Consider the following 121,896-nt stretch of genomic DNA (forward strand, 5'->3'; position numbering starts at 1 on the left):
TCCTAATTGCCTCTTGAAAAGCCAGGTTGTGGCCAGCTGGAGAGCCTCCAGCACACAGGAAACACAGGGAGTGTGCCGCCTGCAAGATCTCTCCCCTGCTGCTTGCAGGGACTCTGAAACACAGTTCCTCTTCTCTTTTTGCCAATAGGAGTCACAGATGAAGACAGTCTGTTTCCTACTGTCCAAGATATAGGCCACTGTTGAATCTCTTTATAGGACACAGGAATCTCTGCTGGTCACCTGAAAGATTCTGGGTGGGGCACTTATTCAGGGACATATCACCCCTGATAGTATAATTCTCATTCTTTAGAAAATATTTTTAGTAAGAGGGTTGATGATGTAACTCCATGGTAACACATGGGCCCAACATGTGTGAGGCCCTAAGTTCAACCTAGCACTGAAAAATAAATAAATAAAATAAAAATGAGTAAGGAACAATTATCTAATTGTCTACTATTGTATATTTTCATTATGACATAACCCAAGACTTGCTCAAGATCTGTCTCCCTTCATTAGTAAGTAGAAAGCAGTCTTCTTTAAAACGAACAAAGCAAAGCAAAACAAAAAATTTCTTCTTTCCCTGTATCCTAAGGGCTAAAAATTGTCAGACAAGCAAATGTGCACATCATTAGATGCCCTGTGTCCAGAGCGTGGTGTATGAACAGCTACATTCACCCAGCATATACAGTGAGCTGCTGCAAGGTTAGCATAGCAAGCCGGACACAGATAATGGATGAGGTGAACAGATACCGCCACTAGGAGTGGTTTGTGAACGAGTCTCATGTCTCTGCCTTGAGGAACGAGTGGGCATCCAATCAAGTGGCCATTCCTCATTCGCATGTCTTTTCTTCTTTAAGACTGGGTCTCACTCTGCAGCCCTGGCTAGCCTCAGACTTACTCTCCAGGACAGGTTGACTTTGAACGCAAAGAGATCTGCCAGCCTCTGCCTCCTGAGTGCTGAGATTAAAGGTGTGTGCTATTAGACCCAGCCTTATCAACATTTCTTGTCATTCTTATTTTGAAGAAGGTATTATTACAGGTCTCCTCACCCTCCACATGTTTTGTTGGTTCATTTTTGTTGTTGTTTGTGTTTGTTTGTTTGTTTGTTTGACAAGGCCACTGAGGTGGCAAAGGTGCCTGTCACCAAACCTGATGACCCTCAGGTCATCCCTAGACCCCACAAATTGGAGGAAGAGAACCAATTCCCATAAGCTGTTGTCTGAGTTCCATGCGTGTGCTGCCCTCACTCTTGTACAAATACACACACGTATGCATAGAAATAAATAAATAGTGTAGTACTTTAATTTAAAGGCAGAGATGATGGCCACTTTTTGGATAGGTCAGCTATGGAAAATGAGGAGAGTTCTATAAATTGAGAAGTCCTCAGGCCAGAAGAAGAGAAAGAATGACAAGGGTCTATGAAGTGGGAAATCAGAGGTAAAACCTTAGCCATACCACATGATCACAGCCAATCCTGAAGCTAAGCAGGATGAAGCCTAGTTAATACTTGGATGGGAAGACCAACCACCTTGGCCATGAGGAGGCAAAAGTATTTCGAATTCTACGGTATGTGGCTGAGATTGGACTCAAACGTGCTATTTCCCCTGGACAGGCAGGGGCCTGGGGTAAGAAGCAGAGATGAGAAATAGTAGCTACGCCTGGGCTAGAGCCTTGGCAGGACGCTTACTAGACTGACTAGGTTCCTAAGAGGATGTCATAGAAAGGCTGATCTGCCAAGGATGCCAGAGAGATCTGGATCGAATGTGGATAAGACAGTAGGCCAGAGTTAGAGGTAGAGAAAAGTCTCCATCGGCATCACTGAATGGTTACATGCACGGAAGGGAGAACAGCCAGGCTACAGCTGGCCCACTGGGTATAGGAGTGAAGAAAAGAAAGTTACGATCAGGTGAAGGGGCCAGACATGAACATCGTCACCTCACCGGCATGGCACTTAGCTGCACAGGTGAAACTTCCAGGTGGGCCTGAATGTTCTCTTGGCTACGTAGGCCAGTGAGCCTCCGGCCACCAGTGAGGGTCAGACCGGGTGTCGTCCTAACATCTTCACCCCGGTTTCCCATTGTTATTTAGTCCTATAAGGTGTTTGGGGCAGCTCTGGGGAAGAAAGAGAAGTGTGGTTTTAGAAAGGACATTTTGAGTACCTAACCCTAAGCGCGTGTCTCAGCTTACAATGCACGAATACATCCAGGCTTGCCAGTGGATACCAGCACAGAGTGCTCTTCTCCCCAGAGGAAACAAAGATGTCACTGCAATTATCTTTGGTCCCACAGGTGACCATTGAGTATCAGGTGCCGGTTTACATGTTAGGTTCTGTTGTGCCACATGGAAAGCGACCCCCGTTGTGTCAACTATGTGAGAAGTTCCCTGCCACAGGGCTGGCGCTGGACCTCGCATGAGCCTGTGGGCCCCTTTCTACTCGTGTAGGTGAATTCTTTGCTACTTGGCTCTAGAGGGAAATGCATCTTACATAAGGCGCAGCTCCACAGATAAGTGTTGTTAATGTGCTTCAGCCTGCCTTTGCCGCCGCTGTTACCACGGCTACACTCAACGTTTATCTTTTTTATCGGTGTGTGTTGTACGTGTGGAGAGAGAGAGAGAGAGAGAGAGAGAGAGAGAGAGAGAGAGAGCACAAGATGTCATTTTGTTGTGTATTGGTTGTAGGGGGTGGAAGCTTACTGCACTTTCAACCCATACCACATATTTTCCCAGTGTTTAAAATGAAAGCGTTGCTCATTTGTGTCGTGTGTTTAGAATGGGGTTTTCTACATCTTAGAGTGACTACCTCCCGGTACCTCAGTGGTACCTCTAGGTGCAATGCTTGAACTAAATGAACTGGCTAAGGACGAGGGTTATGGTTCAGCCTATTGTCACTTTTTAAAGTGTATGAAGGTACCTCTTCTCTGAAGAAGGGGGGAAGAAGAAGAGGAGGAGGAAGAAGAGTGGAGGAGAGATTCGGTTGTGAGCTCTTTCAGCTGAGGAAATGGTAAAAACAAGTTGATGTCCTATCCTCTGTGCTGTATTTTTTTTAATATCCAGGAATCCATACATGTTGAGAAACTAATGTCAGTCCAGCCTAACACTTGTCCAGGTAGACATCTACCATGCAGCAGAGGAAACCCCAAACCATACTTTTAGGGGAGCAAGTGTCCCTCTTCTGAGTATGTCTACCTGTCTGGGAAGCTCAGAGTCATGAGAAATTGTTTTGGAGGTGTCCCCCCTTTCCCAATTTTAGTAGGCCCGGGAACACGGAGATTTGAACCAAGATAACAAACAGGGTTGGACTCATTCAGGTCAGGCTCAGATAGTCTAAGCTGAAGGTGCCAGGGGAAGTTCAGAACCTCTTTCTCTGGGCCTCGGTACCCTTACCTTTGAGAGATCTGTCTCTCCCGTGCTTTGGTTGCTTATGTACACCATAAAAGTGTCAAAACAACAGTAATATTTTCTGTCCACACACTCCAGAGTCTCCCCCTCAGACTGGCAGCCAAGGCACTGGCTAGAGACCACACTTGGCTATAGCTGAGCTCTGACACATGACAAGGGGCCTGACTAGTGTCCACAATAAGCAGAAGTGTGATACTTGAAAGGGACCAAGTCAGGAAGCTGGAAACGCCAGTCTGAGTCCCTGAGTGGCACTCGAGACTGGAGATGTGAGTCCGAACAGCAGTCGAAGCCTCAGTCACAGGTGGCAGGCTTTTAGCTCATTATCTGTCTCATAGCCTCACTTCTGAACAAGTGTGGAGGCAAGGATTCACAGTGGAGACACTCTCTGGGTCTTGCTCCATCCCCTTGGGTCTTTCCCTATCTGTCGTCAGGAGGCTTTGGCCCCAGCGGCCAGCATGGGCTCCACTTCCACACTTTAATCCCTACAAGCAGAAGGCAGAGGTCGTGTCTCACAGTCTGGAACAAGACTGAACACTTGAACAGTCTTGCTCATTTTCCCAAGTTCCAGTCAGGCTACCCAAATCCCCTTGAGCCTGTACCACACATGCCTAGCTCTCCCCATTGCTCCCATTCCCTGTCGTATTTATGACGTCTTTTACTTGACAAAAAAAAAAAAAAAACAAAACAAAAAAAAAAAAAACATAAACTGGTTTAATCAGATGTGCCCACGATCCAAAATGGTCTATGCTGTCCTTACCTAGAGCCCAGGGGCATATTACACAATGCCATGGTGCCTGTGTTTACTACAGATCTAAGAGAAAAGACTCTTCTACCTAAGGGTTTTCTTCCCCCTTCCTGTTATATATTATAGCAGCAGTGAACACTAAACAACGCAAGGTACCCAACATCAAGACCCCAGGAATAAACTGAGTAAGCATCTCTCTCTCTCTCTCTCTCTCTCTCTCTCTCTCTCTGTGTGTGTGTGTGTGTGTGTGTGTGTGTCCGTATGTGTACTTGTGCACTCGTGCTGTGTGTCTCTCTGTCTCTCTCTCCCGTCTCTTTGTCTCTCCTGTCTCTGTCTCTGTCTCTGTCTCTCTGTCTCTCTCTCTCTCTCTCTCTCTCTCTCACACACACACACATGCACACTGCATCGTGTGGGATTTTTCCTGAGGAAACATAACACAAATGACTATTCACCCCAGAAACAGGTGGAAAACCAAAATAATGATCCAAGTGAAGTCCAACTTGGTGGACCCGTGAGTTTTTTTTTTTTTTGGGGGGGGGGGGGGTGTTCTTTGCAGGAGTACAGGTGAGCCGTCACTTAGAGGGGCAGGTAGAACTCCAAAGCAGCTACATTGTGGAAAAGCCCACCCCAGAATGGGCAGCAGCTCACAAAGGCCGCACCACGCTAGCTCTCTGCGCAGTTTACAGACAGCCTAACTGAAGCTCTCTGCTTCTCCTGGCAACTATTTACTGAAACTTACAACCTTGAACTGGGACCTTGTGGATCGTATTTTCGGAGCTCCCTGACTCTTGTAAATTTTGCCAGCTTCCTAAGTCTTTTGATTCTCATTCCCTCCAGGAGGGAATGTTTCAGTTAGGAGAAAATAGCCACTGACAGATCCAAACTGATGGTGCCATGCTAATGTAACAGGAAATTTAAAAAGCAAAGCATTGCAGCCTAAACACAGGAAAGTGGAGGAATTTGGGCAGAACTTTTTAAAGGAGATGAAAGAGGCTTGGAGTCTGTTTGTAAGTTGCGGTGACAACCCCTATTGCAACCCCTGGAGGGCGCAGCCTTGTTCACCCGCGTTGGCGTTGGCGTCCTGGAAGGTGCCGTTGAGCACACACTGAGAGCTTCCGCCCTCCCTTCCTGCCCGAGTCCAGGTTGTACACTCGGTTCCTCCACCGGGTCCGTGCTCCGCAGCGACATTTCTGCAGCCCACGCAGGACTGTGTCCTCAGCGTGCTCACAGAGCATCGTTTGGCCACCACGCCACTCAGTAATAATCTCATACATCAAAGCTAGGAGAGTCTGAGTCTGCCTAGGAGCGACTGCGGTTGGCATGGAATATCATTAGCAGGGGCCTGGCGCTCCTCGCCTTCATATGCAAACTCCTGGGCTCCCTGGAGTACTTCCTGAGGAAAGTGCTGTGCACCACGGACATTTGTTATTTTTCGGGAGAGGACGTAGAGGATCCGCAGAGACCCAACCAAATCAACCAATGGCCCTGAACCAACTACCAAAACCTCTATTGACACCTAGTGGCGGCTTCTGGAATGACAGCTATCTACAAAACTACTTCCAAAGCCACTTTGGGAAAGGCCAAATTATACATTGCTAATCCAGGTAATTTACAAATATTCAAAAAGAGGACAGAGGGAAGAAGAAATTTTTTTATTTTCACTGTTTCTTTGAGGATCTATGAACCAGAGCATCCTAAATATTTTAACTTGGCAAAGAGAAGGAGAAATCGAAAGGAGAATTGAAGTTCTAACCGTCCCTGTCAGGAAAAAATTGGGTCAAAAAGAAAGGGAGCAGAGGGACAGAATCAAGAGGCAAATGAGACCCAATTTTACAACACACATGCTCCCATCCCGCACATACATGAGTGTGTAAAGGTCTTTGCAAACCAAGCATAGTGACACACATCTGTAGTCCCAGCACTTGGAAGGCTGAGGCAGGAGGACTGCCATGAGTATCAGACAAGCCTGGACTATAAAGAAAGACTGCATCTCAGATTTTTAAAAAGAGAGTCAATGCAGGCCAAACATAGTGGTACACAGCTGTAATTCCGGCACTTGGAGAGACCAAGGTATCAGGAGCATCACTTCAAAGCCAGCCTGGGCTACAGAAGAGAACAGAGAGAGAAAGAAACAAAGAAAGATGTGGGGAAGAAGAGGGCGGAGGGGAAGAGGAGAAGAGGAGAGAGGAAAGAAACACAGAGACAGAGGATGTCATTGCAGCAGTATTTGGGATAGCAAATCCTGGCACACTGTATAAATACATATATACCTAAAATAAAGACATACACATTTCACACAGTAAGATTCAGGTCCACAAAATAGAGCTTTTGCTATTTCAGGACTCAGTTCTCCATCAGCTTACCTGGTGGATTTGGTTTTCATTTTCATTTGTGTGTGTGTGTGTGTGTGTGTGTGTGTGGTGTGTAGTGTGTATATAGTATGTGTGTAGTGTGTGTGTAGTGTATGTGTGTATGGTGTGTCTAGTGTGTGTATAGTATGTGTGTGTAGTGTGTGTGTGTGGTATGTGTGTAGTGTGTGTGTATGTGTGGTGTGTGTGTAGTATATGTGTATGTAGTGTGTATATGTAGTGTGTGTAGTGTGTGTATGGTGTGTCTGTGTAGTATGTGTGGTGTGTGTATGTGTAGTGTGTGTGGTGTGTGTATGTGTAGTGTGTGTGTGGTGTGTATGTATTGTGTGTGTAGTATGTGTATGTGTAGTGTGTGTGGTGTGTGTGTAGTGTATGTGGTGTGTGTGTAGTGTGTGTGATGTGTGTGTAGTGTGTGTGATGTGTGTGTAGTGTGTGTGTGGTATGTGTGTATGGTGGTGTGTGTGCGAGTGTGCATGTTTGAGAACCACCTTTTTATTGAGACAGAGTCTCACCAGGTAGACTAGACTGGCTGGCCGTGGACCCTCCCCAGGGCTCTACTTGTCTCCACCTCCCCAACATTGGTATTACACATGTCCACATAGGTTCTAGGGATCAAACTCAGATCCTAGTGCTGATAGAGCTATCTTCCTGGTTCTTTATTCTTCATTCTTAGTACAAAGGATGTGGTCATCAGTGAGAAGTGGAAAGAGGTGGGGAGGAAAGGGAAAGAGAGAAGAGACAAGACTATCATGCCTCTCAGTTTGCAGGCTGCTGCAGAGGAGACTTAGTGTGTGCTCACATCTTAGTCTTAATCGGATGACTACAGTCATTTCTCAGACAGAGTAGACAAACCTATTTTTGGAAGGGCATGATTTTCTCTGGGTGATGGGAGGACTTTAGGTTTGTGTGACTTTAGCAGAAATCCATTCCTTGCTGTCCCAGTTGCCTCTTTCCAGACATTCGATGCAGGGAAGGCTCATTCAATAGCCTGAAAAACAGTGCTCTGGGTCTCATGCCTGAGAGACTAGATACAAATTGAAGGTGTGAGTACTGAGGTCACATTGACCAGTCTGTCCTCCAACAGGCTCAGAAGCCCCTGAGTTGAGGGTTCAACTCACAAGCTCCCTCTCCTGTGAGGACATTGTGAGTCCAGCCTTCTTAGTTGATCATTTCAAGCCTGAAGCCCAGAGAGTCTCTGGGAAAGGAGTGGGGCTGTAAAGGTGGCTCAGTGGTTAAGACGCTGGTTGCTCTTCCACAGGATCCAGGCTCAGTTAGTGGTGTACCTGGGTCCTGTGACTCACGAGCATCCATAACTACAGTTCCAGGGAATCTGGTGCTCTCTTCTAGCCTCCTCAGGCACCATGCACACACATGGTACACAGGCATATATGCAGGCATAACGCCCAAATGCGTAAAATGAAAGGAAACTAAAAATTGTAGGAGCAAAAAGGTGGTCTGGGCACTACCTCGGGAACTTTGTTGATTGGCAGAGGAGCCACAAGTCACCCTGACTGAGATCAGAACATCTGGCCCATCTGCAAAAGCTTCAGCCAGCTGGGATCTTTGAGTAATGACTACCCTAAGGCCACATTTTCTCACTCACCTCTGATGTGGGAGATACTGTTAGCTCCATTTTTTCAGATGAACACTTTGAAGTCAGGGGAGTTAAGTGACTTTCCCAAGGCCAAAAAACTTCCAAATAGCTCAACTAGAACTCAGACTTGGGAGACTGAGCTCAAATTGAACACCTCAGTGCTTCTGCTCCACTGTCTCTGGGGTTATGACTCTCTAGGGTGCTGAGCGCTGCCCCACCCTAGGAGTGAAGCACATGCTGTTCTGGACCAGATGATAAGTCTGGGACAGTAGGGGATAGAGCAAGGCCTGCCTGCAGCATGGAAGGAAAAAGAGATCCCTATCTTCAGAGTCAGAGCAGAAGGACTCTTCAGGGCAACTTGTCCCATCTCTTTGTCCTCTAGGGCAGGAGCTGAGTACAGGAAAGGAAGCAGAGATGTGTCCACAGTCATACAGCAAGGAACCAGCCAGCCAGGTCCTCAACATCCGTCTCAAAGCAAGAACAGCCTTTCCTTTGCATAGCCTAGAGCTTTGCTCTTCCTAGCTCTTTTTCTTGTCATTTGTTCCTTCCTTTCTCTCTCTCTTCCTTCCTTCCTTTCTTGCTTTCGTTCTGTATGAGGCTGGAGACTGTCCACTTTAGCGCTTCCCGGGGTGACTGGCTACTCAATCCTTAACTCTCTTGCTCAGTTTCTTTCCTTCCTGCACCTGCTCTGGGAGGAGCAAGCCACCACCCTCCACTCATCTCCCCTCCAGCCTTTCCAGGCTCTAGACATGAAGACTCTGTCCCAACCACCGACATGGCCCTAACCATCATCCCCGCCCCACACCAGAGTCTTTCCTTCTCCTATCTTGTGAGTCCAGCACCTCAAACCCAATACAACCCCCAAACAAGCTCATCAACCCTGTCTCCATCTCCTTCGTTGACTAATATTTCAACCACATACAGGATTAAACACATAATGTGTGGAGCTTTTGGAGGACAGAGTTGGGGAAATGTCGCTACAGGCAGATGATAGAGAAGTTCTTTCATTTCTCTTGTGGCCTCTTTCTGGCTCTCTCACCAGTAAGTAAAGAGGTTCCGGATGGGGTTGGGGAACTAATGAAAATTATCAGTATAAATATTACTGCTCAGCATTATAATGTGCAGTTCTAAATAAAGGTGTTCAAACATTTTAGATGATAATGCAAAATCACCAAAATTACACATGGGGTGTGTGTGTGTGTGTGTGTGTGCATGTGTGTGTGTGCATGTGTGCGTGTGCGTGTGTGCGCATGCGCGTGTGTGCGTGTGTGCGCGTGCGCGTGCGTGTGCGTGTGTGTGTGTGCGCGTGCGTGCGTGTGCATGCATGTGTGTGCGTGTGCGTGTGCGTGTGCGTGTGTGCGTGCGTGTGCGTGTGCGCGTGCGCGTGCGTGTGTGTGTGTGCGTGTGCGCGTGTGCGTGTGCGTGTGCGCGTGTGCGCGTGTGTGTGCGTGCGTGCGTGCGTGCGTGCGTGCGTGCGTGCGTGCGTGTGTGTGTGTGTGTGTGTGTGTGTGTGTGTGTGAGACAATACACTTGTAGAGGTCGGAAGACAAGCTGTGGGAGTCGGTTCTCTCCTTCAGCCATGTGTCAAAAATAGTAAACACACAGGATCAAGCTCCAGTTAGAAGGGAAACCCTCTGAATCCAGCCACACTGGCCAAACATCTCGGAAGCTGGTCTTGACCAGCTCTACCCACACTTCCTATGTGCCCTCTGGCCTGGATGATGGAAGCCATCAGGATTCTCACTCCCTCACACCTCTCTTCTATGGTTCTATTGCTGCATTTCCCAGCTGCATTCTGGGAAAGCCCTGCTGCTGTAGTCTGGGGCTTTACTGACCCGGTTGCCCAGTCCCTCATCCCCAGGCTTCTGCTCAGCCTCCTGCCTGGCTCAGGGAAGCCCCAATAGAGAGCAATAGCACCACTCAAGGCTCTCAGTGAGGTGAATGTAGAACATTCCCCCTTAAAACAACCTTTACCTGGACCCAAAGGATCTCAGTGTTCCCTGAAAAAGGAACTGTGGTGACTCCATCCACCCTGTGGACCAGGTCCCATTGCAGGGCTGGGCTCTGTCTTCTGAGCCAGATTATCTAACCCAGGATGGGCACCCAACTCAAGTGCTGGCTCAAGCAGACCCTCTTCTGGCAGAATCTAAATTGGGATCCTATGATCTAGATGTTGGTTCCCGGAGCTAAGATGGCTTCAAAGCTCAGAAGCTGGGTCAATGAGGGCATCTGAAGGTGTGGAGAAAGAAGAAAGAACCAACCCATCCAGGAAGGAAATGGGCCAAGGCAATCAGAGGTCACACAGAGAGGGGAACAGTGCTGTGCTAGGCCAGCAAGGCCACCCTGGCAAGGCCTGCTCAGATCTGAGGCTTAACCAAATGGACACTGGCTTAGAAAAAAAAAAATCCAAACTCTTGATTGCAAAATCAGGACCAAAAGTGAACATTTAGTTTAAAAACGGAAAGTAAATCCTAACGGCATGTGCTACTTGGCAAACTGTGTATGTCAGCAGCCTAACTGTCCCGAGTACCTCTCAGTCACTTCTTGTGCTGACTCTGTAGGATTCACAGGACAGTGAGTCCTCCTCCAACAGACGTCATCAAAGTTCACCTTCTTACTGATTGTTCAGAAGATTTTCCACCATTTTCATTAATGGTTACCAATGTCCTGTGCGCATTTAGGACTGCTGTTGCGTTTAAAGAAATATAGTTATTTTATTTACCCAGTTGTCTGGTGTGTGTGTGTGTGTGTGTGTGTGTGTGCATTTGCAGGTGGGTTGTGTGCACGTGAAGGTGTGTGCATATGCCTATAGAGGTACAAGGGTGATGTTGTGTCTTCCTTGATCGCGCCCCTGAGTTGGAAGTTCCTAGGTGTGTCATGTGATGCAGACTCACATGGTGTTTTGCCGAGGTAAGACCCATGGAGGGACAGGTGATGTTTGAAGAGACTATAAATAGGACTCAATGGACAGTGATAGCACATTTGCACAGATAGATCTGTTGGTCTGGCGTCTTCCATGATCTTCACTCCGTTGAGAACTTCTCCTGGTGTCCCAACTGGTTCTGGTAGCTCCTGTTGACGCGTGCTGATCTGCGGAGGCCACGCTGTTTCTGCTGCATCGTGCCACTGCTGCCGACTAGTGTTTGGTATCCTGGCACTACTGAAGTAGACTCCTGGTATCCTGACAATGAAGATTGGAATCCACGCAAAGAACTACTTCTTATCAGGTCCACACCCCCCTGTCCTATTTATCGTCTTCTCTCCCCTGCCTTTGATTGGTGGGCTAGAAGAGGGGTCAAAGCATTTGGGAACCTTTGCTAAGGTAGGTTTTGAAGAATCTAAGCCTGCACTCCCCACTTTATTTACTGAGGCAGAATCTCTTAGTTGAACCCAAAGCTCACCTATGTAGCTGGCCAAGCTGGCCTCCTAGCTTGATCCTCTGTCTCTGCTTTCTGGGAGACGGAACTACAGGCTTCACTCAGCAGTTACAGGAGTTCTGGAGATCCCAAATCTACTCCAGCCACTTGTGTAGCAACTGTTCCACCCACTGGGCCATCTCCCAAGCTAAGTTTGGAAAAAATTCAAGTTTGCAAGTTTTCAGAGCACTTCAGTGTGTGTGTGTGTGTGTGTGTGTGTGTGTGTGTGTGTGTGTGTGTGCGCACACCATGACTAAAGCCGAACACTTAAATATTTTTGGAACTGATGACACTCACTGTTTGTTACCTTCTGGTTTATTATGAGATTTGTTTCTCAGAAAGTATCCTGCTTTGAATCAATGTTGCACAATGATACACAGATTCCAAACAATTTTATTTTTCAACATCCCCTTAGCTGTGAACTTAAGAGCTGTGTGCAGAAACAAATAAAGATGTCTGGCCAGGAGCCAGGGCCCATAGAGCTCAGGTTCAGTTTTATAGCCATGATCAAAGATGTCTCAGTGCACCAAGGATCAAACCAAGGGCCTCACGTACACCCACACACAACCACTGAACTACATGCTGGCCACATATTTCTGCTGCAGTCAGTCCACTTGTGTTCTCCTTGAGTGGCAAAGCTTCCTCTGCCTGGCATGCTTCCTCTTCTGTTTTGTCTAGAGTCTAGGGTGATGGCCGGGTGACACCAACATGATCAACAACTCTTTCCTCCTTCTCTTCAGCAGCTCGGTACAGATGGTGTCTATTTGTGTACCATCTTAGACTCTTGACTTTCTAGTGTATATAACACTTACTGACATGTCATCTCAACACCGGCTGTAGAACACGCCCCCCTCCACACCCCTCCCCCGCCCCTGCCCCGCCCGTGACACTGAATCCTGTTTCCTATGGATTTCACTACTTCATGTGAGCCTCCAGGAGTTCCTGGCATTTTTGTTCAATGTGCACACATATATTTTGGAGTTTTAGCTCAGGGTAAGATCTGCAGGGACTTTATTAGGGTGTGTGTGTGTGGGGGGGGTAGTTGTTACTGTTTTCCCAAATGGGAATGAATACAAGAGAACAAAAAAGGGAGGGGCCGTGGTGTGTTGAGGAGATCTGCCTTTTAAAAGTGAAAACTTCACAATTCTACAGCTTCTGATCTGGCTATGCTGGACTCAATTATATAGACCAGGCTGGTCTTGAACTCACAGAAATCTGCCTGCCTCTACCTCAGGAGAGCTGGGATTGAAGATGTGGGCCACCACACCTAGCCTGAGATAACAGTATTTGTAATCACAGTGACATTGGATGGAGAGATTCTGGCTGCGTGCTGTTCCGAGAGAATCCCAAACTGTCCCCTGGAATCAATTACGAAGACCCAAAGCCCTGACTCAACATTCTCCGGGAGCTTTACTTATGATGCAAAGTAAACTTAAAAGCATCTTTGAACTTTGGACAATTTGATTTGTGGGGAGAGGCCTTGTGCTTGCTTTGCAGGCTCGACCTTACGATGAGCAAGTATGCAAAACTTGCTGGCCAGCCCTAGGCAATCTCGAAGTCTGCAGTGTGTGGTAGGTGAGCAGTTCAGGTACCAGAGTAAAGGTAAGAGCTACCTCTTGCTATTTCAGGTCCCGGAGGGCTTCTGTTCAGGTTCTCTTCCGTGTGGAATAAGAGTTTCCGGCCTTTTCCAGGGCTGCTGACTGCTCGCTGAGGGACGCAAGGAGGGAACGTCGCACCTTCTTTATGAGCCTCCCACTCTGGCAAGGAAAGACCAGGGTCTCAGGGGCCGGAAAAACCCAGCCAAACCTACAGTTTGGGTCAACACGGATGTTGTTCCGACTTCACCGAGTGCGCATAATGTTTTAGCACGAATGACAGGGCTACAGTGGGGCTTCCTACTGTTGCTTGCCCTTGGTCTGAAGAGACAATCTGGCCCAGAAAAGCTAGACATGGGGTATAAATAAAAAAGGGAGAGGAATAACTTGATTTGGGTTAGACTTTGTAGTAGTCGATCTCCCTCCCTTCCTCCTTTTCTTCCCTCCCTCCCTTCCAAACGGTTTTTTTTTCCTATGTAACCCAGACTGACCTCGAACTCGAGTCCTCCCACGGTTGGTTGACTTGCAAAGTAAAACAGAGGCAGAGACCACTGGGCACATGCTCTGGTGCCAGGGATGCAGAGCGCGGACATGGTGGCAACTAAACGTGCAAGTGACAATGGAAACTCTGTGTTCCGGTTTAAGACTGGGGACTTTCTCCAACTGAGCCTTGGTTCCAGGAAAACTAGCCTGAGCTTTTCCCTTTCTCGCACCAGGAAGCCCAGGGAGCTTCCTCTCTAGCTGGAACAAACGGATTTTTTTCAGAATTCACCACAAGGTGGCACCAGACACCCGTAGACGCGATGAAGTCGCTTCCCTCCGGGTGGGCGGTGGAATTGGGCCACCCGATCAGGTCAGGCCGGATTCAAAGGAAAGAGATCTGCAACTCCAGAAAAGTCACACTGGCCAAAAGAAGGAAATGGGCCCACGGAAAACAAGACGCCTATTTCAAAGAGATAGGGAGGAGTATCACAGAAGCGAGATATCATCTGATGCATTGCAACTCCCCAGTAAAACGGAAAGTGTCGCAAGTAACCTTGACTAGACAGTAAAGTGTGGAAACAATCATGGAGGGCCCAGAGAGGCTGCAGGTGGTGTCTGGAGACAGGGACTGGTGGCGGAGAAATCGGCCCATGACTGACCTCTTGGCATTTGAGAGCATTTTCCAAAAATAAAACGAGTGCGCCAATAAGCCCAACGCAACTGAGTACTGTAAGCAAGGACACAGTAAGGAAGCTGCCAAAATGGCCGTTCCACGATTAGGGGGAAGCTTTTTATTGTGAATAAGAGAAAAAACCATCCAGAGGCACCTGGAAGAGTCCAGAGCAGAGGGAGAAAGAAGCAGATTAGACATAGCCAGGACTATTGGGAGCAGAGAGAAGGGTGTGTGTGTGTGGCATTGAATAGTATAAAAAACTAGCCAGAGTAGCAAGAAGAATAGTATAGGATAGCGTGTGGGGGAAAGGGGAAAGTCTTGGCCATTGTAGAGAGAGCTGTGAGCAGAGGCAGCCTTGGAGTTAGCATAGTTGGGGGAGGAGTGGGAAGGGCCAGGATGCTAACCTGGGCGTTGGGGTGTAAGTAGGGTCTGAGGAAACCTAGACTTTGCTAGCATAGACTTTGATACGCAGCCATGGGTATGTATCAATGGAGGGCCACATATCTCCTCTGCTAGAGGCAAGGGAAATGACTCCTTTTGGCAGAGGGAAAACCATTTCACAAGTTCCTGGGGAATGCTGACTTTTATCTAACCACCAATAATCCTTCTATAGTCCCTTGAGCTGAGCCAAGACTGGGGGTTTTTTGGACACAGACACTTTCCAAGACCCGACGAGTTCGCAGCAGAAATACACACTGTTGCTCTTTTTCAAATTTTTACTTTTATATATGTGTTGAGGGTGTGTGTGTGTGTGTGTGTGTGTGTACACACCACTGTGCAAATGCCAGGGAACAACTCTGTGGCACTGGCTCCCTCCTTGCATCCCTCCCTATGGTTTCCAGGAGTGGTTTGAACCCAGGTCTCCAGGCTCTGCTCTGCCAACGCCTTTAGCCTTTGCCAGCTGAGCCGTCTCACTGGACTTAATTCATCTTGAGACTTAGTTTATCTGAGCATCTTCTTGGGCATCCCTATGGGCTGATGAATTTCAATGATTGTATCCATGGACAGCCTTTCTCCTTGGCATTCTCAACTCTATCCCACCTGTGGTCAGTAGAGACCCCTTGACTGCTTATGTAAAGTTTTGACTGACCCAATTGTTCAAAACTTGATTTTCTGGTGGCACAAAGCATAAATGTTCTAGAATTCCCATGAGCCTTTTAGTTCCAGACCAGACATGGAATTAGCTATTGTTCTAAGAAACCTTGACTTCTTGGAAGATAAACAATGTTTGGAACATCGGTGTGCATTGTGTGTGTGTGGGGGGGGGGGAGGGGACAACTTTACCCTGCCATTTCAGCAGGAAAAGGCAAAAGAACTTTTAACGCCAAATTCCTGCCCGTGAGTTTCAAATGGTGTGACTTCCAATTTCAGGTGGCACCAAAGACGTGTGTATCTAATATTTAATGCAGGCATGACTCCATATTTGTCTTAGGGTTTCTATTACTGTTAGGAAAAAAAAAGGACAAAAAATAACTTGGGAAAGAAAGGGTTTATTTTGCTAACACTTTCTTTTTTTTCTTTTCTTTTTTTTTTTTTTTGTTTGTTTGGTTTGTTTGTTTGTTTTTTCAAGACAGGGTTTCTCTGTGTAGCCCTGGCTGTCCTGGAACTCACTCTGTAGACCAGGCTGACTTCAAACTCAGAAATCTGCCTGCCTCTGCCTCCCAAGTGCTGGGATTAAAGGCATGCGCCACCACTGCCCGGCCTTGCTAACACTTTCAATCCATCACAGAGGGAAGTCAGAGTGGGAACTCAAGCAGGGCAGGAACCATAGCTGCTGACACGGAGGCCATTGGCCTTGCTCGGCCTGCCTCTCTTATAGAAGCCAGAAATGACCAGCCCAGGGATTGCATTGTCCATAGTAAAATGCCCTCCCCCATCAATCACTAATTAAGAAAATGTCCTAAAGGCCTGCCTACAGCCCAGTCTTCTGGAGGCATCTTCTCAACTGAGGCTCCCCCCTCTCAGATGACTCTAGCTCGCCTTAAGTTGACATAACTCTGGCCATCAAAGATTTGGTTCTAAAGACACACTGTTCCTATGCAAATTCTGACATCCACAATTGACCCTCCACAGTTTTGAAAAAAAAAAAAAAAAAAAAAAAAAAAACAGGTTCTTTCAGAATAAAGATTATTCATTTGCTTTATCTGATAGCTTAGGAAAATAACTTTTTAAAGAACTATCAATAGAAACCGTACAAACACTGAATAAATTTTGTTTTAGACAGCACACCCCTGAGGATTTGTTGCCAAGTTACTGTGATTCAAGTGACACATAATCTCTCACACCATGTGCTACATGGGGACAGAAGTGTGGGCTCAGGTGTTTGCATTCATTTTCATCTTGAGATGCCTGCAACCTGCCCCGGGTCTACTTTATGCTCTATCTTTTCACTTTCGTAAGGCTTGTAAATTCTCACTATACTAATAATTCACTTACCGATAATACGTTATTGTTTAATCATTTCCCCATTGTTCGTTGAAATCCAAGCCCCATGAAGCACGATTTTGTTTTTGGATGGTGCTGAGTGTTCTATGAAGGTTCAGCTAGGGAACCCAGCTAGGTCTGTGGGAAGCCTCAAAGTGAGTAAGGGCCACATCAATTAACATAGTCAAGACAATCCCCACAGACACAAGCACAGGCCAACCTGATCTAGACAGTCCCTCACTCAGATTCTTCCTACGTGACTCTAGATAGTATCAAGCTGACAATTAAAACTGTTACACAGGTAGAGGGAGGAAAGAGAGTTCCAGGTCAGAGTAACCCAGCTTTGAGGAGGGAGCTACGCCCCATCAGGAGCCAGCTCTGTTTCTAATGTTTGGCTGGGGTTCAATAACCACATGTTGGGGACCTGAAGAGGCAATAGAATAATTGACAGAAGTCTCTATGTAGCTACAGAGGCCAGCAAAACCAGATAGAATCCCATGAGAAACTATAACAGTGGAAGGTTGGGGTTATTTCTTTATTCTGAGCTTAAGTAACAGAAGGACGAGGTCCTTGGGATGAGGGGGCAGGGAAGAGAGGGGAGAAAAGACGAAGGCCAATACTGGTATGCAATTTTAATTCTGTAAACAGCACATATGTTTCCAAACCAGTTTAAATATGAAACTAAAACTCACTTCACAAAAGAGTCAAGGCGGAAATATACAAAACAGAACAAAGGCAGGGAGGCTCAGCCCACACACCTACCTAGCCATCCTTTCTCCTGGAGTCCCCAAGGGCCACAGGCTTCTGTGCTGAAGATGGATGGGAAGAACCTGGTTGAAGTCTGGCTGGAGAAGCCCAGGAAGTTGGGACAAAGACAAGCCAGCTCCAGGTTCTAGAGTTGAAAGGTGGTGGTGAGCCTGACTCTGAAGGGAGAGATGAGGTCACCTCCCTTCATCCTCCTCTGACGGAAGCTGTCCCCCATCCTTACCTCCTTGCCTAAAGGTAGTAAGAAATGGTAATGACTAGAGAGTCAGGGGTTCCAGGTGAGCATCTGGGAGGGGCTGAGAAACCCTGAGTGAACTGTCCTTAGGAAGAGAGCTTGTGGGATTTGCTGTAGACAAGTTCCTGGGATCTGATGACATTTCATGAACCCACAGCAACATCCACACATGTCCCATCATGGACGGCCTATGGCCTCCCTCGATGTCACCCTCAGCAGAGCTGACCTATCATTCCAGCCAGGATTTGGCTTGAAGTGAAATGGCCCTCCTCAGGTTTCCTCTGGTAAAGAGGGAAGTCCAAACCAACAGTGGTCTGAGTTTGGTTTGATAAAAGGAGTTTTACTATTCTTGGTTGTTCGGTTGTTTACTTCAGACAGGGTTTCAGTGTGTCATCCAGGCTGCGGCAAACTTGAGATTTTCTCTCCTGCTCCTCCTAAGTGCTGAGATTATGCATTCAGTTCTGAGTACTCTTATTATTCTTAGTACACACGTACACCCCACAGTCCACCAAAGCTGAACTCACATGCACAGCGCCACCAGTCTCCTTGCCACCCTGAACGTGCTGGTTTGTATATATACGGAGAAGAGGGGAGGAAACCATTTAACAGTCTGGTTGATCCCCACTACAGGTGACAAAGCGGGGATCCACAGGGATGAAGCCATTTTCTCCACGGTCGTTCAGTGAGTATATGCTAACTGTGGGTCTGGGGATCACTTCTCCAGACTATTTCTGTCACTCTCCGTTGGTCACGCCACTTTGCCTCTGACGGTTGCTGCTAGCCATGCACACAGCAGGCTCCCGTTACTTCTCTTGTCCACAGAGGAAAACAGAAACACAACCCTCCCCATACAGGGTTCTGGGTCCTGCAGACCAGGCTGTTAATCCATCAGGTCCTTCTCAAGTCTGTGAGATCCAGACCCCAAAGAGATGCTCCGAGGACAGCACGGCCACAGCACAGGTGTCCACCTCCTCCTTCCTGCAGCTGATTAGCTTCTGGGACGAACTGGTTATTTTCTAAAAATTCATTTTCATAAAAAAATCATTCATTAGACATTGCTTGAGCAAATGGTAGCATCAAAGACTATTATAGAAATCCCAACTATTTAACTTCCTTTACAAGCACACGTGTGCACGCATGTGAGCGCATGTATGTGTGAGTTTCTGTGTTCTCACATGCGTAAGTGGGCGCATGTGATGACATGTTCAGGCCCTACATTGACATTGATCAAGTTTTCCTTGATCCCTCATCTGGCATTTATACAGGTTCTGGAGATCCAAACTCTCTGATCCTCACAATGGGTGTGTGTGGGGGGCACTTTAACCACCGAGTCATCTTCCCAGCCCTTGTTAACTTTAAAGAAGCAAAACTCTCCAGGACAACCCAATCCCCTAGGTCAGTGGCTCCCAGATTCTGCTGAGATGCTCTCTTGGCCCTCTGTCTAGCAATTCCCACATGGCCCTGCTGAGTCAGCGCTTTTCTCGGAGAACAGTGCCACGAAAACTCAGATGTAATTCTGGGGGGAGGGGCTCCACCCTTCTACCACCAGAGAGCTCTGAGAAGAAGGACCTGCTCTGTGAGGCTTTACACAATACCTACCCCAGTGCCTAGCCCAGAGAGCACCCCGAGGAAAAGCTTTTTCCTACCCCTTTTCATACTCCAGTAATTTCTCCCAGAGACCCTCCTATATCGCCATAGCTGGTTTTAAACACATGGAGAGCAACTTTGCAGAGTCCATAACAAAGTAGCCTAAATCATCTCCTGTTGGCTCATGTGAAAGGGCTTGATAATGGCAGGCCTGGGCAAGTGATTAAAGCACGAGGGCTCCGATCTGTCAATGGGATAATCCCTCGATGTGTTCCCAATATGATGTTATTGGAGGCCATGAAAAGTAAGAGGCAGGGCCTCATCAGAAAAATAGGTTACTAAAAATTAGCTCTGAAAAGATCTACCTAGTTCTCTACCCCAACCCTGCCCCTCTCTCTCTGGTGGTTTGCTTGAGAATGGTTCCCATAGACACCTCTGTCTGAATGCTTGGTGCACAGCTGATGAACTGTCTGGGAAGGATTAGGAGATACGGGGTTTGTTGAGGAAGAATGTTTCTGGGAGTGAGCTTTGAGGATTCAGAAGCCCTCATCAGGCCCAGCATCTATCTCTCCCACACCTCGCCCCTCTGCCTGCTTGCTGCCTGCAGATCAGAATGTAAAGTTCTCAGTTATTGCTCCAGTACCAAGCCTGTCTGTCTGCTTCCCATCATCATGATCATAGACTAACCCTCCAAAACCGTAAGCAAGCCCCCAGTTGAATGCTTTCTTTTATAAGAGTATAAAGCATAAAGTATGAGTATCCTTACAACAATGAGTTATAAGGGAATCTGATGCTTTTGTCTGGCCTCTGTAGACACTACGTACATATGGTGCAATGACAGATGTACAAACACCCATACTCATGAAATAAAAGCAAGTAACGCTTTTAAAAATGTAAAGGACATATATATGGAAATTCCTAAAACAAACATAAAAAGTAATGTCAAGAATAACAAAAAAGATTTAAAAATTATGAAGTTTATAATATACTTGGGGCTTGCTTACTAAAGCGCTTGACTAGCATGTCATGCTATGGCCCTGGGCTCAACCTTCAGTGTCACATAAAACAGCAATTGGGAGGTAGAGGGAGGAGGGTCAAGGTTATCCTTGAATATATAGTGAGATCAAAGCCAGCCTCAATAAAAAGAAAAGAGAAGGAAACTGTAATGTGGTCTGTGTGTGTGTGTGTGTGTGTGTGTGTGTGGGTGGGTGTGTGTGTGTACTTATACTTAATAAACCCTAAAAGAGGCAGAAAAAGAAAAATAGAAAACAAAAACAAATGGAGAAACAAAAAATAAAATCATAACCAATATACAACTGTATCAATCATTATATTACATGTTAATGGACTAAACATGCCATTTTTAAAAGGCAGAGATTACCAGAAGTGACTTACACAAACACAAAATAAGTCAAAACAGAAACCAAATCAACTGTCTACAAGAGACACACTTTAAACTTGAACACAGAGCTTTATAAAGGATATACCATATAAGCAACGAACAGAAAGAATTAAATATTATCAAAGATAAAAAGAAACTCATGATAATGCTGAAAAGTTTAGTTAAGAAGATCCAGCAATCATAAATGTGTACGCATTCAAAATGCATGCAAAGTTTCTGGGTGTGGTGGCACGCACCTTTAATCTCAGCACCAGGGAGGCAGAGACAGGTGGATCTGTGAGTTCCAGGCTAGCCTGGACTATAGAGTTCCAGGACATCCAGAGCTACATAGTAAGACCCTGTCTCAAAAATAAATAAATAAATAAATAAATAAATAAATTTGCATAGAAAGTTGACAAACAGGAAGAAACAGACGCAGCTACATTCATAGTCAGCTTCTTTACAGCGTTCTGTCAATCAAGTAGCAGACAGAAGTCAGGGCAAACTCAGTGATCTGAAACAATACATGAGCATCCTCACAACAGCCCTGGTGCTCAGCTCTGCTACCGTCAGCTAACATTGTTGTGACTACTTGGAAATATTAGAGACAGGAGAGTTGGCATTATGCTAGAAGGGTGGTGGGGCACTCTGAAGGTTGGATTAAAGGGAGAGTTATTCCTCTTACATAGACCCAAAAGCAAACCACACAGATGTTACAGGAGCACCTTCATTGTAACTGCAGGCTGTTAAGAAACTCCAGAAGTGTGAGGGCTATAGACAGAGCTGGTTCTGATGCACAGGAGAAACTGACTGCTAACTCCCCACAAGACAGAACTGTGACACCCTTAACCTGACAGGGATGGAGGGCTTGCTCTGTTTCCTGTTTGTTCTTTCTTTCTTTGATTATGCTGCATGGTGTTGAGATCTAGGAGGCCTCTGAAGAGCCACAGGTAGAACATGTGTGAGCTACTGAGGCTTGTCTTTACTCTTCCTCCTCCAGGGTACAGGCACACAGGGCCTATTCCTACCCAGAGGCTCAGAGCCATGGTCCATGTTTTCAAGAGACAAATAAGCATCTTTGGCTTGTGAGTCACTGGAAGGAAAGCTCTTTGAACAGTCACTATGAAGGCCATGTCTGTCCAACACAAAGCATATTCCATGCTATATGATCTTCAAACCTGAGAATCATGAGACTCTTTGCATAGAGACGGGTATTTTGAGTCAGAACATGTTACTAGGCATAGCTGCTGTTAGAATTGGGGAAGCTAAGAGTACTCAGAAGACACCTTGAAAGATTAAGATTTCATGGCTCTTGAAACTGAAGGCCCCCTGGGCTGAATAACACAACCACCCTCTTGGCAATGCTAGGTCTGTGGGGACAGCATAATGGCCTGCCATGGGGACAGCATAATGGCCTGCCAGAGCCTCAGGATGTTTACTATGCCCTAGAAAAGGGAGAACTCACCCAGAACTTCTGATCAGGAATTACTGACCTGAGCATATCCTCAAAACCACATGTTGGTAACAGAAGCCCAGTGAAACAGGGTTGGGGTAGAAACTGTGGAAGGTGATGGGGCCCCAACTTCAGAAATGTAGGCTATAAGGCCTTAAGGCTGCCAGTTTGAAATTTTGTTCTATCTCTTAGTTCTATCACATTTAGCCATGTTGTAATAGCAAGAAGACCTTTACTCGTAAGACCCTTCTGTCTTCATTCCACCACCACCATTCCCAGCCTCCAGAAGCCACTGAACTTCTATTCTCTATAAATGACCTAGTCTGTGGTAATTTGTTATAGCATCACAGACTAAGACAAGTGAAGTCCCATTACTGCTTGCTCCACTCTCTGCATATCTTCATAAACCATGAAAAGTGTGTCCATGCCCTGCTAAGGCCCATGATGCATCTGCCCAGCATCATACTGAAAGGTACAAGAATGTTCTTACCAAGGTGTCTGGGAGGACAACAGTGGGGCAGCAAGAATAGCGGAGCAGCTGGCCCATCTTCCAGACGGAGAGCAGTATAACCACAAGAATCAGCATGAAGCCAACAAATGCAAACAGAGCCAGTGCCAGCGGAAGTGACTCTCCTGCGGACAAAGCATAAGAGATGGCTTGGGAACAGCAGGGAAGGGGAACGCCAGTCCCACACCTTGGAGAGTTTCTTAGGGCTGCACTTAGGCTAAGCTGGCAGATGACAGCACCCTGAGACTTGGTGTGTCCTCCAACGGCTACAGCTACCACCATTCTTCTAGAAGCTCAGTTCGAGTGTGGTTTTTCAGAAAGCCACAGAGACGGTTACTATCTCCATCTTGGGAAGGGGAGGGGGAAATGCAAGGCATTGTCCGTGGTAGTGTGTACCTGGCACTACTGCCAGAGGAAGGCAGGCTGCCAGGCCCCAGGCAGGATGAGGAGGAGGTGCTGGAGCAGAACAGCCCAGAACGGGGCTCGGCGGAAGCCAAAAACAAAGTGTTTCACAATTTGCTCTTGGCATTGACTCCTATGATGGAGGAAAACATTAAGTCCCCTAAAAAGTCACATAGTAATTGACAGACCAAGGCTCCATTACACACACTAGGTCTACACCCATCCCCCAGGACTCTGGTAAGGTCTAGGCCTCTGCTGCTCACAGCAAGGACCTCTTTCATGGAAGAGGATGTTATTTATGCTGAAGATGGGCTAATGGCCTATGCCAGGATACACAGGTGGGTCTAGCTCCAAAGCCTGTGATGAGTTTACTAACAAATACAGCAAAAAGCACCAGGTCTGAGCATCTGGAGACTCAGAAGAGAGGATGAGCTGGCTTCCCACCTCTCTGTTCTGTCTAACCTCAAACAACCTGTTTATTACCTCCTGCCTGGGCCTTTCACCCACAATGTTAGGGGTGACTCAGCTCATGTGGCTGCGGCGTGTGGGGTGGGGCATATGCATTGTTTCACTTTTGGAAAATACTTTGGCAGTAGATATCAAAAAAATGTACAATGTTCATACCCTCCCAATCCCCTCCTGTGGTGTCCATTCCCAGAAAATCACTCCAAGGAAGGAAATAACTATGTACATCAGTCAGCGCACAGGAATGTCCAGACATGAGCTGCAGGCTATCACCAGTCTCCTTCCTGCCCAGTAGTTCTCTGCCGTTCATGCATCCTGTGTGCTGTGCCTCTCCTTGGAAGACCTCCCCCACCCAACACACACACACACACACACACACACACACACACACACACACCTTACATGATACTAGCTTGCCGTTTGCCCCCATAACTGGAAGGCAGGGTCTCCCTTCTCTGCCCCAGTGGACAGGCCAAGATTTGGCATGTAGTCAGTGCTCTGCAAATATTGAAATAAAAGGAAGAACAGCATCTTCCAGAGCCAATGGGAATGATTTAAACGCCAAACAAAACAGGCTGATTATTATGGAACATTGGGATGGTAGGTTAGCAATTCAGCTGTTAAAAGAAACAGGATAGACAGATTACTGTTTCTGACCGATAATGGAAAATATTTGGAAAGTAAATGGTATTGCTATCAATAAAGATATACTTGTACAAAATGGCTTACTGTGTGTCCTTTTAAAGTAAGGTAAGCCAGCCATGGTGGCATAAACCTTAATTCCAGCATTTGGGAGAAAGTAACAGGTGTATCTCTGAGTTCCAGGCCAGCCTGATCTACATAATGAGTTTCAGGACATCCAGAGCTATATAGTTAAGACCCTGTATCAAAGAAGGTGGAGGAGGAAGAGGAGAAGAAAAGGAAAGGAGGGGCAGGGGGAGAGGGAAGAGGAGAAGGAGAAACAAAAAATGAAAAACAATAACAACAACAACAACAAAAAACAATGGTAGACCCACACTGGCCACAGTGTGCTACAAAGTGTAGCTGAACCAGGTAAAGAGAGAGAGAGAGAGACTCGGGTCCCTGTGTTGAGAAGTGTTGGAAGGTACAGACCATAGTGGAAGAATAAACGATGGATTTGCCTGAAAAAATGTGTTTATGACTTTCCTCAGTGTTGTGATCAAATGCCTGACAAGAAGCGACCAAAGGGAAGGAGAGTTTATTTTGACCCGTGCTCTGAGGATACATTCCATCCTGGCAGGGATGTTGTGGTCATGGAAACCATTCTCAGTTGTGGCTGCAGGAACAGGAAACTGTGTGTTTGCATCCCCATGGCTCAGGAAACAGGACAAGAAGTGGGGTTGAGCTCTAAACCTCAAGGTTCACCTCCCCAAGAACCACTTTCTCCAGCTAGGTCCCATCTCCCAACAGTTCTATGACTTCCCAAATGATGCCATCAGCCAAGCAGTAATTGTTCAAACACATGGGCCTGTGGGGAGACACTCTATATTCAAACTGTAACAGCAAGTCTCTTGAGCAGCATGAGGAAGCAGAGAGGAGCACCTGCTTTTTATAGTTCTGTATTGTTTGGATTTTTCATAAGCTTGACAAATAATTATTTAAGTACCAAGAAACGTTACTCAGAACGTGTTTACGGAAAAATGTTATGAATGCATTTGTGAAAAACAAACCAGATGTATCATGTATGTCATATGTATGTCATATTGTGCTACAGTATGTCTTCATATGGGTGATAACTGAAGGGTCACAGTTCTTTGGAGGGGCATTTACAACAGTGTCAAAGTTAAATACATGTCTTTTGACCCAGCTACTTTACTTCCAGGAATTTATCATTCAAACATACATACTTACATACATACATGTCTTACATACATACATGTATACATATATATGTATAATGCATCAGCAAAAGTGATTATGCACAAGGAAATTTTGGTGGGGGGAACCTAACTCTATCAGTAGCAGATCAGTTAAATTAGTCAACATACATGTATACATACACACACATGCATACATACACACACATGCATACATACACACACATGCATACATACACACAAGCATACATACACACAAGCATATATACACACATGCATACATATACACACATGCATACATACACACACATACACAAATAAAACAGAATTTGGTAAGAAAGGATGATGGAATTTCTTTATTCACTCAGAAACATCCTCAAGATACATAAAAGCAAGATTCAGAACAGTACATATGCCATCAGTTATGCTTAAAAGATGATATATATGTATATACTTATATATATACATGTCCTCATTTTCATGTATATAGATTCAAATGTCTTCAGAAGGCTACATAAGAAACTCATACTGAAGAGAAAGGATGCAGAAACTATGTAAATGGAGAAGAGACATAGAGAACATAATTTAAGATAATCTACATGTACACTATGTGTTATGGACCACATGAATAGACTATATTCAAAATAATTTTTTAAAGCTAAGAAGAAAAATGTAACTAGTGGTGTTTGCATGGTGGGCTCATGGAATGTAAGACTTTGTTTCTTTTTTGAAGAGTTTCTAATTACTGTAGGTTTTTCTTAGCTCATGAGAGAGAAAGAAAGAGAAACAGAGACAGAGACAGAGTCTAGGGAGATGCTCCAGTCAGTAAGTGCCTGGCATGCATGCATTAGGAGCCAAGTTTGGATCTTCAGTACCCATATAAAAGCCAGGAAAGGCTCTGTACATCTAGAACACTGGCACTTGGGAGTCACTGGAGCTTGTTGGACAGCCAGTATAGCCAGTCAGTAAGCTCTGAGGTTAGTGAGAGAGGCTGCCTCATAAAACAGAAGAAGAGGAAGATGCCTAATATCAGCGTCTGTTCTTCACACCCACATGTGCACATGTGTGTACATACATACACATGCATATATGTGTATGTAAACACACATATACCTATGTTCACATATACACACAACACACACAATTTTTAATTGTTTAAATTCAAGTGAAAAGTTAGTCAAAAAGAGGATTCTATAGACTCTATGATTCCTTCTAGACATATATACACGTATTCATACAGCACTCACACCGTTTTTGATTGTTTAAATTCAAGTGAAAAATTTTAGTTTAAAAAGAGGATTCTATAGACTATAAGCTCCCTTCTAGACAGAAGAAGCTATAATTTCATTATACAGTGTGGTGCCTCCTTCCAAGATCTAACTCTCCTACAGCCAAGTTTGCCCACAGGTAGCAACTTTCTGGCAAGGTAGTCTTGTAACAACGTGACCTACAAGGAGGTGGCTTTGGGGGCAGCTCCAGACAACTGTTCAAGAAATCCTACCCAGTCCCCAGGGTGGGCTTCTACCCCAGGGGGAGTTGGAGTTTACCTTAGAATCCACCAAGCCTGGAAGCCAACTTTTAAAGCCAGGTAAAGACTCAGAACCAAAGAAACCCGATGGACATCTAGGCACGCATCACTGATGGGCATCCAGGCATGCATTAGTAAGGCTGCCAAGTGTGGAGACCCAGGGACAAGCAGGTCATCCTTACCTTTCATCTCCACACACGTAGGCTGGGTGAAGGCACTGTGCCTCCCGATGGCTTTCACCAGAGCCTGCGCCTTCACACAGTACATGGCCCCTGGTTCCATGGTTTCTAGGTGCACTGGAATGTCCCCACTCCTTACCACCTTAACATGTTCCTTTAAAGAAAGATCAAGACACAGTTAGTACCTAAGGGAAGCAGAGCTAAAGATGGTGGGGAGAGCTGGGCAGGTAATCCTTTTCCAGAACATTCCAGAGCGGAGAACATTCCTTGCCATTCACTCGTGAAGGCATTTGTTTCTTCATTCATGCACTCATATTAATTAGGCCTGTACTAATATACCAATATAATAATGTAGTAATACAATTAGGCACACAGCACCGAACGGAGCACATAGAGCCCCTGCTCTCAGAGAGCTTGCACGTACCCCACACACGTGCCCTAAACACGTTCCTGGTAGTGATTAGAGCTATGAAGAAAAATTGGGGCAAGACAAAGAGAGTGGCTAGGAGGCACAAGAGTTAAAGGGAGTTTAAAAACTGCCTGTCCAACAGGACAAGATTTGAGCAGAGTCCATCCACCTGTCTGCCCACCCCCACTCTAACCCCCAGGCCTATAGAGGAGCCTGTAGAAGCTTGTGTGACCCAGCCCAGATGACTCAGGGTATACACTCTCTCAGCAACGAGCCTCCCAGTTACAAGGGAGGGGAGTAAGTTCCACCCCCAAAGACTATGAGGCCGATGCGTGCTCTCTCCTGCCAAGTCCCAGCATTTCTCCCACCCTGTTCCATCTGCCTGGCTGGCAATGCTACGTGCTACTAGTGTGTCCTGACCCAGCAGGGTAAATATCAGCCAATCACCTATCCCACCTGCCCACGCTATCTTCCAATATCCCACTCCGCTGAGGGCGCACAGCCCCCAGATATTGCTATGTGACACTGAACAACCCAGACTGAGAAGGGGTCCCGCAGAGCTCAGCCAGCTGTCCACAGCTTAGACTGGAGGGTTTGGTCTTGGGGAACTGAATACCTCAAGCTTGACAGAAGGACAAAGGGAGAAGACTGTGAGAGGAGGGTCAGTCTGGGATGCTTTAAGGAGTCAGGGAGGCATAGTCACAGGCATGGATAGGACCTGGGAGTGAAGGGGAGAGGCCACAGTAAGACCCTCAGGGAGAAGACAGCAAGGCTCCCACAGGCCAGGGTCCCTGTGTAGTTAAGACTGTACTTCTGCCTGGTCCTGTGCTGGTTCTGCTTACAGATTTGGTGAGATACCACTCTCGAACATATGGATTCTTCTGAGAAAACTAGCTTTCCTTGTGCTCACTGAAGTGGGTCACCAGGCTCTGTCATTATATCAACTTAAAGAGGGTTCTATAGGGAGTAGTGTCTCTTGTGTCTGCTAGAGTTTTACACTATGCTTCTGCTGCTGCTTGTCTGACCACCCTTCCATGAGTGCTGGCCTCCCACTCACCCCAGACTACAGCAAGCGTCCCATGGGGAAGGGCAGCTCCCCTCCAGGCTTTCTGCACGGCCCATTGGATCATAATTAAATAGTCTTATTCATAAGCTAGCTCCTGGCTTCATGCCCCACTTCCACACTCTGCCAAGACACACACCCTCAAGAGGTTTGTGCCCACCTTCTGAGCTTTTGAAATCATCTGGAACACCCTGAGCTGGAACATCCTGCCCTGTTGGCCCTATGTGTCTGAGAGTAACTGGTGAGGGAGAAAAAAACCAAAATGCATCAAAAAATCACTAGGGGTTGGGGGTGGGGGGGGGGCGGCATTAAAGCAAGGAAAGCAGCCTCTCAAACTTCAATAGACCTGGCCTGAAAGGGGCCCAGGTGCCCTGGCCCAGGCCTAGGACGAATAAAGGTAAGTCTCTGAGGAAGGAGTCGAGGGATGGATGCTTGGTTCTCTCATCTCTCCTTTCTTAAACTTCACCCTGGTCAAACCACTTACGCCACGAGCACTATGAAGCTAGACGTACTCCCTCACCCCCCAGAAAGCTATGCGCCTTCTCTAAGGCTTGACTCAAAGGTAGGGTCAGTGGGAAGTCTCACCGTGGCGCCAGGCTCCTTCCTCCAGTAGACCACAAGGAACTCAAACTGGGGCCCCAGGTCTTCCAGTTCGATAACCAGATGCAGCCCATGTTCAGTGACCTCCATCCTGGGTGGGGTGAGGACAGCTGTTGGCAAGAGAAAGAATCAAAGTCGGCTCCAGGGAGAACCGATTCCCTTGGATAAAACAACCATGTCATCAGTGGAGAGAGACACAGCAACCCAAGGACGAGGGAGTTGGATGGTCTGCCAAGGGGTCCTAGTGTGTGGAGTAATGTACGTTAGCATTGTCCTGCACTCCGTGGACGCTCCTAAAATTCTTTTAAAATTTTATTTATATTAAAATTTGTTTTCAAGAGATAATTGGAAGAGAGAGAGAGAGAGAGAGAGAGAGAGAGAGAGAGAGAGAGAGAGAGAGAGAGAGAGAGAGAGATTGCATGTGAAACACAGAGGCCCGTTCTCTCCTTCCACCAGGTAGGTCGGGAATCAAACTCCGGTCATCATGTTTGCCAGCAAGCGCCCTTGCTTGCTAAGCTATTTTGGTGGTCCTCATAAAATGCTTTTTGAATAATGAATGAGTAGAAAACAAATGATAAAGACTTATTATAACTCATTCTCCCCCCCACCCCCAAATCATCTGTTCCTTCTCTGGGAGCACAGGCCCAAGAGAAGGCAGGAAGGACTCAAGTAAACATTGTTGCTTTCTTTCCCGTTTAAAGCATGTGCTCCGTCTTCTCTCTCCACCACCCTGTTTCATTTGTTCTTCAACTTGTTATTGAGTGAGCCGATATTGTTGATATTGTTCCTTAATGTAGTGCTGAGTTTTGCGACACTGCTTTGGCTCCCAGCAGGGCGCATGCGTACACCCGCCGCCCAGGAGCTCTCTGGATTCACTAATGGAAGACACACATACACACGCCAGTTAATTTTTAAATGCCTTGGCTACCTCAAAGGTTCCTCAAAGGGAACTCCTAAATCTTCGCCTGCTACCCCATGCCCAGTCGAAAACGTGGCCAGTGGCTACCCACTCGAATTTTCACATGCTGATTGGCTTTCTCTTCTGCGGCTCCTATGTCCCATCCTTCTTCCCCGAGTCATGGCGATCCTGTTTCCTTTTTCCCAGATCCTAGCCTGCTCAAATCTAAAGGCCCTGCCCCGTCTCCCTTTGGCCAGCCATTGGCCACTGGCATTTTCATTGATCGATCAAAAGCCAATTGGAGACCAGGACCTTTAGCATTTGGACACGCAGATTCCCAATTAAATCAAAGCATTAGAAACAATCCCCAACATCTTAATGCTTGCTGGGCACAGCTGGCATCGCCTTTGCCCCTTAGGAATGAACACATCTGACAGGGCCAACCCTGTGCATCCCTCCCTACCGCTCACACAGAGCCCTGGCACGTATATCTGGTGCCTTGCAGACATCAGTAGTTTGGGTAGCTTAGACCTTCTCTATTCTTGGCCCAAGGATTCTTAATCTCACATAAAAACTGTCAGCAACTCATAAGTTTCTTAGAAGTTCTGACAATCAGTTATAGAAATCACAGCCCAAGCACAAATGCCGCCTTTCACATTTTGCACGTTCTCAAACAAAGAAGCTGCCAGCCCCTGAGGATACCTTCCCACCAACCGGCCAAGAACAGAAGGGGCCACACCGGCTCCTCCTCTCCTTTGATATCAATCTAGAGACCACAGGACCAGAAGGGGTTGTGTGATGGTTGGTATTGTCTTGGGAAGTAGGAAGGGAAGTGTCGTGGGCTAAATCCCTTTGCACTGAGGCCAAGGGACACGGAGAAGAAAGGCAGCTCCTGGAGAAAGCATTCAGAGAGCAAAGTGTTTGCATGCCACCCTCACTGGAGAAAACAATCCCTGGGTTTGGTGAGCTGTCCCTTGAAGGGACAAGAGGACTTGGAAAGTCAGGCCACCTGTGCAAATGTAGCCAGTCCAGACACAGCACCACTGCCTCTGTAATACCTGCAAACAGAGCATGCCCACTCCCCTTACGGTCAGAATCTGGGCCTTTGATGCCATCTTTTCCAGTGTAGAGAGTTAGGTTATTTTTTTTTCCTTTCTTCCTTTCTTTTCCCTTCCTTCCTTTTTTTTCTGGCTGCACTCGGGCAGAAACCTCTGGTCTACACACTCAGTATAATTGGCTCAATTGACCCAAGGTAAATGTTATTCCTGTGGCACAGAGATGTTAAGCAGGAGCCACAACTCTGGCTACACAGGACAAAAACCAGGGTAGAATTTTAGATTAAAAAAAAAAAAATGGATGCTCGCACATCATTCAAGCCAGACACCGCTGAAATGGCCCCAATCAGGCCCTCAAGCTCCATATGATTATAACATAAAATTTAGGTTAAAAATGTCTGCCCTCAACAAAGTTAAGAATAGGACTGCTCCATTGGAAAACATTAAAATTGTCATGTGTCAGAGAAGTCAGAGTGGCCCTCTCAACTGGAAACGGCAGATGGAGTGCCCCTAAGAGAGTCAATGCTAGCCAGGTGGTGGCGGTGCACACCTTTAATCACAGCACCTGGGAAGCAGAGGCAGGCAGATCTCTGTGAGTTCAAGACCAGCCTGGTCTAGATCGTGAGTTCCAGGACAGCCAGCCAAAGCTTCATATAAAAACCCTGTCTTGAAAAAATATGAGAGAGAGAGAGGGAGGGGGAGGGGGAGGGGGAGGGGGAGGGGAGGGGGAGGGGGAGGGGGAGGGGGAGGGGGAGGGGGAGGGGGAGGGGGAGGGAGAGGGGGAGGGGGAGGGGGAGGGGGAGGGGGAGGGGGAGGGGGAGGGGGAGGGGGAGGGGGAGGGGGAGGGGGAGGGGGAGGGGGAGGGGGAGGGGGAGGGGGAGGGGGAGGGAGAGGGAGAGGGAGAGGGAGAGGGAGAGGGAGAGGGAGAGGGAGAGGGAGAGGGAGAGGGAGAGGGAGAGGGAGAGGGAGAGGGAGAGGGAGAGGGAGAGGGAGAGGGAGAGGGAGAGGGAGAGGGAGAGGGAGAGAGACAGAGCCAGTACCAACCCAGCTAGGTTGTTGACTCCACTACACATGAAGCCCACAAGATTCTTGAGATTCTGCTCTCTTCAGCACATGCAAACTCCTATCCCTCAGATTCCCCTGCAGCAAGACCTTTTCCTGTTTATGCTGGCCTCTTGAGTACAGATTTCACTGCCCAGCCCCTCCCAAATAACTGTAGGCACTCCCTGATCTCCATCTGTCCTGGCCTTCCTTCCAGCATTAGCTGCCAGACCCCAGAGGAGTTATTGGCTGGAGTCTCAGGCTCCCAGGTGCCAGAGGAAGCAGTGCTGGGCGCTGCCTGAACTCTGTGGGCAGAGGGAGAGCTGCAGTGTCCTCCAGGGCCCATAAGCCTCCAGTGTCTACACTGGGCTCCTGCCACTTCAGCCAAGTCTTCCCCGTGCCTGGGAAAGCTGCTCAGCAGAGAAGTCCACATTTTGCAACAAAAGCCTCCCTGGCATCCCACTCCACCAGCCCTATGCCCCTCATCTGTTCACTGGCTCTCAGCTCTGGCATCCCCAGGGCAACGATAATAATATTAGCAACAGTTCATATGGTTCCCCTCAGCTATCCCATGAGGCAAAATATTGGACTCACACAGCTATCAAGTTCCAAGCTGGATTTGAACCAACCCTCATAATTCCTCAGGGCTAATTTGGGATGCCTCAGCATCTAAACCCTCCTGACTTCTGTTCAGCATCCTCTGTTCTCGGTGACTTGACTTACTCCATTACTAGAGACTGGGACCTAATGTTCCTGAGCCTTTGCTCCAAGCAGATCTTCTGCCATTGGAAGAAAATGGGCCACTGGGGGCCCTGCCCTTCCCCAGCACCAAACTCCTACCACCCCACCCACTCCCACCTCAGACAAGAAGCTGCCCCTTCCCATCTCCACTTGGTCCTCTATGTGTGGCGGTTGCAGCCAAGTCACTTTCTCAAGCTCCACCCAAGGGCCCCCTTAAGCTTATCGGGAGCCCTCTGCCCCTTCTACCTACCCAGCCACCTACTCAAATCCTCCCTCTGTCTACATTTTAAACCCTGAGGTTCTGGGACCCTGTCCTGAGTTCTTTTTATGCTCCCTACATTGTCCCTGGACAGTCACATCAACTCCAGGCCTAGAGCTCGAATGACAACTGTGTTGTGTGTTTGGCTTTCATCTCCAAGAGCCCTGGGGCCTGATTTCCAGCTGTCAGTCAGACATTCGTGGCATGGCATGTTGCAGGAGTTCAGCTCCAAACACCACACAGACAGAGTGTCTCCTACTCCTCACAATCAGTTGCTTCTTTTGGGTTCTCTGCCTTAGACAGCACAGGCCAGAAGCTAGATTCTGTCTCCCTACCATATCCCTCATTAACAAATCCCTAAGCTCTATCCAGTTTAAATGAAGTCATGTCTCCTGAATTCATCCACTCCCCTGTACCTCCTCTGCTACTCTAGAGACCAGAAACCATCTTGGCTTAGCAGAGTGCTATCAGCTCCCCTCCTATTTTTCCTCTGCTCTGCAGGCTTACCTTACTCCAGGTCACTTTCCTCACAATGGCCATACTATTTGTTCTGTAAGAAAGATGTGGCCCAGACCCTGTCTCCTTCCATTGCTCCCATCTCCCAACCTGAGCAAGCTTTACCACAGGGCCAGCTGCTTCATCTGCCCCACTGCCCATCCAGCCCTCACCTCATCCCAAACACACAGGTCCTTTTACACGATAGCCATGGCTTGCCCTTGGCCACTTACCTGGACTCTTCTCTTCCCTTTCAATCAACCACTTTCCAGTTATAATTGCAATAGAAAAGTTGTTTGCCAGAAACCACAGAGACGAAATGTTTCTAATAGCTGTTAAATGTACAGATGTTTTTAAACAATGAAGCTGCTCTCAGCAGTATGGCCTTAACGAGGCTCCAGATGGGAAAGAATTATAGAGGCATGATCAGAGTAAGAATCCTAGTGCAAGTGCTGGAACATCAATACCCAGGGACCCTAACAAGGACAGTCAGGACTGACTCCCAAAGTGGGGAAGGAGAGAGATAGCATGTGAGACCGTCAGCAATTTTTTAAAAAGTATCAATAAGGTTTTGTGTTTATAAGTACACCAGTTATTTTGATACTGAAGGTAGTTCCTTTAAGGGCAGGAGGGTTTGTGCCTTACTTGCATTTCGATTGAAGGGGTGCTCTAGGTTGCTCCAGGCTGAAGTCTGTGAGCCCAGCATGGCCATGACCCTGAAGTTATAGGGCACTGTGGCAGTGATGTCATCGGTGACATCACACTCCAGACCTTTGGTAGGTGAGCACTGGCTGGGGATCCAGATGTGGCTCATGTACAGGCTCTCATACTCCCTGGCCAAGGAGAAGAAGGCACAGAGTCATATCACACCCTTTGAGGCAAACCAGAAGATGGTGATAACTGCTGTCATTATGCTTTCGTGCATCAGTAGAACAAGCATTCTCTTCCCAGCTCCAGATCCTCTACTTCCTTCTCACCCCAACCACCACTCTCCTTTATTCCTCGGAAACCTCAGCATTAGACTCTATCTGTTCCTGTCTATGTCCACCGTCACCACTCCCATCTCAGTTGACACCATACCTCGCCACGCTATGGTTTCCCATACTCCACATTCTGCAGTGGAGATTCCACTCTCAAACACTGCACACTGAGCAGATTATGATGTCCTGTCCCTGGTGACTTCCTGTGAGACCCTGGCCTTCTCCCATCCTGCCCTCTAGGGATGCTGCTCCTACCCTACTGACCTGTTGGTCACTCCTTCAAAATGCTGACGATCATTTTGTCTGTGTCCTCTACCTAGATGTTCACTGTCTCAAAAGTTCTTCCTCTGCTATCTCACGGGTCACCTCCTTCAGAGGCCACCACCTAAGACAAAGGATCTACAAACTCAACTTCTTTGCATCAGCCTTAAACAGATTCTTATCGAGACTCCAAACCTCTGCATTTGGCCCCCCACCTCTGCTGCCCAATAGACCTCTCTGTGAAGATTGAAATGTTTTGTTTGGTCAATGCTGTTTGGTGGGTGTAGGCACTGGCCACTTGTGGCTATAGCGCATATGAAAAAGGAAGAAGGGGACTCAGTAACATGTTTCAATTTAGTTTGAACTTTAGGAGCTACTAGTAGCTAGTGGCTGAGGAGCACATACCCAGGGTATTTAGTTATCTCTGCCTCTAGAAGCTAGTTTCCCTGGATCTACAAATGTGCATCTTTGTATCCCAGAGCCTAGAAGAATGTCTACACATGTAGGGCTCTATTTTTGCTTATTGTTTTAATCCTGAGATTCCCCAAGAGAAAAAAAAACCAGTTCCACAATTCTGAGCCAAATTTGAAGCAAGCTTTAATTAAACACTGACCAGGAAGGACTTTGGTCAGGACAACTCCCTGGAATTCTCAGGGAGTAGCCTCAAGATACATGTAGAGGCTTTTAAGGACAAACCCATATGGCCACCATATTTTCCCGTGTGGCCTTGTTATTTTCCAAGAACTGTAGCTCCTAACGTCTAGGAAGTTACCTGGTCGTTGGAGAGGTGGGTTTTCAGGTTAACCTTGGGTCTTAGAATTGCTAATTAAATATGGTGAGCACTAACTCTGTCAGTCACTTCTCAACAACTGCTAGAGCCTGGACAGCTGGGAAAAGCTAGATCCAAGTCCACCCACCCCTTCTGAACTGTAGGATCAAGACTTACTTGGACTTTCCAACTGAGAAACAAGCTCGGCAATTTTCTTACTGTTGAAAACAGGTACACCTAAATGTATCTGGGTCTCTTAAACCCATTAACACTAAGGGGTGGACTGGGTAAAACATCTGTTCTTGAGCCCAAAGCCTCCTGGAGTAGGGAAGGAAGGGCTATCCTTCTTAGAAGTGCTATTTAAGGAAGAAAAACTATTAAGCAAAAACAAACCAAACTCACCCCTGGTATTCCACAAAATAGAGTGCCATCTCCCCTGGCTGGGTCACTGGGTTCCACCTCAAGAGATGCTTCATGTTGGTTGACTGTACAGAGAGGTTCTGAGGGGCGGGCAAAACGGACGCTCCATCTGGGATGAAATTAAGTAGAGAAGCTGACCTCTGAGTGACAATGAGAGCTAGCATAGCTTCGGATGAAAAGCCTTACAGGTTCATCAACAGTGACTGCAATTTTATCACACTGTGCCTTTGTGACAACATGGCACATTGGTGGTAATAATAATAGCTAAGTTTTAGTGAATATTGCTTATACTCTATATAGGCCATTGTTACCGGAATAACCCATTTAATTTTCTCCTCCTCCTCCTCTTCTTCTGTGTTTGTTTGTTTGTTTGTTTGTTAGATACAGGATCTCTTTGTGTAGTCCTGGCTGTCCTAAAACTTACTCTGTAGCCCAGCCTGGCCTGGAACACAGAAATCCATGTGTCTCTGCCTCCAGAGTACTGGAATTAAAGGTGTTTGCTGTTATGCCCAGCTTTTCATGACCCTACTGAGTAGAAGAACCATTATTTTTCCCATTTAGCAAGCAAGCAAACAAACAAAAAAAACAAACAGAGGCATGTTATTTGTTCAAGAACATTTTTTTTCTTTTTACAAGACAGGGCTTCTCTGTGTAGCCTTGCCTATCCTATAACTCACTCTGTAGACCAGGTTGGTCTCACACTCCGAGACCTACCTGCTCTGTCTCCTGTATGTATGAATGATATACATACTCTCTCTCTCTCTCTCTCTCTCTCTCTATATATATATATATATATATATATATATATATATATATATATATATATATATATATATATTCCATGGTGTATATATGGACATCAGAGGACAACTTTAGGGTTTATTCCACCAATGAGAATCAGGTTCAAATATGGGTGAGCAGGTTCTTACAACAGTACCTTTATTCAGTGAACCATCTCACTGGCCCTATTTTTTTTTAATGAACATATAAAAAAATGTACCCATTATATTTGTGGGTAACTATGCGGTATTTTACAGCATGAATGCAATGTGTTATTTCAAATAAAAGCAAGCCTATTTCAAACATTTATCATTTCTTTTGGGTTAAAAGCCTTCAAATATCCTATCTTTTTAAATATATTTTTTCCTCTCTAATTACTGTGCAACAGGACAGGAGAATAAGCTCTGCTATCTAACTGTAACTTAATACCTGCTGACCGATCTTCGCGTTGTACTCTCTCTAACCACTGCTCTCTCCAGTCTCTAGCTACCATTGTCATTCCATTCTAAAGATACACTAGGTCAACTCTTTGATCACCTATGAGTGAGACTGTGTGCTATTTGTCTTTCTGTGCCTTGTTTACTTAACGTGAGATCTTCCTGATCATCTATGTCAGCGTTTTATGGCCAAACAGTATGCCATTGTGTATAGGTGCTTTTATCCATGTATCACTGTAAATGTCCACTTTATTTTCAGATGAAGTGATGAGAGCTCTAAATAGCTGATCCCAGAGCATTTCCTTCTCTGTTTTATCACTATGCCTAAACCATATCACTATGCCTAAAATTGAAGGAGCTTCTAGCCTCCTTCAATCTAATCTTTCAAGCTGACTGATTCAATCCAGCTTCTCCTGGCTTCTGGTGGAATTGCTCTGCCTGGTCTCATGCTAACTTTGACAATGTGTTCTAATCTTCTGGCTCCTTCTCATTCTCTGTCTTCACCTGTATCTAGCTTGTTCTCTCTGTAGCCTGTCTCTGTAAAACTGTCCCAGTAAAATTGACCCCTTTACACACTCACATCACCCCTTTTTTTCTCTCTCACTGCTCTTAAGTAGTCTCTCTTCCTCTGCAGTTCTCATGTAAGTTGGGTGTATCCTACCTCTGATTCACTCTGTCAAATCTTTCTCTGATTCGATACTTTGTCTGCCCCTCAATTGTCATTCCATTCTAAACATACACTAGATCAACGCTTTGATAATCACATTGATAGATCACTTTCAAGCATGGCAGCTTTGGTCTACAAGCTAACCTTATCTCCATTAATTGGGATTAAAGATGTGTACTAAGGGTGTGTTTATATTCCAGCCAGATCATATTGTAACCCAAGGTGTGTCTGCATTCTGGACAGATCATATCTTTGGATGTGATCCCTTGCCAGAGCAGCCATGTTGCTGAATTAAAATTCTTGTACATCTTAGTTGATGGACATTTAGGTTAATTCCACATCTTGGCTTCTATAAACAGTGCAGCAGATGTCTCCACACAGTTATTTAAATTTCCTTTGGATGTATAATATACCCAGAAGTGGGATAGCCAAGTCAGATGATGACTGCACTTTGAACATTTTAAGGAATCTCCACACTGCTTTCCATAAGGATTATAATAGCTTACATTTTCAGTAATAGTGTATGTCAGCATTTGGCTTATTGTTTTTAACTTTTTATTGAAAATCACTTTTACTGTGGTCCTGGGGATAAAATAAAAACCCATGGGTTTACATATCCTAGGGAAGTGTTCTACTGAGCTACATCCCCAGTGTGGGATGAGATGATATTTTACTTTTATTTTGCTTCTCTGGCATGATTAATGATGTTGAATATTGTTTCACATACTTCCTGGTCATTAGTATCATGTAGTTTTAAGAAATGTCTATTTAATTTTACTGTCCATTTTCAATCAGTCTATTGACTTGCTAATGAGTTCCATATAGAATCTAGATGATAATCTTGATGCCAAAGTGGCCTGCATTCAGGTCTTGACTCAGCCCTGGAATATGTTATCTTATGCAACCTGCATAAGCTTGAGCCTCCCACTTCGTGGCAAATTCACTCAGGCTCTTGCCAGTTTCTCACCATGTCTCTTTGCCATCCTTGGCCACCGGGACACATTAATTAGTGAACACTAAGGCCAATGGGGCATCTGCAGCCAGGTGGGAAGCTCTGACTCAGGTCTACCATGGAGATAATCTAGTAAAGAAGGGTACCAAACAGCTCAGAGACTCCACCCTGGAAGACTGTAAGCCCACGAGCCCATCCCAGGCACAGGATGAAGGCAGCATGCCTAGAGTTTGTACACAGTGGCACTACAGTTTGCACAGAACAAAAATAGCCAGCCAAGCTGCACCTGCACTGATACGGACTCCAGGCAGCCTGAAGCTCAGCCTTACATGTACTGCTCGGCCTTGGGTACCGCTGGACCTCTGCAACTGTTCCTCTCCTTTGCACATGTTTTTCTTTCAGTACTCATTCCCTGGTTCCTTTGCCACTACAAGTCACAGTGGTGGTCTCAATGGCACGACAGACAGAATATCAGCTGGAGTCTTTACCTGGGACCTTTCTGTTCCTGTCTCTAGATTGGCACCTGCTATTTGTTATCAGGCAGCAAGCCCCATGAAGATGAGGAAGAAGGGATGCTCCTAAGAACACCTTGTCTAGTGGTGCCTTGCATTTTCTCTAACATGGGACCCTGATGATGTACCTTCACTTCATCCTTAACGCACTTGCTCTACCTGGAAGGAAAGACCCGGGACACCCGCAGGGAGACTTCCTAGCCTTCCTGCCTTAACATCTTTGTTTGTGTTGACTTTTTTCTCTTTCTAATTTTATGAGTTCATGTTCATTGTACAAAAGGACATCCTTCACAAAACTCTCAAATGTGCACAGCACTTCTTGAGCATACTCTCGCCACCCCTTCCTGCCTCCCTCCCTGCTTCCAGTGGTCCACTTTTCCTTCACAAAAAGCCAGTCTTGCACCTTCATGTCTTATTACTTAAGATGAATAAATGAACTAACCTAGATTCTGCATACAAGAGAAAATAGCAGTTGTCTGAGTCCTACTCAATATAATGATTTCAAGTTTCATACATTCTTCTTTGAATGATATGATTTTATTGTTTTGAGACAGAGTCTCACTATAAAGTCAAGGCTGACCTGGAACTTATATGTAGTTTGGCCTGGTCTCAAACTCACAGCAATGCCATGGAAGTAGTCAAGCATGGTTACTCACGTCTACAATCTCAGCAGTTGGGAGGTTGAAGTATAAAGATTAAGCTAGAAAGAAGCCTGGGCTACATAATAAGTTCCAGGCTGTTACAGAGTTAGACCTGTCTCATTACTTTAAAAGAAAAAAAAATAAAAAAGAAAGACCATGGAAGTAGGCTAAAACTCTGTGTGTCTATGTATGTGTTTGTGTGGTGTGTGTCTCTATGAATGTGTCTGTCTGTCTATCTGTGTGTCTATGTGTCTGTCTGTGTGGTGTGTATATTTGTGTATGTGTCTGTTTGACTGTGTGTGTCTATGTGGTGGGTGCATTTGTGTGTATGTATATTTGTATGTATGTGTGTGCATCTGTGTGTGCCTGTCTGTGTATCTGTGTGGTGTGTATATTTGTGTGTAAGTGTATTTGTGTCTATGCGGTTTGTATATATATGTACTTAGGTGTGTATGTATGTATGCATTTGTATGTATGTACGTGTGTGCATCTGTTGTGTCTGTCTGTCACTGTATGGTGAGTAAATTTGTGTGTATGTGTATGCAACTGTGTGTACACTTGTACGTATATGTTGCTGCTGGGATTTGAACCCAGGACACCGTGAATATTAAGCATGTATTGTAATCATTGAGCAAAACCCACAGGCTCAACTAAAACAAGTTTGAAAGAGTTTGAGAAGATCATGAGAGATGATAAGATGATGACCTGAGTTGGATCCCCAGAACCTATGTAAAGGTGAGAGAAGATCAAGCCACAAAACTGTTCTCTGACCTCCTCATGGGTGCTATGGCATTCGTTGCACCCAATAATAGAATATATATATAGTGAAGGGACCAATCCATACATTCCAAGACTGACAGTAATTTAGAGTGCATATGGGGCTGGAGAGATGGCTCAGCAGGTAAGAGCACTGGCTGCTCTTGCAAAGGTCCTGAGTTCAATTCTTAACAACCACATGGTGGCTCACAACCCATCTGTAACAGAATCTGATGCTTTCTTCTGGTGTGCCCAAAGACAGCTACAGAGTACTCACATACATAAGAAAAACAAATTTTAAAAAGTGCACTGTATGATATCAGCAAAGATATAGATACACCGACCAAAAGGAGAAAATAAAGATCTCAGAAACAAATCGTTTGATTTGACAAAGACACAAAAAAATCAGTAGAGGAATAGAGAGCCTCTAAAACAAATAATAGTGGAAAAGTTTGGTAGGTGCAGGGGAAATAAACATCACATGTTATATAATAATGAATGCAAAGTGGATCTTAACCTATCTTATAAAGGATGACTGCCTAGAATACATAAAGAACACTCCAAACTTAACATTAGAAAATCAAACAACTAAAAGATAAAATGAAACGATATGAAGAGACATTTTACCAAAGGAAATGTACAGATAGCAAACAAGTGCATGAAAAGATATTTAAATCAGAGTAGGCATGATGGTTTGTGGTTAAGAGCACTGTCTGCTCTTCCAGAGAACTCAGGTTCAATTCCCAGCACCAACATGACAGCTCATAACCACTGTAACTCCAGCTCCAGGGGAATCCAAGGGCAGATGTAGCCCAAACATCCATGTATGTAAGTAAAATTTTGTTTAAAGATGTTTAAATCATTTCCTATGGAGGAAATGCAAATTAACACAAGACAGTACCACACAACTATCTGGATGGCATAGCTGTGTAGTTAAAGTTGCAAAATGAAATTCTGGCAAGGACAGAGCAGATGGATCCCTCATACACTGCTGGTAGAATTGTAAATTGGCACACTGATTCTGAAAAATGGCAGTTTCTTTTAAGACTAAATATGCAATTGCTATCTGACTTAGCAGTTGTGATCTTGGGCATTTGCCCTAGAGACGTAGACATTTCTGCCACATTACATGTGCATATGAATGTTTGAAATTGAACTGGAAGGGGCCCAATTGTCTTTCAAGAGGTGACTGCTTAGAGGGTGACTGTCACAAAGGGCAACATGTAGATAACACAGACAGGGGCTGTGAGCAAGGAACCCCAGGACTGTTAGAGGCTCAGGATGGCAAGGAAACAGACTGGCCCCTCCAGCCTCCAGAAGGGACACAGTAATGCTAACAACATGAGGTGCTCCTGTAACTCAGCAGTTTCTTTGGAAATTATTTCAGAGGAGCTTCCCAGTAGCAGAGGGAGCTTCTGTATACTCTCATCCGTCCTCCCATGAATCCACACCATAGCATGACCGTGAAGTAAGACAGAGGTAGAACTGCAGGGTCACTGGCTACGGTCAGTCTCATCAGTCTCTAACCAGTTCCCCCAGTTTTCTCCCTTCATGCTTTCCTTTCTTCCAGGATCTAGTCCAGGATTCCCTGTGTAGCTGTCATGCCTCATTAGTCTCCCCAGGTCTGTTCTCAATCTGTCTTTGTCTTTTATGACCTTGACATTTCTGAGGAGCACGGGGGTTGGCTGTTTTATAGATTTGGTCTCAGGTTGGGTCTGTCTGTTTTCACCAGACATCAGTGAAGTTACTATGGGTTGCTTGTTTTTATCGGACGTCTTTGCCATTTTTGCCATTACATCCCGAGAGTGACAGAATGGTGCGCCAAATCCAGTTCCTTCAGTATCCTTCACCAGTTTCTCAAAGACTGATGAAGGTTTCCCCCCACTCCATCCTAGTTTCTCAGGGGTGGTGGGGAGATCAGTCTTAGGTTGTCCCTTTCATCATGTTAGCTGGGGACAGGTTTTGGCTATGTGACTGAACCCCTTGGGAGGGAGATGTTCAGGTCAGCATTGGTAAGCCGCTGGTTCCAGACAGGCTGCAACATCTCTTTGACCTTTGACCTCATAGTTAAGATTCCTGGTTCCCCACATTCTAAGTTATGTCTGTCAACCACTGCTTTGCCTAGGAAGTCCAAACACAATGAGTGGAGTCTGGTTAATTTCTCCAGCTGAGGGAGGGTGTTGCTGTGTACGTTGATGCAACAAAGGTGTATGTGTCCCCAAGGCCTAGTATGCGCCACTTGGCCCTCTTTCATGAGGTACAAAACTCTCAGGCAACGTCTACTATGCATTCTTGCTGTGGCCTCACTTCCATCTTTCTACGTGCTTCAAACCAGGGCAAGTGGAAGCAATGGATTGCAAAATGTTTATACGCTTTTGCTTTGTATGCACAGGACACCGTATCAGTATGTGTAATTATCAGATGTTAATCTTGATCTGTAAAGCTACCAATTTACCTGTTAAAGTTAGTAAACGTGCTGAGAGAGACATGTGAGAGTATGTAAATTCCTTTCAATCTTCCATACATTAATTTTGACAGGTGTTGGTAGGTAGCTCTTTCAGCAATCACTACGGCTGTAATCTGAGTCTCTTTTAACTGAACTGGGATTCTCCTCTAAGGAAGAGCCAGTCCTCCTCCACTGTTGGTTGTTTCCAGGGATTTATGTAGATGAATAGACTCCTAGGTACTGATTTAATTTTATGGTTAAAACCCAATGCTACTATTTGTTCTGTTATTCAGTTGTTCAGCCTATGGAAACTCTTTCAGGTTGATTCTTGTGTCTCTTTGGCTCTTGTCACCCCCTCCCACTCTTTTCCATTTTCCTCTTGTCAATCTGCTTTGGTTTGGGGTTGTTTTATTTATTTATTTATTTAATTTATTTATTGAGACAGGATCTATACAGCCTTTGCTGGCTTGGCTACAAAATCAGAGATCTACCAGGCTCTGCTTCTGAGTGCTTGCATTAAATGCATGCATTACCACACTCAGCCTTGTCAATAGACTTTAAAATAATAACTCTAGATCTACAAATTCCAAAGTTTCCTGTAAACTCCAACCAATGTTAGCATCTTATGTAAACATGATGCAGTTATCAATGACCACAAAAAAACAAACAAAACAAAACACAAACCAGACTCAATTTGGATTTTGTGAATTCTTCCATGTACAACATTTTCCACTTCAAGATTCAACCCAAGATGCTCTGCTACTTTTGGGCCCCCATCCTATTTTAAGGACTTCATTGCTTGCCACACATTGCTCCTGTCTCATCTTGCCTTTTCTATGCCCAGTCTTGTAAGCATTCACTTCTCTAAACAGCCCCACCCAGGGAGTTTCTAAACTCCCAGGCTGTTGTTCCCCAGATGAATTTAGAATCTACGGCCATGCAGCCTTGACAATTATATTTGTAAAAAGCTCCCCAGGCCCCCAAGGGGCTCCAGTGTTCATTTGAGACTGGAACACTGATCTAGAGCTTACTTCTGGTAGATAAAGAATAGTTTGAAATACGTTAAAACCCCCAAGTGTTGAAGGTTACTGCAGTGTGTTTTCTAGCAGGCTTTATGTTCACTGTAAACAGGGGATGGTTTTATTCATCTCTAATAAGCACTCAGCTCAGAGCCCATCACAGAAAAGGAGCTCAGAAAGACCAAGCTCACTGAGCAAGTGAGCTATAAGGAACTACCATAGGCCTGGTGGTTCTCCTAATTTCTCAGCCATCGAGGTCTTTTTAGTTGCTCTAAGATTCATGTCTCCTAAACATCCAGCTCCTGTAATCTTAGTTGCAAGGGAGGCAGCAGGAAGGCAGTCCTCACTAAGCCACGGGGCAAACTTTCCAGGCAGAAATTACTGCATCTCTTCCTACCTGGACCCCCCTGGTCACTTCTGCTTGTTTGATCCCCCTTCTGCAACCCTTTCCTCCAACAGTCTTTAAGGTATATGCATTAGGAAAGGTGTCTACCCCCCAATCCCTTCACTCTGTCACCCCTCCTTTTTCCTAGCCTGCATCTATGCCTCCCCTCCTTCTCCACAGAAGGACAAAGCACATGGAGCTTCTGTACGGAGCTGCTAAATCAGAGTGGAACTCCAATCCCCACATTGATCAAAAATCTAGACAAAGAACTGAACCGTTCTGAGTCTTGACATCAGACCTGCCTTGCAGACTGATGTGTCTAAAGAAATAAGAAATGTGAGCCATGTCTAGTGACACAGGTTTAGAAGTCTATCTACATGGGAGGGTGAAGCAGGAGGACTGCAAATTCAAGCCCTGCCTGGGTTACAGAGCAAGCTCAAGGCAGCTTGGAAAAATGTAGGGAGAACCCAACTGAAACACAGAAAAGTTACAAAAACAAAACCAGCAGGGACAAGGGCTCTGAGAATATAGTTCAATAGTAGAGCAATTGCCTCCCAATGCATTAGGTCATAGGTCCAATCTTAGGAGAAAAAGGAGGGGGGGCTGGGGAGGAAGTAAGAGACAGGCAGTTGTGACTGTCACTGTTATTAGTATTAGGAAGCAGTTACCTAAATCACCCACTATTATTTGGGAAGGATGAAGCAAGACAACTTTACTCATCTACCAAGTGATCTACTAAGCAATAGAAGTCCACTCTGCATTTGCAAAGTTTGCCTACAGTCCTGAGCAAATGCTCAAAACTGCATGAAGGCAACCTTAGTTAAAGCAAGTATTTTCTGACACCACCATTTGCAATACCAAAAGATAAGAATAATTAGCATTTGGGGCAGGAGTGTTCAAGTTTTTAAAAACTTATTTGTATTGTCTTGTTTTAACCCCTCAAGTCTTTAAGATGGCTGTTACAAACATTTCACAGATGGGAAAAGTGAAGTTATATGACCAGTGGCTAAACTAGTAAATCACGAATACACAGAGACACAGACACGTGGTGGGGCATAGCAGTATGAGAGACAGGCTGGCGGACAATGACACATTTGCTATGACAAGTTTGTGGAGGTCAGAGGACAACTTGAGGAAGCTGGTTCTCTCCTTCCACCATTTGGGTTCTGAGGACTGAAATCAGTTGTCAGGCTTGGCAACCTTTACCTACTGAACCATTTCAACAGCCCCTATGGAAAAATTATAACAACAAAGGCTAAGGCAAGAAAGCAGTGATAGAGTGCACTTACTGTGAAGACAGCAAGTGGCCTGCAATCTGTATTTGTTTTCTGAAAGAAGACATAGGCGTAAGTAACTACAGGATGAGCCCCGCATACACAGATGACAAGTGAGCACTGTGGACAGCGTTTGCTGAACCTTTGGAATGCTGAAGGTTTGGGGGCCAGGAATAGCATCCATTTCTAGTCAGCTACACTTGGAAAAGCTGCCTTAGTACTCAAGGCTCCCACTAACACCACCAAGTAACCAGTACGTTGGAGTATTTAAGCTAGAAATTTCTCTTAGATCAGTTTGACTTAAAGAAACACTAACAGGTAAGGAAGAAGCTGCAGTTTGGGAACAATAAAGAAGGTAATTACAAAAAGCCAGGAGTAGAACAGAAAATTATGCAATCTTACTGGGAGAGAAAATGGCCCAAATGGAATCTATTTTTAAATGGTATGAAGTACCTTTTTCTATAATGACCAAGAGAGAAATCTAATTTTTATAAATCTTATGCCTTTCTGTATGTCTATGTATTTGTCAGAATTTTAAATCATTTTAAGTGCCACATAGAAAATACCTGTAATAACTATACCATAACCCTTCAAATACCAGATGAAATAGCAAAATGCACAGACTATATAGTTTGCAGACTATATTAATGACATCTTTCTGGATTGTTCTGTGGATATTAAGAGAAAATTTTCCAAGTAGAATGCAGGCATTTAAGATGCGAAAATGGAGATTAAAAGGGTTTTAAAAAAACATTTTAATTCAACCCCGAATCCAGGAAATTATTTGTTACCTTCCTTAACCTATATTCAAGGCCCAAACTATCAGTTGTATTTAAATTCATTCTTACCAGTGAGAAAACCTGAGGTCATATTGTAGAAAAGCCACATGATCGAACTTGTCCAGACTCTTTGTAAAACCATTGTGCTGGCCTGTTTGGTGTGAGGGTCTCTTGCAAACTTAGCTTGCCCTGAACCACTGTTTTCTTCCAGAATGAAGCTTTCTGTTCATGCTAGCCATCTCAATTCAGGAAGCAGATGTTGGTGCTGAGGTCAGGGTTGCAATGAAGCTTGAATAGTTCTGAAAAAGGGAGCTGGCACAAATGCTCGAAATGGGCGGACTTTGCAGCACCCTCCTTTTTGCCCAAACCCAGATATTGCATCAAGGGGAGTGGCCTGTAAGAGTTCCAGAGAAATGATAACTGGGGAACTTGGGACATCTGCCTGAGGGAGACATCCGGGCATATAGGCTGTTGTGGAGCACCCTGGGTCTTACCAGTGAGCAGACAGGATCATGTTCTCTACTCATCAAGTAGCTTCCTCTGCCAAGTACCTCTCTGCCTGTTCATTCAAGCAGGGTGCTAATTAGTTCTGTCTGCTAATACACACTTCTGGAGAAGCAGACAAGTTCAATGGTTACCATTACTACTGCATTCTACAGTGCTAGAGGTGAAGCCAGGGCCTCGTGCAAGCTACTCGGGCACTCTGTCACTAAGCTACATCTCAGCTCTGCTGCCTCAATTTGAAATGCCATTTTACAAGTCAAAAGGTAAAGAATAATAGTTTTATATTTACAAATCTGCAAAAAGAAAATCTAGGCCATAATAAGCTAACAAGATTGACATCTTGATGTAGAAGAAACAGCAAATGGAAATAAAAATGTGAACAAGGTTCTTTACCAAATATCTTTTAAAACTATTGAATCCCAAGAAGGTACTACTGAAAATTAAAACTAATTTTAAAACTTTGAAGGGGAATCCTGTAACAGAAATCGGCCCCTTAAACTCCAATTTCTTGAGGGCTTTAAAATCCCAATGTGCAAATTATAATGGTAAAATGAACACTGGTTGGTGAATAAACATTTATTCTTTTTTTTTTTAATAGAAAATTTTTGGTACCAGTTTTGTAACTTACTTGAAAGATAATGTTGGGGCAGTTATTGATTCATTCAACAAACATTCACTATGAGTTTACTATGTGCAAAATCTGGGAGTTCACAGTTCTTATCCTTTCCCAACTGATGAAGATGCATAAATAACCACGGGGGCAACGTTGAATACAGTGAAGGAACCATCGAAGATACTGGACTACTGAAGATAAACACCCAACCTACTCTATGGGATCATACAAGGTTTCCTGGCATGGAGTATTGAACTAAGGAGAAAAAAAATTAGCCACAACTGTTTACAAAAACTCACAAGTTTTGTACAAGATGCAAGCAAGGCTGTGGTGAAAAGTCTGGTAAGTCAGACAGAAACAAGGTCTGGAGAGCTTTCCGTGTTTTCTGAGGGACTTCCAGCTTCTCCTGAGAGCAGTGAACACCAAGAGAAGGGTTTTAAGCTCATATCTGATGGTAGCATACTTTGCATTTGAGCCTTAAAAGGTTTCTGAGAAACAAGGAAAGGGGCAGACTAGAGGGGACTCTGTCAGGAATCCAGGTGAGAGATACTGTCAGCCTACCCTAGATTTTCCATGTCCGTGAGAAAAACGAAAGCCTCAGGATGCAGGATTTAGTAGAATAGTAGCTCCTACATATTGCATGGATTGGGAGGGGCTGGGAAGAGGAGCCAAACAGGACTTTCCCGTTGTGGTTTGGATGGACAGCAATGGAAAGAACAGAAAGGAGCAGAGTAGGGCGGGGTCGAGGCAGGATTAGGGGTCTGTAGGAAGAGGCTGCATGCGCATAGCCTCATACACTTTGATTTGAAGCATTTATATGAGCAGTCACATTCCCCGATATGTAAATAATCTATCTCAAATTGATGTCAAGGAAATGGAAACTTTCCCCTGCCTATGGAGAGAACTTGTGCAAAGAACATGTCCATTAAGGAGGGTGTGAATACATACATACACACACACATACATACATAACCAGAGCAAGAATATGAACTAGAAAGATAGGGGTGGGGTGGGAGGGTAGCTCAGAGAAGTGGATCCAGTACAAACTACAGTCCTGAAAACAATGAGGCATGATGTGATTGTTGAGGCAGTGTGCAGAAGAGAGTCCCCAGTGAGTTAATCACTAAAAAATGTTCCCTGGATATAACAACTGGAAAGTCATTGTAATCCCAGCAGGAGGAGTTCCTGTGGAAGCCTTGGATCAGAACCTAGATCATTGTGGGCTGAAGAGTAAATGGAAAAACTAATGACCATTTGATGTAGAGGAAGAAAACAATTTCATCAGCCTTACATTCTTTTTTTTTTTTTTCCATTTACAAAGAAATGTCTTGCAAAATAGTTGTGGGAATCAAGAATGGGGGCAGGAAATCCAGCAGAAAGATGTCCAACTCCAAGTCCTTTTCATCTAACTGCTTTCACTTAACACGATAAGGAGTGAGACCCATGAAATTAATAAAGGTTTAAGAGAATAAGCAGGAAGTGGGTCTCAAAATGGAATATACCTATGTTTGAAAAGAAGGGGTTGGATGAGTTCATGACTCAGCCATCCAGATAGAGCAACCTGAGCCAAGTTTGAGATGGAAACATTGAGAATACTTAGTGAATCAAAGGGCAAAAGAGGAAATGTAGACAGAAGTAATGCAATCAAGAGTTAAGACTCACACGGCTGAGCTGTGGGGCAGTCCACCACCAAACCATGGGATCATAAAATGGTTAGTTCTGCTTGGCACAAGTCTATACCAAGACAAATCAGCCAAACATTACCACCCTGACAGGTATCTGCCAATCTTTCACAAGCAACCACAGGGAAAATCAGTCCCAAACTTAGCACACACCTACAGAGCAGTGAGAGGTAATGTCATTAGCCTATCTTAGCTTTTGAATTAATCTTTCTCAAGCCTGGGCACCACCCAGTAAGAAAGTCAGATGATATGCCTCTGCCTGGGCCATCACATTAGGTGAGAGATGGTTCAGTGGTTAACAGTAACAGCTGCTCTTCCAGAGGACCTGGGTTCAATTTCCAGCCCCTGGCACCCTAATGATAGCTTACAACCTTTTCCAGCTCTCAGAGATCCGATGCCCTGGGTCTCCCTCCCTCCAAAGGCACTGACACACATGCAGGCAAAATATTCATACACATTAAAAACAAATCAAGAGTTAAAACTCACACAAACAAACCAAACAAAAATTAAAAAAAAAAAAACCAAAACAACTCCCTTTGAACAAAGTCATTTCAATCTACTGATGGTCTTAAGACATTAATCTCTTGGAATCAGTGGGTTAAAACCTTTAAATATCTAACACTGTCATCTTCCTGCAGTTGTATCTGGTTTCTAGAAAACACTACCCAGTAACTCTTATTAAGATGGAGAATCAGGTTTTATTCTGGACAGCCCCTTGTAGTTAAAAGCTCCATATTTGAATGAAAACAAATACCATTTTAAAACTCTGGGAACCAGAAACAATGCTTTGTAAGTGAACATTTACATGATAGTCTGATGCTTTTGGCTACAGTTGTTCAATTATTGGTTGGCCTTAAGTGGAGCTGACAACACCTAAGCGCTTTTATCAAAGACTCTCTTCCACCTCTGTTAACCCTGTGCTACAGCTTCATCTACTGTCTTCTCCACTTAGGCTTTACTTCCCTAGAAGGCAAATTTCACAGCAGCTTGGTTTTATTTTTTGTTTTTGTTTTCATTATATTGCTGGGTGAGTACAGCCTCACCCCTGAGAAACCAAAGAATCAACCTAAAAGGTAAAACTGTTTTAGAGCAAGGTGTGGAATGGAAGGAAGAGAGAGGAAGGCCCATCTCCTTAAGGTTCCACCACCTTCCCAAAATGCTACAGGTGGGAAGCAAGAATTTAACACAGGACTTTAAGGGACATGCAAGATCAAATTATAGCAACACTTCAAAATTAAAATTTTCATCTTAAAACCAAGCCATGAAATCAGTATTTGTTCTGTATAATACCCCCTCTACAGCTTAGAACATATATTACATTTGGCATCATTGCTCTAGAGAAGCAAGCCATGCTTACTCAGAAGCTACTAAATTTCCTCTGTAAGTGTTCAAAATTATCCCAACTATTCCTGTATTTAGCCTACATTCAGACAAGACTTAGTCTCTTTCTGGAATCCATCTTTTTGTCTTGACAATTTTCCAGCAATAGATACCCGCCAGTTCATAAAGATATATCTAAGCCCAATAGTCTTTTCTTCTTACATGTTTTCTTAGATTACTACTTCAAAATGTTTTGTCAATGAGGTGTGAGAGACGGAAAACTTTTGTAGTAACAGTGAGACCAGCTTTCCCTGTGCTGTGAACTCAGAGTCGGTCAAGCACTTCCCAAGCATGCATGAGGCATCTGTTCCTCTCTCCAGCACTACAAAGAAAAATAAATATATCAGCCAGCTTGTCCCCACTAGGGTACTGGAGGCATCAAGCCAGTTCTGAAACTGATAGAAATAGATAGAAACTGATAGAAATCAGTATCCTAGCCAGAAAAAAAGCATATTTTGGTCTAAAACCCATCTGTGTATATATACACAATGATAAACAAACCCTTCCTCTTTACAACCTCAGCAAGCAGGTAATTTCCTATTTCATTCAGCAAGTCTAAGCAAGCCACATATACTTTTAGGTCAGAGACTCCTGTGAGTAAAGTAGAAATGCACTTTAGGTAACAGCAAGAAATAAGGGTGTGGACTAGGCTTGTTTCACTGTAGATTCAGAATATAGCAGATTTGCTGAACACTAACTAGCAGAATCAGGAGTCTGTTTTTCAAGACTCTGGATGTGATTCAGAAAATGATAGTTTTATATTGAACAAAATTCAAGGAGTGACTGACCACAATTGTAAACACCTACAACACAGTTAAAGCTATATAAAGGTTTCTTGTCTTGTAATAAAAATGAGAAAGCAAAAGCTGTAATAAGACACTCCAAATTCACTGATTTGCACACAGGAACTGATTCTGAAAAATGGCAATTTCATACTCAAGGCCAAAAATTCTACATGCAATAGGAAAAACAGGGAGAAACAATTAATTAATATGGCTATAAATAATAGGTTAAGAGTTGGGGAAGACTTTTATTATTCTGTTTGAATGTCTTTCACATGTGCATTATGGTACCACCCACATCAGGTTGCAAGCTGATTACTAACTTGGGAATTCAACTCACATTGTCAGCTTATTTTTAAAGGAAACCATAAATTACAATGTTATCTAAAATCTCCCGTTTTAAGTGCTGTCAAGTTGAATACTGCATAAGTTGAACAATAAATATTTCTATATTTGGCTACACCATTAGTGGGTAAAAGTCTACACTTTTGACAAGGGATGGGGTTTATCAGGAGAAAATGCCTTTTCCTAATTCTCACAGTTGCCTCATGAGCCATATTTTTGCAGCCTCTAGACTGCAATAGCAGAGCATTAAAATGATTTGCATGGAATGTTCTAATAACCTAAGTTGCTCATTGCTTGGCTTTTTTACTCTGGCAATATGCTGTTTCCCGTTTTTTTTTTTTTTTTTTTTTTTTTTTGTTTTTTTTTTTTTTTTGGTGCTTGGGATAGCATCCAGGCTTCTAGCATGCTCTACCAAAGAACTATAATCCCAACTCCTTTTTCAGATAGTGTCTTGACTAATTAGCCAGGCACGCCTCATAATCCTCCTGCCTCAGCCTCTTGGGCAGCCAAAATTATACACCTAGAACACTGGGCTGGGTATTTTGTATTTTGCTCAATGATGTCTGTAAAACAGCTTTAATAGTCTTAGGTATGTGTGTTAACATGGATAGTGATTGTATGCACTACACATGAAAATATACAATTCGCCCCCCTAAGGTTTATGACCAAATAAAAGACAACATTTATAGCTTTTCTTTTTGTCACATACATAAAGTTGTTTAAGAACAAAACCTCCTCCAAGATTTTAGAGAAGTTTTTGTAGACACAAGCCAGGCAGGACTGCAGGTACGATATATACTTAAATTTGAGAATTAACCATCTCTTCATATACAGATGGAAGCTTTTGTAATAGCAATTTCCCAGGACCCACTTCTTAGTCTAAAACTAGCACACAGAGCACAGTGTGTCAAAATACATACAGCACTAGGTTTTGAATGTTCCTAATATAAATCTCACTACCTAGCTATGTAGGCATTTTTCAAGGTTGTTCTAATTCCTAAAAAAAATTGCTTCAAGTAAAACTCATGCTTTATAAATAGCCTTTGGTTGAAGAGAAAACTGAAAACATTTTTAAAAATCAATCAAATGTTGAGGTACAAAGTAACAGCATACAGTTAGGCTTCATGTAGTTAGAGTGCAGATATTACTGAAGCACCTCTGCTTTCGTCGAACTCCAGCTCCCACAGGATGCATGCATTCCACCTCAGCACCGCTCTGAGTGCTGCCTTCCCAAAGCATCATTCCAGGTGTAGGTTTCCAGAAATAGCTGTGTCCATGATAAAATTATCTGCTTCTTTTTATAAAGGTCCATTTTGCTCAGAGAAGAGGGGGGCATACAAAGAGAAAGCAAAAGTAAAGTGTCATCAAATGCTAAGAATGTTTACTACCTACTTACTCATTCTGAAACCATTCATACTATTTTACACCTCCAAAGGTATCATATGTAATCTTTACTTCTATTAAATCAATCTACTATCATTTACCTTAAACAAAAAGAATACTCAAAGACAACTGTAAATTAAAAAGCTTTCAAAGCAGGTATTATAGACTGAAATTCATCAGTGCTTTCTGCTGACTTCTTAGTGGAGAGGCCAGGGCTGCCACCCAGTGGCAACATCAGCCTCCAAGTGATTTTAAGATTTAAATTAAAAATTTAAAGCTACTACAATGAAGGAAAAAGCAAAAACTACACAACTTTAATTTTTATCAGCTCTAAGTTTGGTACATTAAGTGTTTAAAACAGCAAAGGAGCAATGTTCTTGTCCTTACGTGGCATTTGAGGCTTTTGTTACTTTGCTTAAAAATTTCAGAATAAAGAAAAGTATGACCAACAGAAGACTCAATACTTCAGTTTCTTATTCACACACACACAAAGTACTAGATGCCAAACAAACAAAAAAAACTTAGATAATACAGTTTACCTAACCATAGCTCATCATTTCTGTGTGTGTCCCAGTTAAAAAAAACTACAAGATAAGGAGGGGCTAGGGAACTCACTCAGCACAGAACACCTGCTTTTCATGTGTGAATCCTTGGGTTTAATATGCAATAGTGTCAAAAAATGTTTTTTTTTTTTTTCAGTGAATATGATCAAATATTGGATCAGGATGTGAAAGTTGAAAACTTTAAATTACTGCCATGCAGAATTAGTGATGTTTAGAGAGGGAAAAAAAATTAGACATCTCATTGTCTACTATATTCCCCAAACTCGGCCACGACTTATTTCACAGTGGCATAAATATGGCAGATCTAATGGAACACACTTTGGTCAAGGAACATTAGGAACACTCATTTCATTTCAAGAACCAACTGCCCAAACTGCTTAGTTCTCTTGAATAACCAAGTGAAAGGGGGTGCGTCAGGGAGGGGGGACACTCCCTAAATTCTTAAATTTTCATTTACATAGCTATAAATTATGTTTTATAACCTATTATCTGGTTTCTTTTGGATACAATGAATGGATTTTTAAAAATTAAGGCACAAACAACATACTTGATATTTACAATGGCTTGTGACAGATACAATATCTGAAAATAATTTCTTATTTTCTGTTTATTATTGCTATTTAGTCACAGAAAAAATTAACACTTTACAAGAAATGTCCTTTATCATATGCCATATAGATATAACTTTATGTGAAGAGAAACTATGGGAGAACAGGATATCTTTACAAGGAAATAAACAGCAATAAAAGAATTCTTCCATATAAAGATTTTGAACCAAATTATTCACTTCAGAATACAAAACCTTAACTGTTGGAAGGAAAGAGAAAAACAGCAAAGAAAACAGTAAGACGGAAGACCAAGAATAAAGAACTCTGCTATAGAGATGCACTGCATATGTAGTATATATGTATGGGCTGAGTTATAACAAAAATACTCGTGTATTATAGTCAATTCTCATACAGTTAGAAACAGCACTTTCCAAGCAAGTACAACTGGCCTGACACTCTCTCAGTCTTCAGTCACGTGACAGGTTAAAGCTGTGTAGCAGTCACTGCTCATGAGCAGCATCAAGACAAATGCTTGACGAGATATAGTTTCTCTCCTTGTTCACTTGTAAAGATCGGTGCCTTTTTGTAATGTTCTACAAGTTCCTCCATGGTGCTGAACTTCCGCTGCCCAATGCAGTAAACAGTCTCTTTCAGCTGGACTTTAAAATGCTTGTTTTTCCCTTGTGCTTTTAGTGATACTGAGAAATCATTTGGCTAAAAGAGAAAGGGGGAAGTAAACATTTTGAAAGCCATGTATCAAAATGTAAAATAAAAAATAACTGCTTAAATCTGAACATTTACTAATAAGTACAAGGCACTATGCTAAATTATTTACATACTCTCCTTCATTCCTCAAAATAAACCCTTTTTATAAGTGAGAAAAATGAGGCTCAGAGAGCATGCCTAGGATCCATTACCTGGTAACAGGATGCCAGCTATGTCTCCTAACAGTTATCCACAGTGCCCACAGAGTAGTAAACAGAGAAAATAGTTTTCAGAGGCACAAGAGGAAACAGAAAATTTCAGAATTCCACTCCATGCCCTCTCAATTCAGAGTGAATGGTAACTGACTTACATAAAACTCTAAATTTTCAAAAATAATGGACAAATACGAATTCAACTAAACTTTAATAAAAGGTAACAAACAAAAATTCCTATAGGGCCAAAAGATAAGAGAGGAAAGAGGACGTGGCCACCCTACAGAAAACTTACTGTTCACCTATGATTGCTGCTTTGCAAGAATAGACTCCATGTGAACTGATTTTTTTAACACCTTTATTTATGTGTATGAGTGTTCCACCTGAATGTATATTTCTATATCACGTGTGAGCAGTGTCTGTGAAGGCCAGAATGGGGTACTGGATCCCCTAGAACTGGAGTTACAAATGGTTTGAGTTGCTATATGGGTACTGGGAATAAAAAAAAAAAAAAAACAAAAAAAAAACCAAAAAAAAAAACAAAAACAAAAACAAAAAAAAACCACCAGTGCTCCTAATCACTGAGCCATCTCTCCAATGTGGTCTTTCAATTTCAAAGGGAAACCTGAAGCCCATATTTTTAAAAGATGTTTTTATTACTTTGTAAATTTTGTATATGTTTGTATGTCTGTATGTGGGTATATGTACACTAATGCAAGATGTTCAAGAAGCCATCAGATCCCCCTCAGAGCTGCAGCTACAGCTGGCTATAAGCTACCTGACAGTGCTGAGTACTAAACTTGGGTCCTCTGGAAGAACAGTAAGCACTTTTAATTGTTGGGTTATCTCTTCAGCCCCAAAGGCTGGATTTTCATAAATCCTTCACTATGTAAATATCGGCAGTGAATTAGAAAAAATTTTAATTGTGTAGGCTCAACAAAAAGACACATTAAAGCTGGGCAGTGGTGGCACACGCCTTTAATCCCAGCACTTGGGAGGCAGAGACAGGCGGATTTCTGAGTTCCAGGCCAGCCTGGTCTACAGAGTGAGTTCCAGGGCAACCAAGGCTAACAGAGAAACCCTGTCTCGAAAAACAAAAACAAAAACAAACAAACAAAAAGCCCCCCAAAAACAAAACAAAACACACATTAAAGATCTCTGGCTGAAAAATAACACTACTGCAAATAATCATATATTCTAGCTAGTATTTATATTCTACCCACAAGAAGAGCAGCATCCTGTATTTAACTTTCCTTCTTTCTTAATTAGGTGGTAGCAGTTGTAGCTGTCATTTTAAACCTAATATTTCTGAACAATGTCAAGTCAAGAGCAGTGATTTTAAACAGTATGCTGCTGAACATCAGGATTCTAATAGACAATGGCCTCCACTATCTTGTGTGTTAGCAACCCTCTGTCTCCTGAGAGGTTGAAGGTCAGATTTCTCCCAGTTTTCATCAAGAAGTTCAATTCATCTCAGTCTCATACACTTTCTTTCAACCTTTTGTACAATGCATTCACAAAAAGCCAGTATTAACCATGATTTGTTAAGTAGAAAAGTAGTGATATCATTTATCAGGTAAAAATTTTTAAGATAAATAACCGTCAAATTTTAGCACACAACAGGACACTTTTAAGAGATTATTAGTGATATCGTTTTTCAATTTGTATGGCTTACTGTCTAGCTGGTACTGGCAACATAATTTACCTTTTACTGCAAATATATTTTAAGTGGCACTAAGTAGGCTGTTGAAGTGAATGAAAAACTATTTTCAGTCAGGTATGGTACATCTATGAGTTCAAGGGACCCTAGTCTACCTACACAGTGAGTTTCAGGGCAGCCGGGGTGAGTCATTGTCTTATTTTAAAAAAGAGATTTTACTCAAACAACCAATTTTTAAACAATTCGTTATAGTTAAGAGATTCCCTGCAAGAACTACAGTGACTGCTTTCTTATCTCTTACCTTCAGGAGCAGTTAATTTGCACTATCCTACTCTCCAGGAAGAAACCAATACTTAGTCTGCCCCATTCTTAAGTTTAATGGGACAGAAATATTCCAGAAATGCAAATTTGAAACAACTGAAGAAAGTCTATTAATACAACATATTCACTGCTCAGTTATCTTGTTCAAAACATGTTCACTGGAAAGAACTGTATGATCCTGCCCCTCCTGGCTATATCTTAGGTTTAAGGAAGCTGGCCATGCAACCTTTCCAACCTTATTAATGCATGGAGTTCTATTTTCATTTTCCTTTGAAAATCAACTTACCGAAGATTCACTGTCACGAATGAGGAAGTCTCCTTCATGCCCTCTTTCATTTAATGCCATTTCTGCCTGGTGCCTGGTGACTTTGCCATAATACCAAGGATTGCCAGCAAACTTCCCAGTGAGTGAAGGCCTAATGTAATCACATTGGGGAGGCGATGGCTCCAAACCTGAGGTTAGTGGATTATTCTGCATAATGGTAACATAGTTTTTTGGCACCAGGCCAACCATGCCATTGACTTTCCTGCATTTCCACCACTCTGGGTCATTTTCGGGCTTTTCAATAACATCCATTACATCACCTTTCTCAAAATTGAGTTCTTCATCATTGGATGAGCTGAATGGGTAAAGAGCCTGTACAACATGCAATACTTGACCCGTATTTAGGTTATTGACAACTGCTGCTAATTTCTCTGACAGAGAGCCTACATGATCACCCAAAGGACTGTCACCTTCTTCAGTTACATAGTTTGAAGGAAACCATCCAATTTGTCCATTGTAGCTGCCACGCCACCATCCATCACTGCATTTCTCCATGACGATCACCTTGGTCCCTTTTATCAATGACAATTCATCCTCTCTCTCAGCCATGTAGTTAAATTTCACAAAAGCAGGCATGTTCAGGTCATAAAGACGTTCTCCTGGATCAACGAAGCTATCATCAGCAGGAGATGCAGTATCTGGAACACTGGGTTTTCTTTTCACTTTTCCAATACCTGTTTAAATAAAGAGGAGGCCATAAGACTACAGCTTCAACTTGATACACTTACCTCAACCAAGCCTCTAAATGTAGCAAACAGACTGTGACATGATAGAATCATCTTTTGGGAAATAAAATATAGGTTGTTGCAAAATATAGGTTGTTGCAAAATAAACTATTAAGTTTATCTTCTTTCCTCTGGCCAAAGCCAAGAAATAACTGCATAATAATAAAGTTGCCATGTTGAATTTTCTCTTAAGTGTTAATATGGCTTATTTCTTTCATAGCTACAACTAAAAAGACAAACACTCCAGTAATTCCACACTTTGACATCTTAGTTTATTAACCTAGATTTTATAATGAGCTGTATAAAATGAAACAACTATCTAAATTAGTACCTGATGCACACATAAAATTATATCTGGGCAGTCTCATTTCTAGGAGTAAACTGGGTAAACTGGGTAAAGCCAGATCACTCTACAGATCTGTTTAAAATAAGGTATTACTTACTCATTTGTTTCCCTTCATCCCAATTCACATACAGCCTCTGAAGGGCAAGCATTTCTCATTTGCTCATAGATAAAATCCCTGGGAGCTTGAAGGGCACTTAGTACATAGAAAATGTTTAATGTGTTTTTATTAAAAACTGAGAAAGTGAACCCATCATCAGGAATGTATACTTCGAGTGCAACCAAGCATTTTCAGGACTGCTCATTTCTCAGTGTATTAGCTGATGTTTTGCTTTTTTACTTTTGAAAAACTGGGACTTTATAAACTATTCGAATTTTTTTCTATATTCTTAAAAATAAAATGCCACCATATTACTCTCAGTCTTTATTCAGCCAAGGCCCCAAATTCTGCTCCTTCAGGCTTCTTAATAACCATCTTTTTTTCTCTCCAGAGTCTCCATACTACCCTTGTTTTTTTTTTCTTACTTAGACTCATCAATTATCTTAAAAACCCACAAATCTCTTCAATACTAATGTTACTTTACTTTGCTACTCTTCTAGTGAGTTTTACACTGACTTATGTATATACTTACTCAGCCTAGCACTACAGTCAGCAAACAACTTCTGAGAGCGAATTCTCTCCTGTGTGAGTTTCAGAGACTCGAGCTCAAGCTATTCTTTTAAAATCCCATCTTTCTTTTATAATTATCTTTCTACTTTTCTTTTCAACTTTAACTTTTGCTTGTATTCCCTATTTTAAAAAGTGTGTTTATTATCTATTTTGGAGGGCCAGTGTTACACACATAAGAGGATCCATGTGAGGAGTTCAGAAGGAAACTTTCAAGATTTGGTTCTCTCCTGTTTGAGTCCAGAGGATCAAACTTAGATCACCAGGCTCACCAGCAAATGCCTTTACATAGAGCCAACTCATCAACCCCATATTCCTACTTAGAATCTTTCACTCTCTCTGCCATGATATATTAAAACTACTTGATTACAATTATAACTGGAGTTTCAAGCAAGAGGACTGATTTAGGTATAGAATGCAACAGATTATGTTGGGCCAAGAGCCCTAGATATCAAACAGAAAAGTAATGATGAAAAAGCAGGGAAGAATTTCAAATAGCACGGCAATGTCGGGAAGATAGACACCATGCATCTTGGCCTAGGAAACTGACATAAACTTTAAATCATAAGCTAAATAAGTAACTGGGGTGACAGACGGGAGGTATATACAGTGAAGTCATCCTGTTCAAAGTGAAGTTTTCGTGGTCATTATTACAGTGTTGGATCTGCAATGGGGCCTCTTTATTGCTTGAAACTCTGGTCTCATGAGATTACTTCTGCTGGGTAGGGGTGAGGCTTACTAAGGGGGCATTGACTGATTTCACTACTCTTAGAAAAGGTGGCTACAGGGTTAGGACAATGGCTAAGGGCTTTCAGTAAGCCCTGGGGATCTGATCAGGATACTGTAAAAGCTAACTTCCCAAGAGCTTTTGAGTTCTTATCTTAGTGCCTTATGCCTTAAAGGGAGTAGGACTAATTCAGTATCTATCACAAGTTTTTTAGATAGACAGTCCTTGATTAATATGCTTCAATACAGAGTTGAACAGAAGTAAGACCCATAGTAAAAGCTGTAGATATAAAACGAAGGCAGAGATACTAGGTTTTATCTTGCTTTTAGTTGCCTTGTAGGCACAGGAGTCAACAGTTTTTAGTAAAAGCAGTATCATAGTTACTTTCCTATTGCTGTGATGAGACACCATGACCAAGTCAACTTACAGAAGAGTTTCAAAGGGTTAGAGTCCATGACCACCATGGCAGGGGAGTGGGCAGCACAGAAGCAGGCAGGCAGCAAGCAGGGCTCTGGAACAAGAGCTGAGAGCTGGCAGACAATCATAAGGTAGAGAGTGCTGAAGGGTGTTTCTGAAACCTCAAAGCTCCACCAATGACACACCCTCTCCAATAAGGCCCCACTTCTTAATCCTCTCCAAAGAGCTCCACCAGATGAGAAACAAGTATTCAAACATGAGTTTTGGGGGGTAAACTCAATCACAGTATGTGTTATATACGTAACACACAATTATTTGCATCCTTGGCCTTTTCATCTTCTCATGTGACAAATGAGATCACAGGTAAGCTCTTCATTTTTTTCCATTTTGCCCCTGAAAATCTTGTGTCCCCTCTTACCTACTGACACATACATCCCTGTATTTTTCTGGTCCCCTGTAAGCCTTGTTATAACAAGGTCTTGTACTCGATTACTTGTCTGTTTCCTTAATATAAGAGTCAGTCCCTAAGGACAGAAAACTACAATTTTCCTCTTTTATCTCCAGTGCTTATAGTTTATACATCAGTGAGCAGGAGAAAGTAATTAATGAATGAATTAGGCCTTAGTTGAAAATATTTTTCTAAGATGGCATATTTGGCCTTCTCCACATCAAAACAAACAAACAAACAACCCATATACTTTCATTTTAACTTCTATGTAGATTTTTCAGATTTGAAGACTTAAACTCTTGCTCTATCTGGACTCACAACACTAGAGTTCTAACAGTAAACATCAAAAGATGTAACCAACACCTCAAACCTATACTCATGTCCAAATAAAAATGATCCCTCCTTTAAATCAACTGTGTCCTTAATTTGCTTACTTCTGGCTAATGAGACCATCATTATGAAAAATCTTTACATCAGGGTGACATCACTAAAAACGGCAGAGTAGAAATTTCAGGACTTCCTCTAAAGATCAGTTAATGAGCTGGCAAACACTCTGGAATCTGGTAAAGAAAGCAAATAGGCAGGGCAAGACTAAGTGAAGAAAGCGCTGCTTTTGTTAAGAGATCACTGAAGCTTAAATAGAGGCCTTCCTACCGGTCTCCCTCCCCCAGTGCAGAGTTGCTCTGAGGACAGCTACCTAGCAAACCTCACATTGGAATTGTGATTGACAGGCTTAGACTGTCAGATCCCTAATTCCATAGCTAGGTTGTCTTCCTAGGTGGATTTCACTTAAAGTCGTGTTTGATGCAGTAGCTTGAGACAAGGAACACAAGGGACAGGGAAAAAAGATGACACGCATGAAAGGGAAGGTAAGAAAGATTATACATGGGAAAAAAAGGTACTTAAAAGCCCCCATATGTTCTCGGGAAGCAACATCACAAATGTGATTGGGGCTGGACACATGCTGTGGAAAAGGTTAGGGGAAAAAAACTTGATCTTTACTTCTGGCTGACCTACAACTTATAAAAACACAGTAGGTAAAGTCCAAGACAGAATTGTAAATGGCTTGGCCAAATATTAAAAGAGTATACAAGCATACAGCCAAACTATAAAAATGGAGATTTCCATTCCCCATTTTCTTTTGGTTCTGTATGTTTAAGGAAACAAGGTCAAAATACTAACATTAGCCATATGGATAAGAGTACAGACTTCACAAAAAATGTCAGAGTTCTTCAAAGATAAAGAAATTAAGATATTAACTCATCACCAGTAAAACTGTGCTTTTTAAGGAATGTAAAAAAATAATCCTCTAGATGGAAATAAAAAAGACATCAGCCAGAAAAAAAAAAAAAAAATCTGAAGTCATACAAAGAAAGAAAAAAGAATGCCACCAATACAGACACACTATCGTGAACTTAGGAAAGCTCAGGAAGCCTCAACCCAAGTCAAAAAACTCCAAAAAACAGGCAACTAAGGAATGCTAAGAGCACAACATGCCCAAGGAAGAGCACATTGGTTAGTTATCCAATGCCAAATGGTCAGCCCTGGAAACATACACAGAAGTAACACTAAACAGAATGAGCAGGTTACATTATATATTTAGGATCGAGCGAGCACACACATACACACACACACACACACACACACACACACACACACACACCAATTAAAGAAAAAGAGACCATGTATTTCAAGTGGGATGCAGAGCAAGGGTGCTTGGGAGGTGTTGGAGGGAAAAAAGTAAATGTAGAAATGTAATTATAAGCTCAAAAATTTATTTTAAAAACAGAAAAGAAATAAAGAACAATGGTAAAGGTAGCTATATAGGTAAATATAAAGTCAGTACCTGCCCAACTTTTTCCTTTGTTCCTATATGATTTAAAAATACATAAATCATATCTTCAACCTAAGTAAATAGGCAGTATATAAAGAGATACTATATAATAATATAAAGGAGCAGTTATTTATACCATTCAAACCACGTTAGGATTAACTTAAACTTTTTAAAAACAAAATGTTAATTGTAATTTCCAAGGTAGCTTCCAAGGAAAACCTAAAAACTACAAAAGAAATGAAAGAGATTAAAAAAAAAAAACCCAGCACATCATAAGAAATGAAACACAAAGAAAACAGATGGGGGAAGGGCATAAAGGAAGAAATAGCAAAATAAGTCTTCCTCATCAGTGATAGTATACTTATGGTAAAATCAATTTCCCACCCCACCCCAAGGACATTTAAATTTAAGCACTTCTTGTTAAAACATCTTGGGATCTTGTACTACTCAATTAACTGCATAATGGGTTTGTTTGGTTTTTTTCCTGAGTTTTTTGTTTTATTTTGTTTTTAAGCCAAATATAAGGCATACCTTTCAATGAGAAGAGTTCATGTTTCACTAATCTTTTGCATGTACACCACCAAAAACTGTATATGGAGCAGAGTAAACAGTACAGTGAAATAAAATATTTTAAACTTTTAGCTGAAAATAAAGAATAGCTTCCAAATGACTTTTAATCCTAAAGAAAATATTTATAACTAGTTATAGATATTGCAATTATATATACATTCTAATTACATATAATCAATCAGAAAATAAAGAGTAAAGAATTTCTGGAAAAAAACCAACAACAAATATCTCAAGTGAGAGCACATTAAAAACAATCTGCATTAATCTTAGAGACTAGAACTACTTAAAGGAAGAATATAAGGGCATGGTACGTAGCTTCTGTACACTAGAAGCCCTCCATATGTCTGTAAGCACGTCTTCAACAACATGCCTCCTCCTCTCTGGCACACTGCTGCTATAACATACCACAGCCAGAACAAGTTTCTTATAACCACTAGAACACTTCCATCCTTTTCTTCAAAACCTGGTACAAATCTGTATTTACTCACTGAAGATTTCCTTTCCTCTCCCACAAAGAGTTTATGTGTTTCTCCTTCTACTATTACAGCTTTTTATATTTTTTCCCTAATGCTAAATACTGTGTGCTATTTGCTTCCTTAAGGCCAAGCATCATACTTTTCCCCGCGCTCTCTCGATCCCTAGTGCCTCACCTATATTAAATGTTCCATTAATCTTTAACAGAAAAAAAGAACAAACATAGTCAAATGGCTCTGTGAGTAAAGGTACTTCCCACCAATCCTAGTGACCCTATGTTTGATGTCACATGGTAGAATGGAAAAACAAATACCCATAAGTTGTCTTCTAACCTACACAGTTGTGCTGTGGTGTGCAAATGAACAAACAAGTGCTCATGCGCACATGCATGGTGTGCACACACAATAAATAACTGTAATAAAATTTTGTAAACAAATGTATGTGTAACTAAGTAGGCTGTATTCTCCTGCTTTACAACTTTGTTTCTATTACCAGAAAATGGGCATTACAATCTGCTGTTAACAAAGGTTGATACAAAAATATTTTACAAATCATTTTTAGAATATTAAGTCATTTAATGATTTATGTGATAACTATTAATGATCAGAACCTTTCTTTTAGATCTCCTTCAGAATCAATGTTACTATTTTTTCCAAAATTTCTCCTATCTTTCTTTGTTCAGGCTGCTTATTACAATACATAAGCCACAGAGCTTACAGTTAACCAAAATTTGTTTCTCATAGTTGTAGAAGCTGGAAGTCCTAGCTAAAGACCATACATACTTTCTGAGGTTGTATTTCTTACGGTTCAGTACTCACATGGTAGAAGAGATACATAAGCAAGCTTGCAACTGTTTTACACAATGGCACTAATCTAATTCATGAAGGCTCTGCCTTACTAAGCTAGTCACTGCCTAAAGATCCTCCACCTTTTCATACCATTCCATTGAAGGTCAGGCTTCAACCTATAAATTCTGGAGTCACAGCTGATACTTGGTAGCTCATGTCTAAAGTTTCAGTAATTAAGGAGGATTGAATGAATAAAGGAATTCAAAAACAGCCTTGGCAACATGGTGAGATTGTTTGTTTTAAAAACACACAAACAAATAAAACCCCCGCTACATTCATAGCACATCTTGATCCAGCATTTAGTTCACCACAATCGCCTAACTTCAATTAGTCTTTTTTTTCCAAAATTATTTTATTCTACTCTTGTTCTGATCATAACTTTTAAAGGGTCTACTATGAAAACTTAAAAGACTTAAATTTATACTTTCCCCTTGTCATCTTATTTAATTTGATCAGGTTATTTAGTTTTTAAACTTCAGTGCCTTTATGAAATGTTGATATGTAAATGCCTATATTACACAGCACATAGTAGGCACTCAATAGACAGCGATTATTCGTTTTTCTGGTATTTTTCAGAATTACATAAACCTTTATAATCATGACATAGTTGGACCAATCTGGTCAGGGTTGGGAGGGAAATAGTCACATGTAAACACTGAGGAAGGAAGATAACTCTGAAGCAGCCGTATTTTCTGTTGTTGCTGCTGTTACCTTTAAAATTTTTTGTATAGCTTTTGTCTCTCATTTCTATTTGGTCTTCTCTAGAATTTTGTGTATGTTTGGGGGGAGGGGTGGGCTTGACACAGGGTCTCACTATGTAGCTCTGACTGTTCTGTAGACCAGATTGGCCTCGAACTCAGAAATCTGCCTGCCTTTGCCTCCCAGGTTCTGGGATTAAAAGGTTTGTACCACCTCATCCAGCTAAAGATTATTTACTTATTTAATGTATATAAGGTCTGTTGTCTACATGTATGCCTGCATACCACAAGGAGACAGCGGATCCCATGAGACTAGTTATAAAAGGTTGTGAGCCACCATATAGGTGCTAAGAATGGAATCCAGAACCTCTACAAGAGCAGTCAGTGGTCTCATCCACGGAGCCATCTCTCTAACCCCCTTCAGCAATGTTTTAACAACAACAATGCATTATAATTTCCTCAAAAGCTTTTTAGAACCAGCTGAATACAGTGGTAAACTCCTTTAATCTCAGCACTCCAGAGGCAAAAGCAGGCAGATTTCTGAATTTGAGGCCAACTTAGTCTACAAAGTGAAACCTAACTTAAGAAAGAGAATTTTTAACTCAATCTCTGTATGATAGCATTATTCTTTCTCAAGCAAGTCTTTGTACCAATAACTCTTCCTTATATAAACTGCTTTCAAATCCCTAATAAACTTAATGTCAGAGTCTGAAAGCATCAGATACCAAGTAGACAAACTGCCATGTGTAACTGGCCAGGATGTATGTAAGGAAGCTGCTGCAGGTCCTCATCTGGGAGACTCTAAGACTTGAATCAAGGCCATCCTGGATTTTTGCAGCCACACAACCACAGCAACGCTTACTGAATTTTTCCTTTGTGTTAGCTATTCCCACGCTGCTTTTTATCAATCTTTTTAATTTTTTATTAGGTTTTGCTTCCACTACCAGCTTTCTTTCATTTATCACTAGTAAATGCTCAACAGAATGGGTTCAGAGGAAGTGAACCTTTCAATTCCTCACTGACTTATCTATCATATGCACGCTGCTCTTCTGTTCTCACTTCTTCAGAACCTGCTTCTCCCTTGTAGACTTCCCCTGGTTCCCATGACACACACAAGACCGTTTATGTGTGTGCCAAGACTGTAAGACCTGTAGAGCTTGAAGGTACTTTCCAGGATCATCTAGTCTTGCCCAACTGTTGATTTTTCCCAAACAGGAAATAAAAAGAAGATTAGCTACATATTAAGACTACAAGGCTAATACATAGTTTATCTGAGAGCAAACTAATTTATTATAAATACAAATATATACTATTCTACTCATTACAGACTATTTTGTACTTCATCTGTTCATCCATCTACATGAAATAAACCACAGATTATAATTGTTTTATCTTAGATGACAAATATTGTAATTTTTTTCAACGCATCATAACTATCAAATGAAAAGCATATAACCCTGTTTTTTCTATTTTTCAAGTCCATTCAGAAATTAGGTGAATCAATAACTTGTTTCTACTCTGAGTCACTGTCCAATAACATATATACGACATCTTTTAATATCATTTCTGGTTCATTACTCATCACCACTTATGCCGGGCATGGTGGTACATGCCTTTAATCCCAGTACTTGGGAGGCAGAGACAGGCAGATCTCTGTGAGTTTGGTCTACAAAGCGAGTTCTAGGACATCCAGGACCACACTGAGTAACCCTGTTGCAGAAAAAAAAAAAAATCCAAAAAAAAAACACTTTTTTTACCATACCTAATAGTAATAATGAAATAACCATACCTAATAATAATGTTTTAATGACCATACCTAGATAGAACCCTATCTACATTATTAACAATTACTATCATCTAACTCCCAACCAGACTCTGCAAGAGTTAATATTTCATACAAATTTTAAAGGATGATTTTATTACATTATTTGTTCACTTATTTTGTATGTGTAAGTACATGTATGTGCACATGAATATGTTGAAGTGAGAAAACAATTCATAGGAATCAGTTCTTTCCTCTACCATGTAGTTCTAGGGATCATACGGGCTGTCAGGCTTGACAACAAGTGCTGAGCAACCTTGCCAAACCACGAGCTCATTTTTATACAGCCTGCATTAGATTCTCTATAAAAACATGTTCATAAATGAATGAATAAAGAGCTGAAGGGAAGCCTCAGTTGGTAACACAAGAACCTCATTTTTTACCCAGAACCCAGGTAAAAAAATGCCAAGTGTGTTAACTTGATTTTATAATCCTTGAGCTGAGGAAGCAGAGACAGATTGCTGGGGCATGTTGGATGGCCAATGCAGCCCAATTATGAGCTGGAGACCAATGAGAGAACTTGTCTGTCTCCCTGGAAAGAGGTGGATGGTGTTCCTGAGGATGGCACCTAAGGTTAGCTTTGGCTTCTATAACATGTACCCACACGCACATAGGCATGTATACACGAATACACACAAAAGAAAATTAGCTTTAAAACTGGAATCTCAAAGATCTAAAAATGTATTTGTTCTCTAAAAAGTAAACAGGAGTTAGAAGAGAGAATGCAGGAACCTGTCAGCCATCAAAGCTAACAAGGAGACAAAAGCCCACGCATTACAATGGCCACATTCTCTTCTAACAGTGCTGATTCCTTTGCTTTGCCCCTTCTCTTGGAAGCTCTCATTAGATTACTGTTTCCTTAGGCTTCTTGTATATAAGAGACTTCTATGATAATTTCTCTCTTCACTTTTTGTAAAGACATGTAGCAAATATGAAAAAAGATACAATCAGGCGCACAATTATCATAATACTACCAGCAGAGCCAAATTAGCAAAGTATTTTACTTATAAATCAATACTTGTAGTTTACTAGAGCTCTTATTAAGTGTTATCTTGACATTATTCCAAAGCTTAAGTACAATCTAGTAAACAAAACAAGGAAACAAACCAAAATAAAACAAACAAAAAACCCCATCATGTTACTTCAAAGGTCAAGAGTAAACGAATTTGTTCACGACTGACTTACTTTACTTCGAATGCCTGTGCGAGGCTGAGTTACTGAACTACAACTTTCTACTTCACGTCCAAATCATGTATATCCTCTCCTTATCTGCTAAGCATTCACAATGACACACTTTTAAATAACTTACCAGATCAAATTCATAGTAGTGAAAATGTCACCAGCCACTTACCTTCTATTGCACAGACAGCACAAACTGCCAGCTTACATAAACCCATAAAGTTTCCCTCTTAATTCACAAAGAAAATAAAATCCAATTTCAAAATCTCTAACAGGAAAATTATGGACTTAATAAAAAAAAACTTACTGAAAAAATCTTTAAAGATGTTTAACCAATCCATTTTGAATAAAAATTCTGTGTTCTCTTTTCAAAGTTTGTTGACACAGCTCCGGGATAATTTTCAGTGAGCTTCCTGGTCTGTTCTGTAACACTGAAACTTCCCACACCCAATCCATGTGACCTGGCCCACACCCAAGCAATAGAAAAGTTTTCAAAACTGAGGCTTCTCTTTTTCCAATACTGTTTCCCCTTAAGCCATAAAATAACCCGTGAAACAAGTAACTCAAGCCAGCAGCAAAAACTTGAGTTATAATTCACTCATTGTAACAGAAAATATTAAAGCTAGTACGTTTCTAATAGCTAAAAAAGAATATATACATTCTTTATTTCCTACACTTTCTCCTTTTCCTTGACTTCCAAACAATGTCTCTACTAGCATAGCCATTGTGAAACAATTCATTAAATTATATAAGATTTAAGGTATCAATATGGGGTACAGAAATTCTAGGAAAAGGAGAGGTTAGATATTTGATACAAAACCTAGATTCATATCATTTAGAAGTGACCACAAATTTAATACAGTATTTCCAAACCCTGGGGAATGGAGACAACTCTAACTGTAATATTATAAATACAATTGACTGATGTTTGCCAACATTAAGAGATAAGAAGTGGTCTGTCAAATGCCATGTTAACTGCAGATGTTAAAATATGTTGAGTATACCAGAAATGTCAATGTAGAAACTGAAAATCTAATACTTCAGCAAGTTCTCTGTACTATATTTTAGCTTTTGCAGCTTAAAACAGTTTAAAAGAAACATTTACCTTATATTGCCAATAATTATTGTAATACTAGAAGATTAATTGTACATTAAAAACTTTAAATACTATTTAATAGTAACATGTCAGCCATGCTACATTTAGTCCTAAACTGTCCGAAAAACAAAACCCAAAAAAAAAAAAAAAAAAACCCCAAAAAAAAAACACAAAAAAACCCAAACCAAACCAAACAAACAAACAAACAAACAAAAAAACCCCAAAACCATGTCCCTCCTTTTTTACAAACGGGCAAAGAATTAAGCAACAGCATGTCTGTCTCCTTTAACACCAAAATTAAATTTCTGTCCCTCCCAATTCCTTCCTGTCCATTAAGGAAAGTTAAATTAAGAGAAGGGAGGAGGTCAGTCTTCACCCTACATGCTTCCTTCCTTCAGTTTAACCAAGGCCAGGGTGAAGCAGGCTTCCCCTATCTCTGGCCTTTATAAAGACCAGCAAAAATTTGAAACAAACATAGAGTTAGAGATGAAAGATGCCAATAAAATAGGAAAGTGACCAATCCTATAGATCCAAATATATGGCAATAACCCACTGGTGTAAAACTTTTCAGTTAGAATAAAATTAAAAAGTGAGATTCATTAACAGATCAAAAAGTTCAGTAATGTGCCATGTAACAAATTACCAGGATGCCAAGGAACCAACTCTGAATCTCATGCATTTTTCCCTTTCTCAATTAATGGCAAATTTTCTGCAAATCGAAACACTACAGGAGTTGTTGTAGGGTCAAAGTTGGTCTGGAGAGATGGCTAAGCAATTAAGAGCACTGACTGCTCTTCCAGAGGTCCTGAGTTCAATTCCCAGCATCCACATGGTGGCTCACAACCATCTGATGCCCTCTCTGGTGTGCCTGAAGAGAGCAACAGTATACACTCATACACACTAGAAGAAGCAGGTCAGAGTTAGTCCTGCTCACTAGTACCATTTGAATGTGGGCCTAGACTTACACAAACAGCTAACATAATCTTCACTAGCCTCTTAAATAGCTGTTAGGAATTCAACTTACATTGCCTAGATAAAACAACTTTGCACACTGCTATATGGATTGTGTTCAAAGAACTAAGCTCCAGAATCCACCTAACCTGAAAGCTGTTGCTTTACCTTCAATAGGAAACGACTTACCTAAGGTGTCCTTCAGGTTTTTAACAATAGATGCCTTCCGAGCACTGTTCTTTCTTTCCACATAGTTAGAAGGGACAAAGCCTGTTTTATTCATGGAATTTCGAACGCGCCACCAGGATTTAGAGTCATCCAGGAGCCATAACCTCTCATTCTTCTTGATATCCAGCTCTTGCTCCTGCTGTGCCACATAATCAAATTTGGCCACCACCACCACTTCTTCAGCCATCTTTCAGCAGTGTCAGCACTGTAATACATAGAAAATGTTTTCAAATGTTGCTGAAGTGTAATTGTCTACATGCTTGTCCAAAAAGGCATGCTTAAACATTTAAGAGGCCAGGAATTACGGATCATACTAGCAAACCTAACACTCAAAGGCTGAGGCAAGAGGACTTTCATAAGTTTGAGGCCAGCCTTGGATACATACTAAATTTGAAGCTAGAATGAGCTATAGAGTAAAACCCCATCTCAAAACTCATATATAACACAGAGACATGGGCTGCTGGGGCTGTACGTAGTTCAGTAGCAGAGTATATACCTAGGATATGATATGCCTAGCATATGATATGCCTCACATATGCACAGCTTTGAGCTCAATTCCCAATACTATGAAAAGAAAAAAAATCTAAGAACATCAAAAAGTTAGAAGTGATATGAAAAATGCTAACACGCAAGTACTAATTTTTAAAAAGCACTTGTTCCTATTTAGTATTATATAAACTAACTTACATTTAAAGCCACCATTAGCAATGAAATTCACTATACAAACAACTGAACATTCTTCTTAAAGTGGATAAAATCAAACATATATATAATAAATAACACAGATGCTTTCTGAACATTTTTTCCTTTCCATATAAGTTATAAAGTGCAAAATTAAAATATATTTGTATAACTACAGGAGAAAATAACAAATCCATTATCATAAGGGATAATTTTTAACATACTTATCTCAATAACAAAACAATCAAGGAGACAAAAGCATCAAGGTTATAAAATAACATTGTATTAGTGAAATATTAGTGAAATGTATAAAGTGTTTCTTCTAAACAAAAGAATATATATGGAAAACATAAAAATCATCAATGTGAGGTTAAAGAAAGTTTTAGCCCATAAGTTCAGCACTTGGAGGCTGAGACTAGCCTAGACAACATTTCATATCTCAAAAAAGTCTCATGCCTTTATGCTGTTCTCTGGACTGAGAACCAAGCATACTGGTGCATGTGTGTGAAATATGAATAAGGGCAGGAGCAATGGCTCCGTGGTTAAAAGTACTTCCTGCTCTTCCAGAGAACTGAGATTGGGTTCCGACTCCCCACCTTAGGCAACTAGCAAGCCTTTGTAACTCCACCTCTCCTCTCTTCTCTCTTCTCTTCTCTCTCTTTCTCTGTCCCCCTCTCTCTCACACACACATACCAAATAAATTAAAAATAGTAAAATAAAATACATATTTAAATTGGAATAATGAAGCCCATGACTTTATAAACTGGCTTAAAATTATTTTAAACTTTCATGTAATTGGCAAAAGAATTTATGAAGGAGATGTTTAGCTAAAGTCGGGGCTGACAGCCATAGCCCAGTAGCAGAAGAGTGCTTGGCACTCAGAAGTTAAATTGCTAGTCCTCTCTCTAATTAAAATGACAATTCTGAAAATATTAATCAATAAAACAAAGAAAAAGTTCATACAAATACCAGGAACCACAACTGTATACTGCAAACAGTCAAAGAGAACAGCAACAACTTTATAAATAAATCTGAATAAACACAACAATGAAACTGTATAAAAATTAACAAAATATAATTGAATTAGTTATTAAGAAGTCTTCTTATAACATCAATACCAAAGAAAGTAAGTTTTACAGGCAAATTCTACAAAAATCAAGAAGAAATTATATTTATATGTATGTATGTATGTTTGTATGTATTTAGGAATGAGTTTTTTGTTTTGTTTTGTGTTGTTGGTAATTTGTTTTGTTTTGTATTTTGAGGCAAGGTTTCTCTGTGTAGCCCTGAATATTCTGGAACTCATTCTGTAGACCAGGCTGGCTTCAATGTCATAGATCCGATCCACCGGCCTCTGCCTTCTGAGTGCTAGGATTAAAGGCATAAACTACCAGTGCCTGGCTTATATGCATTATTTTAAAAGAAAAAATATATAAGCAAACACTGTCCTGAAACTTAGTTTATACTTGATCTCGCTCTGTTTTCTTCAGAATCTGTTTCATAAAAGCAGATATGCTTGCCTCATGAAGCAAGCAAATAAATTCAGCCTTTTGTTTTGGGTATTAACTACCAGGTCTGTTTTCTCAACAATGAAGTAAGTACTTTAATCCAGAATTTTAACTTTTGCATAAGTATGCCAAAAAGGTAGATACGAACAAAAGATTTGCAAAAGCCTCAAACTCTGCCACACATTGTTTTATGCTTTGTAAGAGAATCACTTAAGTCAACAACAATGCTTTAAAAAGGAAGAAAGAAAGAAAAAGAGACAACATGGTATGTAAGAAACACTAATGAGCTAGGGATGTAGCAGATCAGTGGTAGAATTCTTGCCCAGAATGTACAAGGCCCCAAGGATTTGATAACCATAATGAGAAAAACAAAGATGAGCAGAGAAACTGGGGAGTTGGGGGTTGGGAATGGGGGTTGCTACTTGTATGACTGTAACTTGACTGTCTGAAATTACTTAAACACAGAGTGTAAATTATTCCTGTCATATGATGCGATTTAAGTTAGAATAAAAGCTGAGGAGATGGCTCAATTGGTAAGGTGCCTGCTATGCAAACAGGAGGAAGAATTTGATACCCCAGAACCTATTAAAATGCCAGATGTAGCAGTATACAACTATAATCCCAGAGTTGGGCACAGACAAGTCCCGGAAGGTAGCATTCCAGAATTTAATGCCAGCCCATCTAGCAGTCTACCTAGGTTCAGTGAGAAACCTTTTCTTAAATAAGGTACAGAGCTATTAAGGAAGACATGTGGTTGTCAACTTCTTGCAGACAGACAGACAGACAGAAAGACAGACAGAAAGACAGACATACAGACAGAGACAGAGATTGAAAGAGATTGAGATTGATTGATTGATTACAATGAGCAAACAGTTTCATTTCTGAAACACTGGAAAACTAGAAGCAGAGATATTTTTCAAAGACACCTAAAGAACTGTGGTTTTTCCCTTAAACCCCACAACTGATTTATAAAAGCTTAATGGAATTTATTTTGATACTTGACAACTGTTTTGAATTTTTTCTAGAAAAGTAAGCATGTAAAATTAATAATGAATATTTGGAAAGATAATCATTTGTATACTGAGAAGCTGTATATTCCAGAATTTAATGTCTTCTGTTTGAGGCATACTTGGATTACCCTTCTATTAGAACCTATCGTTATTTTTAGCAATGCAACTTAGGAGACTGACTTTAGCTTCAAGTAACTGGATTAATCAAAGCCCCACTATGATAACAGATTCACATACTGGACTTTTAAGGCCAATTAAATGAAAGGAAAAGAGGCTTCAGAGAAAAGGTGAATGGCTCTTGAGAAACAATAAGAAATTGTTTCAGGATTTTTTCCCCCATAGGCGAACCTGATATGAGACTAGAACCATATAATCAGTTGGAGGATGAAACTGACAGAAAGTAAAAAGAGCCAGAACTGATTTAAAAAACAAACAAACAAAATAGTACAAACTCCACCCTCCGAGCCTCCAGGTCCTTGAGTTAGTAACGGGAAGACTGTTCACTGACTCAGGCAATTTGGGTCAGCCTTTTACTGTTATTTTCAGTTAGGTCACTTTATAACAGTGTACTTAAAAATGCTAAAGTAATTTAAGATGATACTGGAGCAGAAACATATAAAGCAATACAATCAACACACAGCTGAATACACTTAACCTTTTTTCCCAATGCACAAGTAAGTTCTAGATTATTAGGCTTTTAAAAAGTAGAGTACTTCAAATTACTGGTGATCTAAACATTGAAGTGATTTCTGTCTATATTTCTATTCCTCCTTCCCCTAAACACTTAAAGGTTTCACACAGACCAACTAATTCAAAAGCAAGTGATTTTTTAGTGACTTTCTTTGATAAATCTTTCTAAAGCAATCAATTTGGTTTTCACAAAATAACCTTCTTTAGCACTTTTTGTTTATATAATAAAGGTTCTTTTTTATTGGATATTTTATTTACATTTCAGATGTGATCCCCTTTCCCCACCCAGGAACCCCCTATCCCACCCCACCTCCTGCTTCTATGAGAATGTGCCTCCACCCACTCTCCCACTCCCACCTCCCCACCTCCAAATTCCCCCACACCTTTGGTGACTGCACATGGGATGGATACCCAGGTGGAACAGTCTCCAGACAACCCCTCCTTCAGCTTCTTAAAAGAAACTTTCAGTAAGCAGATTTAATTCATAGGAACAGAACTGTACCAAAAGTATCAAGTTATACCCTTTATTAACAGAAATGGAGGGGCCTAATCAGGCAAGTCAGTTAAGAAACTTCTATTGTATAGAAGCATTAAAGAAATATAATGGTTTTGCATGAGAAGTAGCACTGCAAATCATGTTAGAGTAAGTTATTTAATGAATAACTGACACCAGAGTATCTGTCCTTTTGGGAAAATAGTCCCAGGTTTCTAACTAGAAGGGAACTTTTACTACTAGGGAGTACTATTCTTTTGTTAAGTACAAGTGAAACTCCTAAATATTGTGCCAGGAGAGTAGGACAGTCAGTGAGGCATTAAAAACAGCAGAGTCTGGAAACCTCTCTTTCCACCAAAGCTGACACTTAACAACCATGTGCAGAATAGCTTATATGCCCTGGGTTCAATCCTCAGCACAAAAAACAAACCCTGAAAAGTGAAAAGAATGCAGCTAGAGGATCTCAGGCAGGCAAACACCTGCACAACCAAGAGGAAAAATAAATCAACACTTATAGCATCCTCTGACCCCCAAATATCAAAATACATATGCTTTAACATGTGTTAGGGAACAGATAGAAAGATAAACCATAGCCTTAGCCTCAACAAAACTCAACAAGTTTTAAGAACTGAATCACACACTAATTGGACAACAGAATCATACTAGAAATAAGTAGTAGAAAGTATGTAGCAAAGTAATTTATCTTTTAAGGGTTCAAAGAGCTTAGTCTCTAATACGAAAGTACTAAAAGGTAATGGAACCATAAGTGTTGGGGCCTAGTAGAAGGTAATTATGTCAGATGTGCAGCCCTTGGAAGAGATTAATGGAGTTCTAATGTATTCTCAATGAAGCTTCCATGAAGTCTTCTAACAAGTGGCCCTGGTACACAGATCCTTCTGCCTTCAGAGTTTACCTTGTGTTCCTCTAGCACACACTCCTAACCATGTCATTTGCCATGTGTTATAGCCAATGGGAGTAAAAACCAGTTGGGCTGCATAAATTTGTTCTTTCAGCTTGTAAAACTAAGAGGTAAATAAACACATTTTTAAAATAAACTACTTAAGCTTTAAGTATTTATTTTAGCAAAAGCACCACCAACAAAAAAATAACACATACAGATAATAGGAAAGTATCCATTAATGACGAAGATAAACAATACAATTCTGAATAATCCAAATGTCAAAGAAGAAACTTCACAAGAAACAAATGTCACAATGAAATAGGCCAGGATCTATGTAGCAAATTCTAGACTAGCCAGAGCTAACAGCAAGATCCTGTCAAAAAAAGAATGGGGAGCAGGGGGCAGGGGGCAGGGGGCGGGGGGGGGGGGGGGGGGAGGGGGTGGAGGCGGGAGACACAAAGCATCCACTGAGGAATATGTAGAGGTGGCCTCAGTACGTAAGACATTTTTATGAGCTATTCAAGTCACATTAAGATGCCACTACATAGCATACCTCTCAAGACGGTTACTTAAAAGACTAATGGCAAAGGCTTACACAAGTATGCTGAAACTGGCTCATTAATATGAAGCTGATAAAATATAAAATGGCACAGATATGATAGAAGACTATCAGTTTCTACTAACACTCAACATGCAACCACTGCATACTCTTCCCATCCTGAGTGTGTCTATAAAACAAATAAAGCTTGTGTTCAAAAGTTTGTACCAAGCTTTTATATAATATTCAGAAAGTAAAAGCCATACAGATATCCTTTAACAAATGACTGACTTAAAAAACTGTGGTAAAGCCATACTAAAATGAGCAAGACTGATACACAAAACCTGGATAAAGTTCTAAGGGAATTACACGGAGTGAAAAAAAAGCCAATAATAATGATTACTTACCCTATGACTCCATTTACATAAAATTCTTAGAATAATATGTTACAGAACTAAAACTAGTAACTAGAGAGTAATTACCAAAGGTAATGAGAGTGGAAAGGGGGCTGGCAAGATGGCTCAGCAGTTATAAGCACTGATTGCCCTTCCAAAGGACTTGGGTTCAATTCCCAGCACCTACACTGCAACTAGACACTGTCTATAACTCCAGCTCCAGAGAATCCAACACCCTCACACAGACATATGTGCAAGTAACACCAATGCACAAAAACTTAATAAAATTAAAAATAGTTTTTTTAAAAAGGAGAGAATGGAAACAGAACTGTGGGTATGGCGGTTTTGTTACTCAGAGCTTTCCCTGACCACTAAAAACAAACAAACAAACAAACCTGAGATAACTTATGTTGAGCTCAAACATCTTGGCTCACAATTTTGAAAGTATCAGCCCAAAATTAGCTAGTATTGGTGCCATGAAGGAATAGAGCCATTTATTTTATGCCTAAGCAGCAAAGGAAAAAGGACAGGAACTAAGCCTCTGAGAGAGCATAACCTCTCCCCATCCTCAAAATGACCCAAAGATCTCTCCATAGGCCTCAGCATCTAAAGGACCCACCACTTCCCAACAGCACCAAGGGCTGGGAAGCAAGACTTTAACACACAGACTTTTGAGGGACTTAGAAATCACAGCAGCTACACATCAGCAACATGACAGATTTATTTTTTTCTTTATAAAAGAAATACACTGTATGTTGACTATGTCAACATTAATATTCTGGTTGTGATACGGTACTATAATTCTGCCAGATGTTACCTACCACTACAAGAACGTGGCCTTTCAGTAAATTCTAAGGTTTCTTACATTACACATGGATTTAGAATTATCTCAAAAAAAATTTTTTTAGCGTATTTAGCACAGTGTATTGCTACTGTAACTAGATGTTATATTTAGTAATCTTAGAAAACACAAATTCATTATCTTACAGTTTTTTGAAGGTTAGAAGCTTCAAATAGTCTGGTGAAACCTACTAAGCAATATTTTCAAATTTGTACACATAAATAACCAGGTAAAATAAAAATCAGTGAAACTAAAATGCAGTTACTTTTTCTTTGGTGGTAGTGGTACTAGAATCCAGGGCCTACCACACACAAAGTACATTTTACCAATGAACCACATCAATGTGTTTTGAAAAGCTTTTGGAACAGGGTGTTAGTAAAGCTGCCCAAGTTGGCCTTGAACCTTCAAAATTCTCCTTAGCTAGTATATCTTATATCTCTTAGTACTGCCATTCTTTTTTTTTTACTCTTCCATGTTCTTTCCTGAAGAAATTAGATTCATTTTTCTTATGCATTCTTCATGCATCCCATCATGAATCTGGCCTATAATCTCAGCATGTGGGAGACAGAGGCAGGAAAGTCACCATAAGTTCTAGACTAGCCAGGATTACACAAGAGGACCCTGTCTCAAACTAATTTACTAACTACTTAAATGAGTGGAAGAGAAATCAACTCCATGGAGTTGTCCTCTGACTTCCACACATGTGCCATGGCATGTGCATCTGGATGTAAACCTCCCTACAGAGACTACTTAATTTACATTTTCAACTAACATAGACCAGTAATTTAGAGAAACTCTAAATCAATGAAATTCTATAATAATTAAGGGTTATATTTGCTCATAATTTTTAAAACTAGGGTAGGGTAGTAGTTTGTGTAAGGGTAATTTAAGTTATAAACAGTCACTACTTTAAAAAGCTTGGTGATTCCAATATAATATGGCCAGATTTCTTAACTTGGCGTAGAACATAACTAATTTTGCGTTATTCACCCTCACTTCAAAATGAGGGCTCATCAGTTATGAGTACTTATTCTTGCAGAGGATCTGAGTTCAATTCCCAGAACCCACACAGGGTCACAACCAACAGTAACATTAGTCCCAGGAGGATCCTACACCTTCTGACTTACATGGGCACCAAACAAGTGCATGGTGCAAAGACACACTTGCAGGTAAAACACCCATGCACATTTAAAAACATTTAAAAAAAAAAACAAAACCACTGTACTAGTATTTACATATAAAATTCTTAAAAGTATATAAAATGTTTTTAAAGTTATAATCATGTATATATGTGTGTTCTTAGCTGGTAAATAAAGATTTTTACAGTAATGTGTTCAAAGACTTTCCATTTCTGTGATATCTATCTAAGGGATTTTAAAGAAGTTGTCTCTATAAAAAAGGAAGGAAGGAAGGAAGGAAGGAAGGAAGGAAGGAAGGAAGGAAATACAGCTTAATTCCTAAATTGCAATTCTACAAATTCTTTATCATTAAAATCTCAGAACTAAATTCTAAGAAATAATTAACTTGAAATTTGAGACTGTCCCTAACATACCTTTCTATTTGCTTTTTACAATTTTAAATGTAAAATATGCTCCCACCACCCCCAATGGTAATTCACTGGTCTCTAAAAAATAAACATAAAAAAGGACTCTAAACAAATTCTCTTAAATGTAACCTTCTGACAGAACTAAACTTATTTTTACAGATCACTCAATCTTAACTTTTAAAAAGGGATTTATTTATTTATTTATTTTATGTATGCGAGTACAATGTTGCTGTCTTCAGACACACCAGAAGGGGGCATTGGATCCCATTAAAGATGGCTGTAAGCTAGCTATCATGTTGTTGCCAGGAATTGAACTCTTAGAAACTAGAAGAGCAGTCAGTGTTCTTAACCTCTGTGCCATCTCTCCAGGCCCCTCAATATTAAACTGTAACTATGGCCTATACTTGTTGCTTTGTTCTGAGACAGGGTTTCTCTATTATGTAGTCCTTGCTGTGTAAACCAGGTTCACCTTGAATTCCCAGAGAGCTTTCTGCCCCTGCCTCCCAAGTGCTGGGATTAAAGGAGTGCAACCCTGGCTACATCCTCTGCTCTAAGCAGTAGCTTTTGCTTAAACTTAGCCCAAGTTTTCTAAACCTCTTCTATCAAATTTAGCTAAAATTTTCTTTTTTTACACATACTACTGTCTATATCACATCCCCACACAACATGAGTTAAGATTATCTATAGGAACATGCCTATCTCACTAAAAAGGATCAAAGTACAGATGACTAGCAAAAGGGAAGTAAAATCAAAATCAAAATAAAGTCTCAACACTCCCAAGAGAAAACAAAACTAGGGAAATTCATGTGAAAGGCGTTCTTAAGCATTTACCTATACTCCCACTAGGTGGAGCTATTAGCTGCATCCCAATGTTGGGGCCTTCCTGTGTTCTGCTAATGGAATTCCTTTCCAGGACATCAGGATGCTCCTTTTTAACTGCATGCTTCCAAGTGTCCTTAACTGAATCTATGTACAAACAGAGCAATAAACAGCTGACTAGACAACACAGTGCTCTGAGTGGGGTCTGGGGTGAGAGTGGGGAGATGATGGGAACTAGCCTTCAATCCTATTCTCATAGAAATGGAATAGTAGGGGGAGGGAAGATAGCTCAAAACATAAAGAGTTTGCCTCACGCAGGCATGGAGGACTCGAGTTCAATCCACAGAACCCATGTAAAAATAAAGGCCAGAAATGGAAATGGTGATGCACCTGTAATCCCAATGCTGGGAAGGCAGAGACAAAGACAGATCCCCTGGGTCAGCTAGCCTAGTGCAATCAGTGCATTCCAGATTGGTAAAAGACACTGTCACCAACTCCTCAGGACAGCTCCTGAGGAAACACACACATTTACTTACCTTGGAACCAAACAACAGGTTAGGCAAACATTTTAAAGCAAATGACTCAAACCACTCTCCTTAAACAACAGAAACCATTTTAGCAACCACATAGCTTTCTTTACCTGTCTGTAACTCAGACAATGAATGGCCTGAATTGCTACAATGAAAAACCCCAGTTCTTGCCTGTGTCTTTTTCCCATTTAACACTGGACTGCTATAAGCACTTTGAGGAGAGACTTTTTATTTCATTAGACCTCTATTCTTTCCAATATGATCATGCTTGTCTCTTTGACAAGCTTTTAAAAATTTTAAAACTTAGTTACACCAAAAAGGGCTTTAAGGTATGTAAATCAACTAAATATGGAACAAAACAGCTACCAGGATGACTTACAACACAGAATCTGCCTCCCACATAATCTTGTATTGTTATTCAATACTCACTAAATTTTATATACCTTCCAGATGTTCATTTTTTGACATCCATCAAATTTGGAGACAACTAAATATCCATAGTAAAAAAGAAACTAGCATCCTACTATTATAAAAATTGCACTGGCTTTATAGATCCCTTAGTCAACTACAAATCTAAATAAACTGAGTATACAGACCAAATATCTATACTTCACCTATTTCTACAAGTTAATTAAGAACACCTAATATTAAGTTTGTCAAAACAGTTACTTGTGATCTCAAATGACCTTAAACCCAGTACTCAGGAGACACAACAGGGCAGATCTCTGAGTTCAAGACCAACCTGGTCTACATAGAAAGTCCCAGGACAGCCAGGACTACACAGTGAGACCCTGCCTCAAAGAAAGGCTGTCAAATCATCTAACCAGGAAACTCCGAGGAAGGCTGATGTTTGCCATTGATATAGGTCATAAGCAATGTTTGAAAACACTAGTGGCAGGGGAAGGGGAAAAAAGGAACACATCTAAAGGGAAATCAACCATGCTAGTCACAAATAAGATTTTAGAATCTGCTATACTTTAACTCATAACTTGACAATTTCCTGTTTCTGATAAGAATTAACTAAGTAACAGTACTCAAATAACTAAGTCAGGAAGTTTAGATGGGTTACAATCTCTCAGTAAACTATGAAAGGAGAAATATCAACAATAACTTTGATATACCATAGTATGCAAAAAGAGAAGGCAATTCACAAGATTATTATAACCAACATTTTAAGCCAGACTATCACATAGTTTATACTGCTAAATATTCTAACAAGCTAACAAAACTAATGAAACATTCTACTATTTACAAAACAAAAATTAGAAGCACATCAGAAATGAGGAGAATTAAAATCAAGTTGTTTTGTTGAGTTTAGTTTGGCTTTATTTCTTATTGTTTGGTCAGTTGTACACACACACACACACACACACACACACACACAGAGACAGAAGAGCAGGCTCAAGAACTCTGCTGATAGCCTAACTTCAGACTTACTACCTTACCAAATTGTAAAAACTAAAAATAAATAAATAATAAATATTCTTTGCCTGATGTTTTAGGCCACTGCATCTGTACTGTTTTCTTAATAGCACCCAAGAAAACTAATCAAAACACATAAAAATACCATCTGAGCTATGTTTTAAAGCATTTAAATATACAATTCCACAGCACTAAATACCTTTACAATGTTGTAACAGTAGCACCACTTATCTTTAGTAATTTTCACTTTACAAAAATGAATCTTTGTGTATATTAAATAATTTTTTAGATGCAATCAACCACTACACATGAAATAAAATCAATTTAAGGCATTTATTCTCAAAAAATATTAATTCTACCACATGATCCAGCTATACTATTCTTGTGTATACACCCCCAAAGATTCTACATCATACTACAAAGATGTGTTCACCTATGTTTACTGTTGTTCTATTCAAAATAGCCAGAAAAATCAAAACTCTATGCTTAGAGTCACTGGGGAAGAGGAAACTTCAATTAAGAAAATGACCCCACTAAAACTGGGAGCAAGCATGTAGTGTATTTTCTTAATTGATAAATTATGTGAGAGGACCCAGCTCATCACAGGCAGTGCCACCTCTGGGCTGGTGATCTCGGATGCTCTAAGGCAGACTGAACAAAGCATGAGGAGCAAAACAGTGAGCAACTAGTTCCTGCCTTCAGGTACCTGTCTTGAGTTCCTCTCCTGATTTCCATTAGTGATGACAGCATGTGACCTGAGAGCTGTAAACTGAAAAAAATCCTTTCCTTCCCAACTTGCTTTTGGCCATGATGTTTTGTCACAGCAATAGGAACCCCAACTAAGTTAGAAGGGAAATTAATTAGGTAACAGGGAGGGGTGGATTTCAAAAGAGAGAAGATAGAATGCACTGACAAAAATGGGGTGCAGAATAACTGAATAAAAAAATTAAATGGGGTGGCGGGTGGGAAGGCAGGACAGAAAGGGAAAACAAGGAAGGATAACTAATAAAGATCCTCCTGAATAGTTGTATGAAAAACTGCAGAAGCTTCCTAAAATATAAACAAATAACGCATAAAAGAATATCCTATAACAGAACAACAATGTTTCTAACTAGTCACAATAAAAAGCCCAATTCAGGAATCATTACTTCTTTTAGAATTGTTGGTAAACGAGGTTTTATACACACCCTCGCTACAAGGCTATCCCCATTATCCTCAGTTACACTCTAGAACTTGACTAAGACCCTTTTGCTGAAGACATCATATGCCTGAATCAGAGACCAGGCAGACATCAAGCTGTTATTCACCTGGAAGCTTCATCCGCACTGATCCGCTCTCACAGTGATGGAGGGTGCTATTCATATTATGGGGAAAGAAAAGTAATTGTCAATTTTATTCAGCTATGAACACTGTGAGTTATAATAATGACCTGTCTGACAAGATATGCCCAAGATACACCCACTGTTAGAAAGAATGTCATGACAATAATCAACCACTTTGACTGGACTTAAGCCTTCTCCACAAGATGGATCTCAACCTGGCACAGTTATCAAGGTCAAGAACCTGTAGTTACATGGGGTCTACATTCCTAGGAGACCCTACTACTACACTCTGCTAATGGGACATCATATTAAGCTGAATCTAACAACTTCTCTTTATACACAGAGATTTGTATGTCTCTCAAATCTCTCATTAGAGGATCTGCTTTTCGCAGGAGATGACCATAAACCCTGTAACTGGTCATGTTGCAGAGAGTTACTATGGTTTGCTCCACCCTAAGTCACACACCCTGCTACAAAGCTCAGGGATCATGGTAGAAGAGGGGACAGAAAGAATATAGCAGCTGTATATGAATTCTTGGTAGTTGTAACAACATGTACAAGATCTGCACAAGGTCAAGCTAAACAAAATCCCAACGTGGAGGGAGAGGGGCACAAAGTATTACAGCTATTAAGGAACTATTGGTAAATGACAGCTACCAGGAGAGGGTGGTTTTAGTTTTAAGGGTGTAGCCCCTAGGAGGTCTAACTAGTGCCAGTGGAAAGCCATACAACTCAGAGTAGACAGGCAGCACTAACAAGACTTCATGGGTTTCAAAAAACAGGTGAGGACACAAAGTTGGGTGAATATGGGTTATGAGTACAGGAGAAGATGTGGAATTGGGATGAAAATGGTCAAAATACAATGTATGAAATTCTGAAAGAATTAGTAAAAAAAACATTTTTTAATATTAATTCTAGGGTTGGCAAGACAGCTCAACAGTTAAGAGCACACACCATTCTTGCAAAGGACCAGAGTTCAGCTCCCAACATCTATATTGTGTAGCAAACATCTGCCTATAACCTCAGCTTCAAGGGACCCAATGCCTCTGGTTTTCACAGGCACCTGCATTCATGTGTACACACACACACACAGAGACACACCCCTATACAAGCCATATGACTTATTAATTACAGGTATAGGGAACTGGTCTATTATTGCTTTAAAATCCTAGGTAATTTCACAGTACTATCCTTCATTAGACATCTCCATTTGCCTTTCTTAGAAATTTCCTGTTGTATCCTACCCTGTATCCCATACAGTTACTGTATGGCAAAGCCAATGATCTGGATTAATAAGCCCTATTCAGTCACCCTCCCTCTCAACTCTCTGCCCTTTTATCTTTTTAACAGGACTCAAATGGATGTGCAGTAACCCCATGCTTACTATATACATGAGGAACAAAGCAGTTTTAATTAATGAAGCATCCTCTAAGTAGTCTCCCTGTTCCCAATCTCACACTCTCTTCTATCTGGAAAATTTTAATTGTCATTTTTGAAAAAGTTAGCTGGAAACATGAATTCTTCCTTTAATGTTTACTAAGTGGCCTTGAGAGTTAAACTGAAAGAAGTTTCAAATGAATTTGCCTTGAATGACAATGAACTTATTATTCTTGTGGTCCTTAAACGCTACAAGGACAAGAACTCTTCTAACACTAGAGAAACTAAAGTCATGAGAAGATTCTGGGAAAGTGGGAAAAGAGGAAGTCACAGGAATGCCTCCAAACCTAGACTAGCACTAGCATAATCTGGTCTGGTCTGATCTATTTAGGGAATCCTAAATAAAGACCACAACAAGGCAAGTTCAGTGCAAAGTTATGAAACATAAGGTGCTGCTAATCTGAGTAGATTCCACCTCATTCTGGAGGCAGTGATTACCTGCTCAATACCTTGGGAGTCATGCATGTGTCCCACTGCTGTGAGAGCTAATCTGAAAAGGAAAAACCTCATCCAAATACTTTCCAAATACTAGGAAATCTGTGTTATGATAAGTGATTATGGCTTCTCATCACTAACATACAGGCATAAGCAGGATGCCAACATTTCATTTCTCCCAAGTGTAAATCCTTCCTTCTCAAAGTGAAGAAAATTTAAAGAATTGTTTTTATTTTTTCCTTCTCCCTCCATTTTTCTGTTATCCTCTTTTAGGAGCTAATAATATATCAATCAAGATATTTTGAATCAAGATATTCAAAAGAAAACACATAAACTGAGGTGCTTAAAAAGGCAATGTGAATACTCAGAAAAGGTAAGAGCAGATGTGACATGGGTAGAGAAGGCAGTGACAAGCAAAGGAAAGAACTAACCCTAAGAAAGGGAGTACTAATTCCCAGAGTTACCACAGAAGATTTGGATGTGCAGTTTTCACCATCAAAAAGTATAAGAGGACTATAAAGATTGGTCAGTCAGTAAAGTTCTTGTTATAAGTATGAAGACGTTTGAAGCTAATAGCAAACTCCAAGGCAACTAGGACTAAAGCCCCTGTCAAGAAGTGGGAGGGAGGAATAGAATGGGGAGAGCAGAAGGGGAAGAGGGAGACCTAACGTTAAATTCTGGCCTTAGCACTCACACTACACATAAGGAAACATATACACACAAAGTACACAAAGAAACAAATAAATATGCCTATTATAAGAAGAGGGGGAGGGAGAGAACCAACAAACTTCCTAGAGAAGGAAAAGTTGGATCTAAACTACATAATACTTTTAAAACAGCTGCCTCAAAATAACCTAAAAACTAAAGGAAGGCATAAATAAAAGAAAAATAAAGAGACAAAATAAAATTGAAACTAAAAGAAGTTCTGGAGCTGAAAACTTCATTAGAAACATTCAAAGGCAGATTTGAGTGCATGGAATAAAGAATCACCATATATGAAAAGCTGTAACAACTGAAGTTTAAATGAACTGAGAAATGGGAAGAAAAACGACTGAGGAAAAGTGAGCTACGGAAATAGGACCTATGTGATGTGACCCAGAGAACTAACCAAAGACATTGTGGGAATTCCGTAATACACACACACACACACACACACGCACGCACGCACACACTAAGCTGCTGTCATTTGAGTTCGAGTATCTGAATGGTATTCCTTCTGAAGTCTATATTTAGTTCACATCAGAACTGACTCAGATGTTTACATGTCTATATATTTTTGGTTAAGAACTGTGCCCATATTGAATCAATCTGCCCTTAAAATGTGTTGGCTATATTGCTGAGCAAAAAGTCTCCTATTTCACCAAACAAGTCAACAGGTCAGTTATCAGAAATCCTGTTACATGTGTGCACACTTTTGATGCCATTCAGCTGGAGCTCAGGAACAAGACAACATGTAGCTGACAGGGCTTCCAACCCCAAGCCTCTGTAGACAGCACTACACATCTACACATTTCTCAGGTACTACCTCAGCTCTATACTTGACAGACACTGGGGCCGCCTCCACCAGCAGTTAGCTACTAAATGGGGCTATGACTTCAGAAGAGCAATTCAGGTACCAATGTTCCTACTCACCACTAGCCTGGCCAAACCTCCCCTCAGCAGCCACTGGCTTATAGATGCTAAACGGCTCAGCATCTACAACTTCCTGGCAAGTAAGGTACAGCCACAAAGAATCACACACCCTTAACTTAGTAAGGCAGCAAACTTCTAAGGTGAATAAACAAGCACACAAAAAAGGATTCAGACTATAGCTTTCAATAGTACCCCTGTAGATATAATGTTTTAATTAAAAGATGAAGACTGGGTGTTAGGGAAATGGTTCATTCAGTAACATGCACAAAACGTAAGTGCAAATCTGAGTTCAGATCCCAGCACCAATATTTTTTTAAAAAAGGACAAAGCAGTGTGTACTTATAATCTCAGTTCTGAGGACATGAAGACAGAAGGATCTCTGTGGTTTACTGACCAGCCAGTCTAGCTGATTCAGTGAGTTTCAGGTTCAGTAAGAGACTCCACTTCAAATAAATATGGAAGATAACAATAAAGGAAACTATGCAAGGTCAGCCTCTGGCTTCCACATGCAAAAGTGTGTGCTAGTGTGTGACACACACAAACGCGCACACCCACGAGAACACATATACATATGCAAAAAAGGATTTTAAGGGAGGAAATCAAAACTGAATACCCACCATGACAGTTACTGCTACCATTCATTAATATGTACTCTCTTCATCAGCTTACTGCTATCCTATATTTTTTTAGAAATGCATAAATTTCTACAAAAAGAACATGACTGGTCTATGACAATACAATATGGGTAAAACTGATATATACCACTTCCAATCCAGTACCTTAAGTCTCCCTATACACATTTCCCTTTTCAAATCAATGTCAGAAGCCATTGCTGATTGTGGTGGTAACATAAAAAGACAGAAGAGCTTATGTCTCTAAGTAACTGCACAGAGCAAAGGTACCCCAACACACATCTTAGACAGTGATATTTGAAAGTAATACGAACTCCCAGGTTGTCACTAAGATTTGTGGCTTGTTGGACTCAGTAACAAATCATACCTAATATAGAAATCTTAAAAACATTTCTCTAGCTGCTGTGTGAAATAACTTTTTAAAAGGTAAGAAAGAGATTTTTTTTAAAAAGACCGATTAAGGCAGGAAGCATCATGGCTCATGCCTATGATCCCAGTACTTGGAAGACTGAGACAGAGTGACTGCCATGAGTTTATGGCCAGGGGCTACACTGAGTTACAGTCAGCCTGAGCTAGAGTTCTGAAGAAAAATAAAAATGTATATTCATTCACACTGTAGGACAGGAGGTCTCCTCTGCTTTCTTATCTTGGTATAAAAACCTCTTTTCCTAGTAAGCCCTCCCCTCCTGGCCCCTAGAGGACTTGAATCTCTTGTGAGTTCGAGGCCAGTCTGGTCTACAAAGAAAATTCCAGAACAGCCAGGGCTGTTATACAGAGAAACCCTGACCCCCCCCCCCCAAAAAAAAAAAAAAAAAAAAGGTAACAACAAAAAGAATATTGCCCAATTTTTTTTAAAAAAGAGAAATTATATTTTTCTAAATATGCATAAATCTCCAACTAACATTAAATAATAATCATCAAAACTAGTCATTAGAGAAAAGCTAATCAAAAATACAAAGAGATATCACCTCACAACTAATAGGAAGTGGTGAAATTAGAACTCTGGTACATTACTGACAGCAACATAAAATTATTACAATAACTATGAAACAGTATTGTAAATGTTGTTTTTATTTCCTCAGATGAAGTCAAGAGAGCCAAGCTCGGCTTGGGCTGAGCCCAGAGTTTCTATCTATCCTTAGGCCAAGGCCTGAAAGCTTCTAGTTTCTATACTATCTAATCTGCTGCAAGCCCGAACCTATAAAGCTTCAACTTTCAGCTTCTATCTGCTAACCTAGGCCTAGAATGTCTCAGCCTCCAAAACTTACTGCTGAATAAACTCAGACCTTTTAGCTCTTTCGGAACCCTGGCTGTCTGGTTCAACTCAGCTGTTCTGGTTCAAACTCTTCTCTAAGCTAACTGATTCAAACTGGGTTCTCTCAGCTTCTGACTGAACTGCTGTGCTTGGAAAAACTGCCTCTGAACTCCATGAACTGAACTTTTCCCCTGTGCTGCTCTGAAGTAGCCTCTCTTTTCTGTCTATCCTCATGACAGTTGGACTTATCCTATCTCTGACTCATTCCAACCGGATAACAGACCTAGAAGGTCTTTGGATGCAATCCCTTGCCAGAGCAGCCATGTTGGTGGATTAAAATTCCTCTATACAGTATTGAGAGGTCCAAAAACCTTGGGAATAAAAATTTTCAATTCCCCAGGAAGCAATCTAGGCTCCTCAGAGGAAGCAATGACAATGGATTGTTGATCAGTGACAGCCTGACTTAGGGAGGATGAGTCTGGAGCTGAGTCAGCTCTTCAGACATCTAGCTGGAGGAGGTAACTAGGCCAAAACAGAGCTGGCTTCTAAAAATTCTTCAAGGTATCACCAAATATAATGAAACTAACATAGCAGCCAATCAAAAATGCACTAATGTCACTGCTTTGCAGGTTACTAGCCCTGCATGAAAGGGAGCCTGCTAGATCCTCTGAAGATAGAAGGAAATCTACTCCACAAAGTTGTCCTCTGATTTTTATACATGAACTGTGGCACATGTGCCCCCCCCCCAACATATTGTGCATACACACATGCGTAAGCACACATACACACACACACACACACACACACACACAGATGCACATAATAACAATAAATTTTTAAAGAATTCAAGAAGCATTTGGAAATATAATGTATAAGGACTAGAATAAGAAAAAGAAAGGTATGGCACACGACTTCCAGACAGAAACACCATTTAATGAGTGTGGTAGCGTACATCTTTAATTCTCCGCACTTTCTGGAGGCAAAGGCAGGCAGATCTATTTAAAACCAAGGCCAGCCCATGGTAAAGGAAGAAATTATATTTAATAAAATGAAGAGACTTAGAAGTCCAAATCCCAGCAACAACATGGTAGCTCACAACCTATATGTAATGAGATCCAATGTCTTCTGGAATGTCTGAGGACAGCAACAGTGTACTCATATACATTAAATAAATAAATAAATTGTTGTGATACTGTCCCCATCCTAAAGTACTTGCTATATGGTTTAGACACCACTAGTGGTATATCCCTCTCACTAGCTACAACAAAAGTTAAGTATTCCAATTTCCAAGTTATCATTAAAAATGTACCATACAAAATCTCATTCTTCAACTACAGGAATTCTTCAACATTTTACTGATAATTTCTTTTTCTCAGCTTTAGTTATACGATTAACACTTTTATTATTTGGAAGTTGACTTTCCAGGCTGACCCTTTACCTTTTATCACTGGTTTCCTATTTCCTTTGTGAAATGTCACTAGTAACTCTCATCCTTCTATTGTTTTGTCCTTGTTATAACAGTTTAACGGCTTTTTGTTGTCATTCTGGTTAAATGCTTTTTTTTCCTATTTGCTTCATTTTCTTATTTGCAAAGCTTGCCTCATATATCTATTAATCCTATCTGTTTGCTCAAATTTAAAAGAAAGCCCCTAAGACGTTGTTAAATCATTTCTCCTTTTGATTTGAATAGGAGAAGCATCTTTTCTCTCCTGTCTTGAGGCAGGATCTCCCTATGTAGTCCAAAATGGCCTTGAACTTGGCATCTCTCTGCCTCCAGATGCTAGGATTACTGGCAGGCAGAATCATGTCCTGGAATACATTCTCTCGATTACTACTCAGATGCCAAAATACCAACAGCAAAAGAGAAGAGTTCTCAAAAATGGTTACAGTATTGAGTACTTTTACTTAATCAGAATTTTCTAGGTTCTTGGTCTTCAATTTTGTTAAATGTCTGTCTTCTCTCCCAAAGATACATTTTAAACTATTTGCTGAGGCATCTCAGTAGGTTGTTGTTCATCTATACCAACTAACAAGAATATCTGAACTCAAGCATTTTTTTGTAATAGCTTTATAGAGATATAATTCACAGTTCATAGAACTTACCTACCTAAAAAATGCACAATAGAAACAGAAGAGATGGCTTGGTGGTTATGAGCACTTTTGTTACAAGCACTTGCTATGTAACCCTAAGCATCACAAAACCATGTAATAAACTGAACATCCCAACTCGGACTTGCTTGGCTTCCAGCCTAGTTGAGAAAACACAAGACTCAGATTCAGGGAGAGACCTTGTCTCAAAATGAATAGGAAGGAAGTTATAGGAAATATCTAAGATCATCTTCTGGCCTCCATGCACAGTCATATATACACGTGTAAATAAACAAATATTTTAAATAAATAAAAAATAAAGTATGTGATGATTTTAGTTTAGTCAGAAAGCTATAGAACCATCATATTCAAATCTGTTGGAAGCGTTACACAAACAGAATCATGTATTTTGTGTGGGTTTTCTAAAATTAGTTTTCAAGGTCCATCTAAACTAAAATACATGCCAATGTTGTAGCATATATATATATGTATATATATATATGTGTATGTATATGTATATATATATGTATATATGTATACACACATATATATATACACACATATGTAGGGCAGTAGGCTGTGAGAAGCAGCTGGGCACTTGGTCCAGAACAAGCTTGGAACCCCGGACCACTATTGGACAGCAGGAGTTCCCTCTGCTCCCAAGCCCTGGTTCTTTTCACCTAGCTTCAGCCCTGCAACAACCCCTCCCACAGAGAGGTTGCTGACCATCAGTCACAAGTACCAGTGCCTCAGGCTCTCCCACATGCAGATGAGGTATCTCCAAGCTCTCAGACTGAGCCAATAGGCATTATCTGCTGCCAGACCCTAACCCACCCCAAAATTCTATATAAGGGCTCTATTTAGGGGAAGTAAAGGGCGCTCAAGAATCATCCTGGTGACCATCATGGGACACCCTCCAGAACAAGGGACCCACACACATATGTCCTTCATATGTTCATATGTTTTGTCCTTCAAGTATGTTTGTGTATCAAGGCCAGTGGTAGCCAGATGATGATGTTGGATCCTCAGAACTAGGTTAACAGTTTTGAGACACCATTTAGGTGCTGGAAACTGAACCTGGAAGTGTACTTAATCTTGAACCCTCTCTGCAGCCCTGTGACTAGGTTCTTTCACAACACAATGTTCTTAAAGTTCAACAATGTTATAACATGAATCGGTATTTCATTACCTTTTAATGCTGAATAATATTCCACAGTATCACATATATTTTACTAATTCATCAGGTGATGAGCATCTGAAATAATACCAAGATAAACATCTACATTTGGTATTATTTTCAGCTGCTTTGTGAGGTGGTGTATTTTAAAACATTGGAAAACTTTATTTTAATCAATATTATGGCAAAGTCAGGACTCATGTGAATGTCTTCTATTAAATCCCCAGAGGGTTCCAGAAAGTATAATAAAATCAATACTTCCATTAGAGGGAATGTTACGTAAAATTTTTATAAAATTTTTTAAATGGCACTTGTTTCCTGAGATACAGTGTACTATTAACAACCAAGGTCCACAAGTCTAGGCTGCAAAGCAAAGGCAGGAAGCAAGACCCGCCCATCTGGTACTGAACAACTTTGCAATAAAATCAGCCCTTAATACTGTTCTGTCCTTTGAGATAAAACACTCTCTTAAACAAACAAAACAGAGATCTGGAAATAACACAGGAGAAGAATAATTTTCAAGGATTTAAAAAAAATGAATATATGCACACAAGCAAGGTCACTGAAAGCTTGCCAGGCTAAGTCTGACATATATACCTGAATTTACTTCATATGAATAAAGTGGGTACCCCCAAGTGTCCCCACTATTTCAAGATAACTGCTACTTATTCTGGTGGCTAGTGTTGTACTACTAGCTCTTGCCATTATGTGCACTTCTCTGACCTCTATCTCTACTACTGTAGCTCCCTCAGTGAACTGACTATAGACAAACTGCTGCTGCTGGTTGACCTCTCTGGGCTGTCCAACAATCTCGAACATAGGGGCTTCCCTGAAGGCACTACCTCTAGTACATTTTCTTTCTTTCTTTCTTTCTTTCTTTCTTTCTTTCTTTCTTTCTTTCTTTTTTTTTTTTTCCCCCCCCAAGAAATGGAGCAATCTTTGTGATGCAAGGGTAGGGTCAGAGAACTTTCTCCCATTTTGTTTTGTTTCTTTTTGAGATTAAAAACTCTCATTATGTAATCCAGGCTAACCCCAAACTCATGACTGCCCTCCCAAATACATGAGGTTTCAGGTATAGTTCACTATCCTAAGCTCCCTTTCTTCTCCATTCCTGAAAGTATATGAGCCTCTTGGGTTCTACACTCAGATGACAAAGCAAAGGGTAATAAGTATTTATTATATTCTATGATTCAGTTCTTCAGGATTATGATTTTCCTAGGCTAAGCCTAAGGTTTTACATTAAGATGATTTAATCAAGATGGCTGAGTAGGGGGTACTTGGCTTACACAGAAAGAACCAAAACAAGCAAGAAAACAACACATCACTGAAGTATTTGAGGTACTTTTGAAGTACAGTGGGAATATGGAGAAGACATTACAGAGCATGAAAACAGGAACTAAGTTGTGGTTGAATGAGAATGGTCTTCACAAGGCAATATATTTGAATGTTTGCTTACCACTTTGGGGAACTGTCTGAGAAGGATTAGGAGGTATGGACTTGTTAGAGGGGCTGTGTCATTGCAGAAGGCTTTGAAATTTCAAAAGCCATTCCCAATTAGCTCCCTCTCAGCCTGAAACCTGTGGATCAGAAACCTGGCCCTAAAAAGTTGATGCTTAGTCCCATCACCCAACCTGGGAAGCAGATGGGCACAGTTCCCTGAACATTCGTCCCACAAGAGACCTTATACATGCTCCATCTTTACCCACACTGGCAGATACCACACCTTACCCCTCTAAAAACCATGCTGCGCTATATTACCAAACCACCAGGGATATGCTTGCCTTCATATGATCAGTGGAAAGTAGCAGACTCCCATACTGGATGTGCTAGATATATCACAACAAACCCACCTGCCTAAGGAAACAACATCTTATCTGGTGCTGCAGTCCCCAACCCCTAAGCTCACAGTCCCAAAGACATCTATAGATATTAAACTAATTATAGCTGAAGAAAATAAACAAAAACTATGCTAAAGTATCCACCTGAAACCAAAGCCAACAACCTATCCAAATAAAAGTAGGAAACACTGCCAAGAATGTTTTCCTACGAAAGCTTCTCTTAACAAAATTGGCAGAGACAACTAACCTACCAGATGTACAAAATATCAACATAGGAGCACAAGAAACATAAAGAAATATGTTAACAAGACTCTTCTAAAGGAAAAAAAAAAAAAAAAACTTTTTTTAGAAAATGCCAAAGAAACGGAAACCAACAAACTGCCAAAAAATTTTAATGAGTGAAAAATTCAGCAAATAAAAAAAGTCTTTAAAAAATCGGGGCTAGAAATACAGATGTGGATGCTTGTAGCCAACCATTGGACTGAGCAGGGGGACCCCAATGGAGCAGTTAGGGGAAGTACTGAAGGAGCTGAAGGGGTTTGCAACCCCATAGGAAAAACAACAAAATCAGAGCTTCCAGGGACTAAACCACCAACCAAAGAGTACACATTAGGACCATGACTCCAGCCGCATACATAGCCAGAGGATGGCTATCTAGTCAGACTTAAACCACAAACAAACAAACAAAGAAAAAAAAAAAAAAGAAGAAAAAAGACTTCCAGACTTAGAGACCACTAAGTAAGCAAGCATTCAGTTTGTGCTTAAAAAGAAGGGGGAAAACATGGAAAACCTACTCTAAGTAGGATTATTATCACTGTCATTATTATTATTTTAAACTTTAAAAACAAAAAACCTTCTCCAAAGCATTTAGTAGTCAAACTACATATAACTCAGCTCAGCAACAGGATATAATTAATTTGGTTAGCCCATCAATAGAATTTATGTTTAGTGGTTCAATCTCCAGCACCAAACAAAGGACAACAGAGAAAATTCTGAAGAAATGAAGAAAAAGATTCATCAGATAAAAGCTCTTGCTATGAAAATCCAACAATGTGATCAATCCCTGGAACCCACATAAAAGTAAAAGGAAAGAACCAACTCTACAAAAGTTATCATCCTCTGACCTCCCACACACACAGCAGCAAGCACACATCTACACACACATCAAACATCAAACATACATACAATAATTTTTCATCAAAAAAAAATAACAAATGTGGGGGCTGGGGACATACCACAGTGCTAAGAGCACTTATTCCTCTTGAAGGGCCCATGTTCAGTTCTCAGTACCCACATCCAGTGGCTCACAAATGCCTGTAACTCTAGCTCTAAGGATCCCAACTCCTTCTTCTGGCCTCTGTGAAAAACCTGAACACACGTGGCACTCACCCACAGACAAACATGTACACATTAATACATAAAAATGAGAGAAATTTTGGAGCTAGAGAAATGGCTCTGCAGTTAAGAACACTTGCTGCTCTTGAAGACCTAACAGGTTTGGTTCAAAGCACCCACAGGGCAACTCCTAACAATTGTTAACACCAGTTCCAGGGAATGCAACACCCTCTTCTGGCCTCCAGAAACAGCAAACACACATATATACAGGCAGGCAGACACTCATATACATAAAAATATTTTTCAACAAAGACATTTCTGGAGCTAGAGAGATGTCTCAGCAGTTAAGGCCACTTGCTGCTCTTGCAGAAGACACAGGTTCCTACCACCAACATGGTGGCTCACAATCATTCTTAACTCCAGTTCCAGAGATCTAATTCTTTCTTCTGACAACCACAGGAACCAGGCACCTGGTGCATGTACATATTTGCAGGTGAAACACTTATACAGGTGAAACCAATCTTGTTTTTAAAAAATTTCAGGAGATTTTAAACAAGTATGCAATTTAAAGAATTAGCAAAGAACAAAACAAACCCAACTTGTAAAAGGAAAGAATAAAAAACAGAACAAAGGATAGACACCATAGAGACCTGATTGGAACCTAGAGTTACACAGATCCATGGCACAGTACTTGCCTAGCAGGCTTGAGGCCCTGAGTTTGTCTTCAAACACAGCAAATAATAGTAACAATCTTAGAATGACTTTTCTTGGCACATAAAGGTATTTGATAAACTTCAACATCTCTTTATGATTTAAAACAAGTCAAAAATTAAGTAAAGACAAAACATCCATCAACACAAGTTAAGAGTTACATATAACTAACCCTCAAACAATATCACACTGGGAAAAGCTAAAATAACTTCTTCGGTGATCAGGAATAAAATGGGATGTCTACTTTCACCACATTTCATCAATACAGTACTGGAAGTCATAGAAAAGACCAGAGAGAGAAAGAAACATGTGTCTAAATATCTAAATAGGAAGTAAGGGATTCAAACTACCCCATCTTATGGGAATATCCTTGTTAGCCTTAACTATTAACTCAACACACTTACTCACCTGAAAAGAGTCTCAGCTGAGGGATTGCCCAGATCAGACTAGCCTCTGGGCGAGTCTGTGAGAGCCATCTTAGTTATTAATTGAAGTAGGAAAGCCCAAACCACTATGCATGGCAGGTGGTCCTGACTGTGTTAACACACACACACACACACACACACACACACACACACACACACACAAACCTAAGTGTGAGCCAGTAAATGAGCTAGTGAGCTAGCAAGCAGTGTTCCTCTCAAGTTTCTGCTTTAAATTCCTACTTGAGTTTGTGCTAACTTTTCAATAATGGGAGAGTAACCTACAAGCTGAAATAAACCCATTCCTCTCCCCGCTCTGAGCTTTTGGTCAGAGCATTTTAGCATATCAGCACATCAATAGAAATGTAACCACAATAAAGAGAATAATTTTTATATATAGAAAACCCTAGGGATTTTTAAAAATTCATTACAGTTAGAGGATACCAAAATTAACCTTGCTAGGTGTGGTGGCACACACCTTTGATCCCAGCACTTCAGCACAGAGGCAGGCAGATTCCTGTGATTTCAAGACCAGCCTATTCTCCATGTCCACTAAGGAGTCTGATATTATTGACATTTTCCTGGTTACATCTCTAAAGGATGAGGTTCTGAAAACCATGCCAGTGCAGAAGCAGACTCGGGCCGGCCAGCAGACCAGATTCAAGGCTTTCGTCGATATTGGGAACTATAATGGTCACATTGGTCTTGGTGTTAAGTGTTCCAAGGAGGTTGCCACTGCCATCCGAAGGGCCATCATCTTGGCCAAGCTTTCCATTGTCCCTGTGCGAAAAGGCTACTGGAGGAACAAGACTGGCAAGCCTCACACTGTCCCATGCAAGGTGACAGGCCACTCTGGTTCTGTGCTGGTGCATCTCATCCCTGCCCCCAGAGCACTGTCTCTGCTCCTGTGCCCAAGAAGCTACTGATGATGGCTGGCATAGACAACTGCTACACTTCAGCCAGGGGCTGCACTGCCGCCACCTTTGATGCCATCTCCAAGACCTACAGCTACCTGACGCCCGACCTCTGGAAAGAGACTGGGTTCACCAAGTCTCCTTATCAGGAATTCACTGATCATCTTGTGAAAACCCACACCAGAGTCTCTGTTCAGAGGACCTAGGCTCCAGCTGTGGCTACCACATAAGGGTTTTTATATAAGAAAAATAAATGAATTAAGTCTGAAGAAAAAAAAAAAAAAAAAAAACCATTCCATCCTGGTCTACAAGGGAAGTCCCAGGACAGTCAGGACTGTTATACATAGAAAACCTAGCTCAAAAAACAAAAAGAACAAACAAACAAATCAACTTATGAGGCAGAGTCAGACAGACCTCTGTAAATTCAAAGCTAATCTAGTTACATAATGAAATGACAGCCAGGACCATGGGGTTGGGGGAGAGGCGGTGCACTGAGACCCTGTCTCAAAAAACAAAAAAGCAAGACAACAACAAGAATCAACATACAAAACCTAACTTTTTTAAAATATACAAGTAACTAGGAAAAAAATCAAATAAGCCCACATATTTAACATCAAATTGTCAACAAAGGCAAGTCCGCTGATGAAAAAGGAAAGTCTCTTTAGCCAATACTTCTTGGAAGACTGAATGCAGAGATGCATAAAAATAAAACATCTGTTCCTATTTCTCCATGTAAATAAAAATAATTCAAAATGGATTTAAGATTTAAATGTAAGCCTAAAACGATGAAAATATTAGAAGAAAACATAAAAAAAATGCTTCTGGACATGGGTCTGAGCAAGATTTTTTTAGGTAAAATACCAAAAGAACAGGAAACAAAAGCAAAAACTAACAAATGAGGCTGACTACATCAAAGAAAAATCAAATTCCATTGTAACAAGGAAATTCCAAAAATGAAAATCCCTACAAAATGGAAGAAAACAATGGCAAACTATTCCTCTAACATGGTATTAATTCACATAAAGACTCAAACAATTCAACTTCAAATAATACAATTAAAAGTGGGCAAGAAGCTGGCTTGCAAGAACATGCCCACAGTTCCATCATTCAAGAGGTTGAGGGGAAAAGATTAATTCAAGGTCAGTCTGGGTTACAGAATGAAGCTTCATCTCAAAAATAAATAAACATATAAAGAAACAAACAGTAATAAACGGGCAAATGATGTCAGGAGGATTTACAGAAGCCAACAAATACATGAACTTCTAGTCATTCATCACTAGAGAAATGCAAATCAAAACCACGTGATTTAAAAATATAAATAAGCACAGATGAGGATGAGCTCAGAAATCAGTGTTGGTAGTGTATTAGTTACTCTCCTACTGCTATAGCAAGGAAATGTATAAAAGACTCTGTTGGCTTATGGTTCCAAGAGATAAGAATGCATCATGGAAAAGAGACATGGCAGTAAAATGACAGGCATGGCAACAGGAACAGAAGCTAAGAGACTAATCCCATATTCAACTGAAAACAAGAAGCAGAGGTGGTGAACTGGAAATAGGTGCTGCAAAAAGCCCACCCAGTGACATTCTTCCTCCAGCAAGGCTGCACCACCTCCCCAAACAGCAGCACAGAACAGGATTCAAGTACTAAACTATCTGAGCCCATTTGGGGACTCTGTCATTAAATCATCACAGCAGGCATGCAGAGGACTCTAAGGTGTGGAGCTTCCTGGAAAAACTAGAAGCATAGTATGATCCAGCATGGCCACTTCTAGGAACATACTTAATCTACCCTCACATTTATGTATCTGTTTTGGTTAGGTTTTTGCTTGTGTTTGTGTGTGTGTGTGTGTGTGTGTGTGTGTGTGTGTGTGTGTGTGTAAGAGAGGGAGGGGGAGGGGGAAACTGGTCTCACTGTGTAGCCCAGGCTGGCCTTGAAATCATTACACAGGACACACTGGCCCTAAAATTGTGCCCTTCTTTCCTTCAGCCTCCCTAGAACTGGGATTACAGGTCTGTTGACCACACTTCTTCACACCTTTATTTCACAATAACCAACCAACCCAAAGAATCAATGTAGGGAAAAATGGTAAATACACATGATGGAGTACCCAGGGAGGGTCAGAAGAGGGTGTCAGAGGCAGTTGTGAATGGACTTGGTGGTGCTGGAAACTAAACCCAGGTCCTCTGGAAGTGCAATCAGTGCTCTGAACCATAAAGTAGGCAGGAGAAATAAAACTAATCAGATATTAGTTGATACAAAAAATAAATAAATAAAAGCAAGATTGGCAAGCCATAGAATGAAAGCCCTTAGCAGCTTCCACAGTTTGTGCCTCTGCTCCTGCTGGAGTTTCTTTCTGTTCTGACCTTCCTCAACGATTGGCTGTGATCCTGTCATGTAAATCAAATAAACTCTTTCTCTCCAAGATATCATGATATTTATCAAAATAATAGAAAGCAAACTTGAGCAGGGCATGCAAACAATTTTAAAAATCACTTTTAAAGTTCAAAAAAACTTGTAGTAGCTGAGAATGATGAAGCGTTTCCCAAGGAAAAATTTCCAATCCCCTGTTAATATGTTTCTGCAATAGAGCTGCAATGCTTTAAAGATGCCACATTGTGCCAAATTATTCTATTATTTGAGTTGATCTACATAACAACATGATTTAGAAATTGACTCACAAACTGATTTAGAAATATGTGATAAAAGTTTTGGAAGACCGATTAAACAAAAGAAAAAAAAATTTTTAAGAAGCACCAACTCTTAAAAAAAAGTCCAGGCTAGGGACATAACTCAGTTGGTAAAGTGCCTTCCTAGCAAGAACAAAGCCTTGAGTTCAAGATCGAGCACTGCATACACAAAGAAAGATGGCCCACACTTAAAGGACTTGGAAGCAGAAGATCAGGAGGTTGAATATCACTCTCAACTACAGAGTAAGTTCAAGACCAGCCTGAAACAAATTTTTTCCCACAAATTTTTTTCCACACATTCTCACTGATATACTTTATTCAAATCATCTGATGAAAAGCTGACATCACCCATACCATATTTATATACAATTTGCAAATCACTAAGAATAATTTCAGAAGTAAATAAGAATCAACATTTCAACAGAATTTTTCTGTTTGTTTTGCTTTTCAAGATAGGGTTTTCTCTCTCGTTTGTCCTAGCTGTCCTGGAACTTGCTTTGTAACAAGACTGGCCTCTAACTCACAAGAGATCACCCTTGCAGAAGCACTGGGATCACTACACCAGGCTCAACAGACTTTTTAACTTGTAATTTTGTTTTAAGACTGTACTACATAGCCCAGGCTAACCTCAAACCTGCAATTTTCCTGCCTCAGTCTGAGTTCTAGGATTAGGCAGTTTATTTAAACAAATAAAAAACCAAGCCATACTAACCAACCAAAACATAAATGAAAAGAAAAATAGCTTCTAATCGTTTTCAGATTAAAAAAAAAAAAAAAAAAAAAAAAAAAAAAAAAAAGGAAGCACTCAGTAAAGCCTGGTGGAGTATACTTTCAATCCCAGTACCTGGGATGCAAAGACAGGAGATGTTTTGTGAGTCTGAGACCAGCCTGGTCTACCTAGTAAGTTTCAGTTCAACCAGGGCTGTACAGTAAGACCTTTTCTCACACACACAAAAAAAGGGGGGATAGGAGAGAAAACTCAGAAAAACTTATCTGGCAGTTTTCTGTGCTGTCTTGCACCACTGAATTCATTATAGGCAACCCAACACTGCTTTTATTAACAAACTTTAGAGTTAAAAAAATAAAAAGCTCTAACTCTACAAAATGAAAAGTGATTTTTACAACGTGTTTAACAAGCAGACTGCAAACCTGATTCTTGACAGACAAAACGTGAAAGTGTTACTGTTTTAACACCCAGAGAAAGAACATTTAGCTAGCTCATTACATTTAATTACATGATAAACCCTCGAAGCTTCTACCAAACCATTACAATATCCTTTCAAAGTCCCCCAGAGAGTCATTCTTTTTACCAAATAAGTCAAGGAAAATAAATTCTAACAGTAAAATCTGTAAGGCAGCCGTCTACTGTCTCTCCCTTTGGTGCTGAGGCTCCAACCTCCCTCTGTCCGCCCAGAGCTACATCTCTAGCACATTATACACTTCTTGGGGAACTACAGGACTCAACTGCAAAGACAATTCATTTTGTTACTGCTACTAATACATGGAGTCTGAAAAATACAAAATAAAAGGTCATATGCCAGGAATCCCAGCTACTCAGGAGGCTGAATCAGGAAGATGAAAGATCACATTAGAACATAATTTGAGCAACAATTTAGAGCAATGATTTGAGAGCCCATCTCAAAAAAGTGTTGGATCTCTAGGAGGAATTCACAAAACAAATATTACATATTGTACAAGGTAATAATATGGTATCATAAAGAACACATGATACTTGACTAAAATGACATTTGAGTCTCAGCTCCACCCCAACATCAATGTGTAAATTTCAGTAGTTATTTTGCATGAATTTCACTTTCCCAACCTAAAAAACAAAAGGCTAGATTCCAGTGTTTCTGCAATGTTCCATGATATCATGACATAAATCCATATAATATTAAAAAGCAAGGGAAAGAAAGAAGTCAGCTGGAGAAAAAGGATGTTTAATTTTAAAAGCACAGCAATAAAATACATATGCAAATGCCATCACAAAATCCCATCATTTTGTATGCTAACTTGAAAAGAAGGCGGGGAAGGAAAAAAAAAGGACTCAGTTTAATATAAGTAACAGAAATGTTTGACAACATTTACTCAAAAATCAAAATTAAATTTCTGGAGACTGGAAAGATGGCTCCAGTTAAATGCAAGTACTGTTCTTGCAAAAGACCCAAGGTTAATTCCCAGCAACTGTATAAGGAGGCTCATAACTACCTGTAAGTCCGGCTCCACAATGTCTGACACTATCTTCCTCCCTTTTCAGGCACCTGCCCTCCTATGCATATATCATGCCCTCAATACATACATATATACATACATACACACACATACACACACACACTTTTAAAATGTTTAACTATATGTAAAACATATAACTCTGGGTGGGCGCTGAGATGCCTCTGCAGTACCCACTGCCAAGTCTGAGTTCAATCCATGGGACCTGTGGGACAGAGTGCCCGGACTCTGGCTGTGAGCCATAAGCACACTGCCCACCCACCCCACTGCACCCCACTCAGACAAGGATAGACAAAAATGTAATAACCAATCTTTTTTTTAAAAGATAGAACTTTAGACTGATGATATACCTTAGTGGTTTGTGAGAAATCATGGGTTTGACCCCAAAACTGAGGGAAGGAAAAAGAGACAGGAGAGGGAAAGCGAAAAGAGGGGCGGGGAAGGGAGGAAGGAAATTAAGGAAGAAGGAAAGCTTAACAAATTTTTACTTTGCTACTTTAGTAATTTGCAGAGAATGTTTTTTTCCGTGTTAAGGACAGATGGCTCAGTGGTTAAACGCTCTTGCAGAGGATCTCTGTTCTGTTCCCAGAACCCACACCACATGGTGTTGCTTATATGTAGGCAAAACACATAAAATAAACACATAAAATAAAAACAAACCCTTAAAAGACTGAAATCTAGACGAAAGATATTACTAGTATCTAAACAGTGAAAAATATGTTCAAAGTATTATTTTAAGATCAGCACAGGCAGAACACATTTGAGAACCTACAGACAGAAAATCCAGTTAGAGCTAGTGAGCAGTTCAGAAATAGAAATTAAAAACAATACATAAGAATACAAAGCTAAGACTTTTTTTTTTTTTTTAAAGAAAACGACTACCAAAAAATAGGACAAAATTAAGGTTTATGTCTGGGTTACTGAAAGCAGGTTACATAACATATCACCAAAGAAAGACAGCACATGGTATCAGTTTTGAAGGGAAGACTTTTAAGTTCTATTTCCCAGATAGGTTAAAGTGAGAATCATCCAGGCCTGTCAAATTGTCTTCAAACTGTTGGATTTGTTAAATGTTCAGTAATTTCGAGTTTCCTTCAAATTCACTTAACAGTGAAATAATCATTTGATTATTCTGACATTGAAAGCATGCATTCTTTCATATTACCAGTTAATTCATTTTTTTCAAGTTTTCCTGAGAAGGAATTTATTTACAACAATAATCACATGAAGCCTTGAACTTTAGAACAAAGTTCTGAAATTATGAAAATCAGCAGCATAAATTATCACTCAGTGTTTAATAAAGCAATACATTGGTATGTCAATTATTTACATGGATCTAAAGGGCTTGGAAAACCTAAGCAAAAAATGCTTGACGGGGAGGCAGGTCTTTTCAAACTTATACTCAAACATACAGCTGAGGCATCAACACAATGCACACTTAAGTTATTCTAGCCAATTCCTACAGTTTTCCCAGAGAAAACACCAAATGTGGCCACGATGAAAAAAGTACCAACCAACCAACGCATATGCTTTGACTTGCTATCACGATTCGAATAGAATGTCTATTTAAAAACAAGACTGAAAATTATCAAACAAAACTTTCTTCTTGGACTATTTCTCTGTTCATGCTGTGAGGTCGCTAAAGGCTGAAAGCACACAATTTCCAGGTGCTTAAGAAGTCGTTAAGGCTGATTGACCATCATCGAGCTACCAAAGTAAAGCTTTTGAAAATGAACACTTCTTGCAAAACTTTACCCGTTTTGGGTTTTTTGTTTGTTTGTTTGTTTGTTTTGTTTTTTGTTTTTTGGCTGAACACTGATTCACACTGCTCCCCACCCAAGATGGGGTCAGGAAGTTTTCTTCATCTCGTTCTTTCCTAACTCCTACGGATCTTACCTAACTAAGGGGCAGTATTTTCTTTGGGTGGCTTCAGCTCGGCTCAACCTTAACCGAGCGATGATGTTATTAAGGTCCTCAACCCTGAACAAAAAACCAGCTTCCTTCCAACCCAGCTGTTAACACTGAACAGAACTAGCGCGGAAACCGTACGAGATGGTCCGAAACCAACCCAGCGGACTGGTTTTCCTGGACCTCCCCCACCTCAGCAGCCCCCAGACACCCCCATATCTCCTGCTCTGGAACGGGAGGGGGAAGGGAGGGCGCGCCCCGAGGATGTCCCCCTTGGGCTTCCTCGGGCTGGTGGCTGGAGGTGAGAGCGCCCTTCCTGCCAGCCCGCGTCCCTGTCCCTACCGTCCTGGCCTCGGACACCGCGACAGGGCTTTCTGAGGAGACCCACTGAGGCAGCGCTGCACACTTGCCTGCCCGTCTCCCCTAGCAGTGCTCACAGCTCAGGCCAGAGGCCGCGGGGTCACCGGGCTGCACCGCGGACACCCGAGCTCCGCCGAGCGGCCTCCCCGCCCCCTCCGCTCCGCCGCCAGCAGACGGCGCCCCCGGGCTAACTTCTCCGGGGAAGAGGAAGCGACCCGAGACTAGCAGGCAGAGCGGACGGACCGGGAGACTGAAAGGACTGTGCGTGTGTCCGCACGCGGGAGAGGCCAGCTCACCTTCCCTCCGCCGAGCCCGCGGCTCCAGTCACCTGAGGACTGCACCGGGACGCCACCGCGGCTGCCCGGATGCCGTTACCGCACGAGGCCTGTGCTGCGCCGCCGCGTAGCTCTCAGAGAGGGGCGGGGCGCGCGCAACCGGTGGGCGGACCGTTGCGGGCAGGAAACCCGCTCCACGCCCAACCTAATAGGCTCCATCGCCTCCGGCGCCCGCCCCTGACGCTTCAGCGGAATGCGCCGCTCCGGGATTGGGCGAGGAGGCTTGTCAATCAAGCGCGGCGTTGAGTGTTCTGTGAGCTGAGACTGCGCGGCCTTCGGACCAGAAAAGGTGAGGAGCGATGGGTCCCGCCGCCTTTTTCTCCCCCAGCTTTCTTGGTGGCTGGTTACTTTCCGCCTCTCCCAGTGCTACTAAAACCTGTCATTATAATCGCTCATTAATGTCGAACAGTGATCCCGACTTCAACCCAGACTACTCTGGTTCCTGCATCTGAAAGGGCCGACCAGCTACAGATCTTAGGGACAGGGAGCGACAAAGAAAATCAAGCCTCGGAGAAAAATGTAAGATGTTTGTTAATGAAAACCACAACCAAAATAAGCTGTGCGAGGAACTTCCGAGTGCCTGGCGCGTGGGTAGCCTTCCCTCTCGGGTTCCAGTCCTGTGAAAAGAACAGTTACCTTTGCCCTTGGGCTGAGCGTGACAGTGGCACAGCCCCAGCCACCTGCCGAGGCAGCAGTAAATCGGTTCTTCTTCCAAACTAGCCTTGCAGCCATACGTGCCTCACTATTTCCCAACCACCTTTGTTGTTTAGTGTAGGTGTGGCACCTAAAAGAAACACTCTAGGTTAGGTAACTTTATTGAAACACGAGTTTTTGCCTCCAGCGTAGCTGCACCCATATACCTAGATTGCAAAGTCTATTGAATGAGTAATTGTTTCAGTGTTCACCCAACCCCACTCCATGCCTAGCACATCATCGTCAATAATCGAGGCATTAATACATCTTCCTTTCACCTTTTAAAATTCATTTTTATTTTTTTGTGCGTTCGAGTGTTTGGTGAACATGTATACTTGTGTATCATGTGCGTATCTGCTGCCCCCGGAGGCCAAAAGAGGGTATAGGGTCCTCTGGAACTGGAGTTAAAGATGGTTTTGAACCACCCTGTGGGTGCTGGGAATCAAATTCAGGTCCCTTGGAAGATCACCGGTCTTAATCACTGAGTCTCCAGCCCCTTCCTTTCACTGTAATACAGGCCTTACCTGTAAGTCCTAAAAAGTTATTTTCTGCTTATGACTTAATTGCATGTTAATAAATACATGGGTGGCCTGCCCTAGGTAAAATACAAATTACCTGTAGCCCCTTTTTATCCTGAGTTTTATTGAGAAAAGCAGACCATAAAACTGGGCAAAGGATACTCTGCCTATGTTCTATTGTTAGTATCAAAAGTAGGTAATACAAATTAGATATTTAAAAAACATACATACTGAAGAGAAAGGGGTGGTACATGCCTTCAATCCCAGCACTTGGGAGGCAGAAGCAGGTGGATCAAGGCCAGCCTGATCTAAAGTGAGTTTCAAGACAGCCAGGGCTACACAGAGAAACACTGTCTCGAAAAATAAAAATAAAAACCATATAGACTACTACACCTGCAGAGACAGGTTCAAGTTCTGCAAGTTCAAGGCCAATCTGGTTTATGTAGCAAATTCCAGTACAGTCAAGGCTACATAGAGAGACCCTGTCTCAAAAGCAAACCAAAAACACACAGGCAGCTCACCCCCATTAACTCCAAAGGAGGTTATTTGGGATAATAAAGGAAATAAGAACCCTCCATATCTTAAGACCTTTCCCAGGAAACTATTGACAGCTTATTGTTATAATGACCTATTTTAGTGTCCATATCATACAGGAATGTTTAGGAGGAAGAAAATCCTACCTATCTGTAGTCAAGAAGTTATCACAGACTTGAAAATTAAGTGTTAAAAATTAGTGGGCCCTACGACATAAATTTAACTTCTGGATTTAGTATGGTTATGCTGTTATAGGAGAGAGTCTGCTTTGTATGGTAGGTGCTAAATTAGGCACTGCAGATCGTGAGTCCACACCAGTGTCAGATAATGAGATTTAAACCAACCTGTATTATTTCTCTGCCAAATACATCAACAGTTGTATCTAGGGACAGATGGGCACTAAGCCACAATGAGAGGGGAAATGTATAGTAAGACTATTTGGGCAAAAATAAGGGTTTGGGAGGGAGTTACCTTGTATAAAGAAAGACATGAAGCAATTGTAGGATGTTGATGGAGCAGACAGTGCCTAAAATTGAAGCCATTCGATAGGAAAGCTGAGGTTCTTAGAGCTTATCCTGTAAGAAATGAGAAGTCACTAAAGTGTTGTTTTTTCAGTACTTTTTCAGTAGATCATTCTGATGATTTCTAGCTCTTGTTTCTGCTGCATGTGGGTGCTAGGAACCCAACCTGGGTCCTCTGAAAGAGCAACAAGTACTCTTGATGGAGGAATCATCTCTCCAGCCTGTCTGGATTGGAGACAGAGCCCTTATCCATTGAGCCATCTCTCTGGCCTGTAGCTCTTGTCTTTGTCTTTCTGTGTATTTGTCTTTTTGCTCTGATTATTTTTAAGATTCTACAACTTATCCTCATCAACAAAGGTACACTGTTGAGTTGTACTGTTTTTTAATGGCCTTTTCTATTTATCCTGCTGGGTGTTCATCTAGTTCTCCAGATATCTGAAGTTGCTGGTACTTATTTTCTGTCTTGAGTCAAATTTGAAAACATTCTGATTAATATTTCTTCAAAATCTTCTGCTCTGTTTTCTCTCCTCTTTTAAGGACTGCGGTGACTGGAGCTGAACTATGTTCCTGAAGGGACTTTGTACAGCATAAAAAAAAATGGATTAAAGCTGTAGGCATAATGTTTTTATACCCTGTGTTATTCAAATGCTGACTTCTCTGCCCTCACATCTTGTTTCAGTCTGGACATTGTAATGCTTATACCAAGAATCTCCTGTCTCTGGTTTGTGTAAACAGTTCTTACCATTTATTTTCTGCCTTGTCAATAAAAAGTTTATCACCCAATGGCTGGGCAGAATAGAGAACAGGGTGGGATATCTGCCAGCCAGAGAAGGAGAGAGGGAAAGAAGGAAATTCAGATCAGCAACAGGTTGGAAGAATTGGAGCTATAAAGAAGGATTCTGAAGAGCTGGATCAGTACCATGGGATGGGGCTGGGAGGTAGCCAGAGTACCATAGAAGTTTAAGATAGATCATTTAACTATTGATAATGAGGTATAGTTTTAAATAAATCTTGATTTCTCGGTGAAGTTATTGGAAACTAGCATAAGGTAAGTAAATGCCAGATTAATTCACTGCCACATTTATATTAAATTTCATTTACAGAAAACCGTAGAGCAAGGGGGGACAGGGTAGGCTATACCATTATCCAATCATATTTTTGATGTAAGGGGTTGAGCAAGGGAGTTTCCGTCAATCAGGGTAGGAGTCGGCCTAGGAACATGAACTTGTTTGACCCTGCCAAGAAGATAGAGAAGCTGTCCTAGACTCAGGCAACTGTTTCCTTACAACAGAGGCTGTTCAGCAATTGGGAAGTCCCCAGCTCCCCTAAGGCCCAGGACCTGGAATTTAGTTTCTCCTTATCGTTAAATAGAATCTGAAAATGAAATGGTTAAACTTAAAATAAGCTTCTTCTGCTTGTTCCTAGCAGTATCAATGTACATCCACATCAGGTTGCACCCAGGACTTCCTGTGTGCTGCCCAGGATCTTGCTAAATTTCCCAAGCTGGCCTCAAATTTCGGAGCATCCTGCCTCAGCTTTCTAAGACACTAAGATTACAGGCTTAGACCTCTATGTCTCGCTAAGTTTGCATAATGTCTATTGATAACTAATGTCCAGTAATCCCTGAAAATCTTAAGTGTCAACATTTCCCAAAGCTGGCTACCTTATTAATGGCTTTGGATTTGTTTGAAGATGATTGAGAAACATTTTACTCAGAAAAACAGAAATCATAAGATATCACAATGGAGGAGATTTAGTATTATGTGTTAATGGGCTGAAAAGACTGACAACAGGTTTGGTGGCTCATGCCTGATATTGGGGAGGCAGACACAGGAAGAATCACCCCAAGTTCAAAACCAGCATGGGTATATAGTGAGACAATAAATAAATAAATAAATAAATAAATAAATAAATAAAATGCAGGGAGGAGGCAGGGATGGCAGTGAGGTAACTCAAAGGAAATTGCTTCGTAGATCAGCTACCACCCCTAGGGCTAGTAAAGGGAGATCAAGTTTGGACTATAGGACTTCAGCAGAGAGGCATGACCCAGCTAGGATATAGCTCAGACCTCCAGGAGGAAGCTCTCCAACTGGCCTTTCCACTGCTCAGGGAATGAAGTGTGGCATGGGTTACAGAGCGAGATGATGTCAAAAGTAATGTAAGGATAAAATTAAGTCCTGCTGATTGCTGGAGTCAAACAGCAACAGACGATAAGGCAAATGGAAAGAGGGAAGTCCCTCTCTGCCATCTAATCTCCCTCTTGACATGTTTGAATTGTCAAGTATATATGTATTGTGTATGTGTTTATGTATTTGCAGTACTGGGGGGTTGAACCTAGAGCAACTTCTTGCTGCATAGTATGGAAGTGCTCTGCTGTTGAGCTATATCCCCAGTAGACCTTCTCCTTTTTAAAAACAGGTCTGAGCCAGGAAGTGGTGGCACACGCCTTTAATCCCAGCACTTGGGAGGCAGAGGCAGGCAGATTTCAGAGTTCGAGGCCAGCCTGGTCTACAGAGTGAGTTCCAGGGCAGCCAGGGCTACACAGAGAAACCCTGTCTCAAAACAACAACAACAACAACAAAAAAAAAAAAACAAAACAAAACAAAACCAAAACAGGATTGACTAAGTTGCCAAAACTAACCCTGAACTTTGTAGTCCACCTGCCTCAGCCTCCCTAAGTAGCTAGAATTACAGCCCTGTGCTATCAGGCTCAGCCTCTCTGTAATGTCCTTTGTGGGCAGAACCCTGTGAGAGATACTGGCTAGAATCAGAAAAATGAAATGTGTGGGGCTGAGCCTTAGCATCATATAGGAAAGTATAGAAGGGAGTTAAGATAATACCTTAATAATCAGTATCACATCAACATGAATGAATAACAGCCCAAATTAGGCTCAAGTTAATGCTACCTAATATGCTTTTACAGACCTCGAGGTCCCTTGGAAGAGAGTCTCAGGATACCCTGTTAGTTTTCTACTGTATTAGGATTACTGCTAGTGTTAAATTTTTTAATTATAGTTTTTCTTTATTCTTGAGAATTTAATACATGTTTACAATAAAATATGATCATATTTGTCCCCATTTCCCTCCTCTAACTCCCCATATGCCCCTTCAACATGTCCTACTCTCAACTTAATGCCTCGTTTTGGGTTTGGTTTTTGGTTTTGTTTTGTTTAAGACAGGGTTTCTCTGTATAGCTCTGACTGTCCTAGAAATGACTTTTTTTTTTAATAACCCATCAAATCCAATTAGTGCTGTTCATAGTGGGAGGAGGGAACCTGGAACACAGAAACACACCAGTAGGAACATCCTCAAAAAACTGTCTTCTCCCTCCCTCAGCAGGTATCAACCAACACCAGCTCAGTAAGGCATGGTCCTGGAGGCCCATCATGCTTGACTACACCTTGTGCAGGTCTTGTGCTCATAACCAGCTGCTTTGAGTTCATCAGTTAGTAGACACATCAGTGGCTTTTATTTTTAAGGATTATGTCTGCTTTACTTAATACTTACCATAGAAACATAAACAGGAATACCTATGGAAAAGATTTGCATAAAAGGAGATAAAGAGACTCGTCCAAACATTAGATCTCACATCATCAGGCAGATGTATGGATTATCGATGATGACAGCTGGTGAGATGCCATTGTACCATGTTCAGTGCTGTAGCCACTGTGGGAAGACAGATTTCCATTCTCGCGTCTAGACCCCCTGTTACTGAAATCCAGCTTTTCTTTGCTCCCCTTCTCATACCTTTTAGGATTTTTAGATTTTTAGTGGAAAATTGGATTTTAGCTGAGCGTTCCACATTTTATCCTGTAGTGTACTTTTCATAAATGAATTTTTTTAATGTTGGAGAATGTCTGTTGCACATTTGTAGAACATTAAGAATAAACACTTTTCGCCAGTCATGGAAGCATACATCTTTAATGCCAGCACCTGGGCAGGCAGGTATCTGTGAACTGGAAACCGGTCTTGTCTACATAGCTCCAGGACAGCCAGGACTACATAAAGAAACCTGGTCTCAAAAAGAAAACAAAAACATTTTTCAAGTTTTAGAAGTTTGTGACAACAGAAATTCAATCTGAGCTCTGAGTCTTGTGTCTTTAGTGATGGAGAATGATACCCTTCTACCACAGTTACCTTTTATTAATAATTGTAAAGACACAGAGTTCATGGCATATTTCATCTATTTAATATTTATTCTTTAATATATTAGTCTGGTATAGTTTTCTGCATCTGCATAATTATACTTTATAGCACTCTATCAATAATATAACACAAAAGACATCTACTGGTAAATATTAAAATGGCAGTGTACATGTTAATAACTAGATATTAACAGATGATAATAATAACCAGGTATTCATTTAATGGGAGAGTCCAGTATTTCCTGATAATCTTCCCTCCTTATATTCCTCCAGTAAAGCTTATAGCCAGCAAGGACAAATACACTAATCATAATGATCACCCCTCCAAAAACATCATAAACACTAGGAAATATGTGTAACACTAGAAGCTGTAAGACCATAGCTACCACAATCTCCAGATGTTGAACTGTGCTAACCAATGCTGGGTGGAATTTGTCTAGGGCGTAATAAACTCCTAGGAATGCTGCAGTAGAGCAGATGCATATGGCAATGAGATAGCTCCAAGTCTCTCCGTCTAAAGGAATGATGGGTTCTTGAAGGACAAACATAGTAGATAATCCCCAGATTGTTCCAGTCCAGCCGAAGGTAAACAGTGCAGTCCACATGCTGATCTTCTCCCTGATGGATCTGTACACTATCATAGAAAGAGCCGTGGTCAGCCCGGCCATCACAGTCATGGTATACCCAAAGGCTTCTTTCCAGGCATTTAACACAGAATTGTCCTCATCAACAATGTTGGGGATCATGACAAGACAGACACCTAAGATGCTGCAAACCACTGTAGCCATGTCAACATATGCCATTTTCTCATCTACAAGAAGAAAGGCTAGAATGGCACTGAAAACAGTGGTGGTGGCTCTCCACATTGTGGTCCCATTGCTCGGAGGAACTATTGAAAAGGAGGTATAAGCACAGGTGATGGAAATAACGTTGCATACACCATAAAAGAAAAGTCGTAATCTGTATCCACTGGGCCCAAAGGGAGCTTCCTGGTAATAACACACAACTATCACAGATAACACTTGCAAGACAGACCGGATAAAAATCAGTTCTAAGGATGGAACTTTAGAACGGTCAGAAACAAGCCTCGTGATAAGAGCCACACATCCGTGCGCCAAAGCAGACCCAAACAGCACTAGCCACATTTTTCGGGACTGAAAAATGTTTTTTTCTGCAAAGCTCTGGAACTGTCCCATGCTACTGGCTCTTGGGTCTTCTGATCGAAGAGGCTGAGTGTCCATGGTTCCAAACAAAGTTCTTCCTTTTCTTCTCATTTCACTCAGCAGACTTTTCTTTGGGTTCTCTTCCATAAATCTACCATAGTCTTCATTGATTTCTTCATATCCATCATCCCCAGGTTGGGGATAATGAGAAGTATATTTCACCATGACTGTGTTGGGATGTATTTTCACACGTTTTTTAATTGGATATTTTTTGGATGGAGAAGTATCCATTTCTTCAGATAACAAATCCTATTTAAAGAAAAGAAGAGAAAAAACAAATATGTTCATTCCATTGAAAACTGCATTGCTATTTTACAAATATATACTAATTCAATGATGAAAGGTAAGAGTATAACAAGAGTCTGGAAACTGTAATAGGAAAAGATTATCTGGCATGTGCATTTTCATATACATGAAGCCCAGCAAATTTTCCACCCTTATTACATCTGTCGTAGACTTGTCCCAGAGTCTCATTCTGTTTGTTCTGTGCCTCATTTAGCTCTTTTGCTTGCTTAGTTGGTTGGTTAATTGGATTTTTTGAAATAGAGTCTTGTGTAGCCCATAATATCTTTAAATTCCTGGTCCTTCTGCCTCCACCTCCCAACTGCAAGGATTAGAGGCATATGACCCATCTTAAAAGATAAACACAAAAAATTAAAAGCAACTCCAGTCACACCTTGCCCATTTATTTGACTATGTTCTAAATTGCAAGTACATAGACCTGAAGTATTTTGAAGATCTGTGTGTGTGTGTGTGTGTGTGTGTGTGTGTGTGTGTGTGTGTGTACGTACACACAAAGGTATCCTCACAAACCTGGGTCCACTCAAAGAGCAGGAAGTGCTAACCACTGAGCTATCTCATCAGTCCCCCAAAGTATTTTACATAATGACACAATCTAAGCCAGGTGTAGTCACACATACCTATAATCCCAGCACTTGGTATTGTGATATACTGTTGATTAGGAAAAATATTAACCTTCCTTCAAAGTAAGGATTAAAGAAATATTGAACATAAATAATTTGTTACAGCACTACATATAGTAAACTCTCAAATATTAGCAGTAAGTCAATTTTGCTGTTTTCACCTGTAATTATCCTGTGAAACACTGGGTATCTTTTACAGTGTTATTCTTTCTCACTCAGTCTGTCTTCCTGTCTTTCTTTGAGTAATTCTTTTTCCTTCTCAGTGACCTTTTTTTTCTTCCACCCTAAAAGACAGTCTGGCAGTATACCTTACCAGATGTGTGGAGCCCACTGGAATTCATACCCTAAAAGGGAAGAGACAAAGGAGAAAAGAGAAAAACCTTTTGCCTTCATGATTACCCAAAATCCTTGCCCAGACTCACAAATTCCAGAGTCTTACACCATGACCCCAAAATCAAGCCGGGGTTCTGTTGTTTTGACACTGTCCGGACAGCCAGCTGTTCTGTTTCTGCCCTTTCTTCTGAAGATCCCCTTCAGCTGGAAGAAGCCATGGGAAATACCACCCAGGTCTCAGAGCCTCCAGGTTCCTAACTGACCTCTTCCTTGCAGTCCCTCCAGGATACCAATCTCAAGAAATCTCAGGATCCTTTGTTTCCATTTTAAAATTATGGCTTTAGCTTCAGTATCCTTAAACTCTGGCACAATCCCCAAGAAGGAATTTCCTTCCCATCTCCCTCACTTCTGTTGGTGACCTTACGGTCCCACTAGATTCTCAAGCTACAGACCAAGGGATACTCTGAAATCTCCTTTCTGTCACCACACTAAATTTGCTGTCCCTAATACTATTTTTGTCTTTGAAATGTTTCTCAAGGATTTTCTCTTTTCTCTAATTCCATGTTTATGCCATTATTCTAGATGAAGCTAGTGTGGGTTCCAGACTAGAAAGTTACCCTGCCCTCCTGTCTGCCCTGCTTGAATCCCAGCCCTCCCCTGAATCCCATCTGTGGTACCCTTTTGTCGTATCAACCTGTCTTTTGAAAGATTCAGAACAAAACTTTCCTCCACTCAAGAATCTAGAGTTCTCTACAGACCTCACTCCTACACTTTCACAGTGCACTGCTGTATCCTAGCACTTAGTGGTCAGGGAGATCAGGATGTTAAGGCCATCCTCAGCTACATAGTGAGTGGATTTGAAGCTAGCCATGGCCACATGAGATGCTGTCTCAAAAACAAAAAAGAAAAGTTATAATTCAACTCCTCTGCCAGGCACTTAGTTCCCTGCTTGGTATGGCCCTGGTCTGTCCTTAGCCCTTGGCATCCACACCTTGCTGCAGGAAGCTGTGTGGTGTGTGCGTTCCCCCTACCCCTGACCTTGTACCATGTGTGTAAAAATCATTTCCCAAACTTTTATTCCACTAGTTCCTCCTCTGCTCCAACTTTCTAAATACTGATCATCTGTTAGGGCCTAATTCAAATTCTGTCTTGAGGAACAAGCGTCTCTGACTTCTCCAGCCATTCCTTTATCTAACTAATTGCTGCCCTTCTAATCTAATTTGTATAATGTAATCATGTTGCTTCCTGCTTGGCTCATCTCTAGAGTATTATGTTCCTAGTTACTGTACCCAATTTAGCTATGTCAATTCTCCTCCTTGATGACCAGTAATTCTCTTAATGAAATTCTACATTCCATAACTTCTCATTTGCTGCTATTGTTAAAATGTTACCTTCTATCCATTTAGAGTTTTCCCCTTTGTGCTACAAGCCAAATCTACAGTTGTAGGGGCATAGTTAGAGAACATGTGTAACTTGCTATTTCTTCCTCCTATTCTTTCCTCTTGGAGACTATAAGAAGAGTTTATCAGGCTGTCAGGATGACTCAGTGGCCAAGGATGCACTCCAAAAAAGGCTAGTGTTCAGTCCCCAGAACTCACATAGTAGAAAAAACTGACTCCTGCAAATTGTCCTCTGACTTTGATACACTTGCCATGGCACATGTATGCCAATACCCACAAACATATTAAATGTTTAAAAAATTATAAAGAAAGGTTTATCTTTTTATATATAAATTATTTTTATTTTATGTTCACTGGTTTTTGTTTGCATGTATGTCTGTGTAAGGGTGTCAGGAGTCCTGGAACTGGAGTTACAGACAGTTGTGACCTGCCAAGAGGGTACTGGGAATTAAACCCAGGTCATCTGAAAGAGCAGCCAATTCTCATAACCACTGAGCCATCTCTCCAGCCTCAGAAGGTTTCATCTTAATTGCTTTAGTCCCCATCTGTTGGGCTGTAGCTTCTCTAGAGTCACAAAGAGGAAAGAACAAGAAAGGGACACATGTCATGTACTGGCTCTTGTATAATGGCCTATTGATGTCTAACCCAGGCCAAGCTGCACTACAGACCTTACTTATTTAATCAAACACAAATCTAAATCCTGCCACAAATGGGCTTTGTAGATGTGATTAAAAACCCATAACTGAGGTGTAAGGCCAGCACTTGGGCGAAAGAGGCAGAAACACAAGGAGGTCAGGACCAGCCTCAGATACACAGGGTGTTCAAGGCCAGCCCAGGCTACATGAGACCTTGCCTCAAAAAAAAAAAAAAAAGAAAGAAAGGAAAGAAAGAAAGAAAGAAAGAAAGAAAGAAAGAAAGAAAGAAAGAGAAAGAAAATGGAAGTTCCTGATCAGTCAAATTTAACTTAAAGATTGCATGACTTTATGGAGTAGGACTAAACCGGTAAGTTGAATGTCTAAGGAGTGCTTAGTCATTTCGTAATGCCAAATATTTGATACCCTCAAAGTTCCAATCTGCCCGTGAACTACTTTTCCTTACTGTTCTTAGACCACAAAGCTTTAGTTGATGTTCATGAATTCCCAACTTGCTTTTAAGGTCCCCTCCCTGACTACCTCTCTATGGACTTCATGCTTGCTACCAGCTACACCATACTATAAGCCAGTTCCTTATGATATGTCCCTAGGTGGTCCTGAATTTCACATTCCTGTACTTGGAATTGTTTCTCTAAGTGTCTTTGTTTCTCTGTTACATATCTTTTAGGTTGCAGGTGTGCAAAGGCAGGTTTTCTCAGGTCAACTACAAAGGGCCTCAACACACAGATCTCTGTCTGCTGTAGGAGACTTTTGTACTGTGAGGCTTACAATTTGCCCAATGCCTAGCTGTCTTGGACAAAAACCAACTGTATTCACTTGGCCCCAAGACTCATATTTCCTTGCCTTTCTAAAACAGTGACTGGACCCATCGCTGCTCTCACTCTTTTCTTTCCAACTACTTTCTCTGTGCTCAAAAATCAAGGGGCAAATTAAAGTGTTGTATCTAGACATGCTTCCAACTGGGGAGTGAGAAGGCGTGCCTAAATTGAGATGCCATTGTTTTTTAAAGGCTCTGAGCCCCTGTTGCTCATATATGTTCATCGGGTGTAGTCCATCCCAAGCTGCTAAGGCAAGAAAAGAAGGGGAAAAGAAAAACACCATAAGGAAAGGATAGTAAGCCTGGAGTGAATGGCTAAGGATGATACCTGGGCTCACTGGAAGGATGGAGACAAATATTTCTAATACTAAAAGCAGCAAGAAATAGTGACTTGGACATTTTCCCCATTTTCAAACTTAGAGCTAGAGTATGATCTACTTTGAGTTTGCTTAAAATCAATAGATCAATAAATGTTGACATAGTGGAATTGGCTTTCTGAAATAGGTAAAGCATTTCAAAATACCTCCAAGTTGTCACCCGAACATTTTATGACACTTTAAATCCACATTAAAAAGTGGTTTCTTAATGTCTTAGTATTTTTTATACTAGCCAAAATTAACTATTTTCTACATTTTAAGTTTTGAAGAGCAAAAAAAAATTTAAAAAATACAATTTAAGATTGGGGTGTGTGTGTGTGTGTGTGTGTGTGTGTGTGTGTGTGTGTATCACTAATACATACTTTTTTAAATACAAGGTCTCATATAGCCCAGGCTAGTCATCCTTTGATAACCCTCCTTTCTGCCTCTGGCCTCCAAATGCTACAATGTGTATAATCAAGCCCAGCATAGGGTTTTGCTTCTCCTTCTCTACTCAGCCCTTGCATGAGGCAAGGATTTGTCACTGCAGGCACTGCCTGCCTACTGGGTGGTATAGAAAGTACTCAGGTAATCCTAGCATCATCTCCAGCTTTGTGAATTCCAAGTGAATTCCAGAGATGTCACTGTCCACCTGTTGGGAGCCGACCTTTAGCAGAAAGCGGCTAGAAAGCAGCTATCCACATGCTAGCCACGCCTCCAGGGCTTACATCATATCCACGCACCTACAAAGGGCGTGGCAAAAGTGTATAAATACCCTAGATTTCCCTTCAAAGAAAGAGACTTGATCAGAGACTTGATCAGAACCTCTGTCTTGTCTCCATTCCTTGCCTCTTTTCTCCTTATCCTCTCTCTCCCTCTAGACCCTGACGGGAAGACCAGACCGGAGTGGCAGTTTGAAGCCAGGCAGAGAGGAGCAGAAACATAGTAACTATTCAGGCTTGTTAAGTCTTTTGTCTCAAACCAGGTAGAGTGAGCCGGTTGCAACATTTTTGGTGCCCAACGTGGGGCAGATGGAACCAGAGACCCAGTGAAGGACGTTAGGAACGTTAGAAACTAGAGACCCAGTTAGGACGTTAGAAGGATCTGCTGACTGCCGCAGGAATCTGCTGCATCGAGAAAGGTATAATGAAAATGGGGCAAGAAATAAGTCAGCCTGAACTTAACTCTCTGTTTTTGTTTTGTTGTTTGCTGCTCACGTGTGTTAATTGCCTGTTTAAATGCTGTCTTTCAAGTTCAAAATAAAAAGAAACGTATATATCCGAAATTAGAATCCAAGAAACAACCAAAGGTTGATGACAATTTGTCAGAGCCAGATTGTGCCAACCTAGAGGAATTGGCAGTTAAATATTATGACTCTGAAAGGCCCTCTCCCAGTGCACCTCCACTTCCAGAGGCTCCCATTGTGGAGACAGTGGTTGTAGATCCCAGAAAGGAGTTACAGGATAAAATTTCTATTCTTAAACAACTAATAGAGTTAGAAAAGGAGTATCAGGACTTAATTAATCAGCTACAAAAATTAAGGACAGGGAAGAGGTCTTGAGAGGTAAACTGTGAAAATCCCCCGGATTTTCAAGTTCCTCAACCCAGTGTCCAAAGGTAGTCCCTATCCTCTAGCTTTAATTCAGCTACAGATCAGCCAGAGGAGGGAGACGATAAGGCTTTCCCTGTATCAGAGACCAGAGACGGTCAAGGGGTTGCTTGGAGACATCACACCGGGTTTAATTTTCAAATTATTAAAGAATTAAAAAATGTCGTATCTTAATATGGTGCCACCACTCCCTTTACTCTTGGAATTTTAGAGTTTATGGCAGAGGAGTGGCTGACTCCTAGTGATTGGAATACATTAGTGAGAGCAGTTCTTAGTGGTGGAGACTATCTTATTTGGAAATCAGAGTATCATGAGAATTATAAAGAGACAGCTAGTAGAAACATTCAGGTAGGCAATGGTTGGTCCTTTGATGCCTTAGTAGGAGAAGAGCAATTTGCTTCTAGTGATAACCAGATATAATATGATCCAGGTTTATATGCTCAAATTCAAAATGCAGCCATGAAGGTTGCAACATCCACCATGTTTCCCAGCAAGTGGCTAAGAGGAAAGAGCCAAGTAGCAGAGATGTATATGGGGACACTGCTAATGTGCATCCCAGCTAGGAAGATGTGTTCAGTGTCCATAAAGACATTGTCCTACTGGTCATCCTCCTCAGAAGTACTCTCAAGGGCAGGGTTCACAAGTAGCCAGTCTTTCCATGTAGGGCTCCCCACACTTCCCCCACACTGCTCTGCTCGTGGCAGACATAATCTTCTATCACTCTCTAGTTTCAAGGGTTCAGTCCATCATGGCAGGGGACATATGGAAGAGTAGAGCAGCCTACATCATGGTGACTAGAGAGCAGAGGTTAGGCTGAGCTTTAAATTGTCTAGGCACTGAGGAATTTGTACACAATTTATGGACACACCAAAATAATAGCTTATTTTATATATCTATGCTAAAATGTTTGGGGGATTTTTTAAGGATGAATTCCAGCTAGATAGGGTAGGATTCACCTATAATCCTAGAACCTGGAAGAATGAGGCAGAAGATTACAAATTTAAGGCCAGCTTGATCTACTGAGCAAGACTGTGTGTCTCAAAGAAAAGAAAGAAAAGGCAAGCTGAAAAGATGCTTCAGTGGTTAAGAGTACTGGCTGTTCTTGCAGAGGACCTTGATTTGATTGCCAGCACCCACATGGCAGCTCACAACCATCTGTAACCATTGTTCACCTTGTTTCCACAGTCACTGGTTGTGCCTCCTGACCCTGAAACCATCTTACAAATGCACATTCTTCCTTAGAAGAAATGGAGAAGAGATGTATATGACAGAGTCCAAATCTGTCTTCATCACTGTCCCAGCCGGCTGACTGTGCGTGGTGCCAGTGTCTGTGATGATGGCTCCCTGCAGTGCTTAACAGGCACACAATGCCAAAACTGAGTCACAGCCTACTTGATCTAGGCTAGAAAAAAAATTCAGCTTACGGCAAGTTAAATGCTAAGCACCTCAGTGTATCAGCCAAAATCTGCTTCAGCGAAGGGCTGCCTGAGGAGAGAACCCTCATGGGAGGATGAAGAACAGAGACTTTCCAAGAGAGGTCAAGGCTGCTTTGAGGGGTTAGGCTGGATGACACTGGGACTCTCAGAGACGGTATTGCCTTAGGTGAGATGATCCCAGATGACATATAAACCACATTAGGAAGAGCAATGAAATATGTGGTCAAACGTGGCTAAGCAGATATGGGCTGAATCGTGGACAGTAGTGAGGGACCTACGGATGTTTCTGAGTTAGTTCAGTCTGACCTGTAGCAGGGATCGACATTATCCTTAAGGGATTTGCCAAAGAGAGGAGGTAAGAGTTGAGGCCTGGAGGGCTTAGGGTGTGGAGCCGGAGATGGCCTTTGAACAGGAAGCTAGTTCAAGTTTGAGCTGGAGACTCAACTGACAGTGACAGAGCCTAAAGTCAGGGGATCATGGGGAGTAATCTGTAAGCTGTGCAGAACCTGTGAGGCAACAGCAGCACTGAAGGAAACAGGCTTGGGGTTGGGGGAAAAGGGCAGAGGGTGTTGGAAAGGGAGGTAGGGATGACGAGAGCCGGCCCAACCACCTCCATTCTGAAAGCCACTAGACATGTGGTCCAAGTCACTCAGGGACAGTTACTGAGTAACAGAGTATGAGTGGTGCATACCCATGCTTTGGGGCTTTGGTTTTGTTTTATTTTGTCCTTTGAGATAGGGTCTCACTGTATAGTCATAGCTGTGCTCCGGAACTCAACATGTAGAGCAGGCTGGCCTGAAGCTCATAGACATCCACCTGCCTCTGCGTCCAGATGAAAAGCATGAGCCACCATGCCTAGCAATACCAGGTTTTTGGAAAGGGAGCTTTAAAAAAATTTTTTTGGACTATATGTGGCAGTTTTCAAACAGTGAGTAGATTTGGCTTGTGTGAAAGTGACGATGCCTGGTTTGAAACAGAGCAATTATGTTGTGACACTTTAAAATTCATCCTGGCACACTAATGAATGTGTTGGCTGGCAGCTAAGAACACGCTAAAACGCAGGAGTTTCACCGTTGATGTTATTTCCCTTTGTTGTCCTTTGATTTCAGAGGTCAATCTCAGGGCTTGTACATGTCCAGCTACAGCCCCAGCACCAAGTCTCACAACATAGACTTAGCACACCCCTTCCAGAAAACAGCCCTTCAATTTACATAAAATATGCTATTCTCAGATGTCACATACTTATCATCTGACATTATTTTCCTTCTGCCTGAAAGAAAAAAAATTAAGCAAAATCAATTTGCAGTGAAATCAGCCCCTTTAAATTCAGCTTGCTGGTGACTAGTAAGGATAAAAGAGCCATGGCTAGAAAAGAGGGCAAGAATGGAATTCACTTTTTTATATCTGGGGGGTGTGGTGGGGGTGGAGGCAGGATCTCATTGTGTAGCTCTGGCTGTCCTGGAACTCACTATGTAGACCAGTCTGGCCTCAAACTCATAGAGATCTGCCTGCCTGTGCCTCCTGAGTGCTGGGATTGAAGGTGTACAACACTGTGCCCAGCTAAAATCATCTTTTTGTATTTTCTGATATTTTATATGTATATCCATGGTTAAATCATTGACTTTATTGTATGGATTACATGTTAAATAAGTGAAAAACAAATTCTTGTGTTGTTGATGTACTTCGGCTGCTTATCATATACCTAAATTTTATGAAAGACTATCAAACATCCCAGTGAGCTCAAAGATATCCTCCAATCATCTCAGATATGCAAGAATCTCTGAACAAAGAGGAAGAAGAGGAGGAGGAGGAAGAGGATGAAGAGCGGGAGGAAGAGCAGGAGGAAGAAGAAGAAAGGCATACCTCAGGAGCAATAGTGTGTTCTCCGAGCCCTGAAACACTGCGTGCTCCAC

General features: G+C 41.5%; 3 protein-coding genes, 1 long non-coding RNA gene and 1 pseudogene across 8 annotated transcripts; 2 read left to right on the forward strand and 3 right to left on the reverse strand.

Moving 5' to 3' along the window:
- Window positions 1–17,129: 17,129 nt before the first annotated feature.
- Il20rb (interleukin 20 receptor subunit beta) lies at window positions 17,130–53,499 on the reverse strand. Its single transcript, XM_034484635.3, has 7 exons — window positions 46,748–53,499; window positions 36,013–36,139; window positions 34,246–34,433; window positions 29,097–29,221; window positions 27,043–27,193; window positions 22,610–22,752; window positions 17,130–18,714 (listed from the first exon to the last, which is right to left on the reverse strand). Exons 1-7 carry the CDS (start codon window positions 46,818–46,820, stop codon window positions 18,598–18,600), a joined length of 924 nt encoding a protein of 307 aa, XP_034340526.1. The 5' UTR covers window positions 46,821–53,499; the 3' UTR covers window positions 17,130–18,597.
- Window positions 53,500–53,648: 149 nt separating this feature from the next.
- Window positions 53,649–104,934, reverse strand: Nck1 (NCK adaptor protein 1). 4 transcript variants are annotated; one of them, XM_034484633.2, is made up of 4 exons: window positions 104,784–104,934; window positions 70,690–70,933; window positions 57,663–58,375; window positions 53,649–55,192 (listed from the first exon to the last, which is right to left on the reverse strand). In XM_034484633.2, the coding sequence occupies exons 2-4, from the start codon at window positions 70,913–70,915 to the stop codon at window positions 54,998–55,000; spliced, it is 1,134 nt and encodes a 377-aa protein (XP_034340524.1). In that variant the 5' UTR covers window positions 70,916–70,933; window positions 104,784–104,934; the 3' UTR covers window positions 53,649–54,997. The 4 variants fall into 4 exon arrangements, with proteins under 4 accessions (XP_034340524.1, XP_076774146.1, XP_076774148.1 ...); XM_076918031.1 differs by lacking the exon at window positions 104,784–104,934 and adding an exon at window positions 104,538–104,664; XM_076918033.1 differs by lacking the exon at window positions 104,784–104,934 and adding an exon at window positions 68,761–68,914 and having other exon boundaries at window positions 70,690–70,827.
- On the forward strand, window positions 96,902–97,556 carry LOC117693664 (small ribosomal subunit protein uS5 pseudogene; annotated as a pseudogene).
- Window positions 104,926–121,645, forward strand: LOC143435425 (uncharacterized). 2 transcript variants are annotated; one of them, XR_013105729.1, is made up of 3 exons: window positions 104,926–105,341; window positions 117,924–118,079; window positions 119,733–121,645. It is a non-coding gene; the product is annotated as an uncharacterized LOC143435425 (long non-coding RNA). The 2 variants fall into 2 exon arrangements; XR_013105730.1 differs by lacking the exon at window positions 117,924–118,079.
- Slc35g2 (solute carrier family 35 member G2) lies at window positions 111,255–112,687 on the reverse strand. The gene has a single exon (XM_034484631.2). The coding sequence runs from the start codon at window positions 112,685–112,687 to the stop codon at window positions 111,449–111,451; it is 1,239 nt and encodes a 412-aa protein (XP_034340522.1). The 3' UTR covers window positions 111,255–111,448.
- Window positions 121,646–121,896: the final 251 nt, after the last annotated feature.

The sequence above is a fragment of the Arvicanthis niloticus genome, chromosome 21 (assembly GCF_011762505.2).
Source record: "Arvicanthis niloticus isolate mArvNil1 chromosome 21, mArvNil1.pat.X, whole genome shotgun sequence".
Lineage (NCBI taxonomy): Eukaryota > Metazoa > Chordata > Mammalia > Rodentia > Muridae > Arvicanthis > Arvicanthis niloticus.

Bases quoted from the DNA above. Each gene is read 5' to 3' on its own strand.
- Il20rb (XM_034484635.3), bottom strand. From the start codon at position 46,820: ATGGTTTTACAAAGAGTCTGGACAAGTTCGATCATGTGGCTTTTCTAC. The intron at 36,140-46,747 runs GTAAGAATGAAT...ATTTCATCCCAG, and splicing joins GACCTCAGGTTTTCTCACTG to ATGGAGCGTCCGTTTTGCCC. The intron at 29,222-34,245 runs GTAAGGCACAAA...TCTTGCCAACAG, and splicing joins CCCCTTCAATCGAAATGCAA to CTGTCCTCACCCCACCCAGG.
- Nck1 (XM_034484633.2), bottom strand. From the start codon at position 70,915: ATGGCTGAAGAAGTGGTGGTGGTGGCCAAATTTGATTATGTGGCACAG. The intron at 58,376-70,689 runs GTAAGTCGTTTC...TTATTTAAACAG, and splicing joins AAACCTGAAGGACACCTTAG to GTATTGGAAAAGTGAAAAGA. The intron at 55,193-57,662 runs GTAAGTTGATTT...TTTCTCTTTTAG, and splicing joins TTCGTGACAGTGAATCTTCG to CCAAATGATTTCTCAGTATC.
- Slc35g2 (XM_034484631.2), bottom strand. From the start codon at position 112,687: ATGGATACTTCTCCATCCAAAAAATATCCAATTAAAAAACGTGTGAAA.